General features: G+C 46.9%; 1 protein-coding gene and 3 long non-coding RNA genes across 13 annotated transcripts; 2 read left to right on the top strand and 2 right to left on the bottom strand.

Moving 5' to 3' along the window:
* Positions 1 to 26,202: 26,202 nt before the first annotated feature.
* On the bottom strand, positions 26,203 to 30,304 carry LOC112578657. The gene is made up of 3 exons (XR_006544259.2): positions 29,652 to 30,304; positions 28,411 to 28,832; positions 26,203 to 27,864 (listed from the first exon to the last, which is right to left on the bottom strand). It is a non-coding gene; the product is annotated as an uncharacterized LOC112578657 (long non-coding RNA).
* A 3,295-nt stretch (positions 30,305 to 33,599) lies between these two features.
* Positions 33,600 to 34,754, top strand: LOC112578656. The gene is made up of 2 exons (XR_006544258.2): positions 33,600 to 33,839; positions 34,505 to 34,754. It is a non-coding gene; the product is annotated as an uncharacterized LOC112578656 (long non-coding RNA).
* Positions 34,755 to 36,927: 2,173 nt separating this feature from the next.
* On the bottom strand, positions 36,928 to 136,251 carry BCAS1 (brain enriched myelin associated protein 1). 10 transcript variants are annotated; one of them, XM_006063669.4, is made up of 13 exons: positions 136,100 to 136,244; positions 125,236 to 125,312; positions 123,944 to 124,022; positions 102,626 to 103,197; positions 81,613 to 81,756; positions 80,346 to 80,390; positions 77,885 to 78,019; positions 70,743 to 70,919; positions 59,957 to 59,998; positions 52,561 to 52,734; positions 45,756 to 45,821; positions 39,393 to 39,656; positions 36,928 to 37,954 (listed from the first exon to the last, which is right to left on the bottom strand). In XM_006063669.4, the coding sequence occupies exons 2-13, from the start codon at positions 125,305 to 125,307 to the stop codon at positions 37,880 to 37,882; spliced, it is 1,845 nt and encodes a 614-aa protein (XP_006063731.4). In that variant the 5' UTR covers positions 125,308 to 125,312; positions 136,100 to 136,244; the 3' UTR covers positions 36,928 to 37,879. The 10 variants fall into 10 exon arrangements, with proteins under 10 accessions (XP_006063731.4, XP_006063734.4, XP_006063733.4 ...); XM_006063672.4 differs by lacking the exon at positions 77,885 to 78,019 and having other exon boundaries at positions 136,100 to 136,251; XM_006063671.4 differs by lacking the exon at positions 45,756 to 45,821 and having other exon boundaries at positions 136,100 to 136,243.
* LOC102394586 lies at positions 48,050 to 51,303 on the top strand. Its single transcript, XR_003102947.2, has 3 exons — positions 48,050 to 48,290; positions 50,379 to 50,474; positions 51,165 to 51,303. It is a non-coding gene; the product is annotated as an uncharacterized LOC102394586 (long non-coding RNA).
* Positions 136,252 to 144,179: the final 7,928 nt, after the last annotated feature.

Genomic DNA, 144,179 nt, shown 5'->3' with positions numbered 1-144,179 from the left:
ATTACAGGGCCTGCAGACACCATGTCTCAGAACGAACTACAGCCAGCATGGCCTCCGGATGGGACACAGGTGGCGGTGTTCAAATGTCCCTTGGACACCTCACTCCAGCCCTCCAGCTCACTTTAATAATTTTTAAATTATTAAAATAATTTAAAAAACTAAGATTAAGAATGACTCAGTTGCGTCTTGTGCCTCTTGCCTTCTTAGGCCTGGAGGTGAGAGCAGGGAGGAGCAGCCGAACGGCCACTCGATGGGAGCCCAGAGGAACCCAATGCTTGCTCTGTGGCTTTGTTCCAACCACCTGTGTGGTCTTGGGGAAGTCATTTAACCTCTCTGGATTTCCCCATCTATGAAAAAGCACTGGATGAGGGCCTTACAAGTTCCTTCTACAGTTTTATGATTACACCAGTTTCTTGTGAAGAATCTAAGTCCTAGGGGCAGGAGAAAAAAAAAAACAACATTCCACACAGATTCAGCCTTTGCCAGTGGGGTGGGTGATAAGGATCAGGAAGTGTGTGTGTGTGTGTTGACAGCCTGCAAAAAAGATACTATGCAAAAGTGACGCTATACTGACAGGGTAAATGCGATGACGAAACAGCAGTGAAGGACATGGAGAGACGTCCGGGAAGGCTCTTTGAACGACCACTGCTTCCCAGCTAATGTGATGTTCTTTTAGCAAGACACTAAGAAAGGATGTGCCATAGAGGTGGGCAGAGGACTCAGTGGGCAGAGGGGCCATTGAAGGATCTAACGATACAGGACTCCTTGGTGAGTCAAGAATACAAGGTAAAGAAGAGAAAGAGAGCAGCGATGATCAGAACTGGGTCCCTGCAGCACTTGTGAGCGTGCCGTCAGGCAGGACTGGATTTGAATCCCAACTCTGATCACTTATCAGCTGTGTAAGCTTTTATCCCCTCTCTGCTCTGATCTTCCGTCTGATCTGTAAGAGGAAACTCAGAAGAAGCCCTGCCCTGTGAGGGTGAAATGGAATCATGTCTCCAAAGAGCTTAAGTCCAGGACCGGGCACATTAATATTAATATGTGCCCAGCCTATAATTAGTACGGTGCTTGCTAATATTTGCTGAGCATCAACCAAGTCATACTTAATACGATGACTTCCTCTCACCTTCCTCCAAACAAGCCGACGGGGCAGGCACCGCAACGATCCCATTTTACAGATGAGGAGGCCAGGCTCAGTGCCTGGTCACCACGTGAACATTAGTCATCGTTATTATCCGTCCTCTGGCAACACCAGAGGAGGCGATGGTGACCCAGCAGCTCCACAAGAATGTGGACGCAGACAGGCCGCGGCTGCTGAGGCTGGCACTTTCTGGAGGTGGAAAGTGAAGAAATATCACACTTGATAGTAATACGTTTCTTTCTTCATCCAGCATGCTTGTGTTTTATTGGGGCATGATACACAGAATGCAATGCACCCGTGTTAATCCTTGATTTGAATTCTGACCAAGACCTACAGCCCTCTAATCACCACTACCGCCTTTAGCCAGCACTGATCTGCTTTCTGTTTCTAAAGCTTTGCCTTTCCTAGAATTTCATATAAACGAATTACATACTTTCACTGAACACGTTTTTGAGATTCACCCTTGTTCTTGAGTGTATTAGGTTTATTCACTCATCAGTAAATGGACACTTGGTTATTTCCACTTCAGGGCTATTATAAAGAGAACGGCTATGAAAGATTGAGCACACGTTTTTGTATAGACACATGATTTTATTTCTCCTTGGTAACACCTTGGAGTGGGATTGCTGGGTCCCAAGCTAAGTGTACGTTTCACTTGAAAGAATCAGTAAACCATTAGACGATGTGGCCGCACCATTTTGCATTCCTATCGGCCCTGTAGGGAATGTCCAACTGCTCTGCATCTTTGCTGACCACTGGATTATCAGTCTTTAACTTTTAGCTATTTTAGCAGGTGTGTCGTAATGCTCATTGTGGTTTCAATGTGTATTTCCCAATGACGAATGATGCTTAGTATCTGTACATGTGTTTCTTTGATGTTGTTATTCCTTCTTTGGTGAAGCGTCTGCTTAAACATTTTTCCCATTGGGGAAAGAATGTCTTCTTACTACTCCTATATCTAGAATACAGGCATTCTTTATGTGTTCTAGATTCAGGTCTTTCCTCAGATATATGTTTTGCAAATATTTTCCCCATTTGTGGCTTGTTTTTCATTTTCTTAATAGGGTCTTTTTCTGCTTTATGACTAGGCCAAAGCCTTTGACTGTGTGCATCACAATAAACTGTGGAAAATTCTGAAAGAGATGGGCATACCACACCACCTGACCTACCTCTTGACAAACCTGTATGCAGGTCAGGAAGCAACAGTTAGAACAGGACATGGAACAACAGACTGGTTCCAAATAGGAAAAGGAGTACGTCAAGGCTGTATATTGTCACGCTGCTTATTTAACTTCTATGCAGAGTACATCATGAGAAACGCTGGGCTGGAGGAAGCACAAGCTGGAATCGAGATTGCTGGGAAAAATTTCAATAACCTCAGATACGCAGATGATACCACCCTTATGGCAGAAAGTGAAGAAGAACTTAAGAGCCTGTTTATGAAAGTGAAAGAGGAGAGTGAAAAAGTTGGCTTAAAGCTCAACATTCAGAAAACTAAGATCATGGCATCTGGTCCCATCACTTCATGGCAGATAGATGGGGAAACAGTGGAAACAGTGACAGACTTTATTTTTCTGGGCTCCAAAATCACTGTGGATTGTGATTGCAGCCATGAAATTAAAAGACACTTACTCCTTGGAAGGAAAGTTATGACCAACCTAGATAGCACATTAAAAAGCAGAGACATTACTTTGCCAACAAAGGTCCGTCTAGTCAAGGCTATGGTTTTTCCAGTGGTCATGTATGGGTGTGAGAGTTGGACTATAAAGAAAGCTGAGCACCAAAGAATTGATGCTTTTAAACTGTGGTGTTGGAGAAGACTCTTGAGAGTCCCTTGGACTGCAAGGAGATCCAACCAGTCTATTCTGAAGGAGACCAGCCCTGAGATTTCTTTGGAAGGAATGATGCTGAAGCTGAAACTCCAATACTTTGGCTACCTGATGCAGAGAGCTGACTCATTGGAAAAGACCCTGATGCTGGGAAAGATTGAGGGCAGGAGAAGGGGACGACAGAGGATGAGATGGCTGGATGGCATCACTGACTCAATGGACATGGGTTTGGGTGGACTCTGGGAGTTGGTGATGGACAGGGAGGCCTGGCGTGCTGTGGTTCATGGGGTCACAAAGAGTAGGACATGACTGAGCGACTGAACTAAACTGAATAGGGTCTTTTGAAGATAAAGTTTTTAATTATTTTGAGGATTAATTTATCAATTTTTTTCTTTTATATGAAAGATTTTGTACCCCAAGGAATATTTGCCAAATTAAAAGACGCTTACTCCTTGGAAGGAAAGTTATGACCAACCTAGATAGCATATTCAAAAGCAGAGACATTACTTTGCCAACAAAGGTTCGTCTAGTCAAGGCTATGGTTTTTCCTGTGGTCATGTATGGATCTGAGATTTGGACTGTGAAGAAGGCTGAGTGCCAAAGAATTGATGCTTTTGAACTATGGTGTTGGAGAAGACTCTTGAGAGTCCCTTGGCCTGCCAGGAGATCCAACCAGTCCATTCTGAAGGAGATCAGCCCTGGGATTTCTTTGGAAGGAATGATGCTAAAGCTGAAACTCCAGTACTTTGGCCACCTCATGCGAAGAGTTGACTCATTGGAAAAGACTCTGATGCTGGGAGGGATTGGGGGCAGGAGGAGAAGGGGACGACAGAGGATGAGATGGCTGGATGGCATCACTGACTCGATGGACGTGAGTCTGGGTGAACTCCGGGAGTTGGTGATGGACAAGGAGGCCTGGTGTGCTGCAATTCATGGGGTCGCAAAGAGTTGGACACGACTGAGCGACTGAACTGAACTGAAGGTTGTAAAGACTTTTCTCCTAAAAGTTTTATAAATTTCTCTCTCATGTTTAGGTCCATTAGCTCTTTGGTCCATTTTAAATTAATTTTTTATGTGTACTCTGAGGAAAGGGTCAGGGTTCATTATTATTTTCATATGGATATCCAATAGCTTTGTTTGTCAAAAAGTCTATCACTTCTCCATTAAATTAAGTTGATGCCTTTTTATAAATCAACTGACCATGTTTTTGTGGGCATTTCTCTGGATGTTCCATTAATCTACAAATCTCTTCTTACATCAATAAAAATCTTGTCTTGGTTACTGTGGCTTTAATAGTAAGTCTTGAATTCAGGCACTTGGAGTCTTCCACTTTTGTTCTTCTTTTCTACATTCACTTATATATTTTTTTCTACTTTTTTTTTTTTTCTACATTCACTTATGGAGTGCCAGCTGTGTATCCAGTCCTGCTCGTTTGTTCACCAATTTATTCAAGAAAAATTTTAGAATGACCATTATACCAGGCTTGCTTTAGCTGCTAGGATTTAGTGGTGATAAAAAACATACAAACTTTCTGCCCTCATGGAGTTTACAATCCATTGGAGGCTTGGGGTTGGCAAGTTGTACTGATAAGCAGAAAAATATGTGGGTTATATTTGTCAGATATATACGCTGTGTGTGTGGTCAGACAGTAATAAATGCTATGAAGAAAAATAAAGCAGGATGAACTTGTGGACATGGTGGGCGAGGGGAGAAGAGGGCAGGAGGAATTAAAAGAGCAGGACTGACATGAACACTATCATAATCCGCCTGCAGCGCAGGAGGCCCAGGTTTGATCCCTGGGTCGGGAAGATCCCCTGGAGAAGGGGAAGGCTGCCCACTTCAGGATTCTGGCCTGGAGAAGTCCACGGACTGTATGGGGTCTCAAAGAGTCGGACAGGACTGAGCAGATTTCACTTTCACTTCAGTTCATGATAACTAGAGAGCTAGTGGAACGCTGCTCTGTAACACAGGGAGCTCGGCTCTGTGCTCTGTGATGACGCGGAGGGGTGGGATCGGCGGAATAAAGGAAGGGAGGCTCAAGAGGGAGCAGATATGTGTACTTAGAGCTGATTCATGTTGTTGCCCAGCAGAAATTAACACAACACTGTAAAGCAATTATACTCCAATTAAATAAATCATAAATATTTAAAATAGAGAAAAACATAAAGCACAGGAAAGAACAGTGATGGAACAACTCTCTGAGGAGGTGATAACCCCAAAGAAGTGAGGGGCTGAGTCATTTAACACGGTCTCTTTGGGGCAGAAGAGAAAAGTGCCCAGAGACTGAGCAGAGTGGGGAATGTTTGGCTGAGTTTTCTCTAGTATGTTTGTAAGGATTTTAAAGTCAACCCACTTAGTGGTCATTTCCATGGTAAATAGAGAGAGCTGGGTGACAGCAGAGTTGAGACTGAAACGGTCTTAGAAGATGGATGCTGTTCTGTGAAGAACTGGATAAGCGTTTTCTAGGAACAGGAACAGCGGGTGCAATGGCCCTGAGGTCAGAAAGCCCTCAGCATGTTCTAGAAATCAGGTTTATATGGGGGAGTCTTTGATATGAAGCCTGACAAATAATCAGGCTTCATAATCACCAGGGAATTCCCTGGTGATTCAGTGGTTAAGACTCCACATTTCCACTGCTGGGGGCCTGTTTCATCCCTGGTTGGGGAACTGAGATCCTGGAAGCTGAGTGGTACCACCAAAAAAAAAAAAAATAAAGACAAGATGCCTATAGGAGTCGGTGCCTGTGTGTGTGCACTAGGCTGCTGCAGTCGTGCCCGACTTTTTGCTTCCCTGGGGCTGCAGCCCAGCAGGCCCCTCTGTCCATGGGATTCTCCAGGCAAGAACAGTGGGGTCAGGCGCCGCTCCCTCCTCCCAGGATCGAATCCACGCCCCTCTTGTCTCCTGCATTGGGAGGAGGATTCTTTCTGCTAGCACCACCTGGGAAGCCCGGAGGGCTTCATGAGCCAGAGGTTAAGAGTTTGGATTTTACTCTGTAGGGCAGTGAATACCATTGGGGAGCTTTAAATAGGAGTATTTCTGTATGTCATTCAGTGTAACTTCAGTTCAGTTCAGTCGCTCAGTCGTGTCCGACTCTTTGCAACCCCATGAATCACAGCACGCCAGGCCTCTCTGTCCATCACCAACTCCCGGAGTTCACTCAGACTCACGTCCATCAAGTCAGTGATGCCATCCAGCCATCTCATCCTCTGTTGTCCCCTTCTCCTCCTGCCCCCAATCCCTCCCACCATCAGAGTCTTTTCCAATGAGTCAACTCTTCACATGAGATGACCAAAGTACTGGAGTTTCAGCTTTAGCATCATTCCTTCCAAAGAACACCGAGGGCTGATCTCCTTCAGAATGGACTGGTTGGATCTCCTTGCAGTCCAAGGGACTTTCAAGAGTCTGTATTTCAGAAATTTCAAGTCCTGAGAAACCGTTGGGGTGTGGCTGTACCATCTGGCAGCTTCTGGTAAACCCCGTTATCTAGGAGAGTTTATGAAAATGTTTAGGAATGAACCTCACATTTTGACTATCGAATTATCATGGGTGCACGCAGGGACACTTCGTTTTATTAGTATGAGGTGTGAGCTTTGATGTATGGGGTGTGCACATGTGTGCGTGTGTTTGGAATTCTTAATCTTTATGAGTCATGAAGTATATTTCCACATTTCAACTAAATGAATGCTGTTTATTTTTATAGTTTTTCTCTGTCTCCAGCTTTTAAACTACCTTTAATTTGAAAATAATTTAAATTTATTCACCAAGTTGCAAATAGAGAAATAATGTAGATTACCTTTTTCCCTTTATGTATTTACCTATTAACATTATTAACATTTTACTCTATTTGCTTGTTTGGTCTCTCTCCACACATACACACACACACACAATTTCTTCCTAAGCCATTCATGACTGTTACACCCATCATGGCCCTTGACTCTCAAATAATCCAAGTATATATTTGCTAAGAATGGGGATTCTTTCTTACATAGCCACAATAGATTTCAAAACTCAATACATTTATCCTGATGTAACAGTTTAACTTACCATCCAGATTCCAGTTTTTATCAGTCAGCCTTATACTGTTCCTTTTGACATTCCCCCTCCAGCACAGGCTCCTGTCTAGGGCCAGGGTGTGCACTTAATTGTCATGTTTGTTTAGCTTCCTTGGACCTGGAACATTTCCACAGCTTCTCTTTGTCTTTTGTGAGATTAGCATTTTTGAAGACCGCAGTCCTTCCCCTGCCCTCTGCCCCACTGTAACAGAATGTTCCTCTGATTGTGATTGTCCAATTAGGTATAAGTTGTGCATTCTTGGCTGCAGTGAGGCACAGAGAGGACACTGTATCCTTCTCAGGATACTGTCTCTGGAGACAGAGGACGTCCACCCATCTGTCTTGGTGATGTCAATCACCCACAACTTTTCTTCTGGTGTTCACATGAGGTAGGGGAGAGGGGAAGAAAGTTGAAATAACAAAGAGGCGGATGACTCAGCATTTAAGTTCCTGAGTCATCTGTGTTGCTGATTTAACCACCCAAAGCAAGGCTTTGTATAATCACAAAGGACACACACACACACACACACACACACACTCACACACCCAAGTCCTGATCCACTTTGCATTTTTTTAGCTGCCACCAAAGTCCTGTTTCAGCAGATGGGGCATTGGAAGAAATAATGTGAAGGTATTTTCAAATTCTGCATTGAACAGTCACATATAATCATTACTTATATATATAAAATTGAAAGAGATGGGAATACCAGACCACCTGATCTGCCTTTTGAGAAATCTGTATGCAGGTCAGGAAGCAACAGTTAGAACTGGACATGGAACAACAGACTGGTTCCAAATAGGAAAAGGAGTTCGTCAAGGCTGTATATTGTCACCCTGTTTATTTAACTTATATGCAGAGTACATCATGAGAAATGCTGGACTGGAAGAAACACAAACTGGAACCAAGATTGCCGGGAGAAATATCAATAACCTCAGATATGCAGATGACACCACCCTTAGGGCAGAAAGTGAAGAGGAACTCAAAAGCCTCTTGATGAAAGTGAAAGTGGAGAGTGAAAAAGTTGGCTTAAAACTCTACATTCAAAAAACGAAGATCATGGCATCCGGTCCCACCACTTCATGGGAAATACATGGGGAAACAGTGGAAACAGTGTCATACTTTATTTTTCTGGGCTCCAAAATCACTACAGATGGTGACTGCAGCCGTGAAATTAAAAGATGCTTGCTCCTTGGAAGGAAAGTTATGACCAACCTAGATAGCATATTCAAAAGCAGAGACATTACTTTGCCAACAAAGGTTCATCTAGTCAAGGCTATGGTTTTTCCTGTGGTCATGTATGGATGTGAGAGTTGGACTGTGAAGAAGGCTGAACGCCGAAGAATTGATGCTTTTGAACTGTGGTATTGGAGAAGACTCTTGAGAGTCCCTTGGCCTGCAAGGAGATCCAACCAGTCCATTCTGAAGATCAGCCCTGGGATTTCTTTGGAAGGAATGATGCTAAAGCTGAAACTCCAGTACTTTGGCCACCTCATGTGAAGAATTGACTGATTGGAAAAGACTCTGATGGTGGGAGGGATTGGGGGCAGGAGAAGAAGGGGACGACAGAGGATGAGATGGCTGGATGGCATCGCTGACTTGATAGACGTGAGTCTGAGTGAACTCCGGCAGTTGGTGATGGACAGGGAGGCCTGGCGTGCTGTGATTCATGGGGTCGCAAAAAGTTGGACACGACTGAGCGACTGATCTGATCTGATCTGATATAATAATTCCTTGGGTCTTAAACCAAGGAGGTGGTGCCATGGTTATGAGCTTTGTGGGCACCAGCCAAGCATATGGATTAGCTTAAAGCAGTAGTTTTCAGCCCCATACATTAAGTTCTCCTGGGTACGTTTATCACCCAGTGCGGGGCACACCCCCACTCCAATCAACTGAATCAGAAGTTCTAAAAGTGGGGTTCATGGATGGAAGAATTTTAAGATAAAGAACCACCAGCTTAACGGTATGATTCTGGAGCTTCAATAATCCCCAAAGGTCTTTAACTTTTGGTCAAGGGCTCCCTTTAATAGCTGAAGTATATTGAGCACCTACTGTGTGTCACAGACAGCCACAGATTTTGTTTACAGAGCATCCACTTTCCTTCTATGGGAAAAAGCTCCCTGGTTTTACTTTGGCCAGTACCACCACCACTTGCAGCTCATGTCGTTTTGGGGTTATTGTTGTTTAGTCACTCAGTCATGTCTGACTCTTTGAGACTCCATGGACTGCAGCATGCCAGGCTTCCTTCCCCGTCTTTCACCATCTCCCGGAGTTTGCTCAAACTCATGTCTGTTGAGTTGGTGATGGCATCCAACCACCTCATCCTCTGTCATCCCCTTTTCCTCCTGCCCTCAATCTTTCCCAGCAACAAGGTCTTTTCCAATGAGTCAGTTCTACACATCAGGTGGCCAAAGTATTGGAGTTTCAGCTTCAGCATCAGTCCTTCCAACGAATATTCAGGACTGATTTCCTTTTGGATTGATTGGTTGGATCTCCTTGCAGTCCAAGGGACTCTCAAGAGTCTTCTCCAACACCACAGTTCAAAAGCATCAATTCTTTGGCACTCAGCTTTCTTTATAGTCGAACTCTGACATCCATACATGACCACTGGGAAAACCATAGCTTTGATTAGATGGACCTTTATAGGCAAAGTAATGTCTCTGCTTTTCAATATGCTATCTAGGTTGGTCATAACTTTTCTTCCAGGGAGCAAGCATCTTTTAATTTCATGGCTTCAGTCACAATCCACAGTGATCTTGGAGCCCCCCAAAATAGTGTCTCACTATTTCCATTGTTTCCCCATCTATTTGCCGTGAAGTGATGGGACCAGATGCTATGATCTTAGTTTTTTGAATGAATTTTAAGCCTGCTTTAAGCTTAAAATTTTAAGCTCTCTTCTTTTACTTTCATCAAGAGGCTCTTTAATTCCTCTTCACTTTCTGCCATAAGGTTGGTGTTATCTGCATATCTGAGGTTATAGCTATTTCTCTTGGTAATCTTGATTCCAGCTTGTGCTTCATCCAGCCCGACATTTCACATGATGTACTCTGCACAGAAATTAAATAAGCAGGGTGACAATATACAGCCTTGACGTACTCCTTTCCCAATTTGGAATCAGTCCATTGTTCCATGTCCAGTTCTAACTGTTGCTTCCTGACCTGCATATAGATTTCTCAGGAGGCAGGTCAGGTGGTGTGGTATTCCTGTCTCTTGAAGAATTTTCCACAGTTTGTTGTGATCCACACAGTCAAAGGTTTTTGCATAGTCAATAAAGCAGAAGTATATGTTTTTCTGGAACTCTCTTACTTTTTCTGTGATCCAATAGATGTTGGCAACTTGATCTCTGGTTCCTCTGCCTTTTCTAAATCCAGCTTGAAAGTCTGGAAGTTCTTGGTTCACATAGTGTTGAAGCCTGGCTTGGAGAATTTTGAGCATTACTTTGCTAGCGTGTGGGATGAGTGCAATTGTGCAGTAATTTGAACATTATTTAGCACTGCCCTTCTTTGGGTTTGGAGTAAAATCCAACCTTTTTCAGTCCTGTGGCTACTGCTGAGTTTTCCAAATTTGCTGGCATATTGAGTGCAGCACTTTCACAGCATCATCTTTTAGGATTTGAAATAGCTCACCTGGAATTCCATCACCTCCACTAGTTTTGTTCATAGTGATGCTTCCTAAGGCCCACTTGACTTCACATTCCAGGATGTCTGGCTCTAAGTAAGCGATCACACCATCGTGGTTATCTGGGTCATGGAGATCTTTTTTGCATAGTTCTTCTGTGTATTCTTGCCACCTCTTCTTAATATCTTTTGCTTCTGTTAGGTCCATACCATTTCTGTCCTTTATTGAGCCCATCCTTGCATGAAATGTTCCCTTGGTATCTCTAATTTTCTTGAAGAGATCTCTAGTCTTTTCCATTCTATTGTTTTGGGGGGCTGACCCTGAATCCTGACTTAATGGATGGACATTATTTCCTAGGTTTGGCCACTTGATCTGTTCATGAATGGTCTAAGTTGGTCAGATAAGACCTGAGTTAAGACTTTTGTTGGAATCATTGGCAAAAAGGTGCTTTAATTCCACTAGGGCTTAAAACTAAGAGAATGTTAATGTGAAGTTACCAGGGACTACTACGGAAAGGGGACCTGTCTAAGAGTGAAGCCAACATAAAGTAAAGCAGAAAAAGAGATGAACTTGGTGGATAATAGTTTGAGCCCCTGTCCTGGATCCAGCCATGCCTGAACTCCTAGATTTTTTTAACTATCAGTTCAGTTCAGTTCAGTCGCTCAGTCATGTCCGACTCTTTGCGACCCCATGAATCACAGCACGCCAGGCCTCCCTGTCGTGCCTGTCCATCACCAACTCCCGGAGTTCGCCCAGACTCACGTCCATTGAGTCAGTGATGCCATCCAGCCATCTCATCCTCTGTCGTCCCCTTCTTCTCCTGCCCCCAATCCCTCCCAGCATCAGAGTCTTTTCCAATGAGTCAACTCTTCGCATGAGGTGGCCAAAGTACTGGAGTTTCAGCTTTAGCATCATTCCTTCCAAAGAAATCCCAGGGCTAATCTCCTTCAGAATGGACTGGTTGGATCTCCTTGCAGTCCAAGGGACTCTCAAGAGTCTTCTCCAACACTACAGTTTATGAGCCAATAAATTCCTACTTTGCTTAAGTCAGTTTGAGTTCAGGTTCAAGAAGCAGGCAAGACAAATCTCAGCCATAAGGACTTGATAACTTGACCTAAGGTGAAAAGTAATCAGATGTAGAAAGGCCTTAGAGAAGGAGGGACGTTCAAACACTGGTCCTCTGTCCTGGGGCTGTGGGATGTCACCAGCACCCAGCCTCCCTGGACTCCAGATTCCTCTCCAGTGTAGCAGGGGTGGGCTAATAAAATTCAAGAATGCATTTGTGGAGTTGGTAGAGCCAAACCCTCCTGCAGAACTGCTTGGTTCAGATAATGCAAAGCTTCCTCCATCAAGCATGTGTGCTCAGAAGCCAAGCTCCTGAGTCCTGGAGGGAGCTCGTGGCAAAGAAATGATAAACCAGTACTCGCCAGTATTTACTGAATCCATGCCACGTGCCTTCTGAAGCCCTTTACCTGCACTGTCTTGCTTATTCCTTACAAAAGGGGCAGATACAGAGAAGGAAACTGAGGATACAGCCGACCAATCACTGGCTGTTACAAGAGCCCAGGAGTCCAGCCGCAGGCTTGTCTTCTTCCCAAAAGATGCAACAAACTAGTCCTAGGGGTTTGCCACCAAGAAACCCCTTCCAAAAGGTTTCCGGGAATTTTACCAAGAACAGTGGACATCCATTTGGACAGGAGTTTTTTAACCTCATAAATATGTTCAGGGCACCAGAAGAGGCAAAAATAAGCCAAACACAAACTTTCCTCAGCATCTTCCCCTTAGATACAGAAAAACAAATCATAAACTATGCTCAGTAATGAACTGGTAGCCTTGAGGGGTCCCAGAGCAGACCTCGAATCAGCTGGGATTTCAGTCCCCGTCCGTGGTGGGGAGGTGAAGACTCCTGCTGAGAATGTGCCGGAAGAATGAGGAAGAGAGAGATGGGGGGCAGGAGGGGGAAAGGAGAAAATGAAATAAAGATTGGGAAGGAGGCAGCGGGCGGAGGGAGAAATAGAAGTTGAGAGAGAGATGGGGGGCGAGGGGAGAGATGGGGGGCGAGGGGAGAGATGGGGGAGAGGTGGGGGGTAGAGAAAGACTGAGAGATGCTGGACGGACAGGTAGATGCTGCGCTGTGGGCGGGCGGTCTGGGAGGGCCGCTAAGCACTGCCCGGCCCTGGTCCCTGCAGCCGCCCCTGGCAACCCCACCATTTTGTTCCCCGGCAGGTGTGTGAGACCAAGGCTGGGTTCAGGGCGCCTCCAAAGAGCGGACCCGGTGTTGGGGGAGGAGTTCCCGGGGGCGGCCCGCTGGCCCCAGGCCGGCTCGCTTGGCGGCGCGGACGCAGGGAGCAGGGCTCGGGCCTCCCTCCTCAGTTCTGCAAAATGGTGTCCGCTCGCCGGCCCGGAGGCTGAGGCGCTGCGCGCCGCGGGGGTGCGGCTGCCCGCCCGCCCCCAGCGCCCCGCGGCTCTCGTCTCCACGCTCGGACGCCGTGTCCTCAGAGCGACCTGTGCTATCTGGGGCCTCGGACTGCTGCTCACAAAGAAGTCACACTGAAAGGAAGAGTGTCCCTCACGCTTGTGTAGCCTTTACGGAGAAGAGGAAACGCAGCTGCCCTCTGCTGGGCCGGACTGGCGAGGCCGAGGCGGGGAGTGGAGGGGGGCTGAGGGCGGGGCCCGGGCGCCGGCCCCGAGATGGAGGCGGGGCCTGGGCGGGATGGGCGGGAGTGGGGGAGGCTGAGGGCGGGGCCCGGGCGCCGGCCCCGAGATGGAGGCGGGGCCTGGGCGGGACGGGCGGGAGTGGGGGAGGCTGGGGGCGGGGCCCGGCCGCCGGTCCCGAGATGGAGGCGGGGCCTGGGCGGGATGGGCGGGGGTGGGGGAGGCTGGGGGCGGGGCCCGGCCGCCGGTCCCGAGATGGAGGCGGGGCCTGGGCGGGATGGGCGGGAGTGGGGGAGGCTGAGGGCGGGGCCCGGGCGCCGGCCCCGAGATGGAGGCGGGGCCTGGGCGGGATGGGCGGGAGTGGGGGAGGCTGAGGGCGGGGCCCGGGCGCCGGCCCCGAGATGGAGGCGGGGCCTGGGCGGGATGGGCGGGAGTGGGGGAGGCTGGGGGCGGGGCCCGGGCGCCGGTCCCGAGATGGAGGCGGGGCCTGGGCGGGATGGGCGGGAGTGGAGGGGGGCTGAGGGCGGGGCCCGGGCGCCGGCCCCGAGATGGAGGCGGGGCCTGGGCGGGACGGGCGGGAGTGGGGGAGGCTGGGGGCGGGGCCCGGGCGCCGGCCCCGAGATGGAGGCGGGGCCTGGGCGGGATGGGCGGGGAGTGGGGGAGGCTGGGGGCGGGGCCCGGGCGCCGGTCCCGAGATGGAGGCGGGGCCTGGGCGGGATGGGCGGGAGTGGGGGAGGCTGGGGGCGGGGCCCGGGCGCCAGTCCCGAGATGGAGGCGGGGCCTGGGCGGGATGGGCGGGAGTGGGGGAGGCTGGGGGCGGGGCCCGGGCGCCGGCCCCGAGATGGAGGCGGGGCCTGGGCGGGACGGGCGGGGCCTGGACGCCTCTCTCCCCGAGATAGAGGCGGAGCCTGAGCGCTGAAGTCCCTGAAATAGAGGTGGGCCTGGGCCCAGTGGGCGGGGCCTTGGCGTCAGTCCCTGAGTTAAAGGCGGGGCCTGGGCCTCGGTCCCCGAGATAGAGGCAGGGCCTGGGGGCGATGGGCGGAGAGTGGAGGAGGCAGGGGGCGGAGCCTGAGCGCCGGTCCCCAAGATAGAGGCGGGGCCTGTGCGCGATGGGCGGGGCCTCCCCACCCCTCACCTTCTTGTGTGACCCGCTCCCACCCTTCAGGGCAAAGGGAGTCAAGCTGAGTTCTTTCTGCAAGGGGAACTAAAAACCAAAACTGAAACTGCTTTACAAGTAAATCATTCACTTTGAGAGAACTGAAATTTCTTTACTGGGATTTTTTTTTTTCCTGTCAATACATGTTGAATTTCACAGGTGCCAGAGAAGCAGGGAGAAGGCAGGGGTCTTGCGGGACACTGCCAACTTGTTCATCAAAGAGAAGGGTTTGGGGTCTCAGGGATGTCCTGGCAAAGACTGTGGCTGCGCCAGGCTGGCGGGGGCGGGGGCTTCAAGGAGATGGTGGCCAATTTCCTGTCCATTCATAAATTAGTATTGACACTTTGAGAATAAAAGAGGTGCTATTAATGATTACAACAGGTCAGTACAAGTAATTCTGGAATGTGCCAGGCAAGGCAGACTCTTTAGCTCAGCATTGTCCAAAAACAACTTTCCACGATGATAAAAACGTTCTAGATCTGTGCTGTCCAATAGGGTAACACCAGCCCCACATGGCTACTGACCATTTGAAGTGTGGCAAATGCAACCTAGGAGATTACTTTGTCCTCTAGTTTTTGTTAATTTAAATTTATTTATTTATTTTTTAGCCCCACTTCAGGGCATACAGGACCTTAGTTCCCCCACCAGGGATCCTATCAGGGGCCCCCTGTAGTAGAAGGGTGGAGTCTTAACCACTGGACTGCCAGGGAAAGTTATTTAAATTTAAACATGGTTGCATGTGTCTAGGGGTGGTGCTAATGGTAAAGAACCCATCTCCCAGTGCAGGAGACATGAGAGACATAGGTTCCATCCCTAGGTTGGGAGGATCTCCTGGAGGAGGGCATGGCAACCCACTCCAGTACTCTTGCCTGGAGAATCTCTTGGACAGAGGAGCCTGGAAGGCTACAGTCCATAGGGTCGCAAAGAGTTGGACATGACTAAAGTGACTTAGCACACACTCACAGTGACTAATGGTTTTCCTGGTAGCTCAGCCAGTGAAGAATCTGCCTGCCAATGCAGGAGGCCCAGGTTCCATCTCTGGGTCATTAAGATCCCTTGGATGAAGGAAATGGCAATCCACTCCAGTATTCTTGCCTGGGAAATCCATGGACAGAGGAGCCTGGTGGGCTACAGTCCATGGGGTCGTAAGAGTCAGACATGACTGAGCAGCTACACCACCACCACCAGCGGCTACCGTACTAGGCAGCAGAGCTCTGGTCAGACTACTCGTAGCCGAAGACCAGAACCCAGCTGACAGCAGCTAAGGCCTCGGGCACAAGGCTTGTAAGACAGGCTCTCTGTAAGAACTGGTTGAATTAATAGGTGGCGCTGCCTCCCAATGCAGGAGGCATAAGCGATGCGGGTTCGATCCCTGGGTTGGGAAGATCCCCTGGAGGAGAGCATGGCAACCCACTCCAGTATTCTTGCCTGGAGAATCCCATGGACAGAGGAACCTGGTGGGCTACCGTTCATGGGATCACAAAGAGTCAGACATGACTGAAGTGACTTAGCACAATAAGAATTGGCTGAACAAATAAAAGCTCAATAATCAAGTCACTGTGCCCCATGTCTGCAGTGGCATAAACTCAGAACACTTCTCAGAGACTTCCAGGAACTTGGAGAAACAGCTTTGCCTGGGAGAGCCGAGATCCCAGTGGCATTTCCTGTCCAGTGTCCAAGGCCGACCCCAGGTCTTGAGAGTCCGCCTTGGCATATGGCACTGCCGCCAGCACTTGGAAGGGTTAGTTGCTGCCTGTTCCAACACTTTCCTGGTGGCATCCTAAAAGCTGGCAGAGTGTCCACGTGATCAGAAAAGACTTCTTACCTTTGAGGTTTCACCAACAGCTTTTAAAATCTCTCCAGTTGTCTCCTGGTGTTATAGATTTGGAAAGCAACATTGTTGTTTCTAATTATAAATTCCTAGGTGATGTCATTCAGTCCCCAAACACCCACTGGGGCAAGGCTCGATAGAAAAAGACAGTATGCTAACAAGTTATCTGGAGGTGTCAGAAAGAAATGAGGAAAAACAGTACAGTTTGGGGAAATGTTTTCCAGGCTGCTTTCTGGTTTTAGCAACTGCATTGGAAGAGATAAGATACACATGGCCTTTATAAGGAGGCAGCGGGATCTCCAGGGGACATGAGGCAGGAAAAAAGAATCAGGCTGAAAGCATCCGATCATCACATATTCACTGAGAAACAGATTACAATATAGCAAAAGAAGCTTTTCAAGGAAGGGCTCCTATGGGGACCTCTGGGGCCAAGATTTAGTGCGCTCTGGGACAACTTGACTTCAACTCGATGGTATTTAAATAATCTGCCAGGGAGAAAGCAGATATAGCGCACACGGTCACATTGAGCATTGAAACTCTCAGTTTGACAATGAGTAATGATCAGCCATGCCCAGAGGCCAGGCTGACACTCTCTTAGAAACAAGCGGGGAATTGAAGCAATTATTCAGTTATCCATGGACATAGCTACTGGCCAGGGCTGCATCCCTGATTTAGCCCAGAAACAGTAACACTATTATAAGCTGTTTGCAATGTGTGGGTCTATCTTGAATTTATCAAGGAAAGGAGATTACAGAAAAATCCAGAATGTCGTTGGGAGTGCAATAAGACTGAGTCACACAGCCAGTGAAGTGGGAGGTGGACAGCCTCTTACCACTGAAGGGAACATCTTGCTTTCTGCCAAAATGGAAATAAAGATTTGGGTTTAGATATTTCAGATGGTCATTTCTTCATGTCACCATTTATTATATGCGTGGTTGCTAAATTTCACATTGGATTGCATTTGTGGCCAAAAAGACAAAATGTTGAAACAGGACATTGTTCAGTTGTTTAATCACTAAGTTGTGTCCAGCTCTTTGCGACCCCATGGACTGCAGCAAGCCAGGCTTCCCTGTCCTTCATTGTCTCCCAGAGTTTGCTCAAACTCCTGTTCTTTGAGTTAGTGATGCCATCCAGCCATCTCATCCTCTGTCATCCCCTTCTCCTCCTGCCCTCAATCGTTCCCAGTTTCAGGGTCTTTTCCAATGAGTCAGTTCTTTGCATTAGGTGGCCAAAGTATTGGAGTTTCAGCTTCAGCATCAGTCCTTCCAATGAATATTCAGGGTTGATTTCCTTTAAGATTGACTGGTTTGATCTCCCTGCTGTCCAAGGGACTCTCAGAAGTCTTCTCCAGCACCATAGTTCAAAGGCATCAATTGTTCGGCTCTCAGCTTTCTTTATGGTCCAACTCTCACATCTGTACATGACTACTGGAAAAAACCATAGCTTTGACTATCTATACCGACCTTTGTTGGCAAAGGGATGTCTCTGCTTTTTAATTCACTGTCTAGGTTTGTCATAGCTTTCCTTCCAAGGAGCAAGCATCTTTTAATTTTATGGCTGCAGTCACCATCTGCAGTGATTTTGGGGCCCAAGAAAATAACATCTGTTACTGTTTCCACTTTTTCCCTATATATTTGCCATAAAGTGATGGGATCTGGGGCTTCCCAGGTGGTGCTAGTGGTAAAGAACCCTCCTGCCAATGCAGGAGACAAAAGAGATGTGATTTCAATCCGTGGGTTGGAAAGATTCCTCAGGAGGAGAGCATGACACCCTACTCCAGTATTCTTGCATGGAGAATTCCATGGACAGAGGAGCCTGGTGGGCTACAGTCCATAGGGTTGCAAAGGGTCAGACATGACTGAAGTGACTTAACACTCATGCACGCATGATGGGACCAGATGATCTTAAGTTTTTTAATGTTGAGTTTTAAGCCAACTTTTCTTCTCTCCTCTTTCACCCTCATCAAGAAGCTCTCTAGTTTCTCTTTGCTTTTTGCCATTTAGAAATCATCTGCGTGTCTGAGGTTGTTGATATTTCTCCCAGCAATCTTGATTCCAGCTTGTGATTCATCCAGCCAGCTATTTCTCATGATGTCCTCTGCATATAAGTTAATGGGAAGCCTGGCATGCTGCAGTCCATGGGATCACAGAGTCAGACCCAACTTAGCGCCTGAACAACAGCAAAGCGGGGTGACAATGTACAGCCTCGATGGACTTCTCTCCCAATTTTGAACCAGTCCCTTGTTCCATGTCCAGTTCTATCTGTTGCTTCTTGACCTGCATACAGGTTTCTCAGGATATAGGTAAGGTGTTGTGGTATTGCCACATCTACAAATTTTCTGGTTTGTTGTGATCCACATAGTCAAGGCTTCAGTGTAGTCAGTAAATCAGAAGTAAATGTTTTTCTGGAATTCTCTTGCATTTTCTGTGATCCAATGAATGTTGGCAGTTTGATTTCTGATTCCTCTGTCTTTTCTAAATTTTTGAAATACTATGAATACAGTAATATTATTTCAGCTGTTCCTTAATTAGCCCCTTCTGGTGACTTTTGGTGGGCTAGAAAGAGGGAGAAATGTTTTATTCCTCCCTTTATTTCAGGGGAATAAAGGTCAGGGGATCTTCCCGACCCAGGGATTGAACCCAGGTCTCCCACATTGCAGGCAGATTCTTTACCGTCTAAGCCACCAGGGAAGCCCCAGAATATAGTTTACCTACCTATCGAAGAAAACCCAAGTATCAACAGCTTAAATAAGATTTATTTTTTCCATTTGGTAAGAAATTCAGAGGCAAATTTTGGGTCTTATTCTCCTAGTCACACAGTCTTTCAGGTGGCAGAAAAGGAGAATGGAAAAAGAGATCACCTGAGACTTGACCTATCCCATCCCCCAACTTTAAGGAACTTTTTGGGAAGTATACCCAATGACTTCTGACATTTCATTGCAAGTGAAAAGTGAAAGTGGCTCAGTCATGTCCAACTCTTTGTGATTCCATGGAGGAATTCTCCAGGCCAAAATACTGCAGTGGGTAGCCTTCCCTTTCTCCAGGGGATCTTCCTAACCCAGGGATCGAACCCAGGTTTCCTGCATTGCAGGTGGATTCTTTACCAGCTGAGCTACAGGGGAAGCCCAAGTGGGTAGCCTATCCCTTCTCCAGCAGATCTTCCGGGCCTAGGAATCAAACTCAGGTCTCCTGCCTAGCAGGCAGATTCTTTACCAACTCAGCTTTCATTGGCCAGCACCAGTGAAGTGTTAAAAGGCCAGGTCTACTTGATAAGGAAGCTGGGAAATGTAGTTTTTAAAACTGAAGTTTTTAAAGCCTCCCCTCCCATTAAAGTTGATATTCTGTTAATAAGATTATTAACAGAATAATATGGATAGGCATTGAGTAGGCTTCACCACTTCAAAGCATCTTAAAACAAATTAAAAAAACTTTTTATCTAGTTTTGCAAAAGTAATATTGATTGTCTTTATGAATGACATTTATAAGTCCCACATAGAAAGCCAAGGCTCATGCCTACTGTTAATACTTAAATCAAGGAAGAAAACCAGTTAGTTAAGATGAGTGTGTTTGTCTCCCTGAAGGTGGCTGCATTCCTGCTGCGTGATGGGCTTCAGGACACGCTCCTGGGGTTCCACGCGAAGTCGGTGTGGCTTTGTCTGTCAGCCCCTGTCTTCTTCCATTAGGACCTGAGCTGAATGGGGTCCTCCTGAGAACTAGTTTCCGCAGGAGCTTCTTAAGCCTGAAACACACCATCTAGAGCAAGTTCAACTTCATTAGTGACTTGAAGAGAGATTTATTGAGCCAGAGGGAAGACATCTGTGAATAGAGTGTGTCTACGTTGGTTAAGTAACTAAAACAGTCACGGTGTTTGAGTGGTTTTTAGGTTCCGGTCTGAAACAATTTCTCTGTGAGTCAGAAGGGAAAAAAGAAGTTGAAGGGAGAGGCTGGTAACTGGGGCTGGGGGACGAGGGGCCATATAGTGCAGGGTCTCACGAGCATGTTAACAGGTTGAGCTTCAGCCTGTGGCTCAGGGCTTGCAGACTCTTCAGGGCCAGGCAGTAGCGTGGGTCCACGAGGCTGGTCAGGTCGACAGAAGAGGGGCAGAAGCAAAGCCCCCAACTCCCCATAGGGACAGTCACTGCTGGGCTCCAGCCAGTTAATTCCACGTGAAACTGCAGACCCAGCTCTGCCAGTGAGGCGGATCGTTCAGGAAAAGCCCAATATCTGAATGTTTATATGAAATCAGATTTGATTATGTGGAGTCAAATTTTATAAAGCTGGGCAAAGTGCGGGTCCAAAGTGGCTGCAGCTGGCACCTTTGTGAGCAATATGGTAGCAGGGAGGCTCTGAGAGCCGGGGCGGGGCACTGAGGATGGTCTGAAATGGCAAAGAGGGGAGCACAAGGGCAGGGGTCTTCACCCACGGCAGGAAAGCTATTGGGATGCTCTCATCCCAGCAATTAATAATACAGTGAGGCACCACCTCACGCTGGTCTGAAGGCCCATCTTTAGAAAGTCTATAGATAATAAATGCTAGACAGGCTGTGGGAAAAGGGAACCCTCCCACACTGTTGGTAGGAGTGTAAATTGGAACAGCCACTGTGGAGAACAGTATGGAGTTTCCTCAAAATACTAAAAATAGAGCTAGTATCTGATCTAACAATCTCACTCTTGGGCAAATATTCAGAAAAGAGTAAAACTCTAATGAAAAAAGATACATATACCCCAGTGTTCATAGCAGCACTGTTTACAATAGCCAAAATATGGAAACAAGCCAAGTGCCATATATATATGTATAGACACATATACACTCACTGGAATATTACTCAACCATAAAAAATGAAATATTGCCATTTGCTGCAACATTCAGTTCAGTTCAGTTCAGTTCAGTTCAGTCGCTCAGTCATGTCCGACTCTTTGCGACCCCACGAATCGCAGCACGCCAGGCCTCCCTGTCCATCACCGACTCCTGGAGTTCACTGAGACTCACGTCCATCGAGTCAGTGATGCCATCCAGCAATCTCATCCTCTGTCATCCCCTTCTCCTCCTGCCCCCAATCCCTCCCAGCATCAGAGTCTTTTCCAATGAGTCAACTCTTCACATGAGGTGGCCAAAGTACTGGAGTTTCAGCTTTAGCATCATTCCTTCCAAAGAACACCCAGGGCTGATCTCCTTCAGAATGGACTGGTTGGATCTCCTTGCAGTCCAAGGGACTCTCAAGAGTCTTCTCCAACACCACAGTTCAAAAGCATCAATTCTTCGGTGCTCAGCCTTCTTCACAGTCCAACTCTCACATCCATACATGACCACTGGAAAAACCAGAGCCTTGACTAGACGAACCTTTGTTGGCAAAGTAATGTCTCTGCTTTTCAATATGCTATCTAGGTTGGTCATAACTTTCCTTCCAAGGAGCAAGTGTCTTTTAATTTCATGGCTGCAGTCACCATCTGTAGTGATTTTGGAGCCCAGAAAAATAAAGTATGACACTGTTTCCACTGTTTCCCCATGTATTTCCCATGAAGTGGTGGGACCGGATGCCATGATCTTCGTTTTTTGAATGTAGAGTTTTAAGCCAACTTTTTCACTCTCCACTTTCACTTTCATCAAGAGGCTTTTGAGTTCCTCTTCACTTTCTGCCCTAAGGGTGGTGTCATCTGCATATCTGAGGTTATTGATATTTCTCCCGGCAATCTTGATTCCAGCTTGTGCTTCTTCCAGTCCTGCGTTTCTCATGATTAGGTGGGCCTAAAGAATATCATACTAAGTGAAGGAAGTCAGACAGAGAAAGACAAATACTATATGATATCACTTATATGTGGAATCTAAAACATAATACAAATGAATCTGCATTCAAAGCAGACTCACAGACATAGAAAACAAACTTATGGTTACCAGAGGGGAAAGGCAGGGGTGGAGGGGTAAATTAGGAATATGGGATTAACAGACACAAATTACTGTACGTAAGATATTTAAGTGACTATTTACTTAACTAGTTATTTTTTATTTAACTATTTAACTAAGGAAGTAAAAATAGATAAGGATTTACTGTATAGTTCAGGGAACTATATTCAGTATCTGGCAATAACTATAATAGGAAATCATCTGAAAAAATATATAACTGAATCACTTAGCTATAAACCTGAAACTAACACAATACTGTAAACAACTATATTTCAGTTTTTGAAACAGCAGTAGAAGGGGTGGTATTGCCGCACGATGTTACTGAAGAACTCCGTGTAGAAGGAGTGATGTAGACTGCTCGTGTAGGTTGCTGTTGCCACCTTGGAAGAGGTGTTAGTCAACGTGTGTGAACATAAACAGGAAGAAGGACTCACCCAGTGGTCTGGATCGACTGGTTTTAACCAGTCCATCCTAAAGGAAATTAACCCTGAATATTCATTGGAAGGACTGATGCTGAAGCTGAAGCTCCAGTACTTTGGCCAGCTGATGCGAAGAGTCAACTTATGGGAAAAGACCCTGATGCTGGGAAAGATTGCAGGAAAAAGGAGAAGGGGGCAACAGAGGATGGGATGGTTAGACAGGATCACTGACTCAGTGGACATGAATTTGAGCAACTCTGGGAGTTAGTGGAGGACAGAGGAGCCTGCGTGCTGCCATTCGTGGGGTCGCAAAGAGCTGGACACCTGTTGGCAAATGAACAGCCACGACAACAAAGTGGCCTGGAGGCCGCGTTCTCAGTATTTCCCCTAGAGGGGCAAAGTCCCACTCTAGTGCCCAGATGGATAGAATCAAGAGTGTTCTCTGTTGCCTCTTTGTTTGTGATGATAAGGAACCAGAAGCCAGCTAATAATGCCCATCAGTAGAGTTACAGGTAAATAAACTCCAGTCCATGGTGTATCTGAGCTGTGGAGACACAAGAAACACTCAGAAAGATAAGACACACTAAAACACTTCCACACAAAGCCACACCCGGCCTCTTCTCTCTTCCTCTCGCGCATTCTCTCAGTCTCTGCGGGCGCAGGTATAGGACCCGAAGGTGCCCCTACCTTTCCCTCAGCATTCGCAACACTGGATACCTTTGTTGAAGGAGAAAGTTTCCAAGATGAGGGATAAGTGGTCACCAGGGGATCTATGTTTAAATTGTTAATTATTTTAACTGGGAAAATGCCTTTCCGGATCTCTTGTGTAGTGAGAAATTAAATGAAAGCGGAGGAAGATGCATCTGGCATTTTGCAAGGACTGTTGTAGCGGGGAGTCGCAAAGAGATGACAGGATCTTGAGGGGTAAATGTTTAAGGGGCAGAAATCAAAGCAAAGGGAAAGAGCTGTGTTAAGGTTACCCAAAGGCCTGGTGGGGGCGGTGGGTGGGGGAGATGAGAGAAGGTTCTTTGTTGGTTGGCTTTTAACGGGGGTGACTGAAAACCTCAATAAAATGGTATTTTGATTTCCTTTCACATGGGGTTTGCTTCTCATTCAAGATCACTCCTATGACCAGCATCCCAACTCTTCTGATGTAGAGAAGTCTAGAAAGATTTTGATAGGAAATTAAAATTGATTGGTAGGATAGACCAGAATATCTGTATAAAGGCAACACACTCCTGGGGAGAAAATGTTGCTTGAAATAGGAAACAAAGGAAGGTCTGCCAGCAGAGAGATGGTTAAGTATGTTCATATAAGAATCAGTGGGGTAGGCTCTTATGTGGTTATTAAAAATCACATTTTCCAAGTTTTTAAATTGGAAAACATGCAGAAATGCTAATAATCCAATGTTTGATTTTTAAAATGCTTGCCACAAAACTTTATGTGCAGTTGAGTCCAATTGCAGTTTACAAAGATAAGTCTATCTGCATGAGGGGAAAAAAGAAGGAAGCATTCATTTGGTAACAGTGTTTTTCCCTGGGTGATGGGGAAATTGGTGATTTTATTTTTCATGCATTTCTGTTGAAACGACAATTTTCTATTGAAAACAGGACTGCTTTTTTAATTCCCCAAAGAACTGTTTTTAAAAACCGTCGTTGGAAAATCATCTCTGAGGGACGACAGCCAAGGGAGGATTCTTGTTTGGCGAAGAAGCAGACAGGCGGGTCCCAGGCAGCCTTTGGGGGACTTTCCCCCACTTTTGCCCAAATGTCAAATGTCGGGCATTCACACGGTTAAAAACGACCTAAAATGAGCAACTTCCCCAATACTGGATGACAAGCGTCAAGCCCGCCGCCCCTCCCATCCCAGGGGGCTGTTGTGAGTTCTTATATTTATAAGAGAAAACACGGAACTTGAGTGGGCTGGAGCCACAGGCTGGCAGCAGAGATTTGGTCCTTGTCTCCTTGGACAGACCCTGGAATCCTTCTGGAACACTCAGGATATGTATGAACATGATGGAGCAGAACACAGTTCTCTCCCTCCTGCAGAATCCCACTTCTTCCCACCAACATGGCAGGAAGCAAAACAACCTCACGGTTAAGCCTGTAAACTTTGGAATCAAACAAACCTGTGTGCAATCTTTGCGTGTTTTTTTTTTTTAACCTAACAGTTCTGTGGCTTCCAACAAATTCTGTAACTTCTTTGTACTTTTGTTTACTCATGTGCAAAATGGTGATAAGATCACCACCACATTGGGTTCCTTTGAAGATGAAATAGGATAAAATACAGAGAGTGGACATGTGCAACCCTATGGACTGTAGATTTTTATTCTCGGATTACCTGTTTTCTTCTCACCCTACCTTAGGGCCATCATTCATGGGATGAAATAAGAAAGGATGGTTTGGGGAGAAAGATACTCTTGGTAACCTGCAGATTTTCTTGTGAAAAGTGAAATCTCCCAGTTCCAGGTTGGCGTCTGTTGTTGGTAGCCAGGTTGGCTCCAGCCAACGAACCAATTTATTGAGCACTGTTACTTGCTAGGATGGCTTCCCTGATGGCTCGGGCGGTAAAGAATCCTCAGGCACTGTGGGAGGCCTGAGTTTGATTCCTGGGCTGGGAAGAACTCCTGGAGGAGGGAATGGCAACCCACTCCAGTATTCTTGTCTGGAAAATTCCATGGGCAGAGTAGTCTGGAGGGCTCCAGTCCATGGGGTCGCAAACAGTCAGACACGACTAAGTGACTAACACCTGTAGGCAGTGTGCTTAAGCCCTCTTATAGGTATGTGACTGGCGTCCACATAGATTATGTTATCCCATTATGTTTTATTCAAACAAGTCCTGATAACAGCCACTTCTCACCACCTAGTCTCAGCTACCATCTTCTCCCAAGAAATCACAGCAGGAGCCTTCTCCTTGGCCTCCCCTCTTGCATTCTTTCCATTTCCAGTGAACTTTGGCGTCAACCAGAACAGGAGAGCAACCAATCTGGAGAGAGAGTAATGTTACATAGCGGGGCCCAGGGACTCTGGAATCAGGGACTGGATCCTGCCTTGCTCAGTTAGTTGCTAACATACTTTCAGTCACAAGGTAGCCACTGACAAAGGTGCTTTCCATGCCCCTGGTTGCGGGCCCCGAGGACACCAGACTCGCCTTCACCCATCACCCGTCACCCGTCACTGCTGAGACAAGAGGACGTCGAGTGCAGCTGGCTGTCTCTGATCGCTAGGGAAGTGCCTTCACTTAAGCAGACTGCTGTCATTGCTCCTTCCTCTCTGCTCCACCAGCACAACGAGAGAGAAATTAACCCACCCAACACACCCTAAGATTTGAGGGGGCTTCTGCTTCAGGAAACGTAGAACATAGCCAAGAATCTTTCTCTGCAGCCTTTTAAAGCCAGTCTTTGGATTAACCAGATGTCTGATGAGCATTTTTAAAAAAACATATGTCTGCTTAAAGTGAAAGTACTGTTGTTTTTGTTTATAAATACATCAAAACACTCATATCTTTTATTGATCTGTGCTGAGGGAGTTGTGGGTTTTCAATGTTTTCTGAAAGAGTGAAAAGCGAATACTTCAAAACGAAAATAGGATCACACATGGTTTAATCATCTTGTGCAGTTCATTTTATTACAACCTGATCTTATAGAAGGAATCCCATTTTGGCTTAATCTTTTGGGGCTTCCTGCTCAGCTAACTTGAAGGTTTAGCTTGGGATGTTTAATTCCATAGTCTATGATCATTTTAGGAAATTTACAAAAAAGGCAAAACACAATATATAGAACGACTCACTGTGGTGGAGTTCAAAGCAGAGTGATCTGTAGTAATTCTATGCACGACAGTACAGCAAAGAAAAGTGGCTCAGCCAAGCTCGCACACTGACACGAGAAATCCTAGCACCATAGAGCTTATAGCCACACATCTTATGAAAAAACATAAGTGGAATGTACACGCAATGATTATAACATCACATCATATCATAGAGCTTACATGTACAAAGCATGGGCTTCCCCGGTCGTGCTGGTGTTAGAGAAGCCGCCTGCCAATGCAGGAGACATAAGAGAGGTGAGTTCAACCCTTGGGTTGGGAAGACCCCCTGGAGAAGGGAATGACAACCCACTCCAGTATTCTTGCCTGGATAAATCCCATGGACAGAGGAGCCTCGTGGGCTACAGTCCACAGGGTCACAAAGAGTTGGACACAACTGAAGTGACTTGGCCACATGAACAAAGCATAATACAAAATAGTTTGCATTGAACTGGATAGTCAGGCAGTCAATATGCATTTTATTAATCACCTGCTGTTTGCAAGGTACTTTCATAACTGTGAAATAATCTATATAAAAAAAATCTGAAGGGAGTATGTAAAAATAAGGCTGAGTCCATCCTGGAGTGGTCTCTGCTTTTCTTATCACTCTCCCAGACCCAGACTCACAACTGATACTCAATTGGTCAATGAATAAACCAATCCCTCTTTGATAAAGGAGGCCAGGAATTGGGTCATCCACTTCATTTTTTTCAGAAGTGTTTGTCAACACCATGGAACTTTTAAAGAGTTATTTCTTTGTGTCCACCACTCCAAACTGAAACAGATAATGCCTACTCAGTTCACAAGACAAGCAAATACTTAAACTGAGAAGACAGTGATAAAACCAGGGGCTTGTTTCACTCTGGGAATATTCCAGAAACCAAGTTTGAATAATTGTTTCATGTTCAGTTGGACACAGGTTCATTCCCACCTTAATTCACACATAGAAATACTCCTATCTTATAAGTGCTACAAACACACACACACTCCTATCTTTCCAAAATGCTAATTATGCGTGAACCAGTCATTCTTGACTTCAGAACACCGAGTCCTTCCGTGTTAGCCCTGACTCCAGCCTTTCTCTGATCTTCACATCCAATCCAACAGCAAACCCTGCCCACCCCTCCTTCTAAATCTGAGACCTACTCAATAGGCCAGCACATGTCAATTTTGGTAAATATTCCATGTGTACTTTAAAAAGAATATATATTTTGCAGTTATTGATTGCTTTGTTCTATAAACATTGATTAAACCAAGTGTATAAATAGTGCTGGTCTTTTTTTTTTTTTTGCTAACTTGCCTTTGTTGGTTTGTTTTTTAGTTACTAATAGAAGAAAGGTGAAACTTACAACCACGATTGTGCATTTATTTCTCCTTCTAGATGCGGGGGTTTCTGCTTTATATGCATCACAGCTATATTAGCAAGAGTGTGTTGAGTTAAAATTGTTCTTCCTCCTCAAATCTGTAAATGACAAGGATAGAACAGGCTCTCAACAAGTGTTTGCTGCTTGGCTCACATGAAGGGTCGTACATGTGTGCTCAGGCATGTCCTAGTCCTTCTGACTCTATGGACTGTAGCCCGCCAGGCTCCTCTGTCCATGAGATTTCCCAGGCAATACTGGGGTTGCCACTTCCTCCTCCAGGGGATCTTCCTGACTCAGATCAAATCCACGTCTCAAGTATCCTGCATGGGCAGGCAAATTCTTTACAACCAAGCCACCTGGGAAACCCCAAATGAAAGGGTCAGATGGGGACAACCCAGAGTCTTCTTGGCTCTGATGATCTCTATTTATCCCCTGAATGAAGATGCCTGCATTTCCCTCTGAGTCAGAGTCAACAGCAAAAAAATAAAAATCTATTCTGGTCATTTTTCCAGAGTTGCTCTCGGAGACTGCTGTGGCCCCGAGGAATGAAAGAAACGCCACCACCACCACCCCCATTCCAGAATTTCCTGTCTTGTCTTGTGGTTGACTTCAAACATTTCACCTCCCGCCTCCCTCTTTCTCACCATCTCGTCTTCGTGGCTAAAGAAGTTACACATTTGCAAAGGAAATGATTAAGCAAATCCAGAGATCTCGGCCAGGGGGCCTGATTTTTCAAGGCCCTCGTTTTCTGAGAGCTGAAGAAATCTGTGCGATGAAGGGTTTGCTCATGCGTTTTTAGCTTTAGTCAGGACTGGTGCACAATTTCCTGTTTTTGTATCCTCAAAACTGCTAAGCTACTTGTGAACAAGTGGCCGAGAGAGGGAGGGGCGGGGGCTGCGAGGGAGGGTTGTGAGCCAAGAGGGGTGGGGAAGGGCTGCTCCTTCCTCGGTCCTGGCAGGACTTCTGTGAAAGTGCAAACGTTTTTCGGTGCTTTCTTTTTGTCCTTTAATGGCGGCGCAGTCGAGACTGGAGGCCGAGTCTCGGAATCTAGACTTGAAGCTGGGGGCTGGAGTGGTAAAGAGAAGAAGAAACAAGTTCGAGCAGGAATTTTAATGGGTGTCCAAATACCCAAACGACAGTTGAAACTCACAGTGTGCTGATAAGTGTGAACCCTTATTAGGCCCTTACGATGCGCCAGGCGCATCTGCAGGGAGGGTGTCTCCTTAGAGCCTGCGCAACCCGCGAGGGGGCCTCCACCATCAGCTCCGCTTTACGCGGGGAAGCGAGGGGGGAGGGAAGTGACCTGGCATTCCAGCCCGGCCTTTGGACCCAGAGCCTGCATCCTTAACGTCTACTCTGTCCTGAAGGTAACGAAGGGGGCCGGGTTGTCACAGGGACCAAAACATACATGTTCACGTATGTAGATCCAGGGAGAGGGTGGGGCCCTAACCAAAGCCGCGCCCTGGTGGTTTTTGTTTTTTTTTCTCTCTCTCAAAGCAGGACCTCAGGTTGTGCTGGGCATTTGCCTGTTCGCTCTTACGTCCTCTTTCCAGGCTTGCCTTCAAGCTACCTTTCCCAGGATCCATAGAACCAAGTGGCTTCTCGTTCAGGTCAGCCAGTGGGAGGCACTGGCACCAAGATCGTTTTTCCTCCCATCAGCACAAAAGCAGCCCTTGGAACCTGCTCCCCCCTCCCACGCTCCCCCAGCCCTCTCCCCCCCCTCCCACGCCCCACCCCCTCTCCCACCTCCGTCCTACCCATCCCCTCCCACCCCAGCCGCCCTCAGGCGGTCCTCCCTCCCCCAACAGGGCTCTCCGTTTCCCACAGGACCTCAGGTTCCCTGGTCTGGTAACCAGACCTCCCCCGGTTATCTGTCTGGCCTTACTGGTGGCTGTGGCTTCCTCCTGGGTCTTGTCTCTGCGTGGTCTCCTTGTCACATGGTTGCCTTGTCAGCTCTTCCAGCACCTTTGAAACCAGTGCCGTATTAACCCCCTTTCTGTTCGACTACTTGGCACAAAGCTAGGTCCCCTGACGAAAGCCTAAGGGAGACACAGATGTTTGTGCTTCGATACAGATCCTGAGACGAGAGGTTGTGTGCAAGTCGTTTATTTGAGAATGGGTCCCAGGGAGCACGAACAAGGGAGGGTGTATTTATGAGTGTGTTACTACTGTGGGCTCTTGCTGGGGACCTCTGTGGAAACATGTAGAAGATCCCCCCAAATATGGAGAAGCTGAGCTATTTATCTGTCATCTTCCATCTCTCCTTGGTTGAGGGTGCCTCTGGAAGCGTGAACTTTCAGGCATTTCCAGGAATCCTGCATGTGGACTGAACAAGTTCCCGCAGCCCATGGAGGAAGCCATCAAGAAGAAAAGCAAATAATGGAGGGACCATGGAAGTGAAAGTTATCAGGGCTGTGGGTGAACTCAGAGCTGGGCTGAGGACCAGTGAGGCGTCCACAGCATCTGCTACTATGGCAACATGGCTAATAAGCAGATACAACCAAGGAAGATTAAAGGGAGACCTGAGTCCCCTCCCCTCAATTCTACTTTACTTTCGAATGGAATGGACACCAGGGAAAATCAACATGTTTTCTCTCCCTTCTTTCTCTTTTCTTGGATGAGCCAGACAATCAGGTTACCAGAACAGGGAGAGACAAGCATGCAGCTTAAGGGTGTCCCAAGGACTGGGTGGACTTTGAGCCCTTGAAAGAGAAGACATACCTTCTACCTCAGGCAGATGTCCTGGGCATCCTCATCAATATGCTTTCTGAGCACTTATTTGCCAGGCACTCTACTAACAAGCTATAAATGCGTTGTCTCATCTCCCTGGTGGCTCAGACAGTAAAGAATCTGACTGCAATGCAGGAGACCTGGGCTCCATTCCTGGGTCAGGAAGATCCCCTGGAGAGGGAAATGGCACCCCACTCCAGTGTTCTTGCCTGGAGAATCCCAGGGACAGAGGAGCCTGGTGGGCTGCAGTCAGCGGAGCCGCAGAGAGTCGGACATAACTGAGCAGCTAACACACTATACTAAAAGGCTACAAATGGTTGTCTTATTACTGTTCTCATCAAGTCTAAGTTCCCCGATTATTTCCATTCTGCAGAGAAGCAAACTAGGGTACAGTAACTAAAGATCTCACAGCCTGAGGTCATAGATGTGGGTCATCAGCTGGACGATGGGAAGGTCATAGATGTGGGTCATCAGCTGGACGATGGGCTCAATTCCAAACTCACATGTATGACACTTGGAAATAAGCATTCACGCATCCTTTCAAGGACCAAAGCCATTTCGAGGTCTTGTCTGAGTATTTCTTATACTCTGTGAAGAGGCTTAAAAGTAAAATGATGACACTTTATGGTGTCTGGTAGTTGAGGTCACTCAAGGGATCCAGGGAATATTAGTTGAATTGAGTTTGCATTAGATCCACCTGCAACCAAAGTACAAATCTGATTCTGTAACCCTCCAGCTCAGATCCCTTCCCTGCTCCTTACTGCCCACAGGAGAAGGTTTAAGCTTCTCACTGCGGGCTCCTTTCTGCGTGTCCCTGTCGATGTGGTCTTGCCTCCTCTCCAGCCTTCACCATCTGTCTTCCCCACAGCCTCACTCCAGCCATGCTGACCTACTTGCCATTCCCTCTAAACGCTGGCCTTTTGCACTTCCGTTCTGCTGGAAGCCCCTTTGGCCATTCTTTATGAGTTAGTTCAACCGTCACCTCCTGAAACGGCCAAGCTCCATCCCCGTTAGTCTTGAGGCAGTGTCTTCCTCTAAGCACCACCATGCCCTGCGTTCATTTATATTACAGTTGTCTTTGTGTCTGTCTGTATCTCTCACAAACGCAAAAATACACCTTTAAGAAGAGCTTAGTTGGGTTGCGACCTTGGCTCTGACCTGTGTGTCCGCAGGCTAAGTTGCTTCTCCTCTCTAAACCTTGTTTTCCTCAGCTGTAAAATGGGCAGTAAACAAGGGATTTCTTGTGAAGCACAATACCTGACCTGTATAGTAAATTCCAAGGTTAGCTGTGATTATCTTTGCATGTTCAGAACTGGTCTTTTTTTGGTTGACACTCAGTGAAGTTAGAGCTCAACCTTGACCAGTGGTTTTTAATTTTCCCTGCATCAGAACCACATGCAGGGCTTGTGAGAGCACAGGGTGCGAGGCTCCACCCTGGGTCTGGAGGGGGCTGGACAATTTGCATTTCTAATTGGTTCTCAGCTGACACTGATTGTTATGGAATCATGCTTTGAGGACCACTCAGCTGGGCACCTGAGGAGGGAAGACTGATTAGAGTGATCCAACACTTGGAGTTAAAGTCAAGCCAGAGCATAAGGCAACCCTCTTTCCAATGGATATGGCCTTAAAATACTTATCTATCAACTTACCCATCCAGATGCTATTTATTCGGTATTTATTGTGCCCAGGTATTGTACATCGATGACAGAACAGTGAATGAGACAAGAAGGTCCCTGATGTTGATGGGCTCACAGTTTAACGACCCTGGTCTGCAGGGCAGGCGTCATAATTGCTCAAGTCCCATCAGGAACTTGAAGGGGCCTGGCTGGCTTGGGGAATGGCTAACTTTAAAGATACTGATATTCACAGTTGCTTTATTGCTTACTGCATCATTATAGTTACCTCCTCAACATCAGTTTTCACGGAAATGAAACTGCAACTGATGGCAGTGATCCTGTAATTCCCTTGTCTCGCACGGAAGTCGAGTCATTTGGGACATGGCAGAGCTGAGTCCCAGAGGATCAGAGCCAGGTTGTAACAAAACACCTACTACACAAAATGATAAATATCCCTATTGTTGTTGTCATTATTAACTAGCCAACTTGAGTAGGAGTTTTCAGGGACGTGGTGCTAACATTCCCTGTGCTCTAACAGCCCTCCTGTACTGGTTTTTTTGTTTTTAATGTACCAGCCATTGCACAAAGGGTTTGCCTTGCTCCATCTCAGTGCACGCTCACAGCAGCTCCACGAGTTATGCACTGTTTTTACTCTCCTGTTTAGGGAGGAAACTGACAGGGTAAGTCACTTGCCGTCTCCTCTCGTTGGGTGTGAGGGTGACTTCCACGCTTGGCAGTGACACCAACTTAACCGTTTACAATCACACTGCCCTTCTCAAGCTTCTTCTAAGTCTGAGCTGATAAAAATGGAAAAACCAACCAATAACCAACCTTCCTTTTGTTCGGGGGACTGAGAATCACAGGGAGCAATGGACTCTCCAGGTTGGCCCTCTTACCCTAGTTCTCGTCATTAAACTTAACCACTTTCTAGGAGTTACCCAACAAACGCACTCTTAAGAGTTGCTTCAGCCCAACCTCCTGGTCAGCGGTCAGAGAAAAGGGCCAGGCTAGAGATCTGGGATCCAGGTCTTGGAACTCCCTCCTGTGGCCAGATTTAAATAGAAACCCTTCAAGGAGAAGAAATCGCATGCAATCATGGCCAGATCCAGCTGGGGGCCATTTTGTTAAGGAGCGCACCTTCGGGAGGGGAGGAAGCCATAGAGTGCACACCATTCCCTCTCACAGTGAAATACAACAGAGGATGCCATTAAGTCCAGTTAGGGCACACGGCTTTAACTTAGACAACTTAGTCAAAAAGCAGCCTGCAAACCGCAAAGTGTGACAAAGTACCTTTGGTAAAAGTGAAAGTGTTAGCTGCTCAGTTGTGCCCCCATGGACCATGGCCCGCCAGGCCCCTCTGTCCATGGGATTCTCCAGGCAAGAATGCTGCAGTGGGTTGCCATTTCCCTTCTCCAGGGGATCTTCTCAACCCAGGGATGGAACTCAGGTCTTCTGCATCTCAGGCTGATTCTTTGCCATTTGAGCCACCAGGGAAGCCCACCTGTTAGCCTTACTTTCATAAAATCGCCCTGATTTGCTATCCAGGCACTGGCAATGGCAGTTAAAGGGCCAGGGGGCGAAGAGGCTCCAGTGAGTGGCTTTCCAAGAGAGGGAAGCAAAAGAGTTAAGCTCCTCTGAAAACCAATTTATGCCAAGGACTGGATTCTGACAGGCGTTCAGGCCAGTGCTAGAGATCTGAATTACAAATTTACAGAATTTGCTGCTCTGTAAGTTCCTTTTCTTCCTAATGGAGCCCGTAATTTCCGGGATTGGGGTGGGGGGTGGCTGGTGTCACTTGATTTCCACTGATAGAATGAACAAGATCTAGACCAGAGAGGAGCTTAATTCTACTCACCGTGCGAACTGCCTTTTTATTAATAAAAGGCCGAGAAAGGGCTTGGGAGGATAGTTAAAAGCTGATAAGAATCATTTTAGATTTCTGCAAAGCGCATTCCCTGCATTTGCAACTTGGGTGAGTTAATACTGGCAATCATCTTCCTTTCCTCCCCTTTCAGGTAGCGTGGTGAGCTGATTCTAGTTTGTAAGGCTTAAGATCAGTTTGGGATTCTTTGGCAAAAGAAATGCTGCTCATCAGGCCTGCTCCCTTCCAGGCACTTTGAGAAGCAGCCAGCAAGGCGCAGATTCGAACCTGTTGGAGTCTCATTAAATGGGACCCCAGTGCATCTGTTTGCACACAAACAACAGCAATGCAGCTAGGGAGTCTGTGTGTGTGTGTGTGTGTGTGTGTGTGTGCGCGCGCGGGCGCGTGCAAATCCCTGATGATTGGTTTAAAGGGCAGAGGGGCACAACAAAACCACAAGGACTTCACTCTCTTTCTCTTTTCCTTCCCTTTTTGGCATTTTCCTTGGGTGGCATGTGCCTCTCTCCCCAGCATGAATTCATGAGAGACCTCCGGGGCTGCTGAGAACAACTGTGGTTTGAACGAATTCTTTTACGGATATCACTCCAGACGTCGCCGTTGGCTGGAGCTGGCAAGCAGCATTTCCCTGTTGGTGGTGGTGGTGGTTTTCCCTGATGGTGGCCAGTTCAGCTCAACAGCCCAAGTCTTGGAAAGGCCATGTCTTGACACGGGAGAAGACACATCCATGTGCCCCTGAAAATAAATAATAAGTTAACGAGCATGTCAGCGTCAAAAAGGCACCTGTGGCCCCTCCCCCAGGTGTTAATTTCTTTCTGTTTCGGGGTGTTCTTAACATTTTACTGTGGGTGGTTTTGGTATCCAAAGGGCATTCCTGGGCGCTGCCCTTTAAAGAACTTCAGCCCCTCTGTGAATCTGTGTCCCCGGAGCTTTCCCCACTCACTTAGGGAGTGGCCATTCTTTTCACCCCTAATCCAACAGGAAGCATGGAAATTAGTATTTATTGCAAATGTGTCAGGAATGGGCTCTCCAATTAAAACCAAACAAACCCCACCAAACTAAAAAAATGGAATTTTAACTTGCTTTTCAGGTTACAACTGGCTTTAGAATCTCCCCAATAATTTTTAGAGTCCTCTCTGGCTTAAGTTTTCTTAAAAACAGAACAAGCAATTTCATTCAAAGATGGCTTTCTTTTTTTGGCCAGGAGGATGGGAAACCAGTTACGGAAACTGTTGGCATGCTCTGCAGCAAGATTCTCAGCAGAGAACTTCTTTTTAAAATTTTGAAAATTTTTTCCCGGGGTGGGAGGGCTCCTTTGGCATTAGTGAGTCAGTCTCGCCCTGGAGACATTTCTCATCAGGGCAAAAAGCCCGTGTCCAGTGAGGTGAAACTTGCAAATAACACTGTCACCTTTCTCAACAGACTGGCATGGCCAGAGCTCAAAGGTCATACCAGGCAACCCCCGCAGTGTTTAGAGACAAAGCAGTGACCGGCTGCCTGTTTGCCTTGAATCATCCCATGTGCTGTGATGGGGATGATGGAGGGAAAGTCATCCCCCACTGAGGTCTTCCCCAGAGGGTTTTTTCCCCTGATTTGGGCCAAGTTAAGCATGCAGACATGAAGCAGCATGAGGTCATTCTCCGCTGGGTGAGTCACAAACAGAGGAATTTCCAGGTTCAGGTGGGAGGGCTGGAGAAGCCAAACCCACCCCAAGGAAAAAGCCTCTGGTCTTTTCTGGGAGCTGGGCTCTCAGGCACAACCAGTCCAAGCTGGTAGCCGGCGGGTCCTAGGACCCAAGGGCCTCCCAAACTTTTTTTGGGGAAATATTTTTGTCCTGAACACATTTTCCAAAAGCCTTTTTGCCCAAGCCAAAGTTTTCTTTGCCTAAGGTATGTACTTCTCAGGAGCAGGTGTTCAGTGCTATTTCTAGCCACGGTGCGGTGGACTGGACACGCAGTGGGCTTGTAGGAGCCGCGGGGGCCATGGTTCTGTGTCCGTCACACATGTCCGTTGCCTGTGTAAGACTGAACGTGTGCATGCGTCTATCCCTGTACGGAAACACATGTCCCTGAGTGTGTGTGTGCATCTGTGGGTATAAATACACACCTGAGTGTGTGTGCGCGTCTGTGGGTATAAATACACACCTGAGTGTGTGTGTGCATCTGTGGGTATAAATACACACCTGAGTGTGTGTGCGCGTCTGTGGGTATAAATACACACCTGGATGTATGTGTCACTTGTGGACACTTCGACTGACTCTTAACCTCCAGCCCAAGGGATCCCAGCTTCTCAGCTCAACTGTAGAAGCTTGCCTGGCCCAACACCTCCCAGGGTGGTCTATGGCTCACCAACAAGGGGACAAAAGCCAGCCTCCTTGCCTGTAGTAGAACCAACTTTGTGGTACGATTCACACTCCAGGGCCCCCTGGGAGACAGAACGAAACTCCGCTCCAGCTGAGACCAGACCCTGCGCCGTCCTCCTCTTCCTCCCTTTCCTCTGGGAGCCCGCCTTCAGGCTCGCACCTGCTCTGAGTCTCTGTGTCAGGCTCTACTCTGTCCGTGTGGCCAGAGGCAGTGTGTATATATTACACATATGTGTGTGCACATGCGTATGTGCAAACATACACATGTACACATCTGTGTGTGCACATGCCCACGTATGAGGAAATCGAGGAAGAGCTGGGAGAGGAAATAAGATGGGGAAGCATCGATTTTCTGACATGGAAGATAAAGCCATCTCAGACAGAGAGACGAGACCTGCTTTAAAAGCTGAACATTAAAAGATCGTTCAGATGTCAACGTATTTTTTTTTATTAAATCAGAAAAAGATACAGTATACATGATATCAGTCGATCATATGGCTAGGTTTTGAACTACATTTTAATACACCATGGTCCTATGTACTCCTCTGTACAAGTATTAAAAAAAACTCAGGTATTTGAATAATCTTCTGTAAATTTTTATTATTAACTGGGGTTATGGGAGGGTTTTATCAGAGCACATCCTGAGAACATTAGGAAATTACAGACAGACTTGAGATAAGTGTCAGACAGAACAGATGAAGCAAGCCCCTCAGCCATCTGAGAAACATTAATAATGTAAGATTGCAGAGACCAAATCTTTGTTAGGGATACGGATGCAGGAGGAAAACGGAGACCTTGGCGCCCCCTAGTGTTGCAAAAGTAAACTCACAACGTATTTTATTTGGTTTGGTTTGGGTTGTTTTTTTTTTTTTTTTTTGAAGTTGTAATCCTCGCCCTTGTCACTGAGCCTCAAAAAGCAATTGTTTTCCCAAATCATGTCAAGTCCTCTCCAGTCAATCTTTTCCCTCTCGTCAATAACGTTCAAGGACCCTATTTGAAAAACAACTCTTATTCATTCCTTTGTCATTCCCCACACATTCCATTCCAGAAAATTGGCAACCTCCCAACAACACACAGCCCACCGTCTCCCTCCTTGAAACGTGAACTTAAACAAACGGATTTTCGCCTCTCCTCTTCAAGCCGAGAGGATGAGCACGCCTTGACTACAAAGCTTAATTCCTTCCAGCAGTCTTTTCCCTTCTGCAACTTACTTGCCCCTGGCCATTTTTTATAACTTAACCAGAATGCAGTCCTCTCTGCCCCTCCCCGACCCTGCTTGGGACCCATCTTCAGACCTGGCTAGTTAACCTGCTCACCCATCTTTACAGTTATTTACCAGGGAAGACTGGACCAGAGACGTAAATAATACACCTCAATATACAACAGCTCAGGCTTAATTCGGAGACAGACTTTCATGGGATGGCCATCAGAAGAAAAAAATATACAGATGGAGAGGGTTTGGGGGGAGACAGAGTCGGGAGGAGACATCTCGGTGGCGGAACCTGATGGGAGCCGTGAAGATTTGTTTACTTGGATTTGCCCGCTGGTCCGATGGACACGGGGTCTGTTTGCACTTCAGCATCCAACATCCGCTTCGGTCCCTGGAGGAAATACAAAAGAAGGTGAAGATCTGTCACATCAACAACAGCAGTCGCGTTATTTAGCACTTTATGCCAGGTGCTGTCCTAAATAAATACGCCGTATTCGTGGGTGGTGGGTAAGAGAATGGGCTCCGGTGAGCTGCCTGAGTTCCATGCCTGTGTATATTCCTTTCTAGCTTTGTGAAATCTTGGACAAATGACTGAACTCCCTGTGCTTCAGTTTCCTCATCTTTAGAATAAAGGTGATGACATTTATCTCAACGAAGGTGATGACATGTATCTCAGAGGGTTGTTCCAAGACAAGGCGAGTCCTGGCTTACGATGCGCTAAGAACAGTACCTGGGGGTGGGGGGGGGGCGGTGTAGAAAACCGTCCCCAGGTAGATCTAATTTTCATCAACCCTCTGTTCACTTTCTAACCGTATTGGCTGTTTACTTTGCTTACAAAACGTTATCTCTGCAAAGTTTTCATGTAACACCAAGCAGGCTGCTTTCTATCTGAATCCGAGCAGGTAAAGGACGAGATTGCGGCCAGAATGGAGGCCGTCACCAGGAGGGCAAAGGTCACATGGGGAGCGGCTGGCGCTGTAGCTTCCGGGGAGGGAGGCTGGGCTGGGCGGGGCAGCTCGAGGCTCCTTTTCCGTAGGTGACGAGGTGGCAATGGCTCCCTGAGTGGTGACGGGCCTGCTGCTAGCATTGCCCTCTCAGGAGAGGGGTCAGGCAACCCCCGGGGAAACGTGCCCAGCCTGGAAGCCGTCGGGGCTGGACTGGATCCTTGCAAAGTGGCAGGAAAGCCCTCCCTTCTTCTCCACCACTGTGGGAGTCTCGGGACAACAGGAAGATGGAGGGATTAAGGAAGAAGCGTTTCTACCCCAAAGGGATGTTGCCATCATTAAAGAGGTGACGAATGCAAGGAAGCCTGGCCTCAGACAAAGGGCTCGGTGGCGTGAACGAGACTCAGTGTCTACCCGCCGCTCACCATCTCTGCAGGCATCACGGTGCCAAAGTGCCATCAGCGCTCCAAGGCGGTCCGAGAAGTGTGCTGCCTGACTGTCTCTTCTGCTGTGGCCCCTCTATGCCCATTTCTGCACTGTAGCAGCAAACCAGTCCACGAAGGCTATAAGCAAGGGTCCAGCATGTCCTCGCTGAACAGCTGTAATAGCTTCCCTGCTCCCGTGGGAGCGGACCAGTACTCTGCGCAGCCCGCACAGCTGGCCGAGCTGCCCACTGCCCGAAACGGAGCTCCCGTTTTCCGCCCTGCGCCAGCATCTCACGCGCCCGCGCGCGCCGGGCTCTCTGCCCCTGGCCCCCAGCAGGCGCTCAGGGTTTGTCTGGCAAAGGTCTGGCCACCTGGTGGCCAGCCAGCCGGTCGCCTTTGGAGGCGGGACCCACAGCCGGGGCCCAAAAGCCCTGAGAGGGGAGGCGCCCCGACTACCCACCAGGCCCTTGAAGAAGCCCCCGAGGGACTGCCGCCGCTTCTCGGGTCTCTTCTGGGGCTTGTCCCCGTTCGGCAGCGAGTTCGCCTCCGCGGCGGCCGGCTCCACGCCCGGGGCCGGCTCTTTGGCTTCCTGCTTGTCGCCCTTCTGCTTGTTGGTCTCCGCGGCTGCCTTCTTGCCCTTGGACGGGCCCTCTTTGCCTTTCTGGCCCGCAGCTGCCGCTTCCGGCTGTGGCGGAGCGACCACCTTCTCCGTGGGGTCCGAGGTCTAGAGCAAGTTCAAACAAAGTGCATTTTTAGTGGCGGCAAGACAACACTCAGGAGCAGGTGAATAAAGACGTTAAGACAGAGATGTTCAAAGGTTGGATGGTGTCTGTGTACTTGTGAGTCCTGGATGAGATGGAAAAAAATAAGAAAAGATGTGTAAATTCTTTTCATGGTATGAAAGCACAGAGGGGACATTTATTTACCAATCTGATCATTCATTCATTGATGAATGCTTCCCTGGCAAGCATTTTTTTTACTCCTTCTAGAACTACAAGCTGGGTTTTCCTTGGAGAACCACTCTTCTCTCTGGTTTATTCCCTGCGGTTTTCACACCTAATTTCATCCTTGGACACGTGACCCAGACCTGGCCAACCAGAGCATTGTGTATGACTGGGCTGCTGGGATTGGTTCAGACTGGCCAAACACAGCTAAACCTGAGCTGATCTCAAAGCTTTGCTAAAACAAGCAAGAGAGAGGTCTGTTCCCTTTCCTTTGAGCCGGAAGCTGTGAAGATAAAAGCCTGGAGCTTCAGGAACCGTCAACATTTCTAGGAAAAAAATCTGCTTGAAAAAGAAACCCAGGGACACAGAGGAAAAGCAGAGATGAGAGCTGAAGAGAGAGAAGGGGAGAAAGACCCCATGGATCCTTGCCATCGCATGTGCCCCTGGATCTAGCTGCTCCTACAGCCCGCTGTTCGCATGAGCCGCTGTGAGAGGCTTCTCCCACTTGCACCGCGTGTGCCTTTCCTTGGGTACGCCGCCTCTTCTCTACATGATTGTCCCCCTAATCTCTGGCGTGACACTGTCACTTCATAAAACAGCAGTAAAAGGAGGCAGTTGTTTTCTTTGTAGTTTTGAACGGACATATTTTCATGGTAAAATGCAATGCTCGCAATCCTACTTGGTTCCTATGGTTTGGAGGAATGAGGCTGCAAAATCCAAAATTCTAGGTAAATTACAGACGACCAAAAATCTGTTAGGAGGTCAAAGCCTTTTTCCCATAGTTTACTTGAACTGAAATGACACTGGGGGCCATACAGATAAAATAAAAATATGAAAGAGGCTAAGGGTTAGGATAATCAAGTGGTGACCTTATCTCCCCACTTGTAAAAGGCTGACTTTATTTTTTTGGGCTCCAAAATCACTGCAGATGGTGATTGCAGCCATGAAATTAAAAGATGCTTACTCCTTGGAAGGAAAGTTATGAGCAACCTAGACGGCATATTAAAAAGCAGAGACATTACTTTGCCAACAAAGGTCCATCTAGTCAAGGCTATGGTTTTTCCTGTGGTCATGTATGGATATGAGAGTTGGACTGTAAAGAAAGCTGAGCGCTGAAGAATTGATGCTTTTAAACTGTGGTGTTGGAGAAGACTCTTGAGAGTCCCTTGGACTGCAAGGAAATCCAACCAGTCCATTCTGAAGGAGATCAGCCCTGGGATTTCTTTGGAAGGAATGATGCTAAAGCTGAAACTCCAGTACTTTGGCCACCTCATGCGAAGAGTTGACTCATTGGAAAAGACTCTGATGCTGGGAAAGATTGAGGGCAGGAGGAGAAGGGGACGACAGAGGATGAGATGGCTGGATGGCATCACATGAGTTTGAGCAAGCTCCGGGAGTTGGTGATGGACAGGGAAGCCTGGCGTGCTGCGGCCCTTGGGGTCGCAAAGAGTCGGACACAACTGAGCAACTGAACTGAACTGAAAAGCCACCTAAGGCCAAAGAAATATTTCTCTAGTGTAAGAAAACCAGTTCAAGCAATGCTGGCCTAGATATTGGGGAGACACATCGGAGCAGGGGAGACTGGTGAGCTGAACGTCACATGCCTTGTTTAAGAGGCCAACAGCTGCTCAGATCCACCAAAGATGTGATTAGATTGTAGCTCGGCACTGTCAGATCTTCTATTGTTTTTCAGTGGAAACTTGAAATCGAATTACAGTAAATGCAAAATATGTTTATTTAAAAATACTGACAGCAGAAGCTTTAAAGCCTTGTTGACAGCAAACAACCACAGCACAATTATTGCTGCGGCTACATTTGGCCCACTGGGTCCATACACACAACTTGTGACTCATAAAACTTAGGTCACAGAGCTCCATGGCAAAGTGGGAGTTTTGATTCAGAAGGTAGAGAGTAATCATTTCACATCAGTGCATCGATCAAACACACCTCTTAGACACGAGCAAGAAGACAGAGAAAAATTGCCCGGTCTTGAAGGCTTCCCAGACTGCAGCACCCTGGAGGAAGGGATTCCTCGGAGCAAAGCCTCAGGCATCCAGGGCTCCCCAAGCAGCTGCTGTACCAACACACCTCCTGAGTATTTCTGTTGGATCCCAGCTGCCTAAGTTGTAGCAGATGCTCAGATGTCAAGTATGACAGGCACCCAGAGCAGACACTCGCCTTACAAGGAGGCAGACACCCCCAGCACGCTGCTCTGCAGAAAGGCAGAAACCAGCGACCCTGCCACCCCCGTTCCCACACCCCGTTAACTGGCTTTGCCCTGTAGAGGATTTTAAGACACAGCGAGTAACTGAGAGCTCAGTGTCTGGAGTCAACAGAGCATGGCGTGGCTCTGGTTCATCACATCCTTGCTGAGTGACCGGGAATAAACGGTGTGACCTCTCAGCTTCCTCTTCTGGATAGGAGTAACAATACAGCAACGGAATCGTACCTCACGACGCTGTGAGGCCTGCAGCAGCTGGTGATGGAAAGCCCACGGGGGACGTGGTGCCTGGGTGCCGCACACAAAGGGGGCAACTGTCTTGGCCTCTCTGGGCGTGAGGGCGTTCCAGGACATGGAACATACAGCTTTAACACCAGGAAGTTAAGTGCTCGGTTGTGTCCGACTCTGCGACTGCATGGACTGTAGCCCACCAGGCTCCTCCGTCCATGGGATTCTCCAGGCAGGAATACTGGAGTGGGTTGCCATTTCCTCCTCCAGGCAAACTTCCCGACTCAGGGATCGAACCCATGTCTCTTTGAGTCTCCTTCATTGCAGGTGGATTCTTTACTGCTAGCACCACCTGGGAAGCCCCCAAACCAGGAAAGTCCTGGGCAAACTGGGACGAATTGGTCCTCCTGGCTTAACACTCATTGGTGGCTTTGAGGGACGGTAGGTCCCAGTGCCAGGTACAGAGGAGGTGCTCAGGAAATACTTGCTGGATCGGGTGCCCCTGTACCTCACTGGCCTTGTCCTGGCCCTGTTCATTCTGCTGCAGCCACCAGGGGCTTTTCTCCCTTGCAGAAGCTGACTCTGAAAGCAGAGCCTCCTCCTGGCTGCGCTGCTGCTTGGGGTGTCTCAGGGCTTCGGGGGCCGCGTCTTTTCCATCAGGTCTCAGCTTAGCTGTGCTCCTTTGAGACGCAACCCCAGCTAAGAGAGTCTGAGGAAGCCTGACCCCCTTCTTGGGGAACACTGCTGAGTTTTCTTTATGTTTGGGATTTCTTTGCTCATGTGGAAGTGTTCTGACTCCCTCTGATGGAAGGGAAACTCTAGAGGATAAGACCCCTCTGAGTTTCTTCCATCGCTCTATATCCAGCACCTCGCCTGACACATGGTAAGTCTGGAATGAATGGCCAGCAACTGGCCTTCCCAATGTTTCCAAAACATTTCCCTTAGCTCATCACTCAGGTGTGAAGTGGGGAGTCCCCACAAACAGCTCTCCTTTGATACTGTTTTTTTTTTTTTTTTTTTAAAGAAGGGAGCTTTCAGTGGGTCATGTCTATTTACCACATGGTTATGCCATCCCTATTAGCTTAATGAAAAAAAACATAGCTTAGAAGCTAAATTTGGAAACAATACATGGCTGAGTCCTTTCCTTCAAACTGAGCTAAGAGTCTGAACAGTGTATGATTGCTTTGTCATGAAATGCAGAAGATTTAGAATCTTTGCTTGGGGTTTGACCCTATACATTCTGAAAATTTATAACAAAACTTATTCACATCTGAATCATCTGAGTGTGTCCCCTCCTAGAACCCAGGGACGTTGGCAGGCAGCTGGAGGACAAGATCATCAAGAAGGTCCCATTTGATTCAGACACTGGAAGCCAAGCCAGGCTGGGAATTCCTTGTGCTTTCTCTTTGTGGGAGCATCAGTTAAGGCTTTTATAACTCAGAGAGGGAGAATCTAAAAGGAGCAGAGACTGTCTACCCCTCCTCCTAAAATTAAACTAAACATTTGTCGTCTCCCAAGACTATACACAAATCTTCTCATGTCTGTATCCAAGACCCTGGAAAACAGAACTCTCGAAACATTCCTAGATGAGTGTAAATAGAATGACATTTCCAGCTCATTCAGATCTCCAGTGACTACAGTCGGATTTTAGAATCAAAATGATGGGCATAACTGATTCACTGTCAGATTCCAGACAAAATGTACAAACATATGTAAATATTCCACAGTGAGCAACAGAAGTTTAGCATGTTTCCAAGACAGTAACCTTTGGGACTTTTAGTTCCAAAGGAGTCTAGAATATAGGTTTGGAGGAAGGGTGGTTATAGTAGTCAGTTAAAAAAGAAAGATAAAAACAATCTGAATGCTGTAAAAGGCAATATATTCCATGTTGAAATGTGTAAGAGAAACCAACTATTATGGAAGTATAAATAATAAATTATTTAGTAATTGCTAGAATGTGTGTGTGTTTGTATATGAACAACATTACAGGGTAGTAATTTATCGTCAGAAGCCATAAGAGTAATGAAACAGCAGCAGAGGGTGTGACTTTATATGCTGAAGTCCTAACCAGTGTGAAAGTGTGTGGAGTAAGGAAGAATTGGGTTGGCCAAACATTCGTAAGATATTACAGAAGAACCTGAATGAACTTTTTGGCCAGGCCAATAATTAAGGCTAACTGAGGTCATGAGAACAGGGCCCTGATTCAACAGGATTAGTGTCTTTGTAGGAAGAGACACCAAAACGCTCGTTCTCTCTCCTCTCTCTGGTACTCTGTTATGGCAGCTCGTGCTGTTAAACAGCAACTACAATCCAGTGACTCCTCTCCATCAGGACTTTTCTACGTGCTCCACACATATAGATCCATCCAAATATGACAGCCCTATAAAGCAGTGCGTTTCCTAGCCCCATTATACAGATGAGGAAACTGAGGCCTGGAGGGATTGGTAGTTTGCCTTTAGTCACACAACCAAAAAACAGCTGAGCCAGGATTCAAACCCAGGCAGTCTGAAGCCTGCAGCCCATACACTTAACCATGTCTCCATATCACCAGAATTAGAAGAAGAATATTGATGACATTTTTTTGGAGGTATATTTCTAAGTTAAGAAAGAGTACAGATTATAAAATAGGATGTTGAGCATGAAATGATGCCCATTGGGGAAAAAAAAGGATATGTACAGTTATACAAACATAACTGTTTCTTCAGGATAGAGAAAATGATAGAAACAGCCCGCATGACCCCACGTCTTCCACTCATCTATTCCAGAAGTAGCTGTGTACCAGGCACCATGCAGGGTGATAAAAAAAAAATAGAACAGGTCCCTGGTCCCTTCCTTGCTCCACAAGTGCCCCAGACAGGGGTGGGAAGGGGAAGGGAGACAGATGACTAGTGGACAAACGACTTCCTGCAACGTGTGATAAGTGCCATGAAGTAAAAGCACGAGGTGCAGAGACGATGGGTGGAAAGGGAACAGGTTTTTGAGGAGGTGACGTTTAAGCCAAGATGTCAAGAACGAGGAGGAATTATCCATGTGCAGAGAGGGAAGAGCGTGTGTGAGACTTTACAATAAGAAATAGCTGAGAAAAGCCAGCTTGTCCTTGAGAGTATTTGGAGTAAAGACTTAAGGCTAATTAATGTCATAAAGATGGGGCCTTCAACTAATAGGATTAGTGTCTTTGTAAGAAGAAAAATCAAAACACTCATTTTCTCTCCTCTCTATGGTACCGTACGGTAGCTCATGCTGATAAACACAGTAATGAACATTTATTGCGTCTTCAAAGTCCAAGACGGTGCCTGGTATACAGTAGGTGCCCGACCTAGAGATGTCAGATGTGTTGGCTGTGGTTGAGAACTGATTGGACATGAGGCTCGAAAGAACCAAGAACATAGCAGCTAAACCCACCACCGAACCGAGGTTACAGATCACTTACTTGGTAGCTGGAGTCTTTCGCATTTATTTCTTCAGAGTGGGTGATCCCTCCATCCCCTTTCACTGACTAAAATAACAAACACAGACAATGGCCTTTCAGCGACCAGAAGCACAGCAACAGGGAAAACGCAAGGAAGGTGCTGAAATGGATGACCTCAGACATTCATCGCTGAGGTGCAAGGCCAAGGTAAATGGAAGACCAATGAGAAACGCGCTCTCATGAGGCATAATTTCCATGCAGTCTGTAACCAGAGTCTGGCTGAATTCAAGTGTTGGTCTCCAAAAACAACAATAAAGGTCTTAAATCCTGAGATTATGTTATTCTGGGGTAAATAAGTGGTGATGAAAATACTGATGTTGGAACCAGAACACAGAGAACGCACAGAATGTATGAGTAAGTAAATGAAGAGTAAACCGCTGGTAGCATTTAGGTGGTGGGTGTTTTGTTGTAGTCCGTTTTGCCCCTTGTAGAGAGATGGGTTATGCTGAACATTCTCTTTTCCGATGCTTAGCACCCCTGCTGTGGCCAGTGGCATCAGGGACATGCTGAATGGGGTTGAAGTCACAGCTTTGGCTCCTTAAACCGACAATCTAAACTAGAGGCTCTACCAGCGTGATACGGGCGCCAGCCGCTTCAGCGTCTCCTGAGAGCTGTCCAGCCCAAAGGCAAACAGGATCTGTTCTCTGCGCAGGTTAGACCCGTTCAGGTGGAAGCCGGCTCTCTCCTCCCTCTAGGCTTCCTGCATTGCTCTACAAGGCCCGTCTTCTTGAGAACAGTTAGCAGGGAAAAGGGTTCTTGGTTATTATTTTGCTCCCTACAACCAGCTCCTTCAGGTCTCACCTAAAAGTTTGATCTCTTTGGGGTTCCTGGGGCCTCTAGAATTTGGGCTGTGTTGTCACTGACTGTCCTATTCAAACACGCTCTATAGTGTCCTTTAGAACACAGGGCCCTGCCCTCATGAGCTGGCCGTTAGGGAATGCTGAAAGGCAGAAACCAACCAAAGTGATTTCGTAAAGAAAAGCCAAATGGACATTAGGAGTCATGTTACATCCCCCTCGGACAAAGATTTTTAACTTCCATAAATTAAACTGTTCCAATTTGCTAGTGCTGGGTACCTGCCACTTTAAGATTGAGATCTGCCTTCTTCTCTAGCCCTTGGTGGGAGTAGGGGGAGGGCATCTTGGATTGAATCTGCAGGTTCCCTTGGCAGTAGTGGATCTAGGCTACAGTCCTGAAAAGAGACCCTCAGGATGCCAGGGAAATCACTGCAAAGAAGTTCAAAGTCTTTAAAAAAAAAAGTAAAGGAGACTGCCTTGAGCTTTTTCATGATTATTCTCTGCTGTTCGTTTTGAGGTATAGTTTAGTAGTTTAGTTGCTAAGTTGTGTCGGACCCTTTCGACCTGTCCATGGGATTTCCCAGGCAAGAATACTGGAGTGGGTTGCCATTTCCTTCTCCAGAGGGTCTTCCCAAGCCAGGGATCAAACCTGGGTCTCCTCTATCGACTGAGCTACCAAGCTGCACTTGTGGAAAGGTAACTGTATGGTGAGTTCAGACAGAGTCTTGTTAAGTCTGTCTCTTCAACATCAGCAGGTACTGACAGTTGCTTCCCTGCTCCCTCCCTCCTTCCCGCTCTCCCTCCCTCCCTCCTTCCTTCCCTCCCTCCCTCCTTCCTTCCCTCTCTCCCTCTCTCTCACATTCTTTCCACCCCTTCTCTTTCCTCTCTGCAGAGCCCTCTTTCAGTGATAAATTAAAATAGTTCCTGTTGGGCTTTGTACTCAAAGGACCATAACCGCAGCAGCTTATTTTTCCCCCAGCTGTCAAAAATAACAGACTTGCTGTTTAAAGAGATGAAAAAATCCTTTCAGAGACTATTTAGTACTTTAAAGAACAGTCTGAAGACTATTAAGTAATTTCGGAGATTTCCCAGTGTGATATTATTGAGCAACTTTCTTTACAGAGTTTATTTTTATTCATGGGAATCAAAGACGAAGCATCTCAGGGCTTGGATTCGCAACCAAGCCTTGCATGTTAATAAAATCACTTTTTAAATGTCTTTCATTGTGCCATGCATGACTATAGCTTCATTCTCAAAGAATGTTTGAAGCATCTCTGATATACACCACTTATTCAAAATCCTAGTCGAAATGTTTGGTGGTCAGTTCCCATCTCTTTGAAAGGAATGCAAATGTATTTTGATAGAGATCTACTTCAACTGAAGTTGATATTTAAAAGAAGAATTGGGATGACATTTTATTTTAGCGAGTACAATAGCCTGATTGTTTACTAAATCAGCCTCATTACAACAGATTCCAGGAACTGGATCTGCTAGAAAGCTCCAGGATAAACAAAGGTTTTGAGTCCAACCTTTGTGTTTTACCAAGAGGCTCACTTGAAACGGAATTGGACAATTCAGACAAAATGAAACAGCCAACATAAATCTTATTTTAGTGGCAAGTACATTCAGAAAACTTGTGTCCAAGCTTTACAAAAGTCATGGATTAATTCTCCTATCTTTTGCTTGGTCGTATTTTCAGGTAAGTGTCATTTCAGGTAAGCCCAACACATAAAAATGATGTTTCCACAGAGAACATGAATAAGAAAATCACAAAAGTGGACCTTTGGCTGTTCTATCTGCTTTTAAATTAAACAGCTCCCAGAAGCACAGGAAGCATCAATAACATGCGAGTACCAGGGTGAGCTTTAGAAGCAACGAAAGCCCAAGTGTGCATTCTGCCTCTGCTGGTCACAACTCCGTGACCTTGGGCAGGTCACTTAAACGCTGAGTCTTCAATACCCGCATTTGCACAGTGGGGCAGTAAGAGGGTTTGCGGGCGGGGATTTTGGCTTATAAATGAGTTGATGCACGCGCTGTGCTGGGCACAGGACTGGCCACATAATTTGCATGCGATAAACAAACGGTAGCTATTATTATTACTATTAATAGCTGAGACCCGCCAAATGACTATAGAGTCCCCTTTCAGGGTGGGAAGGAATGCCAAGTCTCTGGTGAAGCCAGGAATTGCCCAAAACAAATGCTACTTTAAAAAGCCTTTCCTTAAAGAACAACTTGGTATTCATATTTTAATACTCGGGAGGAATCCAAGATTAAAAACTTTGGCTAAAAGACTCCTGTGTTTTGTTTAAGAGTTAACCTTACAAACAAGTCTCTTTTTTTCCATGAGACAGTCCATGTCAGCAGGTTTTCTTGGACTTACTAGATTGATGCAATTAACAAAACCCCTCTGATTTCATGGCTGTCTCATTTGGGCATTTAATTTTCCCAGTATTAAAGTTTAAGAGTCTTTCTTATCTAAGCCTGAGATGGTTATTCCAACAAAGAGTTTCTTACAAAATCAACGGCCTAAAGAAAGAGACAGGAGGAGGATTAAAGGAAGCACTGTGACAACAGCTTGCAGGGAAAGCACTTCTCAAGCGTAAGGCGTTATTAACACTGACAGAGTGAAAATCTACGCCTTTATACTGCCATCCACCACCTTTCTGGTTTCATCTGCCCACCTGGTCTGTGGGTACCTGAATACAGTTCTCTACCCACTCACTTTGTAAAAAGACACGAGTGCTTCAAATAGCCAATTTCTGACACACCGTTGAATGAATACACGTAGGTATTGCTTTCTATTTAGGGTGGACAGGTGTCTTAGCCATTCCTCGCAATTGTTTCCAAAGTCTGCAGGAGCCCGTGGGATGTTTGTAAAGGGCTACGTCTACACGTGGCCAAAGTGATCCTAGGACTTAGATGACTCTGCTTTCTTTTCCTGGAAATATAAGTATTTGAAAAATGATTTTTATGAAAGAATAATTTCTGGGAAAAAAGATCTCTTTAGAAATCAACTGGGCAATGCATTTATTAAAAAAAAAAATTCAACCAAGAGGTACTTTGCCATGAGATAGTAAAATACACTATCTGAAAGAAATTTAAGGGAAGCGAAGACTAGAAAGTAGAAAATCAATGGTCAGATGAATTGAACCCTGATTACAAAATGAGGGTGATGTATTTGCAATTGAGTTTTCTCTTCTATTAAAGTCAATTATTTTTAAAAATTTATTTATTTGTAATTAAAGGGATGATTAAATTAAATTAAATTTACAATATTGGCTCATTACTAAATATAAATATACTGTTTTATAATATACAATATTGTAAAACTTTACAATATTGTATATTTTATAATATTGGCTCATTACTAAAGTCAATTAATATTAAAAACTATATTCTGCTAAAAATATCTGAAGTCAGTTTAAAATATTTACTTATTCAATTATAATGCTTAAGCACATACTCAAAAAAAAAAAAAAGAAAAAAGAAAAATCCCATAGTGATAGGCCAGATGCTGTCTATCTTCAAGCTCTTAGACAAGATTTTTATTTTTCCTACAAAAATCCAAAGACTTTGTTTGGAAGCCATGAAGTGTTTCCTGAAATTAATTGCTAATTGCCATCTTGCAGGAGTGTACTCCATGGGGATATTAACACCTGTGCAGAAAATAGGTTATAACAATGTTCATGCAGTTTGGTGAAGCAGCTGAGGTTGTGAGTCGAAGATACATGGTGTGTGCTCACTGAATGTGGCATAGACTTTAAAACAAATCTGTTTTCTTTGCTAGGTTTTGTTCTCCACGAGGACGGGGACCACATCTGTTTATGCTCATTGTTCATCTCTATTGCCTGCAACATAGTGGGAGCTTAATGATATTTGTTGAGTAAGTGAATAAATGAAATGCAGAAAGTTGGAAACAAACCAAATGTCCATCAGTAGAGCAAAGGTTCATCAGAACATGATAGTGTAATGATAATTTGGTGTATTTCTATGTAATGATAAGTCAGCATGTTTATATATATTCAGTATAATCATGATAATTCAGTAATGTCAATGAATAATTAGGATATCTGGAATTTTAGGGGAAACCCCAACCATCATGGAAGCGTAGGAGTTTGAACATTAATAGGAGGCACTAATATTCAAATTCCAGGTCTAACCTTTTTAATGGGAAAGAGGAAATAAGAATAATGGACACTATGAGACCTGATGCTATGAATTGACGGAGGGTTACTTGGGGGAAATTACGTCCTTTTCTACCTCATCCGTATCCTGCAGAAAATCGATTCCAAGGGACTCTTATTTCCAATTTGTTCGCCTAACAGTTCAGACTTACAGTTTCTACTGCTGTACAAACATCAAGTGGATGACTCTGGAGGATGAGTTTAAACACGGGACCTCACTTGAATTCAAGGGTGTGTTTGGAATGGATGCAGTGGGTGGTTGAGAGGTCTTTCCATGCTTTATCTGGAGTCCCTCCTATCTTTCTCTCTTTTAAAGGAAGAAGTCTCATGTCAATTATTTGGAAGACAAAGTCATTCTGTTTGCCTTTTCTTTTTTTTGTCTCTCTCAGCTCCATCCAGAAATGAGGAAGCTGGACCACCCTCAGCGTTGTGATGAGTTATTTGGGATCCCATTTGTAATTCAGATGGGTTGCCAGAGAGAGGCCAAATGTTCTTTTCCTTCCTGATGTAAAAATTGATTTAAAAATCTCAAATCTCGAGGCCTGTTTTCAGTGCCAAACTGCAGAATGACTGGCCAGGAAAATGGATGGGGTCCCGGTCATGCAGACTGCCCACCGCTTCTTACTCCATGAGGATTCATCAATAAAAGAAAATGATTCCCATCAACAATCTCTGACGGTGATTTTTAATATGCCTCATCTCCAACTGGCAAGGGTTTTGTTCTGTTTTGTTTTGTGGACTAGAAAGAATTCCTTAACAGGTTGAGCTTATGAAATTAGAGAGTTGCTTTCTCAAAGGATTAAATTCCCAAATACTCCTGGAAATAAAGGCGCACTATAATGAAATTCTTGCTTTTCATTAAAAGAGAATTAAACCAATGACCTTTTACATGTTTTTTTTTTTTTTTTTTTTTTTTTTTGTATTCCAAACGATTGGGGTTTGATTGCATTATATTATTTAAGTTCCTGGATGTTTAAATATTTAATATACATAACTCTTTATAGACACCCAAAGATGTCTGCCCACATTCTTTCCATGCTATAGAAGTTAAGAAGGGCAAATTCACCAGCTAAATTACACACGCTATTAGGAAATTGTCATTTCCTTTCATATCATATCCTGTCTGGAATTGTCTATAAACAGGCTTTGCCCAAATTTGTGTCAGTCACACATCCCCTTCAAAAGTTTTCCAACATCAAAATATAAATTGAACTATTTATTGCTCAATCCTTTAAAAACGCCTTATGTTCTTTATGGAAGGAAGCGTATTTTCAAAGGAAACTGCATATTATTACCATAATGAGGAAAGCAGAACCGCTTGCCAAAAACAGAAGGAAACTTTTAAAAATAAATAAAATTAAAAGTAAATAACACAATTTCCAGGTGGTTACTGTTGGCTGCCATGGCTCAGGAGCCTAGGCGACCTCTTCCTTTGTTAAGAAGGAAGTTAGCAGGGGTTAAGGGCTACTGGATGGCATCACTGACTCAATGCACATGAGTCTGAGTGAACTCCAGGAGTTGGTGATGGACAGGGAGGCCTGGCGTGCTGGGAGTTGGACACGACTGAGCAACTGAACTGAACTGAAGTGAACTGAAGGGTTAAGGAAAATAAACAACGAGGAGACATTCTCTGTGATTGAATCAGCAGGATGAAAGGGATTTTTGGTGTTTAGTTGGTATTCCTTCCATGCTACCTAGAGCCCTGGCTGACCACCTGCCTTGGGCTCTTGGTCTCAGAAGCTGGTGCGGGCATGTCAGCTGCCCTGAACCGGAAGCAGAGCTTACCATCTGTCTGAGGAGCGCCATCAGGGAGGGCCTCGAGGCTTTGCGTTCTTCCCTCCTCGGTGTTTCTTCTGCGGGCTCAGGTGTGCGCTCTGCTTCTTCGCCGAGATCCGCGGTTTGTAAGGCTGATTCTACTTCCTCAGACTTGACAGCCTCTACTGGTGATTCACACACCACCTGGATTGTTCGGCCAGGTGACAAGACAGTGGGGGGAAAAACCATCCCCAGACATGTTTTATACAGTGGGTCCTGCTTGTCCCCTCACCCACACGCTTGCTGCCGTTTGGAGCCTAGAGCCGTTTCTGCACGGGCACGTCGTCAGGAAGCAGCCCGCCACACCACGTGCTCGCCAAAGACATGGATTCAGAAGGGGCAAACGTCCCGCCCGCTGAGGCCACAAGCTGCGGCTGGGGATGGATTCAGAAGGGGCAACCGTCCCGCCCGCTGAAGCCACAAGCTGCGGCTGGGGATGGATTCAGAAGGGGCAAACGTCCCGCCCGCTGAGGCCACAAGCTGCGGCTGGGGACGCCCTTTTAAGAAAGGCCCTTCACGGCACATTCAGCACCCTTTTCACTCTATTAGACCCTATTAGATTTGGGCTCCCGTAGAGGAGAGTCACACCCGGCTCACGGGAAAATCGGGCGTCACCATTTACTTGAGAGTCTGAACCTGAGGACGGTGGCAGGAGGGTTCCCACCGCACAGCCTAGCTCCCCACCGCGGAGAGAAACCACCTCCTCGCGGAAAGGATGGCGGGAAGCCCTCTCTTTCAAGGCCTTGACTTCCTCAGTACCATTTCCCACTCCTCCTCAGACGAGCCATTTGCTCCTGTTGCTTCACTGGAGTTCCTGCTCTCAGAAGCAGGGTGAACTCGACAAAGGCACGCTCAGCCCCGCGCGGTCCACGCTCAGCCCCGCGCGGTCCTCGCTCAGCCCCGCGCGGTCCACGCTCAGCCCCGCGCGGTCCACGCTCAGCCCCGCGCGGTCCTCAGCGAGCTGTCTGAGCGGTTGGCTGACGTGGCGCTGAGACAGGAGCCCTGCCCTCAGACAACTCACCTGAGCCCCGACTCCAGACCTGTCTGTCTGCGTCGCCTCACTCCCTCTGCGCTGTGCTCGCTACACCTGGGGCGGCTTTTGTGTTTGCATTTGTCCTGGCAACAGGACACCTGGCCTAGACAGAGTTTTATAGCTTCCTTTTTGTTTCCGCAGGCAGGGGTTGGCAAACTTCTACCAAATTCTTTCCAGAGTCTGCTTGGGGATGGCCCCTGAGCTAAGAATAGATTCTACATTTTTAAAGGGTTGGAAAAATTGTTTAAAAAGATGGAAAAATTGGCAACAGAAACCCTATGTAGCCAGCAAAATCTGAAACAGTCACTATCTGGCCGTTTCCACAAACGCTTGCCATCTCTGCCTCAGAGAGAAGTCTCTAGAGCCAATGGCATCTCTGCATTTGTTTTGGCTGGTACCAGACCCCTAGCTTCCTCCAAATTCTTTTCTTGCTGTTAGGGTTGAGGGGAGGGGAACAGAGTCATTTCCAGAAACACAGCATGATCGTGGAGAAAATATTTTCCTTTCTTCATGCAGAAAATATCACTGGTTTGTAAATAACCCAAATGATCTGAATTGAGAAGGACCCTTCATTCTATATTGTCAGTTGAAGCAAGAAGGCATCCATCAACAGATCAACATACAGACACATCCTAAAACATGGTGATTAAATCATAGCACTCTCTCCCCACCTTCCGTTTCTTAGGGAATTGACAAGTTCCAGCATTTCCTCTTTGTGATCTAAGGTCTGGGTTGGGGAATTATAAAGTCAAGAGTCCCAGAATGCAAGGTAGGTGGTGCCATCATGGACTGGCCAGGCCTAAGACAGAAAGGAGGGGACTGTGGCAAACGAAAGCAAGTCGTCCCACCAAAGGATGTTAGAGGCTAGAAGTACTGCGCTGGCCAACAAAGCATGTTTGTAACGAGGTTTCTGCTGCTGGGATGCTGAACTTTGACCCAGGCCTGTCTTTAGGAAACCAGGCATTGACTAGGGCCAAATAAGAGACTGAATTGGCGGTCAAGTGTGGTCCTGGATTTCTACATCCGGGACCGACTTAATTCAATTTCATTTCTGTAAAATAAGCTCCAGCCGAAGAGTCGGCAGTCTGCTACGGTGACTGTGAGTGCGGGGTGCGGCGCCAGCCAGCCTGCGCCTAAATCCAGGCTCCGCCCCTCCCAGGGGCTCCAAGCCAAGGTCCCCACTCAACGTCCCCGCACCCGGGTTTTCTCATCTCTTGATGCGGATAGTACGACACATCAGAAAGTTGTTTTGAGAATTAAATCAGGCAACATATTTAAAGTTCTTAGAACTGTGCCTGAGACACAGTAAGCATTCAGTTAATACCAGTGGTTGTCACTTTGAGAGTGTGGGCATGAATTATCTGGAATCGCCCACCATGCACAACTCCATTGTTTAGGAAAGATATCAACAACTATGTCTTATTATGTCAGATGTGCAAAGTATTTTTAATATGTTACCTCAGTAAAGGATTACTGAGTTACTCAAGCAAGCTCAGTCTAGTCTACAGATGAAGCATCTGAATGAGTGAATGATATAACCAATATCATACCAACAGGTAATTAGCCATTTCAATGAGGATGGAGCTGTTTACCAGTAACCAAATATCTAATAGTGTCTTAACAAATAACAGTATGGAACAGGACGTTATGGGGTTGGCTTGGTGGCTCCACAAAGTTTCTAAGAACCTGGGCTCTTGCTACGCTCTGACTCTGCCATTCTTGGCTTTCCACCCTTTTATTTGCTACCTTATGGGCATAAAGTAGCTGCCACAGCCTCAGGTATCACATCCTCAACCCAATGTCCTGAGAAGGAAGGAAGGTCACAACCAAAACTTTCCTCCAAGTGAATTTCTGTATTTTGATCCTCTAACTCAGAGTACATCTCATTGGCCAAATGTAGGTCACATCCTTATCCCTAGGTTAATTATTGCTGAAGAAAATGGGATTTGGTTCAGACAAATCACAACCAAATACTTGAAGCTGTGGTAGTGACGAAGCTTACCTAAGACCAAGGGGAAAAGGGTGCAGGAATGAGGAATGGCCGTTAGGTAGGTGATGAACAGAGACTAACTCACTGACTCTGGGTTTAGAATTTCTGTGTGGTTGAACCAGCAAGTTACCTGTGTGTGTGTGTGTGTGTGTGTGTGTGGTGTAGGGACAAGAGGGACAATTACTCATATGATAAAATGACCATATGGCAATAACTTTGTAAATCAACTTTGAGCGGCAGTGGTTTCTTGCTGGGCCTTTCCAAATGTCAAGAGGCGTCACCTTATAAATCCTAGCCCACAGTCCATTCTTCAAAACACAACTGTTTCAGTAGGGGAAAAAAAGAGACTTCTGGAGACTCTCATTAGCTTTGAAGTCAGGCCAAGAAGTTGGCTTTCAGCAGCCAAGGGGGAAAAAAAGATCCATTAACATCCAGTGTGGAAATCTAGAAGGATTTGAGCTAAGTGAGGATCTTATTTACATATACAGACATGAGAATTTGATTTTTATTTGGATAGTTTTCTGATTTCTTTCCAGGCCAGAGCTTTGGAAAAAATGCTATTCCTTATTCAGAATATATGACTGCCTCTGAACATTTTAACTTTGGGTGTGATGGGCATAGTGAAACCCAGATTTGCACTATATTTTAGAATTAAATCTCCTTTGCTTGATTTCAACTGTCATTTAATTGCTAAGTCGTGTCCAATGTTTTGCAACCCCATGGTCTGTAGCTCACCAGGCTTCTCTGTCCATAGGGTCATGTCCAGGCAGGCGTATTGGCATGGGTTGCCATTTCCTTCTGCATGGGATCTTCCCAGACCAGGGACTGAACCTACATCATCCACATTGGCAGGTGGATTCTTTACCACTGAGCTACCAGGGAGGCCCTTGATTTCAGTAGGGCATGTTATATGTTGCAGGAAGATGGCTAGTGCAATTCACACCAACAATACACATTTCAGCAGAAGGTTTCACTTTTGCCTCTAATATTATACCATATTTACTCTTGAAATTTGGTTTCTATAGTTTTTACTAGAGCTATGAGTTTCAGAAAGTGATTTATAGCAAAATAGGTTTCCTCCACTTAAACTTCACCTATGCCATGATAATACTGATAATATTGACAATTTTTATTTTAGAATTTTTTTAGATTCTTTCTGATTTGATTTATAACCTGTCATTTATAACATGTTACTTGATTGCAAAGATATTGTAGTGATTTTACTTTTATACCCAACTCACAGCTGATACACAGCATAAGTGAAGGGGCAAAGGATTTTTGCTATTGAAAAGCCCTGGCACTGGGGCTTGGTTGTTACTGCAATACAACCCAGCCGATGCTGACTAATAAAGCATGCAAACCCATTTAAGTCAATGAAAAAGAACAAATTCCAGGCCATGTAGGGTTGCTGCTGGATGGGTCTCTCCTTTATTCTGTAGGGTTGCTGCTGGACGGGTCTCTCCTTTATTCTGCACTGGCTGACGTGCTGTTGAAAATCTGAGAAAGTAGCCAGGCCAGAAGGCTGAGCCAAGGGAGAGCGTGAGGGCCAACAAATTTCACTTTCTTTTTCTCCAGGTAGAGCTGGGTGTTCTCTCACTTGCAACTGACCACTTCCTCACTAAGAAAAACAACCGAACTACCTGTTCCCCTGATCTCGGAGCTTCTTGGGAAGGAAAGCTCTTCTCCCCTCATGAGTTAGAACACGACCTCAGGTTAACCAGTGTTCCAGATGTTTTCAGATTATAATGAAAGGATTCAATATTCTCTGTAATCGGGATAAATAAAAACTTTCCCCTGATAGAACCAGAGGTTTATTCTATGAAAAGAGTTCATTGGTTTCAAAAACTTTTCTTTTCATGAAAAAATTTGAAATCGCTCTGCTCTTTGATTTGGGCTGGTTGACAGATCAGTTTTGGGAACTCATGGTAGAGATATTTTTTTAAAGTAAATTCAACCACATTTTAGCCATAAGAAGTTGGGAGTGAAAGGGCTCTTGTAATGTGGTTAATGACACCTATTTGTCCCGTTCTGGAAGTTTAGAGTACAGTCCATTGCTTTGACTCACACCACCTCTTTTGTACAGGAGAAGGAAATTAAACTGATTAATTGTTTTTCATACATCTTCACTCCATGTGGACACTGAGTCAGTTGGGAGGTGTGTAATTTCACGACGAAGTAGAAACCCTGATGCCTGGGAAGCGCCCACTTCCCGATGCTACACCGCATGTGCGGTGGGGCGACAGACTTCCTGCAAAAGGCCTGAGACGACTCCACTCGGCCCCTGCAGCCCCAGCCATAGACTGGGCAAAGGAAGGAAGGAGTCTGTGTTCTAATAAAACTTTATCTATACATGCTGAAATTTGAATTTTGTATAATTTTCATATATCACAAAATATTATTCTTCTTTTGATTTTTTTTTCCAACCATTCAAAATGTAAGAACCATTCTTACTTAGCCTGTGGGTCATACAAACACAGATGATGGGCTAGATTTGGCCCATGAACTGCAGTTTGCCAACCCCTGAATTACTGAGTTCTTTTGTGTTTCAGGCATTATTCATATAATTCTCACAAGAATAAGGATTCTTACAAGGGGTAAGTCATATTATTACAGCCATTTAAGAGATGAGTAAACTGAGGTCCAAAAGGTAGCACAGCCTGGGGGTAATGGGGCCAAGATCGCAACCTATTTACCGTATTCTTTTCAACTAGTTGTCAATTAGGAGATGAAATGTGGAATCTTAAAATGAGAACATTATTGGTAGGGCTAAGCAATTTAAAGCATTTTAAAATGCTTCTTTATTTTCTTGACAAAATATTTTGCATTCGCTTGCATCTTGATCTGATTTTGTGTTATCATTTGGTATCAATCATTTAACTCTAATTCATGTTATTTTTGTGTTCTAAATTTCACAGTAGAAAATGAGACACTTTATATTTGCCAGTTAGAGATCTGCTCTGCATTTGGATATGCAAGCTGCAAGAGACACGGGATTCCTCAGGATTCCTACACACAGGCATACAAAAAGACGTTTCACTTCAAAAAACATGGAACTTGGAAGCTGACAGATGCTTTGGATTTAACCTGCAGCTTTTAAATTTAAAGTTCCTGGGAAGAAGACTCATAGAGTTCCCCCTTGTAGGGTGCTGAAATGGAGAGTTAGATTCTCTAGAAAATAGCCAGTAAACTCATGAGAATTTTCTGGAGTTACAAGAGTCCTGAGGTTTACAAGCTAGTAAGTTTGGCTCCAAAAAGGGGGAGGGAGAAGGAGAAGGGAGGGAGAGAGAAGGAAGGAAGAAGGAAGACAGGAAGGAGGGAGGGAGGAAAGAGAAAGAAGCAACAGCAGCAACAAAGCAGATTCCAGAGCTCTCTCTCCCAGCGAGAATTACGACATAGCCATTCCAATTTTTACTCCACACCACAGACAACATTTCTGGACATATTTGGATTTCCCACTTCTGCTCAGTTCCAGCAATTGAATAAAAGTGAAAACACAAGCCCCGTCCATGGCACTCAAACAAGAGACATCTCAGAAGAGCCAAACATATTTTGCTTTGGCAAAATGGTAACAATCAGTTTCTATCTTAAGGAGTTGTGAACTTAGTAGCCCACTTTTAACATTTTTTCCAAAGACTGCACTTCTTTTAGAGCAGACAGCTGCTGCTTTGGGTCTGACACTCTCAAGGCCAATTTGTTCATCTCCCTGGAACATGTTTTGGAATGATACATTTGTGTGACGGCTTACACGGAGCCATCTTCTTAGACATGAATGCAGTGTCTTGAAAGTCTTGACCATCACTCTTGGAAATTAAAGCCCCCAAAGAGAGTGAGGCTCAACTTGTGTCTGTCAAGTGTAGACCCATGGAGTCAGCTCTCCTTTCCGAGAGAATGTCTCACAGCATCTATTGCAGCAGTATGCTCTGATGCCTGGGTACCTGTCCTGGGTACCGTCCACGGTTAGTAGAGAATCTAGGTTGCCATGGAAATAAAAGCGAAAGAGCAATCCAAGTAAAATGAAGCAGAGGGTGCAGTATCGTGTCCCTTAAGGAAGGAGCAAGATGTTCTTGGGTTGAGTAGACTCTTTCAGCCCCTAAATGGTAACAAATGCTAAATGCGTGCTCTGATTCTGCATTTTATCTGCATTGATTCAATGGGCATTACAACTATTGATCCAAAGTCATTCCCCCATAGTCACTAATCACGTGAAAGGGTGAAAGAGTCTACAGCGGATGAATCACACTTGGAGCATGCGAGAACCCACAACCCCGGAGCTGACGTGCCCAGCGGTTCCCTCACGCCAGAGATGAACATGGAATGATTCTGTCATTTCGTGTGTAACTTACATTCTCCTCTGCACCTGTGGGGACTGAATCCTCTTTAACTGACTAAAGGGAAGATAAAAACAAAAGCAAGAGTTAGGATGTTACCAAAACCAGGGCTGACGGCTTTCTGGTGCCATTTTTGGATATTGCTTATATACACCTTGTTCCAAGAAGAACTCAAACGAGGCTAATACAAATACAAACAGCGTAAATTAAATGATGTATTTTAAAATGCAATGAAGGAACAATAAACATACAGACGCAGCCTGACTACAAATGGAGTGATGAGGGGATGCTACAGAAAACACAAACGGCGGCCTGGGCTTCGGGCAAGTAGTAATACCACATTTGCCTTGACAGTTCCTGGTAGCTGTTGAAAAGAGGGACCTACGATCTGTCACACGAGATAGTCACTGTTGGGTAAGACGCATGAGCTGCTCGGGAAAATTCTGGTAATATGTCCAGAGCAATCCATCCTGTGATCCTCTGAGAGGAAGCAGGCACTGATGTCATTAGCAGGGTCCTCAGCCTTATCCTGATGGTCGGGCGGTGGCCAGCATCTGAAGCTGCTTCTTACCAGCCTTCGATGTGGGCCAAGATCATTGCGCCAAAGAACAATCTGGTTAAAATATTTCTACGGAGGGCCAGAAGGCTGGGGTCCAACATACCCAGCTTCAAACCCTGTTAATCCCTTGCATCTCTTCTCTTGGGCGCCAGGGCAAGAACTCTTTCTATGTTGGTGTTTATTTATTTATTTCTCTTTGCCTGTGCTGGGTCTCTGTTGCTGCCCCCGGCTTCTCTCCAGTCGCAGCAAGCAGGGGCTGCTCTCAAGTTGCGGGGCCAGGACTTCTCACTGCGGTGGCTTCTCTTGTTGCGGATCGTGAGCTTCAGCAGCTGTGGGATGTGGGCTCAGAGGCTTGGCTCCTGGGCTGTAGATCACAGGCTCAACAGTTGTGACGCTCGGGCTTAGCTGCTCCGAGGCATGTGAGATCTTCAGGGATTGAACCCGTGTCTCCTGCATTGGCAGGCGGATTCTTTCCCACTGAGCCATCAAGGAAGCCCCATCTATGTTGATTTTGTCCCAAGCCCTGCCTTTATTTTTACCTTGAAAACATGCAGTGTGCGAGAGAGAAGGGACCTGACATTTACAAACATATCCTCTTTATCTGGCGCTTTGTAAACATCATCTGACTTAAAGCAGTCCCAAGCAGTCAGTATGCTGATCTTCACTTACACAGCAAGAAACAAAGTACAGAGAGCTGGAGTTACTTGTTCAGGATGATAAAACTAGAAAATGATGGAAATGGTTCCAGAAGCCAGTTTTCCCCCCTGTCATGATGATTTGAAGGATCAGAAACATTTTTTGGTAACTGTGTGAGCTTCTTTCTCTTCTACCAGAGCTTTCTCTTCTAGATGAGATCCTCAGATTTGACCACTAATTTCTACTTATCTTCTTCTCACACTGAAGCTTACCTGAGCACAGAAAAATATCCCTAAAATGGATTGTGGGTTTTCTGGAAGCTTCTGATTGTTGGAAAATCATGGAACATTCAGAAGCAATTGCAAGTAGCGTAGCCGTCTTGGAACCACACCCTTTCTTCCCGAGACCACTCGGGTACTGTTTAATCCTATGGAAAGGCAAAGAATTATATGACATTTTAAGCAGACTGCCTTAAACCTGACCCACAAAAGTTTCAAGAGTCAATATATTGTATACACTGAGCTGAAAAAACCCTCCCACCATGTGAGAACAGCCCTGCTGGCTTTCCAGGCTCTCTCTGCTGCGCAGGGGGCTGGAAGGAGACTGGTCTGTGCACTGGTTTCCTGTGTTGGGAAAGTTCTTGGCCGTTGACGGCTCAGTGTTTTCCAGAGGAAGCTGAGAGCTGAGAGCAGGTGAGGCTGGGATGCGGAAGGGACGCCTCCAGACAGCGAGGCTTCTGTCATCTTCACCATGGCTCCGCTCCTCCTGATCCTGCTAATGTTTCAGGAGTTGGCGTTGTAAGTATCGTCTGTTCCTAAAGATATGGCTGTCTCCTACTTTAAAGCTATACTACCCAGCAAAACACTCCTTATGTTGGGAATTAGTCCAGTGGACCATTTCTCAAAGTAATCTGCATAGTGTTTTCACAATTCTTGACCTGTCCGTGTACCATCTATATTTACTTGATATTTTTCTTGATATTTTTCTTTAAGTTGACTATCTTTTCATTTAAACAAATGTATTTTAAAAGAAAACAGCTTAACATGAACGTCATATCAACATCCTCCCCGTAACCAGAAGAACGTATTAAAACCACTGCAATGTGTAATGGTGCTCATCAAATTCTAATTATTTTTAAGTCTTTGTTAAAAAGAGAGATCATCAAGTGTAAACACAGTAAAAAATGCTTCTTAATACCAAGAAGAGATCTTACAATTAATGTCACCAGAGGAAATGGAGTAGAATGGAAAGAAGATAACTTTGCAGCACATGATGGGTTAAATGTTTAGAGTTGTCTCCCGGAGCCATTCAAAACCATCTTGCACTTTCCATTTGCACACTGGCTTACGGGCATAACCTTCACGATGGGGAAAGTTGAAGTATCCGGTTAGAAGGACCCCAAATCGGGTAGTGAGACACGAGAGCCTAGCTGCCCTTCGGGGTCTGACACACGTACGGCAACCTGCTCAGACTTGGACTTGGAGCCAGGTTCAGACTCACTGCTGTAGCTGCGCAGCCTGGGCAAGTCAACCGCACATCTCTGAACCTCAGTCCACACACCGAAGTGGGCGATTAGACGGTGTTCTGAGGAATACACACGACAAAGCCCGTGAAGGGAGAGTCATGCCCGAGGCAGAGCTGAGACTCATCTACGTGTGCGGGCTGGGGTCCGGCCACAGGGCAGCTCCTGCCAGGGCAGATGTCAGGACCTTCCTTTCCACGGGCGACAGAGATGCTGCGAGGTGTATGTACGGCGGTAAGAACAACTTGAACTATGTTGCAATGAGGGCTCAGGTGTGTACAGCCTTTTCTAGAAGTCAGGGGGTACGGGAGGAGCAGAAATAAAAATTCTAAGAAATGGGAAGAGAACTCGTCCATGGAAGTAAGGACTCTGGGGGAGCCAGCGTCCTGCAGGAGTAGTTTTGGGGAGGACGCTGGTGGTTGGAGAGCCCCTTACCCAACCCAGCTCAGCTGCCCTCAAGCTGGGCGTGCCCTGGGGAGAAGCAGGCTGCATGGGTGCCAAGGGTGTCTCTCTTCCCTGAGCAGCTGCTCCCGGAGCTGAGCTTCACACAGAGAGTTTTCTCCACCGCCTCTCGAGTGGCAGGGGAGCGGCGGCAGACTCCGAGGACATCAGCAAAGCATCGGGTCAGTTGGCGTGGACCTTCTCCTTGGTGGCTCTGGGGGCAGCGGTGCGGTTAGTGAGTGATCACCAGGAGGAACATAGAAGAGGTCTCAACTGAGTCATGATCACCTTTCTTACAGTCCTAGAACTATCTGAATGGGTGAGTAAGCGTGTGGATCTACGTGCTTCAGTGTGTGGAAGTGGCTGGTGTGAAGGTGAGGTGTGTGAGGCGCCTAGCACAGCGCTTGCACAGAGTAAGCACTCAATGAATGGAAGGGATTTTTGCACATGCTGGGGAGAAGTGGCATCATCTCGGCCTGCCTGACCTCCTTGAGGCTTTTCTTAGGGAACCCCCTACACGGTTGATGGGAATGTATACTGGAGCAGCCACTGTGGCAAACAGTGTGGAGCTCCCTCAAAAACTAAGAACAGGGTTGCTGTGTGATCCAGGAATCCCGCTCCTGGGCATATATGCAGACACAATTCGAATTCAAAAGCATACATGCACCCTATATTCACAGAAGCACCATTCACAATAGTCAAGACATGGAAGAAATCTAAATGTCCATCAACAGATGAATGGATAAAGAAGATGCTTTACATACATACACACACACACATCCACGCTGAAATGCCACTCAGTCATAAAAAGAATGAAATATTGCCATTTGCAACAAGATAGATGGACCTAGAGATTATCACAGTAAGTGAAGGGAGTCAGACAAAGATAAGCATCATATGATATTACTTATGTGGAATCTAAAATATGACACAAGTGAACTTATCAATGAAACAGAGACAGACTCACAGACACAGAGAAAAATTTGTGGTTGCCAAGAGGGAAAAGGGGTGGGGAGGGACGGAGAAGAAGTTTGGGATTAGCAGATGGAAACGATCACACGGAGAACAGATAAGCAATGAGGTCCTACCGTATAGCACAGGGGACTATGTTCTATATCCTGTGATGAACTGTACCAGAAAAGAATATGATACAGAATATATAACATGAAAATGAAAATGTTAGTCGCTCAGCTGCGTCCAACTCCTTGCAACCCATGGACTGTAGCCCACCAAGCTCCTTGGTCCATGGGATTCTCCAGGCAAGAATACTGGGGTGGGTTGCATTCCCTTCCCCAGGGGATCTTTCTGACCTGGGGATTGAACCTGGGTCTTCCACATTGTAGGCAGATTCTTTACCATCTGAGCCACCAAGGACACATGTCTAATTGAGCTACTTTGTCGTTTAGCAGAAATTAACTTTAATAAAATACATTTAAAAAAACTTTTCTTGATTAATATCATGTTGCTTTTAAAATTCCCTTATATCTGGTCCAGACACATGGTTGTTCCTGAATCCCTTTGGAAGAGACATTTCTAACACTGCTCTTGGGTTATATTAAGTTCTAGCACTGGAACGGGTAACCGGATGGTGTGGCTCTGTTAAAATATGTGATGACCTGCTCACATCAGGACGGTGGCACATTGAACTTCATTAAACAAAAAGCCCAGGACATCCTAACTTCCGCCCATCGTGCCAGTATTTTGAGATCCTTATTGCTTATATTTTAGATTGCATTAATGAGCCCACCCAGCTCATAAACTTGATAAATGTGCTTCACAGTTTATTGACCAAGTTGCAAATAAAAACTCTGAATAAACAGGCCTGAGGCCAGATCCAGACGCCGCCCCAAAGACAGCTTCTTGCATGTGGTTCTCATCCTCTAATAAACATTCTTTGTCCGCCTGCTTCTCCCCATCTTGTGAACATGCCTCAGATGCAACTCTACAGAACTGAAGAAAAATAGTAATACTAACAAAGATAATAATAAAACCCCACATTATTGGGCTATGTGTTAGGCAGCAGGCTAATATATATTTTTTTACATTAGTATTGCATGTCAGTTTGCAAAGCGGACGCAGACCCCCTGTAATTTCTAGGTCTCTGTTCCAATACCTATTAAACTGTAGCTTTTATTCTAAAACCGTGCCTCCCTTTGAAGTTTGAGGTGTGTCTCTAATTCTCTTTCAAAGCTGACATCCCGGAGCTCACATTTAATGTATATCTGTAACCAGCATGGTTTCCGTGCTGAATACATGATGACAAAGTCATCCAACAACTTCTGTTTTTTCTCCTCCTCTTTCCCACATGGCAAAAGCCCACGAGCTGAGGACCCAGCAGGACCAGATTCATCATTTCCATTGCCAGGGAGTATGCTCTGGTGGCTAATCTTTGAGGAAGAGGAGAGACGACTAACTCTTCCACATTGGGAATAGGTGCGGGGAGGGAATTCAGACAGGAAGGAGAATCGGAGGGCACCACAACTCACTTCAAAAGGAAAGACAGAATGATTCTAGAATGCAAGGTTGATCTTGGCACAGCAGGGTTGTCAAGTCCCTCAGTCAGAGGAACACGATAAGGTGTGGTAAGCACACACACCGAGGATGGGATTCTCATTCAAACCTCAAAACCAGAAACGCTTCAATCCTCTTCAACCAACTGGACATCTGGCTGTTATCTAGTGAGTTTAAAGTTGTCCAGCTTTGTTAACAACGACAAAAACCCGGTTTGAAATCTAAAGGATCTGGTTTGGACATTTATATTGCTGAGAATACGGATCTAAATGGCACATGTACTTCTCATATAAACTTGATTTACAAGAGCACCTCTCCTTTAAAGGGCAGTGCAGTTCTTAAAGGAATGTTTCTTTAAAATGCCGTCACATGGTAGCACTTCAGCCAGCAGACAGCCTGTTGCTACCGGGTCTTCCAGAAGCACCACCTGGATCACGCGGCAGCTGTTCTGTGTTCACTGACTTCACCGTGGCTCTTAAGGAAGACCTTTTCTATCAGGGCTGAATGCTTAAGCCCATCTTTCAAGTGCTTCCATAGTTATCCAGACCTAGGCCAGCCTTTTCTTGGTTTATTTATGTATTTTTTGGCTGCACCATACAAGCAGGCAGGATCTTAGTTCCCAGACCAGGGATCAAACCCCTGTTCCTGGCATTGAGAGTGTGGAGTCTTAGCCACTGGACCACCAAGGAAGTTCCTATGCTGGGCTGTCTAAACCGGATCCCAGTGGACTCTGGGATTCCCTTTTTGAGACAAATAAGCCATACGAGTCAGAGGGATGTTTAAGTTCTCTTAGTCTACTTTGATCTACCCTGGCTGCTCCCTTGTCTAAGCACCCGCGGCACTGGTAACCTGCACTCCATGGATTAATATCAGACTCCACACTTGACTATTTGGGAACGAAGCTGTCACTCATCAAATGCCAGCCACTTTGTACCCATTTTCCGACTCCTCTCCCAGGTCATGAAAGGTAGGTATCACTTCCTATTTTCAGAGTTGAGGAAAGTGAGGCTTAGAGGGTTTAAATTCTTTGCTCACATTCAAATAGACAGTCACTGTCAGAGCTGAGATTTGATTATGTGTCTCTTTGGCTTCAGAGCTCACATTGTTTTTCTACTTCATCATTTGTCTCCCCCAAAGGAAAGTAGGAAAAGAGCCATTTTGAAGATACTCCAAATAAATGCATCATTTACCAACCGCATAGGCACACACACACACAGGCGTGCATGTGTTCAGACATATGCTGTCCCTCCAAGTGGATCTCAAGTCTCTCCGTGGCAGCAGACGAGCCTGACGTTCCCTTAGCACCTCGCGTGCTGTGGGCTCCAGAAGCTGCACTTGGATATTTAGGTTGTAACCAGCGATGTCCTACTTGAAGAAATGAGAGGAGCACTGTTCACTGAGCACTTACTATGTCTCAGATGCTCTCCATGTAAATGACGGACTCTCTAACAACACCGTGAGACAGACATGGTCCCTATATCACAGGTAAGAAAATAAACGCTTGGAGGGGTCAAATAATTTGCCTAAAGTTACAGAACCCCATCTTTCTGATTCTGGCTGTTATGCCAACTTGCCATCCCCAAGGTTTTTTAAGATCAGCTATTCTGATCTTTTCACTCAACAAATGAGGAAAAAGAAACCCAAACAGAGTAAGTAACTTTTGCGAGGTCACAGAGCAAATGGTATCCCAATTACTCTGAAAGGGTGCAGTTAGTCCATATAACTGGGCTTAAACATCTTTTTGGCAAGCATAACAAAATGTGAAATTAATTTTCTCAAAGGTTATTGTTGTTTATAAAAGAACTACTTTAGCAATCTAGACTATAAATCAAAATAATGTATAATTTCATATTGACAGCCTGAAGGGGAAAATTTCATTTCTGATGTTCCTAATTGCAGACTTAAAGACTTCGAAATTTATTTAAAAGCTTCTCAATTAAAAAAAAGCAAGCTTAGAGTTAGTGAAAATATCAGAATTTTCTAGTGTTTCTCTTTGCTCTCAAAAATTTTACAAGAATGGTTTTATAACCAAATCTTATTCTAATTTAAAAAAGACAAAGACTGCCATTTTGCTTCCTAGAAGAAATAAGCTCCTCCAAGAGAATGGAAGCTGCTAGAGGGCAGCGATCTGTTCCCTGATATTTTTTCAATGCCTAGGACCTGCACACACAGACACACATTAAAAAAAAATACTTAGCACAAAGAGAGTGATTAAAACTGCTGTGGGATGAGTGAACCTCCCCCTCACTTCCATACAGATCTGGTTTCTCTGCATGCAAGAAGACAAGACAGGATTAGAGGTGATTGGTTTTCAGTTTCTCTTAACTTCATTGTTTGTGTGACCTCCTAGAAAAATAAAGCAGACGCTGGTGAAAGAACCAGCGAGACTAAAATAAGTGAGTACCTGAGTGCCAAGTGCTCCTGACTTCTATTTTCAACGGGAAGAGCCAAAATTTCAAAGAGGAACTGACACATCTGTCATAGATGCCGATGATCAGGAGAGATAAAGCATGGGAGGTTTTTACGTTTAGAAGCTTCCCCAGACTGGCTGGCACAGAGAGATGTCACAGTGGGCCTGACTCACGCCGCAACCCTCCGAGCACGTGGGTGAGACGCAGGCGCCTCGGCCGCTGCCGTGTGACCCACAGGGCAGAGGTTTTACCCACGTTCCTTAGTCCTCACTCATTTCCATGACACGGGACTATTACTGTCTGCATTTCACAGATGAGGAAGCCGAGGCTCATGGAGGTGGACCGGGACTCAGAGTCTGATCTGACTCCAGATTTCAACCTGTACGTCAGTGCTTCTCAAACTTCCATTGTTTGCCAACCTCCTGTGTAGTTTCAGCCACATTGCACATACCCTGTGGGGCTTCCCTGGTGGCTCAGCGGTAAAGAAGCTGCCTCCCAGGGCAGGAGACACAGGTTCGATCCCTGGGTCTGGGAAGATCCCCTGGAGGAGGAAATGGCATCCCACTCCTGTATTCTTCCCTGGGAAATCTCATGGACAGAGGAGCCTGGCGGGCTACAGTCCCTGGGGTCACAAGAGTTGGACACGACTGAGCGACTGAACAACAACACCCCACTGGTAGCAGCTGTGGCCGAGAGCGGTTTCCATCTCCCTGTGAGCAGGGCAGCCTCTGAGGGTCACGACTTCAGCGCCCATGACCTCTGCGCTCCCCCCGCTGCTCCTTGGCGGTGACCGAGTGCAGAGAGTGCTGGAAGCCCGACACAGGACCCCCCGTGTGAGCTCTGCTTGGGCCCTGCTCAGCAGCACCCCTAACCAGAGGCCCTCGTGCCGCTCTGCCCCTCCCAGGCCCCGTAGCCTCTCCCCTCCCACACCTCCCCACTCCCTTTATCCTCCACAGTGGTTTTCCTCCAAGAGATATTCTACACATCAGCTCTGTCTTCATGTCAGCCTCCTGGGGGGATCCCAGTTTACCACTATTTACTCAGTACTGTTAACTGTTCAGTCGCTAAGTCATGTCCATCTCTGTGACCCCACGGACTGCAGCACGCCAGGCCTCCCTGTCCGTCACCATCTCCCGGAGCTTGCTCAAACTCATGTCCATCGAGTCAGTGATGCCATCCAACCATCTCATCCTTTGTTATCCCCTTCTCCTCCTGCCTTCAATCTTTCCCAGCATCAGGGTTTTTCCTTCCAAAGAGTTGGCTCGTCCCATCAGGTGGCCAAAGTATTGGAGCTTCAGCATCAGTCCTTCCAATTAATATTCAGGGTTGATTTCCTTATTAGCATTAGTACCATTATCTACATAACTCTTTCCTTGGATAACTTTTTTTTCCCAGCTGCAGCCCGTGGCATGTGGGATCCTTGTTCCCTGACCAGGGATTGAACCCTCACCCCCTCAACTGGAAGTGCAGAGTCTTAACCACTGGGCACCAGAGAGGCCCCTCCTTGGATTACTTTCTTAAACTAAATACATGTAACCTCACCTTGAGCAAAATGTATGTTAAATCTTGAGCTTATTTAAGGTGCTAGTTTTATTTTTCCTAATACATTTTGAATAACACATACAATTATTGAAGTAAAAATGTTTGAATATGAGCCACTTAAATCTATCCCTTGCCACCAGTATATGGATGTAACTTACTTGGAAACTGTTCCCTTCATTATAGTGCTAATAAAATATTTTGTTAAAGAAAAAAAAGAGAGAAATCGATGAGGAAGGAGAATTAGGATGGATCTGCCAAATGACATCACCCAAGGTTTCCATTAAGTATTAGTGCTTGTGTTCCGGGAAGAACCCAGAAGGGAGATTTCTGTACAATGGAAAATAAACGGGAAAATGTTTCAGAAATCCTGCTGGATTCTGGTCAAGAGAAGAAACCGAACACCCACGGCATCTGTGTTCACTGCCTTCCTGGCACCGTGCACCAAGACGCACAGATGTGCCATTGGAATTGCTCAATTGGCATTACCAGCTCTATTTTACACTCCCCCTCCCCTGACTTCTTGCTCATCTTTGGCCACATTTAAAGCAGGGAAGAGCTCTGAACACATGTGGCAGCTGAGGTTTGCTGGGCAGGAGGATCATGGAATAGCTCTCAGCATCAGTCAGCGTGCCCACCTCGCTTCTTCGCTTGGCACCTTCACTCTACAGGGAAAACTCAGACAGCGGTTTGCGTGTTCCCCTCACAGGGAGCGCTGTGTGCCTGCCCTGGTGGTGAACTGGTTCATGGCTGTGGTTCTCCACCAGGAGAGCGAGGTCTCAGGGCTTCTGCCACCGAGCCTCTGCGGCTGGGGGAGGAGGGACGGAGCAGCCCGAGGAGGTCCACGGTGCCAGGGCGGGAGGAACCCGAGGACCCCCCCTGTGCTACAAAGCAGACGACTCACGGAACACCACCGCCCTCTGTCCTGAACTGGAGTAATTCCAAGAAGGAAAATTCTACTTGTTCATTTCCTTTTCTTTCCCACAAAACACATGCTTGCAACACGACAGACATTGCATTTTTCTCACGGGGTGAGTTACAAGTCTTCAGCTCAGTGGTGAGTTGAGTCAGCTTGAAGAAGAAACTCCATGCATCATTGAATACTGTGGCTGGCCCACCAGAAACCATTTCTCAAGTCATCCTGGCCCCAGGGACTCTCCAAATCTGGAGACTAGGACTTACCTTTTTCCAGAACAGTTTGCCCAGAGGCAGAGAGCTGGGGCCCCCTTTCTCCTTGGCCCCGTCCTTGGCTGTTTCAGTGGGTGTAGAATTCTTGGCGGCCCCCTGGGGCTCCTGGAGTGTGATGTTGGCTTTGTCTGACTTGAGGTTGGCTGAAGGGGCGGCTGACTTTTCCTCGCCCTATAAAAGTCACAAAAAAAGTTTATCATCGCAGGATTTCAAAAGCGAAAGGGCTCTTCTTTACACATGTGGGCTGAGGTTATGCATGTTAAGTTTCCCTTTTACAACTTTCTGTATTTTTCAAATATTCTGTGTGGTTGTGGATTTGTGTTAAAATCTTGGGAAAAGTCCAGATACTTCTCTTTTGCAAAAATATATAGAAGCATTAGGTATCATATTTATGTAAGGAACACATTAGGGCTCAAGGTGACAGAAAGGGGCACTTGGCTGTTAGAATGTTAGTTTGTGCTGAGGCCATGGGTCTTCTTTAGACTGTGGTCTCCGCAGAAAAGTGTTCTGAACGTGCATCTCCAACACACTCGTGTTTGTTTACATGATAAAGATGTACTGTCTTACTGATCCAAAGTCTGCAGTGAAAGATGGGTTCTAATACATCTGCTTTGGAAGAGAAGGGCTGGCGATCTGCTCTCACTGCCTGCGAGGTCACTGCACTCAGTGGCTCCCAACCTCGTGGGCCCCACGCGCTGGTTCGTGGAAGACAATTTTCCCGTAGACCGGGGTTGAGGGAAGGGTTTCGGGATGGTTCCGGTGCGTTACGTTTACTCTGAGCTTCGTTTCTATTGTTATTATATTGTGATATATGATGAAATAATTACACAACTCGCTTGTTACTCACTCATAGGGTTTTGATATGAGTCTGCAAGTAACTGATCTGTTGCGGTCACTGCGCAGCCAGACCTCTCTGTGAAGGATCGTGGATATCTGCAGCTGCTCTGCTGGGTCAGCTCCCTGGCTCAGCCCCTCCTCAGGCCATGGGGCATTAGGCTCTCTCTCCCAAGGAGCACCCCACCTGGACCCTCGCGGGCTCTAGCTTGCATGAGAGTCTGGTGCCGCTGCTGAGCCGAGAAGAGGCAGAGCTCAGGCAGCTGTGCAGGCGACAGGAGCGGCCTCACTCGCCCGCCGCCCCCACCTCCTGCTGTGTGGCTCGGTTCTAACAGGCCACGGACCGTCCCGGCCCTCGGCCTGGCGGCTAGGGACCCCTGACTACGGTGATCTGCAGTTAACAGAAATCTAAAGCTCTAACATCTCTAGACTTTGTGTGAGGCACTCGGGACAGAGGCTTGGGTCTGACGGGCCATCCACAAGCCCCATGTCTCCACTTGTAGACGCAGCCTCCTCGTCTAAAGTAGACGCGAGTGAGTGGACGGACACTGGCATGGAAGCGCACGCCGCTCACTCAGGCCCTGGGCTTCCTGCCTCCCCGTCTCCCCGGCCCTCCTCCTCCCCGCACTCTGAGCAGCCAGGCCACCGTGCCGCGCGGGGCCATCGGCCCTCCTCAGCGACTGCGCTCTTACTCCCATGCTCTCACCGGGCAGGGGAAGAGCTGGGAGACTTACAGTCTCTCTGTCTCTACACAAGTGAGCACCGTGTGAAAAATTCTAACACTGGGCTCATCTGGCCTAACCTCGTCATCTTACGTGTCTCCATTTTAACGATCCTTGGTCCAGGGACTCGTGACACAACCCTTTCAATCCCCAGGGATGTCAGATCTTTGACTACATTTTCTGATTAAAAGGGAAAAAAATGTCTGAGAGTAAAAACAGTGTGGAAACACTCAAACCTTTCAGAGTATTTCTGATGTTGGAAAGAGTCTTAGAGACCGTCTAGCCCCATGCCTGAATTTTCATGAAGGGGGAAACTGAGGTCTGTGACCTGCCGACACTAACCAGGGGCACAGTCTGGCCTCAGACCCGGACTTTCCTCTCCGACCTGGCGCTCTCCCCACACTGCACATTACCTCTCTGAAGGAAGCTCACGGATCACTGAACTTTACTGTCTGATGCAAGACACAATATCTTCTGTGCTGACTTTTTTGATACTAAAAGGGAATCACTTACGGAGCAGATTCTACATTTGAATCAGGAGCTAAAGGGCCAATGTATAGAAATGACTTCTGTGACAGGTGATCCTGGAATAATTCCAGTTCCATTTAAAAACGTATAAAACCGCATAATGCTGGGGTTTAAAATAACCTCTGCCTTGTATCAACAGTGCGATCAAACTGGTTGGGCTCAGACGGTTCTGCATTTATGCATGTTCCTAACGGTCTGGGACACTTCGTGCTGTTTTAACTCTAAATGGTAATTAAATTAACGAGGACTGGTTGAAGGGGAAGTGCCCTCCACCAACTAGCTTGCTGTCTTTTTCAGAAAATAGGAGGGAGGTATGATTATGTATGCATTTACTTGTGAAAAATGCGATCAACTGCCTTCTATGACCTGTGACGGATACTGAGTGCTGGGGTGACGTGTTCTCATGAAGAGACAGAGACACCAAACAAATAATTCCACAGGTGAACGTAAAATTTCAACTATGATAAGTGCTACAGGGTAGAGCGGAGGATTTGGTGCTAAAAAAAAAGGAGGGGGTGCTAAACTAGATCTACCATGACAGTCAGGAAGGCTTGACAGAGGAAGGAGACTGTGCTGTGATCTGAAGGGCAACTAGAAATTAACTGGGGGAGAGGGGAAGAGGCCCCTGGCCCAGGGAATGGTGTATGCCCAGAGCCCTCAGCAAGCGCCAGAGGCCAGGACAGAAGCAGGAACAGCAGGAGTGGCCAGGCGAGGTCCCCAACATCAACTTCACTTCTGCTCTCCCAGGAAAATCCCCATTTGCTCAAGGGGTCCGTTTTAGACCAATAATCTGGGCTGGGGGCGGGGCTGACCTCACTCCCATCTCTTAGCAAGCACTGTTGTTGGCTTAAGTAAGTCGTCGGCCCTGCTCACGTCATTGCAGGAAACGCTCCATTACTCACTGGGTCCCCCACTGTTTTCATTTAAATTCTGCTGCTTTGCTTCCTCTACTGAGAGGCTGTGTTACCAGCTCAGGGCTGTCCCTTCACAGGTGCTCAGCCCACTCAGTCAAAGCTGCATGGGAGGTACAATAAGAAGCTTGGTTCTGGAGTTCTAGCCTTCTACCAGGGCAGGTCCAGTTGCTAAGCCCACAAGACACCTCTGGTTTGGCTGGTTTTGCCTCCTCCCCTCAGCCTCCTGTCTCCCTCAGGCCCTTGAAGAGGGGACTATGGTCCTAGGGAACTGGGCAAAGACATGTCCAACTTTTAACTCTGAGGTAACAGCGATAGAAGGCACCAGTGCCCAGCACCATTCTAAGCCACCGAATGTTGTAACAGCAGTCTGATGAGGACGGAGTGAATGGCTGTGTCCATACTAGCGGTAAAGAGTCCACTTGCTGATGTGGGAGCCACAGGAGACGCAGGTTCCATCCCTGAGTCAGGAAGATCCCCTGGAAAAGGAAATGGCAACCCACGCCAATATTCTTGCCTGGGAAATTCCATGGACAGAGGAGGCTGGTGGGCTACAGTCCATAGGCTTGCAACAGTTGGGCGTGACTAAGCAACTGAGCATGCATGCATGCATTACAGTTAGGGAAGTTTTGGTCCCGGCTGGTTAAACAAGTGGCTTGTGATTGCACTGATAAGGGGACAGAGTTGACTTCTGAATCCAGGGTGGGTGATACGCAAACCTGGACATTCAGTCCCGTGTCTCCTGCATTGTGGACAGATTCTTTACCACTGAGCCACCAGGGAAGCTCATAATAGGCGCATGGAAATATAAGTACTGTGTTATGTGCTTGTGACTCTGCGTCTCTCTGGCCAGGCTGCGCTCTGTGCAGCTACGAGCTGTGATGCCTTTCTCACCGTTACATCCCTATATCCCATTAGATCCTGTGTGTGGCTCAAAACGGGTATTAAATAAACACCAAATTAATTGATGATGGGGACCACAGGGAGAGACCCACGAAGGATGCTGCCGCGTCATGTTTCTGCTCATCCACCCCCTCGTGCAGGGCTGTGGAGTCACAGATTGCCATGAGTCGTCCCCTCCCTGCCCACACACCTCCTTGCTTCCCAGAGAAGCGTTCCAAATGGTGTTCTGCCAGCATCAACTGAATTCATACTCTTTGTTTGTGTTACGGTGGAGACTACACAAGTTCTATCCATGTTTTTTGGAGAAAATCTCCTGAATAGGGTTGCCAGATTTAGCAAATAACAGTGAGACCACAGGATGTCCTGTTAAATCTGAATTTCAGATCAACAAAGGATACTTTTTTTGCCTAAGGATGCTCCAAATATTGCCTGCGACATACTTATTTTTATACTAAAAAATTAGTTGCCGTTTATATGAAACTGAGTTGAACTGGGTACCTGTTATTTATCTGACAAACCTACCCGTGAAAGTCTAGTGTATTAGAATTGGAGGTTGCGTATCAGAGGATCTTACCTTCCTCCGCAGTAAGTTTTCATCTTCTTTTCACATTTGGGTGTGGAAGAGGGGAAGTGTTAGTAAGATGTAAACACTGTACCAAGAACCAAAAAACAATGAATGTGTGGCAGAAGCTTATGAATCCTGTGAGGTAGCTGCTGATATTTTACTGTCTAACCCACAGAGGAGGCACTGAGCAAACCAGAGTGGGGAAGGGAGCATTTCTGGGCGTAGCAAAGACACTCTAAATCCACATCCTTTGTGTGCATGGCCCTGTCCAATGTCTGCAGGACGTGTGACAACGTTTTATGCTGAAGCATCATGTGTGATTAAGCCAAGAGAAAAAAGATTCAGATTCAGCAAAGAAATGCTGACCTCCTTATTATTTATGACAACAAACGTATTCCATTGATTAACTCCAGGATTCTCCATTCTTTTACACTAAGAAAATCCTTTTTATAAGAAGGAAAATTGATCTATAAAGAAATGAACCTAGGCATTAACCAGGATTGCTATCCCTTATATTCTTTTAGAGCAAAACTAGAAGACAATGTTTTATCCTTGAATTTGCTTGGATGAGGTCTCCTTTTCGGTCCTGGGTCACAACGAACTCAAGGAGGAGGGATATCACACCTCCCAGAATCAGGCACCAAGGTTCACTGATAGACTCTGGCTGGTCTGTTTTAATGGCCCTTTTTTCCTATCTTTTTCGACGACCGAATAATCATTGAGGAAAAGACGAACACTTTCCGAGGCAGGAAGGTAAAAGCCAACGAGGCCCACCAAACTGCTGTATAAATGAGAGTAAAGAATGTCTGGGACTTGTCCCCTTAAATGACGTAAAGCAATAGACTGAATATGACTCAAGGCGAAACCTTTGGTCTGCTACACAGAGCCCCAGGGAGGGCCACTTCCACATCACCCAGGAGTCCCAAACTCCTCTCCTTTCCCCACAGGCACCTGAGGGGCAGGAAGCGAGACCAAGGTTTGGGGAAGCCCTGGGAATACTGAACTTGGGTAGTCCACTTGTGGGAGGGGAAGAGACTCTGGAACTTAGCGTGAAATGAATTTCATGAGACATGCAGATCTGCCGGGGGTAGGGGTGGGGGTGGTGGGCAGTCATACGACTTCCAAGCTCCCTCCTCACAGGGGCTCCCTGTTTGGGAATTCTGGGGGATTCCTTTGCCCCAGTCTCTGACCCGTTCCACCAGCAGTTACCAAATCGTCTACCGCATCCGGTAGTACTGCCTTTTAATTTCCCCTCCCCCACTGCAGAATCTCTCATCCGCCCCCTTCTCTCTTTGCAGAACAAAATAACTCTGTAGGGAAATCAAAGGGTGGCTCCATAATAGTTTGTTTATGCAAATATAGATTCAGCCAGGAGAGCTTTCTGTGGAGCTTTTATTTGCATACACAGTCCAGGGACTCTCATACCCAGCTGGGGATGTTTTTAAAATAAGTTCATTCAACCTAGTGGAGAATGGTGGACATTTCGAGCAACTTTAGAAGCATGCTGGCCCAAGTCCGGGGTCCTTTTAATTGATGATGGTTTTAGACAAATACTGGCTATTTCTTAGACACGAGAAGAATGAAATCTCCGAAACTGACTTCTGTGTTGTCTTTGCTTGTCAAGAACGTGGAGGCAGAGTTTGTTCCGCCTTCATTCATTGTTTTGCGGTGCCTGGGCTTCCATTTGGGTTCAGTATAAGTCTAGTTAATACAGGGAAGAGATGGAGCAGAGCACAAGGCGATAAAATCTTGAGGTTAGAAAAGTGTTTCCCAAAGTGCAGAAAGCAGACCATTGGTGGGATGAGAGATGGCTTTGGGTTGAGCCAAGATACGATATTAAATAATATTAAAACCATGAAAATACTCATCCTTTTTCAATTCTCATCTTTGTAAGACAATTCAGGAGGAAATCTCAGTCTGGTTTTGGTAGAGAAATCTTTAACATTTCCCTACCGTTGGCTAAGTGCCTTTCCATAAAGCTAGAAAGGCCAACAGTTCAGAGCTTAACATGAGCCAGGTAGCTAGAAGGTAATATCTTTTTTATTGCTTATATAATGGTACCTTCTTCTTATGAAAAGTGATTCTGCTTTACAAATGTGATGTAATGTTAAGTTTCTTTTCAAGATAACTTTAAATAAGGAGTAAGTAAATTTCAATATAGAAATATTTAATAAATATGAAAGTCTTTCAGTCGTGTCTGACTCTTTGCAACCCCCTATATGGTCCATGGAATTCTCCAGGCTAGAACACCGGAGTGGGTAGCCATTCCCTTCTTCAGGGGATCTTCCCAACTCAAGGATCAAACCCGGGTCTCCCACATTGCAGGTGGATTCTTTACCAGCTGAGCCACCAGGGAAGCCCCAAGTAAATAGTGATATATCTCAAAAATGATGGGGCAGGTACGCAAACATTCAACATTTGGGAAACACTGGGTTAGAAGAATCTTAGAACCCTGGTCCACACTAGTAATCTGAGACATTTAAAACCATGAGGACTTAAAAAAAATCACTGAAAATTGTCTCACATAATATTTAATTTCCCTCTAATGAGACCCACCACCTAAGGCTCTTTCTTCACTGAAGAGGAGCTGGGTGGACACAGGATGTGCAGGTAAGCCACAGAATGAAGACCAGGGTTCTGTTTTTTTCCCTCCTAGTTTAACGAGATACAGACCTTATGCCTAAAGAATTTTCTGAAGGCGAGTCCTAGCCTGGGGCTATGCAGGTGCTTTTTCTTGGCGCCTTTAGCCTGGACCTCGGATGTCTTCTGCCCGGCTTGTCCATCAGAGACACTTTCTCCCTTAGACGCCTTTCGGGCAACAGCAGTCACAGCTCAGAACTTTGTTTTTAAACAAAATCCATATTTCTCTTTTGTTTTTAAGTGCGGTAATCCTGGTTGTCAATTATCTACTGATACATCACCCTCATCTTCCAATCACAAGGAATCATGTGAACACTTTGTCAAACTCTCAGACACGGTTAAAGAGCACTGCCACCGTCTATTTTTGTTACACGTTGATTTTCAACACGGTAACCTATTCAAATGACCCAGATTAGCACAACTCCATCTGCTAAAGACAATGACAAGATTTTTAAGCTTTGTCTATAGGTCATGAAATAACCAGGTGAAAAAACTTTAAAAATGAAGAAGAGAATGCAGTCCCTCCTGGATGGCTTTAAATATCTAAATGCTACTGTCATGTGAAAAAAAAAATATATATATACATATACCTGAAGGTAAGCAACTTATTTTTGCATCCTGGACTCAAGGCAAATCCTGCCACTGAGTGGCTTTCATTCTCAAACTGATCTCCCCTTTTTTGGTATTAGAAACCTCAGGGGAACAGTATTATCCACAAAGATTCAACTGACTTCTAGATGGGCAGATCTCCTAGGCAAAAGATGTTTCTAGAATGAGCCAGTCCTCTGAGCCAAAATGAGACAAAATTGGGACTAAAATAGCCCAGCTACAATTATTCAGAATTGCTGACTCAAGTCACAAATGCTGGGGGATTTTGAGTGTGCTAAAAATTGCCCAGGGCCAAATGAGAAGATGGACAAAGGTTTCAAAGGCATAAATCTAAGAACTTCAGTAGAAAACATGTCCAGGAGGCAAGCGTGAGAATCAGGTTGGAAAGTCTGTTTGTGGGTGTCACAGGCAACCTACATTCACAAAAGCCTCTTTTGAGATCCAGTTGCCTCAGTAATGAACCCAGCCCTCTCTGGGCAGAAGCATGAGATTTTTATCTCTAGGTACTTTCTGTTGGGACCACATTCTAGGTGAGGCAGGAGCAGCTGATGAGAGGGAGGGCCCCAGGTCACTCAGAGAGCCACATGTCACACGCACACACCTTACTGTTTTCAAACAATGCAAGACGCAGAACCCAAAGAGAAATCCATGGACCCAACCATTCACTGAACTTGACCCTAGCAGCCTTGTAGCAAATAAATAACTTTATAGGAAAATGCACGTAGATGCCTCAGATATATCTTTTTTTTTTTCCAATGGAAAAAGAAAATTCTAGAGGAACCCATCAATACAAGGCAAATGTAATCCTGGTGTTCAATCTGTCCTGCAGGGATTAGGGAAATAGGGATCACCTACATTTGAATAGAGCTCCCTGGGCTTACCAGGCATGGTCACACCTTCAGTCCTGGGGGTGGGGAGATAGAAGTTTTATTGCCTTGGTTTTACAGATGTGGGAATTTGGGTTCAGACGGGTTAGGCTCACACAGCCTTCGAGTAGCAGGACTGTGGCTCGAACACAGGTCTTCTGAGACAAATTCTAGGATCTTTTTCATACCTCAGTCCCTTCAAATATGGGAAGCAGATGGACCAAGTTGGCCAACCCGTTTGTTTGGTCCCAGTGACTTTCAAATCACTTTCAGTCACCAAAAGGAGGACACAAGGCACTTCTCTGTCACCAAGGTCAGTTTTCCTCGTGATTCCCGGGAAATTCAAACCATGTGTCCTACTAAAGAAAACCGGCTCTGTCTAGTGTAAAGGGAAAACATCTCTAGAAAGTCGCCGTTGCAGACAAAATGTACTTTGAGGGGAACCGGCTGAATTTCTAGGATGACAGTGAAAAAGGGCACGCTCTCCAGGGCATCCTAACCCCTCCATTTGGCAAGTGTCAACTTGTGGCTGTTTCGTGCCACCAAGCAATTGCCATGGCAGTAGAGATTAATTTTTTTTTTCAAATGACATGAAAAACCAAGCAGGACACAGTTTTTAAAAACCAAAAGCCCAGAGGCTTACATCTGCTTTAAATTGAGTCCCACCGCTTTCTCATTTCCAGTGGCTTTTACTCTATTCCCTGGGTCTCTCCACACACAACGAAAAAGACTAAGATGATATATAACTATTAGTAGTCTGTTCTAATTCTGTGCAAGAAATTGGTTTTTGTGACATTATTTAGCCACAATTGGCACATATTTCAAGTTTTCCACCAAAATTTTCATTAAAATACCATTAACATAAAAGGAACATTTTAAGGACAACCTAACGGCAGTGTTAAATTGCCAAATATGTAAACATGTATCTACACACACACATGAAATTCAAAAAAGAGGACAGAAACCCAAAGCCAGTTTCACACACAAACCCAAATATAAACATACTTCAGGCTACCTACCGTGTCTTCTGGATCTTTTTTTGTTTCAGCTTTGTTAGGCGAAACCTTAAAAGTTTGAAAAAAACAGATGTTACAAACCATAGCTCTTTAGGGTGATTTTATTTATTTCTTTTTTTTTCTCTCTCTCTCTTTCCTTTCTTTTTTTGGCCTTGCTGCAGAATCATAGTTCCCCAACCAGGTACTGAACCCAGGGGCCCACAGTGAAAGCATCAAGTCCTAACGCTGGGCCCCCAGGGAAGTCCTTATTTCATATTTTTATTTAACACAGTCCAGTTTACTCTACAGGTAAGGAATATAATAAGAAATCCTGGTAATGCCTAGGTATAGAAAAGTTAATGAAGTTAATATTTTATAGTGAAATGCATCAGATCTTATACATTCACCCAGAGCTTGACTACATTCAAGTGTGTCTCTTGGAAGGCCAGACTTTCCAGCAAGGCTCCCATTGATCCAAACAAACATACAGCCCTTTGGTGTTTGTCGCACACCCTGTTGATTTTTTTCTGTTTTATCTTTCGAAGCTGGTCTTGGTCTTTGGAAATAGCCCAAATGAAGCTGTCTGTTTAATTATGCATGCACTCACTCAGCCCTTTTCTGAGTGTTTGGCACGTGCCAAGCCGTGGGCCCTGAAGAGTCAGAGATGAGCAAGCAATGGAAGGCGTGGGTCCCTGCCTCAACCCGATGAGAGCTTTAGACGTAACAAGATAGAAAGTGACTTCTACAGTTCGATTTGCCATTTGAGTGGCAAAAACGCTTTGGCAGGTCAGCAACTCAAGGAAGTTTTTTCCAATTATTTTTATGGTCAGTGACCGTAAGACACCAACTGCGGTAGAGTTCCATGACCACATGGCTCACGTTGTACTGAAAGCAAAAGGAGAGGGGCAGCCGAGGATGAGATGGCTAAATAGCATCACTGACTCCACGGAGGTGAATCTGAGCAAACCCCAGGAGACAGTGAAGGACAGGGAGCCTGGCGCGCTGCAGTCCACGGGGCCGCATGTAAGTTGGACGCGACTTCACCGCTGAACAACAGCGTGGCTATAGTTTGGTCACCTGCCATGCTTCTCACAGTTGCCAGCAGTAAAGGCTCCTTCGCGGAAAGTCAATTCCCTTACGAAACACCTTTCCCTGTTCTCCAGGGTCCGGCTACACCAAGATGACACCCCGTTTAGAGCAGTGCCATTCAAGCCCGTCATTCTTAGAGCTAGCAAAACTTTCTTGCAATAAGACTTAGGAATAGAGTAGAAAAGGAGTTGAAATTACTTACCAGGGTTTTAAAGAAGCTCATGATGGAACTGTTCTCTGCCTGGGCGTCCTCCTTTGCAATCTCCAGTTGCTCAGGGTCCCCGGGGACAGAGCGGCTCACAGTTGGGACTTCCTGTCCTCCCTTTCCCTTGCCGTCAACTAAGTCCTAGGATTGAGACAGAGTTTTCACGGTTGCAACTTGTTGAATGTGGACTCTCAAAGCAATATTTTTGCTTCCCGCCTCTTTCTCCCTTACCCGCTAATTCCAGCCATACTTCTTCTGCCCACAGGGATGTAGAACAATCAGGGGCTTATGAGAGTCACTCTTCCTTCCCCGCCCCCTCTTCTAACAGAATCAGCATCTGCAGTCAAGTCGGAGGGACATTGTCCGGAGCCAGAGGCGAGCAAACACGGCAGGGCGCGTCCCAAACAAAACCCCTTTTCTCCCAGCTCTGCAGAAAGGCTGTGCAGGACGCAGCGCTCTGTGGTCCCCGGGTCTGATTGTGGGAGATCCTTCTATGCGGTTTCCCACCGTCCCCACAGTGGTGGATTGTATCAACTAAGAAACGCACTGATATTTTAGAACAATAATTCCGTCTTCAGGATCTGGGAGTTTATTGGTGAAAAGCTGGGGTACAGCGATGGACTTCCTCTTCTAACCCACCCAGGATGGCAGGATGCTTGCCAAAGTGGCCTTTTTTGTTTTCTTCACTCCCATGACCTTGGGCCAAGCCAGGTTACTTCAAACCCATCCATTCTGCAGGCTTGGGCTCAAGTTTACATCCTTCGCTGAAGTCTTTCTGGGTCACAGCACCCACAGGACCTGTTCCCTTCTTTGGGTTTCTAGATAGCCTCCCCATGCTGAATCACTTGGCATATGGGTTAGCCTAGTTCCAAGGACCAAGCCAGAAGAGTCTGCATCAGAAATGGGGCTTTCTTTGGAACTTCCCTGGTGGTCCAGTGGTTAAGACTCAGCACTTCCAACACAGGGGGCGTGGGTTCGATTCCTGGTTGGGGAATTAAGATCCCACATGCTGCATGGCATGGCCAAATAAAGAATGTGGCTGCTTTTTTATTGAACAGCTATGACAATATATAAACACATTTTGGTGAATATTTTAAAAGGTAATAATAATGTGTGTATTCCACAGAGTTTTCCTCAGTTCCAGAGCTCTCTCTAAATGGAGCAGCGCTTCTTGTGAAATGCCTCTGAAAGAGCTGGAACTTCATAAAACCCAACTCAGATCAGAGCCACAGCTCTAAGTTCTCAGCTTTTCTAGTTCATCCCAGGCAGAACGAGTTTTACCTGGGAAGAGATGCCCTTTTAAACAGGTTCTAATATAACTTCTTGTTCATGCTGTGTGCTGTGCTGTGCTAAGTCCCTTCAGTCGTGTCCGGCTCTTTGAGACCCCACAGACTGTAGCCCACCAGGCTCCTCTGTCCATGGAATTCTCCAGGCAAAAATACTAGAGTGGGTTGCCGTGCCCTCCTCCAGGGCATCTTCCTGACCCAGGGATTGAACCTATGTCTCTTACGTCTCCTGCATTGGCAGGGGGGGTTATTTATCATTAGTGCCACCTGGGAAGCCCTTTTCTGTTCATATTAGAAGTCTAATATGAGTTGAATTTTTTTATAATTCCAAGGTATAATTCGTATCCAGGTTGTTAAGTAGGTTGATAAAGAGGATGGTTGAAAATTTTGTGTCTAGCAGATGAGTGGCTTCCCAGATGCATGCTAGTGGTAAAGAACCCACCTGCCAATGCAAGAGATGTGGGTTCAATCCCTGTGTCAGGAAGATCCCCTGGAAAAGGTAATGGCAACCCACTCCAGTATTCATGCCTAGGAAAACCCACGGACAGAGGAGCCTGGCGAGCTACAGTCCATGGGGTCTCAAAGAGTCGAACACGACTGAAGCACCTTGGCGCTTAGCATGTGGTGCGCCTGTGTGGGCGATGATTTGATTTTAGGTGGTGCATATACATGGACACATACAGATGCATGAAGTTATTCTTTAGGAGTGTTTGTTTGGAAAGATACTTCTTTGGTACAATGAACAGTTTTGCTTGGGTAGAGTTGAGTAGAAAAACTTTAGATGAAATATTAAATCAAAAAAGTTACATAAATCATCAAACAGGTGTGTGTCAGACGAGCCAGCATGGGTGTGGTACCAGCACTAAGTCTAATGGAGCGCCCCACCAGGCCTGCTGGAGCTGGTCCTTGGACAGAGTTACTTACTTCCACCTACTCATTCATTCGCCTTCGTTCAGTAACGTGGTGGGGGAATCGTGAGCACGTGCAAACTGTAGAGCAGCCCCACGGTGTGAGTGCCGCCCGGAGCCAGCCGGCCCAGGCTCTGCCCTCTGCTCCGTTCACACCCCTGCCTTTTCGTGTTCCCTGATGTCTGTGTCTAGAGTGTTCATGGGCCAGAAGAGCAGCACCTGCCTCTGAGGGTCGTTGGGGTATCAGTGGGATGGCCCGTCTACAGGGTTTAGCGCGTGTGCAGCGCACAGTGCCGTTTTGCTGTTTAGTTGCTAAGTCGTGTTTGACTCTTCGTGACCCCACGGACGCAGCCCGCCAGGCTCCCCTGTCCTCCACTATTGCTCAAACGCATGTCCATTGAGCCGGTGATGCCATCCAGCCATCTCATGCTGTCATCCCCTTCTCCTCCTGCCCTCAATCTTTCCCAGCATCAGGGTCTTCTCAAATAAGTCAGTTCTTCGCGTCAGGTGGCCAAAGTATTGGAGCTTCAGCTTCAACATCAGTCTTCCTAATGAACATTCAGGACTGATTTCCTTTAGGATGGACTGGTTGGATCTCCCTTCAGTCCAAGGGACTCTCAAGAATGTTCTCCAACACCGCAGCGTGAAAGCACCAGGCACACAGTAAACCTTCAATAAATGATGTTACTGTCGTCGTGACTGTTAAGCTACTGAGCCTCATCTTGAGCCTGGTGAGACTGACAAAATTGAACCAGAGACGTTCCTGTCTCGAAGTGCTTACAGTCTCACAGTGGATAAAGGCCGGCAAAGAAGAAGAACTTGGGTAAAAGGAAACACGAGTCCCACGAGCCCACTTAGCTGCCGTTCAGAATCAGCTGGGCAGCATTTTACACCAGCGTTAACACCCAGACACTCCCTGAACCAATCTGATCAGAATGTCTGGAGGTGAGGCTCAGGCATCATCATTTTTAGAGCCTCTGGGTGATTCCAATGTGCGTCAAGGATGAGAACAGCTGAGCTAGAGGGATGAGGAAGGGTTGAAGATGGAGCAGCATCTGCCCTCGGCCCTGGAGCCTGAGCTGCGGGTGGACACGTAGGGTGGGGAGGGCTGGGGTGGAGAGGAGTTTCAGACGGCGGGAAGGACATGAAAGGGAAGGATGAGGTGGGAACCCAGGTGGGAAGGGCTTCAGGGGCAGGTTATTCAGTTCGACTGAGATCCAGGGGGCAAGACAGGCTTCCCAGGCAGCTCAATGGTAAAGAACCTGCCTGCAATGCAGGAGACCTCAGGAGACCCCAGTTGAATTCCTGGGCTGGGAAGATCTGCTGGAAAAAGGATAGGCTACCCACTCCAGTATTCTGGCCTGGAGAATTCTATACAGTCCATGGGGTTGCAAAGAGTCGGACACGACTGAGCGACTTTCACTTTCTTTCACTGGTGGTCCAGTGGTTAAGAATCCACCTGCTGAACAGAAGGTACGGGTTTGACTGCTGGTCCAGGAAGACCCCACGCGCCACAAATACTGAGCCTGTGTGCCAGAGCCCGGCGCTCGGCGACAAGAGAAGCCGCCGCAGTGAGAAGCCCGGGAACCAGAGCTAGAGGCGTCCCCGCGCCACAACCAGAGAAGGCCTGCATGCAGCAGCGAAGACCCCGAGCGGCAGGAATAAAATAAGTAAACAAAAAGTTTAAAAAGATTAAAAAGTTTATACAAGCATTACAGGAGAGGGCTGAAAAAGTAGGAATGAAGAACCACTCAAAAGTCTCCACAATCCTAGAACAAGTAAATAAAGCAGCATGTCATAGTAACATGTGGAATCTACCTACGGACCACGTGATGGGATATTTTGCAGCCATACCTTCTTTGAGGAATGTGGAATGAGAAGGAAAAATGTCCATGGTAATATCATTATAATGATAATGATCAACCTTTATATGTCAAGCCCAATGCTAAGCTAGTTAAAAAGATCTCATTTAGTTCTTATAACGATTTGTGACGCCATTTTTACTGATAAAGAAATTGATTCATGCAAAGAATAAATAACTTGCCTTTGATCTTAGACTAAAGCTAGGATTTGACCCTAGGCCCAAATGATTTCAGAAGCAAAAAGCTTTTAAGTACCATCTACACTGCCTCACACCTCCCTTCCTTCAGGGGTTTACCCAAATATCAACTTTGTACAAAGAGTTATCCTGTTTTAATTTCCCTTGTCTCTATTCCTCTTCCCTGCTATTTTCCCCACATTTGTCATCATTCACATATAACACAGGTTTGATCCCTGGGTCGGGGAAGATCCCCTGGAGTAGGAAATGGCAACCCACTCCAGTGTTCTTGCCTGGGAAATCCCCCGGACAGAGGAGCCTGGCAGGATAGAGTCCATGGGGTCACAAAGAGTCAGGCACGACTGAGCACACACAAGAACAACATGTAACACATTTTGACCAAAGACATATGCGAGTTTAGTGTGTGATACAGGTTTTTTATATTAAAGGACTTTTTATATTGAAGATGTAGGGACAGGGGTGGCCATCTAAAAAGTTAACACAGTGCCATAGTCCTGTGTGTGTGTGTGTTAGTTGCTCAGTCATGTCCGACTCTTTGCGACCCCGTGGACTGTAGCCCACTAGGCTCCTTTGTCCGTGGGATTCTCCAGGCAAGAATACTGGAGTGGGTTGCCAATTCCTTCTCCAGTGCCATAATCCTACTCTGGGGAAAATCTAAATGGATAAATACACTAGAAGAGCACTTAGGAAATGCTTCCATAATTTTGGATTGACAGAGCTTTTGTAACTTTGACTGAAACTCCAAAAGTCGTGAAAGGAATGGTCGAAAGTCAAAAAGTCTGAATGTTTGAAGATGTTCTGTGAGGAGGCTGGGGTGAGAAGCAGGCGCCCTCGTGTTTTACTGAGTCAAGTCAAGTAACTTCAGTCCCGATGGAGGGAGGGTCGGAATTCTGGCACTACCAACTAAAATTAAAAACATGTATATTCTTTTAAGGAGTTCCCTGGTGGTCCAGTGGTTAAGAATCCGTCTTGCAATGCAGGGGATGTGGGTCGATCCCTGATTGGGGAACTTGAGATCCCAAACACTGTGGAGCAACTAAACTCCTTGAGTGGAAACCAGCGAGGCCGTGCTCCGTGATGCAGACCCTGCGTGCTGCAGCCAAACGGATGACGGATGAAGGGTACTGTAAAAAGCATATATTCCTTTACCCAGTGATTCTGCTCTTAAGAGTTGAGTTCACGTAAGTATGAAATAACAAATGCAAAAGCTTATTTACTACAATGAGGTCATAGCAAATGCTTGGAAACCTGCCAAATGTCATTAATAAAGTCCTGGGTAAATAACTCATGGTACATCCATTCATTGGAAAACGATGTGTTCCAGATTTGGACGCTGTACAGATAAAGACAGTAGTGTTAGCTGGGGAAAGAAAGCACGGGCTAGAACACAGTGCCTAGTAGATTAGCGTTTGCTTAAACAAGAAGGAGCGTGAATTTATGCTTGTCTTTTGCTTGCATATGCTCAGGAAAGATTCATTTAAAAATACAAACAGTGATTATCTGGCGGGAGCGGCATTGCTAGACAAGTACGCCATTTAATAATTTCTTATTTTGAGCCATGTGAACATATTATGTATTAAAAATTAAAATTAAAACAAAATGTGTGGCTTCCCTGCTGGCTCAGTGGTGAAGAGTCCGCCTGCAGGGGACGCAGTTTCGACCCCCGTCTGGGAAGACCCCACACCCGAGAAGCAGCTAAGGCCGTGGGCTCCAACTGCCGAGCCGGTGCTCCGGAGCCGGGAGCCACAGGACTGAGCCCGCGCGTCCCGGAGCCCCGCCCCACGGCAAGGGGAGACACGGCAGCTACAGAAGAGCCCGCACAGCAAGGAAGGCCCAGCACGAACAAAACTGAACAAATACAACAAAGTGGGGACGACTGCCTCCAAATTTACAGAAGCCATCCAGAGAGCCAAACAGCACGCCGGCGAGGGCGAGCCGGCCCACGGCCACCAGGGTGTGGCCTATGCCTGAACCATGGGGTATTTGTAGGATCTCTGTTCTTAACTACAAATGTATCTTCGCTATTTTCATCAGGCCTCCGGATCATTCTGAGCAAACAGAAATTTCAGACAGAAACACAGGCACTCTCCAGGAACTATCTGGAAACTTCTTTTTAAGAAACAGGTGTCCATGGGGTCAGCGTGTTTTTCATCTGTGCGGAAGAGACCTACATATATTTTTTTCCCTTTCACTTGGCTTCAAAGGGCAGACAGATTGAAACACTAGTTAACGACCACAATTTGTCATGTTGAAAAACTGCTGCCTTATCATAACTTGTCTATGATCAAACCCACATGGGGCTTCTGGCGCCTTCCTCCCACTGTAAATTGTCAGCTGGGTTCCTTCTCCCTCAGAGCAAGGTCTGCATTGTCCAAGTGAGAATATACGTGAAGGCAGGATGATCAAGACTAAAAAAAAGCCTCTCCTGGAACTACTTGTAATGAACGTCTACCTCATCTAGAGGTCCCCACCGATCGGGCAGCACTGGGTTCATTGTGAATTTTTGTACCAAGAATCACGGTCCAACACGCAGCTTAACACGGGAAGATTTGTCTAAGCAATGTTGACTGGTACAGAAACCCATTACCCCACTCTCTTCCATCTGTTAGAAATTCGAGCCACATGCTGTCTGGGATAAAAGGGAGAGCTCCGCCTCCTCTCCCACGCGGTTGCCCCAGACGCACAAGGCCATCACCGGCTCAGCAACAGCGGGCTCCAGACTAACACCCAGGCCTCGCTCTTCTCCCTCCACACCGCCTGCACACACCCACTGTCACACCGACGGTGAACAACGGGATCCGTGCACGCTCAAAGCTAAACACACATCCTTCAGTTTTCTTAGAAGGGCAAGAAATCAATCAAATAAGCAGGAAGGGATTCCAAGACCAAAGTCTACTAAAAATGTTCAGTGGAAATTTAACATTTCTGAAGTAATTTGGGAATTTTTCTTTAACACCTCGTTTTACTACAAAGCTCAAAACCACCGAAGGAGGATCTCTCCTGGGAGTTTATTTTGTATTTTTACTTTTTTTCCTCTATTCTTTTTTAAGATTTATTTATATGTGTAATTTTTGGCTGCTCCGGGCCTTCTCTGCTCTGTGCAAGCTTTCTCCGGTTTTGTGGAGCAGGGCTTCTCTCCAGCTGTGCACGGGCTTCTCGCTGCAGTGGCTTCTCTTGCTGCAGAGCACAGGCTCTAGGGTGGCCGGGCTTCAGTAGCTGTGGCCCCCAGGCGTAGTTGCTCTGAAGCATGTGCGATCTTCCCGGACTAGGGATCGAACCTGTGTCCCTTGTATTCTGGATTCTCAACCACTGGACTACCAGGGAAGCCCTTTACCACTATTCTTGCCCATTCACATCAACGGATAGAAATGCATTCACATCTTTTAAGCTCATGGCAAAAATAAGGAAAGAACTCAAATAGCACAACCGTAAAATACAGTTACGAGAGGACTTGGAAAACTGCCCATCCACAGCGTTTTCTCTTTCCAAAACACACATTGGCTGTGCGTTTTAAAAGCCAGTGTTATTTCTGAACAAGAAATTGCCACGCAACCTCTGGATTGCACAGTTGCAGAATGACTGTAAGTGAAAATAACCCGTTAAACCTCTGGTTACTGCTGCGGTTTCTAATACAGCTCAGGAGGGTGCAAGCTTCATAGCGCCGTCTAGTGGAGGAACTGGGAAACTACCTAGATTGCAATATTTTCCGTATACTTAGGCAGTACTCTGTGCTTGCTTCATTTATAAAAAAGAGAAAATTTACATGAGCAAAGAATAAAAGTATTAACTGCACCCATTATCCCACGACAGCAAATAACTACTGCCAACAATTTTCAGTTTTGCATTTCAAGTCCCTCTCTGGGTAGAAGGATGAATGTACATGTTGACAGGCAAGGCAAACATGATATTTATCCTAAAGGGATGTTTCTGTATACACTACTTTGAAACTTGATTTTCTTATTTAATGTTATGTTATAGCTATCTTCACAATCAATAATTCTATTTCTATGTCATCTTGTTCATGATCTCCAGTGTAAGGGTATACCAGACTCAGTGCAAAGTCTCTCTAACCAGATCTTTTAGATCTTCCCAACTTGAAAAACTAAGACCAGCAGCGTATTAAAAAGCAGAGACATTACTTTGCTGACAAAGGTCCGTCTAGTCAAGGCTATGGTTTTTCCAGTGATCATGTATGGATGTGAGAGTTGGACTATAAAGAAAACTGAGCTTTGATGCTTTTGAACTGTGGTGTTGGAGAAGACGCTTGAGAGTCCCTTGGACTGCAAGGAGATCCAACCAGTCAGTCCTAAAGGAAATCAGTCCTGGGTGTTCATTGGAAGGACTAATGCTGAAGGTGAAATTCCAATACTTTGGCCACATGATAAGTATTGGCCAAATACAGACTCATTTGAAAAGACCCTGATACTGGGAAAGATTTATGGCAAGAGGAGAAGGGGATGACAGAGGGTGAGATGGTTGGATGGCATCACCGACTCAATGGACATGGGTTTGAGTAAACTCTGGGAGATGGTGATGGACAGGGAGGCCTGGCGTGCTGCAGTCCATGGGGTCACAAAGAGTGGGACACGACTGAGCAACTGAACTGAACTTTTCTCTTACAAATAATGTGGGACTTCAAAAAACACAAAACCTTATGGATAAATGTTACACATTTTCTCAATAAATTCCCAGATGTCATATTGTCCTTTCAAATTTCTTAAGACTTAAAAATTGTGTACTGCCAGAGTGCCACAGTTGAAATAAACTTCCTAGTGAGCCAAGTAGTTGATTAAGAAATTACCAGACACTTCAGAGGGCAATAAAATAACATAAAAATATTGAAGTGTAAAATCTAGATTAAAAAAAAATTCACATTGGCAACTTTAAAAAGTTTATGTATTTGTAAAATGTATATAGGACTTAGCTGCAGCACACGTGGCCTTCGCCGTGTCTCGTAGGGTCTTTGGTGCTGTACTCAGGCCCTCCAGGATGCCACATGGGCTTAGCTGCTCTGCAGCATCGGATGTGGGATCTTAGTTCCCCAACCAGGGACTGAGCCTCTGTCCCCTGCACTGGAAGGCAGGTTCTTAACCACTGGACCACCAGGGAAGTTCCTGAAATCTAGACTTCTCATCGTCTTCTGGCGTGTGTTCTAGGTGGGAGAATCTTCATGACACAGATCTAAAAATGCTCCACTGACCCATTTTCTCTTTTTTTTTGGAAGGAGAGGCAACCCTGTTCATTTTAGCTGCTTAACCTGATTGAATCAAGCCAGGTTGGACCAATTATCCCGTATGATATACTTTATTACAAATCACAAGCTCACCACCTGTTTTAATACTCTGTAGACATAACCTCAGGTTATTAATAGCTCATCTTATACCTTTGCAGCAAAAGTGTAACACAGCACCTTGACACGATAGAGCCTCGTTAGCCTGCGGTATTGACCGAGGCAGAGATGTTATATTTATGAGATTAAACAAACCAGCTGTCCATTTTAGTCATAGGTGGAAGGTGGAAAGAAGTCTATCAGAGAAAGCAATTCACACTTTCTTCCTATAAATAAGGGTTTTCCATTTTCTCTCTCAGCAACTCCTCCACTTGAGGGGTAAGTGAATTTTTCAACTTGATTTCCGATGGCAAGTGAAATGTGGGTAGAGACTTAAGCAATAAAATGTTCTTTCCTTGCTTCTTTTTCTGGCAGCAGTAATTACTTTGGGGATATTCCTAAGGACACAGGAGTTGGCATATCCTTAAATAAAGTCCGCTATGTATGATATAAAATTGAAAAATACGATTACAGTGGGTAAAGAGTGGGCACAGAGTAATTCCAGGTCATGTCGGGCAAAAAACAATCTGTGGAAGGCGCTTCTGTCCTGTGATTAGTTCCAACATGGACAACCCCCAGACTGATAACAATATTTTACGTTTATTAGAGAGAAAAAAGATCCAACATTAAAAAAAAAAAAACTTTAAAATACAAAAGCAAATAACCCATAGCCTAGAACAAGTTCGTCATCTGTTTAACAAACACTTCCCAAAAGTGAGAAAACGGTTTTGAATGCTGCAAAATTAGGTTGCATATTTTCTAAGAATTGTTTGGACTTATTCAGGAAAAGAAAAATCACATCTTTTTTCCTGAATTTTTGCATTAGACCGAATCTTTCCTGACCCCACCCTCTATCCAATCCTAATTATCAGCTTCCTCTCTCCTCTGCTTTCTATCTCAAAACTCTGTTTATTTCATTCGTAACCCTTTTCATACACTGGAACTGCTTATTTTCTTGGTTATTGGTCTTCTCCTTCATGGATCATAGCCTTGACAGCATAAAAAGCAGAGACATCACTTTGCCAACAAAGGTCCGTACAGTCAAAGCTATGGTTTTTCCAGTAGTCATGTACAGATATGAGAGTTGGACCATAAAGAAGGCTGAGCGCCAAAGAATTGATGCTTTTGAATTTGGTGCTGGAGAAGATGCTCGAGAGTCCCTTGGACAGCAAGGAGATCAAACCAGTCAATCCTAAAGGAAATGAACCCTGAATATTCATTGGAAGGATTGATGCTGCAGCTGAAGCTCAAATTCTTTGGCCACCTGATGCGAAGAGGAGACTCACTGGAAAAGACCCTGATGCTGGGAAAGATTGGGGGCAAAAGGAGAAGAGGGCAGCAGAGGATGAGATGGCTAGATGGCATCATTAACTTAATGGACATGAGTCTGAGTAAACTCTGGGAGACGGTGATGGACAGGGAGGCCTGGTGTACTGCAGTCCATGGGGTTGTGAAGAGTCGGATACGACTGAGCGACTGAACAACAACAAAATTGTTTTATGCTATAATGAAAGCTCGCATGGGGTATAACATTCTGTTCATCCTAAAATCATTCCTGGCACAAAGAAAGCACTCAGATGTTTGATGAATGAATAAACGAAAAGTACTGATCCTTCCGATTCACTGTTCAACACCTGCTTATGAACTGACCCTAAGGCTGGATTTACAGCTTATTAGCCTACATTGCTTCAAATTGTCTTACACGCTATGAAGGATGAAAAGTGGTCTCTGTTGGAGATTTTTCTGTACTCCCAACTCTGCCACAAGAACAGAGCAGTGCAAAGAGCACTGCACGAGCTGTGCTCTGGGGGCCGACGGGGGAGGTGGGGGCGCGGGCAAACTGGAGGAGCACCCCGCCCGAGGGCAGGCACAGCGCATACCCGATCGCGGATGGACGTTCCTACTTTCAGACACGCACAAAATAAGGATTCTACTGAGATCTCACACTTCAAAACTGCTGTCAACCAACTTTGTCAATTGCAAAATGTTATCAATGGACTAAAACATTACTATAAAACACTGTGTATGCCAAATGGGCTTCCCTGGTGGCTCAGACAGTGAAGAATCCGCCTGCAATGCAGGAGACCTGGGTCCCATCCCTGGGTCGCGAAGACCCCCTGTAGAAGAGAAGGGCTACCACTCCAGGATTGTGGCCTGGAGAATTCTGTGGACAGAGGTCAAATAAAACCTATGTGCAGCTTCATACATCCCATAAGAGTCCATTTTTCAACTTTGGTCTATGTGCCTAGCTCAGCATTTTCTAGAAGAACTATTCCTTGGGAGATATACGCAACTGGCTGGACAAATGATAGCTCTATGCAGACTGAAGCCTGAGAAACACTCAGTTAGACAAAGCAGAGCAGGGGTGCCTGCCGCAGGACTTCTCAGAGCCTTTAGTGGCCAATGTCCACTGTGCATCTTCACGAGAGATGACAGGCCAACTGCTATTTCCCAAAACTGTTTGATGCTGGTACTCTATTCCCAGGCTGATCTCACCTAACGGATGAGGCTACAGAGTATCAGTTTGGGAAATGCTAGCTTCAGGAATTTAAACAAGATGTAAGATGTTTCTAAAAGTCCGAAATGTTCCCTCTTTTTGAGCTCATGTGCACAGTGGTCAACCACGTAGCTGACAGATTGGAATCCGCCACTTTCCAGCCGTGTGATCTCAGCCAAGTTATTTCTCCCCTCTGAGTGCTGTTGCTGGGTTAGTCAGTCAGTCCCCTCTGGCTCTTCTGAGTTAGTAAATGCTCACCGAATCAGGGCTGCTCTGATAGCCTTGAAGAAGAGAATCAGATTGGATAATGCCAAAGGGTAAGCAAACTCAAAACGTAGTTTGCAAGTTCATTGCAAAATACAATTCACTTAATATTCAACCATGAGGATTAGCACCATAACATATTAAAGACTGAATGAAAATATCAAATAAATAGGAGAGATATATGATTCTGCAGTTTGTTAAAGCATCTGTAGCATACATATTGCTCCCCTAGCGGCTCAGTTAAGTTCAGTCGCTCAGTCATGTCCGACTCTTTGTGACCCCATGGACCGCAGCACGCCAGGCCTCCCTGTCCATCACCAACTCCCGGAGCTTGCTCAAACTCATGTCCATTGCATTGGTGATGCCATCCAGCCATCTCATCCTCTGTCGTCCCCTTCTCCTCCTGCCCCCAATCCCTCCCAGCATCAGGGTCTTTTCCAATGAGTTAGCTCTTTGCATCAGGTGGCCAAAGTATTGGAGCTTCAGCTTCAGCACAGTTCTTCCAACGAATAGTCAGGACTGATTTCCTTTAGGATGGACTGGTGGATCTTGCAGTCCAAGGGACTCGGTGGCTCAGTGGTAAAGAATCTGCCTGCCAATGCCCGGGATGTTGATTCAGTCCCTGGGTTGGAGAAGGAAACGGCAGCCCACTCCAGTATTCTTGCCTGGGAAATCCCAAGGACAGAAGGGCCTGGTGGACCACAGTCACAAAAGAGTCGGACATGACTCAGCAACTAAATACAACAACAACACAGCATATAAATGTTTTGAAACCATTTTTCTTGAAAGTTGTGTTCGGCAGAGCTATCATGATATTACAGCAACATCCGCTAACACGCTTTGAGAAACTGGAACATGATGGGTACCGTCTTTATCCTTGTCAGATTCATCTAAGGAACATTACTGCCTGCCGAGGTGTGCCAGGCAGGACCACCTGCAGACACCCAGTTGCATAGGAAGCAGTCACACCCTTCAGGATCACTGTCTCCCTGTGTGAAAAGGACGACGGTGATAGAAGAGTCGTTCCAACTTCAGATTGTGACTACGCGGGGAGTGGAACACAAGTCAGTGGGTCGAAACCAGCGTTGTTGCTGTTGCTGTGTAATTACTAAATTGTGCTGAGTCTTTGCAACCCCATGGACTGCGGCCTGCCAGGCTCCTGTGTCCACGGATTCCCCAGGAAAGAAAACTGGAGTGGGTTGCCTTGCCCTCCTCCAGGGGATCTTCCTGACCCAGGGATGGAACCTGCATCTCCTGCATTGGCAGGTGGATTCCTTACTGCTGAGACACCAGGGAAGCCCAAAATTAGCATTAACGACTATCAAATGAAATAGGCTAGAAAGAGTAGGAAATGCCAGCCCTCGCTACTTGCTGAAGAATGGCGCTTTCCATGGATTCTTCGTCTCATCCATCTTTTTCTGTGGGTCAGAGTCAAGTTAAAGAGCCAGGGCAACGAGCGTATTTAAATAAATGACCGTCGGGAGATACTGCAGCAGCGTCTACCGGCTCATCCACTTAGTGGGTTTCTGACATGACGTTGGATAGAAAATAATGTATCTGCTTTCTACCTGTGGCTTATCACCTTTGCTGGCAGAGCCTGCTTTCTGTTGAAGGAACTTTCCACCCTTCCCCCACCTTGCACCTCCAACCAATCATGTGACTCAGCTCCTCCAATGGGTAAATTTTAGGAAACTCGTCTTTCATCTGGTAGGACATTATGACTCTACACACTGCTTAGAACTATGGCAGCCTTCTTAAAACCACAAAACCAGTATTTTATAGCAACTGTAAATGGAGGATAACCTTTAAAAATTGTGAATCACTGCATTGTATGCCTGAAAGTGCCAGGATATTGTACATTAACTATACCACAAAAAAAGAAACAAACACCCACAAGGGACCAAGCCTGTGAACCAAGCTGATACCCAGAGGGTGCTGGAGACAGATGCATCCTGGGGCCATGAAGATGCTCAACTGGACGGAACCCTTCACTTCTCGAATTCTTATTTATTATGTACAAGAAATGTACATTTTCCACATGAACTAAGCTACTGTTGAGTCAGCAGTTTTGTTATTTTTTTTTTAAATTGCAGCCAAAGCTACCCTAGATGATCTACTATTCAAACTCCATCATGCTGGAAGACCGTTTGCTCTACCTCATAATTCTTTATCTCTAAGTTTCTGACCATTTAACAAATACCACCCTTTTATTTGGCCTCCTTACTGCTGACAGCTTATGTCACCTTCTGTCCTCTCAGCAGCCTTGAGGGCAGGCAGTGTCTTCCTCTTGTGGATGAAACACAGGTTCTGAAATGACAGAGTGGCACAGGCTTTGCTCACTGCCGGGTCTTAATTCCCGCTCTGCCTGCAATTCACTTGTGTGGCCTTGAACCAGTAACTTGACTTCTCTGAGCCTGTTTCCTCATTTGTTAAAAGGCAACAAAAACGTCTACCTTGCTGTGTTGTTACAAGAATCAAAGCAGATAAGGTGCGCCAGATGTTCACTGTCTGGCCTAGGAATAACAAGCTGTTAGGAACTGGGGCAACTGCTATTATTTCACTTTACCAAACAGCTAGTAAGTGGTAGAATCTGAACTCATTTCCATATCCATGCAGACTCCTATCACTTACACATCACCTCGGCTACTATAAATGTTTCATATCAAATGTTTCTTCGTGCTAATTTATAAAGTTCATAAAATTACAGTGCTATAGCTAAAATTGTGTTATAGCTAAAATTTGAATTGTGGTGCTGTAGAAGACTCTTGAGAGGCCCTTGAACAGCAAGGATTAAACCAGTGACTCCTAAAGGAAATCAACCCTGAATATTCATTGGAAGGACTGCTGCTGAAGCTGAAACTGAAGTTCCAATACTTTGGCCACCTGATGCAAAAGAGCCAACTCATTGGAAAAGACCCTGATGCTGGAAAAGGGGGCAACAGAGGATGAGATGGTCAGATGGCATCACTGACTCCATGGACATGAGTCTGAGAAAACTCCGTGAGATAGTGAAGGACAGGAAAGCCTGGCGAGCTGCAGTCCATGGGGTGGGAGTCGGACATGACTTAGCGACTGAACAACCATAGCTTCTGTCTGGTTTCATAGACAGAAGAGAGCTAATAGAGACCTCGAGTGTCAGACTAGGAAACTGAGGCTCGTGTGTATAAGCACTGAAGTTCTATTCTTTCTAAAATAATTTCACCACTTCTGCATCTTTTTTTTCCAACCCAGATTAGGACATAGGCCTCAGCTTATGCAGTTTTCAAGTTGGATTCAGTTGTGCTATCTCTGCAAGTTTTATGCTTATTTCATAACTTGGTAATTAAAGATGAGTTTCCCCTCTGTTTTGACAAAGTCTTTTGGGTAGATACTTCTCTTAAGTCATGACCTTATCACCAGAGGTAAACAGCATGAAATAAAAACACACCTCATAATTTACTTGGCCTTTCTAATGTTGGAGATAGGTGGGGTTTTCTTGTTTGTTTGCTTTTGATTTGAGGTTAACTTGGTATTTCCACATTTGCATGTACTAACATTTTTGAACAGCACTTCCTCTCATTATCATTCAGTTTTCCATACTCACAGTGTTATTGCAGTTTCAAATAATTGGTAAAAATATAACATTGAGAATGAGAAGTATGAGTTTTGGAGATGGACAATTGTTTTTTGCTGCATAATTGGGGTAAGTGGCTTGGTTTCGCTAAAGTTTTGATTTCTTAATCTGTAAAATGATAAAGATATTAAAATTCTCTTGGACATTTTGATGTTTCAATGAGACGATTCCTTCAAAGAGATTTTATCGCAGAATTTCACTGAATATATAGAATACCCCCAGAATACTAGAGGAATTCATGTCCTCAGAAACCACCCAGGAGGGGACATGTGGTCAGCTTCATGGAGAATTTGGCCCTTGAAGGTAAAGTTAATTTCTGATAAACAGAGAGAGAAGGAGATGAAGGCAGAGAGAGGCCTGGGGAGCAGATGGTGTCTGCTCAGGTCACATGTTGGCAATTTTGACCAGATGAATTTAAGGGAATAGGAGAAAATACGGTTAGGAAGACAGACAGAAGAGAGCTAGTAGAGACCTCGAGTGTCAGACTAGGAAACTGAGGCTCGTGTGTATAAGCACTGAAGTTCTATTCTTTCTAAAATAATTTCACCACTTCTGCATCTTTTTTTTCCAACCCAGATTAGGACATAGGCCTCAGCTTATGCAGTTTTCAAGTTGGATTCAGTTGTGCTATCTCTGCAAGTTTTAGTTGAGGACTATGGAAGGGAAGAGTAAAAAGACTAAAATTGTGAAGTAACAGGAAGAAAAACCATGATAGTAGTTAAATTTTATTTTTCTCAAAATGCAATATCTCTGTGTTAAGTACTTCAAAGACTTAGCTCTCATAGGTGTGAACACTGTAAAAATGTGCCTGATATGATTATTATCCCCATTGTACAGATGAAGAGACTGAGGCTCAGAGTAGTTGTGTGACTCGCCCAAGGTCGCACAGCCGACAGGTGACGGAGGCAGACTTGAAACCCGTGTCACCTGACGGTAACGCGTGTGTGTTAGCTCACTGCTTTATACCACGCAGAGGACTCCGGGGGCCTTGGTTCTCCCATTCCAACCCCCCCACTGAAGAGCGGTGCTACGGGATGGAGTTGCCATCACCGGAGACGAGAAGCCTGTGGATTCAATGAGTGGGCAGTGTGCTGTAATCGTTGAGGGTGTGGATGGACAGCTCAGTTTGGGGCATGTTGAGACTGAGATGATCAGCGCATCTCTTAATATCTGTAGCTTAATATCCGATGCTCTCCTAATATCTGTAGCTTAATATCCGATGCTCTCCTAATATCTGTAGCTTAATATCCGATGCTCTCCTAACATCTGTAGCCTGAACAAATTTGTGGATCAGTGCCTTTATCACAGCCTCCCTTAAAAATGTGTGTCTCTTACTAGATGATACAATCTTTGAGGGTCCAGGACCATAATTTTTCGTTTAGATGCCTTGCACAAATTTGGTGTTTAAATAACAATCGCAAAATTTACTTCAACTTTAAAAGAAAAAGAATATCCTTGTTTAAATCTCCTGAGTCTGTGTTTGGCTTAACACTTAAAACACCCCTCTACCCACCAACACAAAGACACCTCTGGAATTGCCAGTGACAACAGAAATTTAGTGTTTTTCTTTTTTTAATCAAAAGAGTTTCCATGATGTGATCAGTTTTCAGGGGAATGAAGCTCCTAAATAAATGCTTATCTTAAAGTTCTGGTTCAATTGTTGGGGAGAGGAGAAAAAATTGCCCCCCCGCCAACACATTGGTTTGTGTGAATCACAGCTCAGTGAAACCTTTCAGGCATATAATTTATCTTTTCTTTGGCCTATGTAGTAAATGCTTCATTTGTTCATGAATTCTGGCCTTGTTTTAATTATGCTATGCTCTGAATGTAGTTTTATGAGGCACAAAAATAAGATTGTCGTTCTGAAAACACAGATTTGTGTGTTTCCCCTAGAATGAAATGGTGTTATCTTTTTCCCAGTTCACAGCTCTGTGGGTTTGTGGCTGGAATTCCAATCCAGCAAGGGACGCAGCAGTGAAACTGGGGGGGAAGGGCTTGTGTGGGCGGGCGGGCAGGGACAGCTGAGCCCAGGGCATAATTTACCCTCAGAATTCTGAATCGATACATTGATGGCCGCGGATGCATAATGTGCTCTTCCCACCAAGAAAGCCATTGATTGAGAAGTTTTATTCCTGTTACTTTCTGAGGGCCATCCTCTTTCATTCCACTTCCAAGACAATTGATTTTTCCCCCTAAATACGGGCTGTACAGCCAGAGAGCAGGTCAGAACTCTTAATAATCAGAAGGCTGTTCTGTTGTTGTTAAAAATCTTTGCAAATATATGTATCTGAATATCCACAAGTTAACAGACTAGCAGAGACATCAGCGGCTCTTTCATACCTTTTCCATTTTTATCAGCACATAGGCCAGTGCAGGTTTGATCCCTGGGTCGGGAAGATCCCCTGGAGGAGGGCATGGCAACCCACTCCAGCATTCTTGCCTGGAGAATCCATGGACAGAGGAGCCTGGCGGGCTACAGTCCATGGGGTTGCAAAGGACAGGACTGAGCACGCATGCAGGTAGACAGGCAGAGCGAGCACTCCATATTTCAAATTCCAGTGATACAACCAACCAAAAATGGAAATTTGCTGTGTAACAAACACAGATGCAAATTTCTTGGCTGAGTCTAAGGAAACAAATGCACTTAATTCCACATGGACGATGAGTGACAATTTTTAGATCTTCTGAGAGGTTACTGTAACTTCAAAATATCACGCACGGGCCTGGCTATATTAAATACCTGCCATGTTGCCAACACAGACCCCCATCTCCTGGATCAAACTTGATTTTGGAACTCATTCCACTCCAACTGAGGTGCTGTCCCAAAGAGCGTGCAATTAAAAAAAAATAGAGTTGATAAAGCACAATTCTTAAACCTTCCTGCCCATTTTTTAGGATAGGAATGGATTGACTGCCTTAAGTTTTATGGTTAAATATGTTCAAGGGTTGGTTATCAGAGACGGAACTGGTTACTTGACTACTTTAGGGGTTTGGATGTGTCAAGAGACTTCTATTCAGAGATGGGATACTCAGTCCTTCATTCTCTTCCCATAAATAACACAGTCTTTTCTCAATTCGGGCAATGGGCTGGCTTTGGACGCCCATGGAAATGAAACGTGACCATGCAAAACTCAGAATGGCCTGGGGAGCCCATGACCAATAACAGGAAGCCACAAAGCTCAAGTAAAACAGTCAGTAGTTTTTCAAATATTCATGAATATTGATGTCCTTGACCCAAGACAAGGACTCTGGGCTCCGGGTGCAAATATTTGATGGACGCTTCCCTGGGCCACCTAGACGGATTCTCCTTGAGTCTGGACAACTTCTCTAATACTTGGCCTCCCCCACTAGAGCCCTGGGTGCTTGCATCATACCTGTGGATTTTTTGTACCTCTTCTCTCGCTAGACCACAGACTCCCTGAGGCCAGCGACCTTATGCTGTCCACCACTGTGGTCGTGCCTCACCTGCGTCTGGTAGCGTCACACTCAGTAAAGATCTGATGTGTGCGCGCACGTTAAGTTGCTTCTGCCATATCCGACTCTGTTGACCCCATGGACTGTAGCCCGCCAGCCTCCTCTGTCCGTGGGATTCTCCAGGCAGGAACACTGGAGTGGGGTGCCATTCCCTTCTCCAGGGGACCTTTCCAACCCAGAGGTTGAACCTGAGTCTCCTGCACTGCAGGCAGATTCTTTTACCATCTGAGCCACCAGGAAAGACCAAAGATTTGATGCCAGCATACATTTGAAGATTCACTTTGAATTAAACAGAAAGTTTATTCAGTAGGCTCCTGAACTGTTGCATTTAGGGAAGGGGCATTTAAAGGGCAATTTTTCTAACTTTCAAAAGAAAATTGAAAAAGCAGTTCTTGGAATAAAAATTTACAGAAAGGACAAGAACGCTGATAGCATGTGTCTTAACATATGAACCTTATGATCTTTTCCCCAACTCTGTCCAGAATTTTCAGCTATTGTCTAATATTTACAATATCATTCCTGACACCACCTGTTGGTGTCAGATTAATGCGATACTTATTTTCCTGAAGAAAAATAACATCCGGACAGCGCCTGGCACATTGTAAATGCTAAATAAATGACAGTCAGAGTTACTATTAGCAACTTGGCAGGGAAGCTAGCTGTCATTAAGACAATTATATTGACAACCATGTAATAATAATCAGCCCACCTAATTTTTTCCTGGCTCTAATCTCAACTAGAGATTCTTGAGTCCCAAATTTTGAAAAATACTGCTGCTTAAAAATCCATTAACTAAAGGAATAAGTGCCTTAAAATAAAATGTATCTACTTTTATTTCCTTCTTCACTCAAAGAGTTCTTTTCTGGGTCCCCAATACAAACAAACTCTCAAAGTTAAAAGTAAATGCTCTTTTTTAAGATCAAAAGAACTTGCCTTTCTTTGCACAGGAAAGAAAGCAACTGATTTGGATGCCTCTTAAAAGAAAAAAAAAAAAATCTTGTTTTTACAAAGGGATTACCCCAGCTTGTTGGAAAATAATTTGTACACAAAAGAGTTGGCCCAGAGCTGTAAAAGCCCTTTACACACACTTTAGTGCAAAAGATAGTTAAAGATTAGCCCAGGCTATTAAAAGTAAGAAATGCAATGCATTCCAAAAAAAGCCCATAAACACACTGCGTACGAAGCCAGCTACTGAGACAGGCAGATAGTTCAGTCTTTTGGAAACCGTCTTTATTCTGCTCATGCCTTTCCTCCAGACTCCACTGATCATAAATGCAACCTGTCCAGCTCTGCCTTTGATACACGGAAGGACGGATTCATCCGCATGTTAGTCACCTCCTCTTTTGTTACATAAAACAGATGCCACAGATGTTATTGTTCTGGCAACAGGTGTTTCTGCCACAGAAACACGGGCAGGCACCGGGCTCCAATGTGCTGGGTGTTCTAGAGGGACCTAGGCTTGCCACCTTGTCAGGACCCCTCAGTGATGGCAGAGCAAGACACGCGCGATCATCCTGCCCCACAACTGCCTCCGGCACCCCACCCCGAGCCTGCAGTAAGAGCAAAACAGATCGTCTCACCCTCTCTGCAGGGCCATCCTCGGACTGCGTGGATAACCCAGGAGTTTCGGCGGCCGGGTGAGGATGCTCTGTGCTCTCAGCCTCCTGCGGGAGGTCCACGGGGGCTTTGTCCCGTCCCTTGTCCAGCTTGAAGAGTTTGTCAAAGAAGCTGGAGTCCTTGGGCTTGGCGGGGGTTACTGCCCCGGACTCAGACGGAGGGTGCTCCGGCCCAGGGGCGGCAGGGAGGCCCTCCGCCTGGGCCGGGGTCTGCCCGGGGGTTTTATCCGGGCCATGCCCGGGTGCAGCTGCCACCGGAAGGGCCATGGGCTCACTCGGGTCTTTGTTTCCTGGAGCTTTATCGGAGCTGACATCAAGCCTCACGGATCCACTGGATGAATCCGTGGCTTGGTCTCCGGTACGCCCTGGTACAGGCCGAGAGAGTGTCAAGAAAAAACGGGATTTAGCAGCTGGTGCCTGGGGTTTGGCGTCCTTCCCAAGACTCTCGCCGTTGGCCTCCGCAGCCGCGCTGGTCTCCATTGTCTTGGGGGAAGAAGCGGCCACATTATCCTCCTGGATGCTGATTCCCAGATCGACTGTAAAGGCAAACATGAACAGCAGTCATTCACCCCAGCGAGGACATCCGAGGGGCACGGACGGACTCCCCGCATTTCACACGCAGAGGCAGGGAGATGGGCTGGGGACCCTACTGGGCCCTGACCCCTCTGTGGGGCAGAGGTCAGCTGTCCGGGCGTCTTCCGACCGAGGCGAGGGGGGGGAAGCCAAGCAGGAAAGCACCCGCCGGGGCCATGTGAAGGGCACACCGACTGTCAGCTTTATCCCCACAGGATCCTGCGAGAAGCAGGTCATCATCACGATTTCACCTGGGAGGCAGGCCAGCTGTCACAGGCTTAGGGGAACAATCTCCCGACCTCGGCCTCCTGTCTGGGTCGGGAGAATTCTTTGTCGGGTCCACCTTGTGCCCCGCAGGGTGTTGGGCAGCACCCCACAAGACGCTGAGCACCCCAGAGTGCCCCAACACCCCAGAGCACCCTGACTGGGGACACCAGAAATATCTCTGGGTGTTGCCAAAACATGCATTTGAGAAGCGCAAAGCTGGACTGTCTATTTGACTCTGAGTTACTGAGCTTTTCTCTGCCTCAGTTTTCTGGTGAAATGAGGAAAAGAGTGGAACCTACCCCTGTAATTTTGTTACAGAGATTCCATGGGTTAATATTCTCAAAGCACATCAAGCGGTGCCTGGAATGTAGCAAGTGCTCAATGAACAGCATAAACATAAGCCATCATCGTTGCTGCTGAGGGAGAAAAGTGACAGCCAGGGAAGCTGGGGCAGCCTCTCCCGGTCGCCCAGCGAGCAGTCAGCTTATTCCAGAGGTCACTTGCTCTCCGTCTCTCCTGCATTAGCGTCGGCTGCCGAGAATACAGGCAGATTTTAAAAAGGACTACTCAGACGCTGCCATTCTGACACCTGGAAGGGCAGGCGTCTACACAAGCAGGTGGGTTAGATCCCCGGCCACAAGACTGCACACGGGTTCTGCCTCCTCCAAGGAGCGGCTCTGCTCCCAGAATCCACCCGTTTCTGCTTTGAACTCTGCACAGAACTCACTGAACCGCCTCACTTTCTGGGTCGCTGTTATAAAGCAGTGCGATATTCAGGAGAAAGATACACTGCAAAACTGGGTATCACAGGTGATGACCAAGCTCCTCGGGCTGCCCTGGAGGTCCAGGGGTGGAGAGCCCACCTGCCGGCGCAGGGGACGCAGGTTCGACCCCTGACCTGGGAAGATCCCACAGGCCACAAGACAACCCTCAGGCTGCAGCTACTGAAGCCCGTGCACCCTAGAGCCCGTGCTCAGCAACAAGAAAGGCCCCGGCAGCGAGGCTGAGCCCCGCACGGAGGCAGCAGCCCCTGCCCGCCACAACCAGGGGAGGCCGAGTGTGCGTGCAGACGCAGGGCTTCCAAAGTCCATCACGCTTGTTTTAAAAGATCAGGGTTCTCCACCCACAAGCTGAGTGACCTTGGGCAAGTCACTGCAAATCTCTGAGTTTCTTTATATGTAAAATGGGAGAAACAGAAGCTCCCATGTAGAGCAGTTGTGATGTTTCAAGGATAAAATTCATACAAAGTATCAGGAACCCTGCCTTTCCATAGCAGCTGCTTAATAATTGACAGATAGCTGTGATTGTGTAGTTTGGAGTCAAAGAGAAAGAAGAGAAGCTACAGACTTCCCTGGTGGTCCAGTGGCTAAGACTGCATGTGCCCACTGCAGGGGAGCCGGATTCGATCCCTGGTCAGGGAACCAGATGCCACATGCCACAGTGAAAAGATTCTCCCATGTCGTAACTACACAATGCCCCAACAAAGGTCAAAGATCCCACATACTGCAACTAAGACCTGAAGCAGCCAAATAAGTAAGCTATTTTTTAAAAAGAAGAGCACTGAGGTTTCTTTAGGTCATACATTGCTCATAAGTAGTGAGAGATACATACATTTAGCAATTATTTTTGCCAAACTCTAGTATCTCCCAGCGTCTAAAGTCAGGAACAAACAGTAAAGGAGAGAGAGAGACACACACAGAGAGAGAAACAGAGAGCGAGTGCGCACACTGGACTCCTGGGCAGATGGTGGCCTCCTCTTCAAGCTTTGAGAGCAGAGAAGAAACGGCCAGAGGACCAGTGCCAGGCACTAGCTGCTGCTGCTGCTGCTGCTAAGTCGCTTCAGTTGTGTCTGACTCTGCGACCCCATAGACGGCAGCCCACCAGGCTCCCCCGTCCCTGGGATTCTCCAGGCACGAGCACTGGAGTGTGTTGCCATTTCCTTCTCCAATGCAGGAAAGTGAAAAGTAAAAGTGAAGTCGCTCAGTCGTGTCCGACTCCTAGCGATCCCATGGACTGCAGCCCACCAGGCTCCTCCGTCCATGGGATGCTCCAGGCACGAGCACTGGAGTGGGGTGCCACTGCCTTCTCCGCCAAGCACTAGGGGCCGCCATAAACTCGGGGCGCAGGGACACCACCCTGTGTGAACACTGGATGTGTCTTCCAGCTCATGTTTATCATTTTTCTGTGGTCCTGGACTTCATAGTTGTGGTAAATATTATACTCAGAAGGGAAGAGGGAGGGAGGGAGAGGGAACGAGGAAGTGACGGAGGGATGTGTCAGGATGCCAAGTACGCACCTCAAGCAGTCCAAGTGTCAGAGTGAATGCGAATGACTTGTGGGGACGCCCCACGCCAGGAAAAAAGAACACAGCTGACGAGAAAGGGGGGCCGAAGAGTCAAAACAAGGGCGGGCTTTTCAAACGCCAAGAACTTCGACGGACCTCTGAGTCTTTTGCCTCCTTCCTTACTCTCTGGCCGGGAACCAAAGGAGCTAGTGCTAAGTAGAGCATTTTGGTCGGAGAAAAAGTGTTTCGAAAAAACCTTTGCCGGGACAGACTTTTAAAAAGTGCCAATGCACTGCTTTGATAAAGGATCCATCCTTACACAAAGAACCTAGAGTGAACGTCAGCGCCCCAAGGGTTACAGCAGGCTCCAGCCACGAGCGCTGGTGTCAGAGGGTGGGCTACGCGTTTTGGTAACTTGTGGGACCTCAGGCTTCGTAGACAGGGCAGCCCGTAACCACGAAGCTCTGTCCACCCAAACGGGGGTGAGCACATGTCCAGCCCCATCACTTGCAGCTTCTCCTTCTCTTGCTAAAATGCTCACCTCTCAGGTGGCCACATGACCTAAGCTGGACTAACAAAAATAAATCTTATGATTTTTGCTGAGCCCACGAGAAATAAATCTTATGCTTTTTGCCGAGCCCACGAGAAATAAATCTTATGCTTTTTGCTGAGCCTACGAGAAATAAATCTTATGCTTTTTGCTGAGCCACGAGAACAGAGCTGTGACCTCTGTGCTGGAGTAGCCAAGCCAGTAAGGGGGTACATGTGGAGTTGGTGGCCTCGGCTATCACATTCGAGAGCACTTGCCTGAGAATCAACACAGATAAAAGCCCTACGAGATCCGTGGTTGCATTTGGACACCTGGATCCAGCTGTCCCTGAAGCTGGTTCACCATTCCACAGCCAGTACAGCTTCGTTTTTTTATTTTTCCACTTATGCCAGTTTTAAATTAAGTACATACTCTGTGACTTGGAGAGAATTTCAGCGACTTAGTCAGTACCTATTTCACTTGTTAATTAATAACAATCAACCTTCTCCTTGAGAAGTTGTCTCCAGGCTCTTCAAATATATCTAGGAGGCATTTAATACGGGATGAAGGAGAGGAAAGAAAATGAAATGCAAGAAAGTGAATCGTAAGGAGCTGGATAGATTCAAACAGAAAAACAAAACAAACCCACCAACACTTTGCTTTCTCAGTAAAAAGGAAGGAAAAAAATTCACGTGGGGAAAAATATTACAGTCACTTGAGACCTTGGATAAGCATTAAAAAGAAATAAATTATATTCTGAAACAGTAACTTACACATGCACAATCTTTGTGAACGACTAGGAAGAAAACCCACTGGAGTTCCAGGGTTTATAGTCTTGCAAACATGGGGATGACCTCCACGCCTTCCTCACATTATTATGGAAAGAATAAAAAGTTCCTTCTGGGTGACCGGAACGAAGCTTTTCATTCCTATGAAAACCTTGGGAGAAGTCCATCTGGAATCTGGTTTCAATAAAAAGTTTTCTCACAAAGCAGACAGATGACATACCAAAGAGCTTTTACTTCCCCTGCCATAAATGCGTAAGAGTTTAAGGAAAACAAAAAGAAATCAAGTAAGACTGCAAATGGTGGCTCCCAGCTATTTAGGAGAGCTTAAAATGTTGATCTCCTTAGTGCAGAAAAGACATTTTGTATTGTGTGTGTGTGTATGTGTGTGTGTCTTACTTAAGAAAGTCATTTTATCCAGACACGTGATGCAGAACTTACTTCTGGTGGCACCTTAGTGTCACTGAAAAGTACTTAGATTGTGGATCAGAGGAACCTGGGTTTTAACTCTAAAAATGCAATATGTGACCCGGATAAGTTCCTTTATATCATGTTTCCTCAATTTTCTTTAATTAAAAAAAAATGGACAGGAAAATAATTGTCCTCTTCAAAAGGTAATTGTGAGGACTAAGCAAAATACTTCCTACAGGGTACTTAACACAGGTGGGTATTTGATAAACATTAGTTGTTTTGTGACATTTATATGTCATTAATCTAATGACCATGTCATTTCCTAAATAGAAGCCTAAGGAAAGGAATTATTCCAATGATTTAACCTATACACTTGGGGGGTCTGGAAAGACTTTAAAATAGTAACGATATGGGCTTCCCTGGTGGCTCAATGGTGAAGAATCCGCCTACCAGTGCAGGAGACGTGGGTTTGGTCCCCGATTCAGGAAGATCCCACATGCTGAGCGGCAACAAAGCCCGCATGTCACAACTACTGAGCCTGTGCTCTGGAGCCCGGGAGCCACGGCCACTGAAGCCTGAGCGCCCTCCAGCCCAGGCTCCGCAACAAGAGGAGCCGCGGCACTGGGGGCCCACACACCCCAGCTGGACGGCAGCCCCGGTGGGCGGCAGCCAGGGAAAAGCCTGAGCAGCAGTGAAGACCCTGCACAGCCCAAACCAATAAATGCACTTTAAAGGGCAATGATACGAATTCACTGATCTTCAGAAATCTGAGAACCTGGGCTGTGCAAAGTTCAAGGATGCTTTTTCCAAGCACCAAGTATTCTTAGTCAAGACAAACTGCTTCATCAGCAATCTGTTATCTATTTAAAACACACACACGTACAAGTTCATATGGCACTATTCAGAATTTCTGAGTAAGGGCTACCTTTTATTTGCTTTTTTCGTGAGGCAAGGCTACAATCTTCACTTGATACAGCTGTAAACACAATAGCTGATATTCACTGAATGCTTCCTGCATGTCAGGCAGTAAAGGAAATGCTGAATGTGACAAGAAATGTTTTGTTTCTGTATTACAGCAATCCATGCCAGGTACCATGGTCCCTCCCATTTTACAGGCGTAGAAACTGCAGCTCTGAGAACAAAGTCACTTTTTAAAAAAACATTTGGCTGCACCAGGTCTTGGTTGGGGCGTGTGGGTCTGGTTCCCTGACCAGGGGTTGAACCCCAGGGCCCCTGCATTGGGAGCCCGAGTTCTTTGCCACTGGGCCACCAGGGAAGTCCCTAGAATTCTTTTCTCTTAAGAACTCAATATCCAAACATTTCTAGGGCTAAAGGTTAAAGAGGGAACTAGAAACTGTCGTCATAATTTTATTCATGAACGAAGCCTCCACTTACGACTCCGCACTCATACACGGTCATATGCGTCACTACGGTGACCAGTCAGGACAAAAGCTAAGAGGAAATACAACGCACACTAATCGCAAAGGGAAATTGCAAATGATGGCGGAGTTCACAGAGCCGTGTAAAGATCACACACATGGTTATTGTTGGATGAGGACCCGAGGGAGTTGGAATAGCTCACCAAAGGAGAAGGAAAAGTAGATGATAGCACAGTAGTCTTCAAAGGCGAACTCTAGTTGAATATCAAAGGATTACCACGGACCCTGGGGCAGACGGATGAAGACCTCAGTTTTGCAAAAATGACCCCTCTGCGGTCAGGCTGCGGGAGTCAAATGACACTTCAAACAACCAAGGCTTTATGTGTTGTGTAAATGCGTTTGTTGTTTTAAAGATCTTGAAATAAGGATTCACGGGTCAGCTGCTTGTGGCTTGAAGGAAGATGTTAGATTTGAAACCTTCACCGAATGATCAGATTTCATGCTTTCCATCTCCATATTAACAGGGCAGGATGTCCTCTCCAAGAGAGTCCAGCAAAAGTAAAAGAAAGGGATAGGTTTGGGGGGCAGGAGGGAAGAATTCTGAACTGTCAGCTGAATATGATGTGTCTGAGCATTCGGTGATAAACATGCTGGGTTCAACATTATGTGGGCAGAAGCTGACTTACCCTACACTCTCGCTTGAAAGCGTCCTCTGAAGTCAGCCATCGCTGTTAGTCACTGTAGGGGCCAGACTGCACCAGCGACTCTCAGAATTTTCCCTCCCCTCTACTCTTTTGTTTATTTTTGGCTGTTGGGTCTCCATTGCTGTGCGGGCTTTTCTGCAGTTGTGCTGAGCGGGGGCGACTCCCTACTTGCAGCACCCGAGCTTCTCTCATTGCAGAGCCTGGGCTCCACAGCAATTGCGGGGCACGGGCTTAGTCGTCCCGAGGCATGTGGGATATTCCTGGATCGCAGACCAAACCCATGTCTCCTGCACTGGCAGGCGGATTCTTCACCACTGTTCCTCCCTCCCCCCTTTGCATGCATTTCCTGTCAGTCATAAGCTTATAAAAGTCTGGAACATGCAAAGATTACTTATTGCAGAACCAGTCTTTGCTCCAACATGAGCAGATACTGTCACTCAAAGACAGATGTTTTATTGTTTCTCAATTTACTAGTAGCACGCATTTAACATGTGCTTACCTCCCATATGATTAATCTCCCAATGCTTCCCTTTCCCTGCCTCTGTCCCTCACCTTCACTGCAGTATAACGAACCTTTGCAGCCTGGTGTACCTTATCAGACTTCGTTCATGCTCAGACAAATATATACAAGCATCCCAGACACAAGTTCTAGGAGGCTGTATTTGTCCTTGTTGGTTTTTACAAAAATAGATTTATATTAGATATCATTTTTAATTGCTTTTATGTATCATTGCTATGGATTGAATGTTTGTGTCCCCCACAGTTCATATGCTGAAATCCTAACTTCCACTGTGATGGTATTAGGAGGTGGAGCTTTTGGGAGGGGATTAGGTTTCAAATCCTGAAAGATGATGCTGTGAAAGTGCTGCACTCAATATGCCAGCAAATTTGGAAAACTCAGCAGTGGCCACAGGACTGGAAAAGGTCAGTTTTCATTCCAATCCCAAAGAAAGGCAATGCCAAAGAATGCACAAACTACCACATAATTGCAGTCATCTCGCACGCTAGTAAAGTAATGCTCAAAATTCTCCAAGCCAGGCTTCAGCAATACGTGAACCGTGAACTTCCAGATGTTCAAGCTGGTTTTAGAAAAGGCAGAGGAACCAGAGATCAAATTGCCAACATCCGCTGAATCATGGAAACAGCAAGAGAGTTCCAGAAAAACATCTATTTCTGCTTTATTGACTATGCCAAAGCCTTTGACTGTGTGGATCACAATAAACTGTGGACAATTCTGAAAGAGATGGGAATACCAGACCACCTGACCTGCCTCTTGAGAAATCTGTATGCAGGTCAGGAAGCAACAGTTAGAACTGGACATGGAACAACAGACTGGTTCCAAACAGGAAAAGGAGTACGTCAAGGCTGTATATTGTTACCCTGCTTATTTAACTTATATGCAGAGTACATATGAGAAACGTTGGGCTGGAAGAAGCACAAGCTGGAATCAAGATTGTTGGGAGAAATATCAATAACCTCAGATATGCAGATGACACCACCTTTATGGCAGAAAGTGAAGAGGAACTAAAAAGCCTCTTGATGAAAGTGAAAGTGGAGAGTGAAAAAGTTGGCTTAAAGCTCAACATTCAGAAAACGAAGATCATGGCATCTGGTCCCATCACTTCATGGGAAATAGATGGGGAAATAGTGGAAACAGTGTCAGACTTTATTTTTTGGGGCTCCAAAATCACTGCAGATGGCGACTGCAGCCATGAAATTAAAAGACACTTACTCCTTGGAAGGAAAGTTATGACCAACCTAGATAGCATATTCAAAAGCAGAGACATTACTTTGCCAACAAAGGTCCGTCTACTCAAGGCTATGGTTTTTCCTGTGGTCATGTATGGATGTGAGAGTTGGACTGTGAAGAAGGCTGAGCACCGAAGAATTGATGCTTTTGAAATGTGGTGTTGGAGAAGACTCTTGAGAGTCCCTTGGCCTGCAAGGAGATCCAACCAGTCCATTCTGAAGGAGATCAGCCCTGGGATTTCTTTGGAAGGAATGATGCTAAAGCTGAAACTCCAGTACTTTGGCCACCTCATGTGAAGCGTTGACTCATTGGAAAAGACTCTGATGCTGGGAGGGATTGTGGGCAGGAGGAGAAGGGGACAACAGAGGATGAGATGGCTGGATGGCATCACTGACTCGATGGATGTGAGTCTGAGTAAATTCTGGGAGTTGGTGATGGACAGGGAGGCCTGGCGTGCTGTGATTCATGGGGTCACAAAGAGTCGGACATGACTGAGCGTCTGAACTGAACTGAACTAGGTTATGAGGATGGAGCCCCCATCAATGGGATTAGTGTCCTTATAAAGGAGGTCCGGCCTCCACCATGTGAGGATACAGTGAAGAGATGACTGACTGTGAACCAGGGCCTGGTCCCTCCCCAGGCAAGGAGTCCGCTGGCACCTCGAGCTTGGACTTCTCAGCCTCTAGAACCATGAGAAATAAACGGGTATAGTTTAAGCCTCCAGGTCTCTGGTATTTTTGTTCAGTTCAGTTCAGTTCAGTCGCTCAGTCGTGTCCGACTCTTTGTGACCCCATGTATCACAGCACGCCAGGCCTCCCTGTCCATCACCAACTCCTGGAGTTCACTCAGACTCACATCATCGAGTCAGTGATGCCATCCAGCCATCTCATCCTCTGTCGTCCATTTCTCCTCCTGCCCCCAATCCCTCCCAGCATCAGAGTCTTTTCCAATGAGTCAACTCTTTGCATGAGGTGGCCAAAGTACTGGAGTTTCAGCTTTAGCATCATTCCTTCTAAAGAAATCCCAGGGATGATCTCCTTCAGAATGGACTGGTTGGATAGCTGCCCAAATGGACTGAGATAACCTCAGTTCTCCCCTTCGTCAATCAATACATCCCGAATCTATCTTATCTTTTAAAAATAGCTGTAAACATTCCTTAATATGAATATACCAAAAGAGATTTATGTCACTGGCTGATCAATGAACATTCTGATAGTTTCCAAATAATTTTTTTTCCATGTTCATTACAAACAATGCTGGGGAAAACTTCTATGATCAAAGGTCCTAAGCTAGTGCTTTATTTCTATAGAATAAGAGTTACAGATGTAGAATCGCTGCACCCAAATTAATGTGCATTTAATTTTTAAAAATAGACACTGCCAGATTAATTCCCGAAAAAAGGCTCCAGAGATTCACATTTCCGACAGCAATATGGTAAGTGTCTCTCACCCCCAAGGGTGGCAGGGAAGAGACGCAGCAGGAACGCGGATCATGCACACAGTATTAAACATCTTTAAATGCGAAAAGAAAGAGGCTTACCAGCGAAAATCACACAGCGTTCCTTTAATGCTCTCAGCTGTCAGGACAGGAAGGCTAAACTCTGGAGATGGCAGGTGGGAGCAGGTTGAATTCAGCCCACACGGAACACTGCTGAACAGTGGCAAGTACTAGTGTGGACACTGAGAACAGCCAGCCAGAAAGTAATAGGAGACAAGGGGCTCAGAGGAAAAGGGCAGGGAAAAGAGCCAAGTCGGGAAGACATTACAGGGGCTTCTCCCGTGGCCCAGTGGTAAAGAATCCACCTTGCAATGCAGAGGCCATGGGTTCGATCCCTGGTTGGGGAGCTAAGATCCCACATACGCGGAGCCACTGAGCCCACGTGCCACAACCATTGAGCCCATCTGCTGCAACCACTGAACCCGAGCACCCCAACTAGAGGGTCCGGGGGCTGCATGGAAAGATCCCACATGATGCAACACAGATCCCTTGTGCCACAGGTAAGATCCAACACAGCCAAGTACATGAATAAATTCTTTAAAAAAGAAGACGTATTCTCCAGAGTGGGAGATGCAAATGATCAATGAGCACGATAGAAGATGTTCATTATGCTCAGTCATCACGGAAAGGCAATCAAAACCACAACGTGTGACCACCTCACACCCACCACGATAACCATAATCAAAGACACTCCAACCCAGGTGAACCTTGAAAACGTTATGCTCAGTTAAAGGATCCAAATGCAAAATGCCACCTTTGGTATGACTCTCTGTGTATAAACTGTCCAGGGCAGGCGAACCCAGAGGCAGGAGGCACATTCACGGTGGCCGGGGTGGGGGAGGGGAGTAGAGATTAACTGCTCAAGGGATTTGTTTGATGAAATTCCTTTGATGAAATGTGGAATCAGACAGAGGAGACGGCTGTAGTACCTTGTAAATATAGTAAAGAGGACTACATCGCATAATACACTTGAAAAGGGCGAATTATACGGTATGTGAGTTATAGCTCAGTTTTCAAAATGAAGACCCTGTGCTAACAAACACCAGCGCAGCTCTGGGGCGGCGCGTGAACGCTGAAGATGAACAGAGGATTCACAGTCAAGGCAGGTGACTTTCAAGCCAACGAGAAGAAATGAATGGGCTACGTCTATCAAACAGAAATTCTCCAGGAGAATTTCTGAGGAGAAAAAGCGCTAAGAGGTGGAGAAGTATGAGATTTCACAGAGGATGTGCCTGCTGCAAGGAGGGGCACGGAGGTGGGCCATCTGGCGGCCCGTTTTCAGAACCGTCTGTAATCGCTTGAAGCAGCGGGCTGATGCCGCAGGGTCTATGTGGGTGGCCTGTCCAGCGGGGCTGCAGGGCGCAGAGCTGAGGGTCAGGAGACTGTCTACTGCGGTAGGTGTATCCAGAGAGAGCGCGGAAGGGCAGAGAGGGCGGGCGCCCAGGAAAGGTGCTAGAACCCGGGTAAACGCGCGCTGCTCTCTGTGGTTCAGTTGCGTCCTTGGGAGTCCGCGCTGGCGGACACCGGGCCAGTCCAGGGGCCGGCCCGCGCCTCCTCTTCGCCCAGAGCCGTCCCCGACCTCCCAGAACCCCCGCAACTAGCGTGGGCTCGTGCCCTCCTGCTGGCCCGTGAGGTTTAAGCGGACGCCTGCTTGGGGCATGGGCTTCCGGCGAGGACCCTCCCTTCGTTCCCAATGAAGGGAGAAAAAACAGCGGCGCACGGTGGCCTTTCCTGCTCTTGGGTCCCATCGCCCGAGGACGCGTGGGTAGGGGCAGCCTGGAGCCGCGGTGCGTCTTTACAACACGCACCTGGTATCGGACAATGCTGGCGAGCCGCCGCACAGCGCTTGGAAGGGCTGACCCCCACACTCCTTTTCATAACTAAAAGTGCCTTCACTTAGGGCTGCATTACTTTCAGAGGATCCATCAACATCTAGGACTTGCTCTTCAGCTGCTTCTCTTGCCCCTCTACTGCCGCTGGTCTGATGTGTCCCGGTTCATTAATCTATCCGTCCTCAGCAAGCTTTCTGTGCATCTCAGAGCCTGTGCTAAACTCTGGGGTTACTGCAACAACAAACGAAATGTTTTGTTCTCAGAAACTTTTATCCAAGTAGGGGAAACAGATTTTAAAAGCCAGCCAGTTGGGGGAAGACCATGAGTGCGAAGAGCACAGACCTATTTGCTCCCTTCCCAGCCAGTGATGCTGGTCCCAGGTTGTCCCTGTATCAGGCGGCTGAGTTTCGGCGTTGGGTCTCCCAGCACACTTTGCCCAGGCATCCTGACTGGCTTCTCTTCTCACTCGTTATGGCACAGCACTGGTGGGCGGATCATTTATGCAAGTCAGGATTTTCAGTCCAAAAATTATTCCACTTACTTCTTTAAAAAAAAAATCAAAATTAGGCAGTTTTTCTTTTTAGGAAAAAATTGACTACAAACAAAAATGAAAGACAAATGTTTTTAGAAACTTCTTATCCAGGTGAAACAGAAACAGGTCTTCTGTTTCTGAAAAATGACGTTTTCTGACTGATAAATCATGCTTCAGTCTCTGCCATTCATTAGCAGTGAGAACAGCTTTCTTAAAAGGGCTTTCTTAAAAGGGTGAACGATTGTGATAAATTTGATAGAAAGAAATCAAAGGAGGAGGAAAACGAGGTACTTTTATTTCCCTAAAAACTGGTGAGGTTTCAGGTATACACACAGGTGTAAAGTTTGGTCAGGCCATACAGCAGGGGAGAGGCCACTGCTAAAGGACACTCGTGACTGTGGACCCTGGTGTGGTTTTCCCTGTCGTGTTTACTTCTTCACTTATCCTGTGCCAGTCGCTCTATACAGCTCGTGTTATTATTATTTCCACTTTCCAGGAGAGTCTCTGAGAGGACACATTTCTTGCCAAGGTTACATAGCTACAGAGTGACAGAGCCGGGATTCCCAGGAGGCACAAGCGATAAAGGATGTGCCTGCAAATGCAGGGGACGTAAGAGACGCAGGTTCGATCCCTGGGTTGGGAAGATCCCTCGGAGGAGGGCACAGCAACCCACTCCAGTATCCTTGCCTGGAGAGTCCCATGCACAGAGGAGCCTGGCAGGCTATGGTCCACGGGGTCACACAGAGTCAGACAGGACGGAAGCGGCTTAGCGCGCACGCGTGACGGAGCCAGCACGCGGTCTGCGAGCCTCCGGGTCTTCAGGGCACTCGTATTAGTTTCTTGTTGCCATTCTAACAAACTACCCCCACTTTTGTGCCTTAAAACAATACAAGCATCTTATATCACAACCACCAGCGCCATGACCGTTGACAACTGCCATGGCAACAGCTGAAAGACTGTCCACAAGGACTGAAAAGGGGTGCTCTCCAGCCCCGGGCGTAGCATACCCCTGTGCTCGGGTGAGCCATGAATACTCCTCCCTCTCTTCACTCAGCCCCCGCCCTTTTGCCTTGACCTTCCGTATATACATTGTGTCCCAGGCCAAGTTAGGGTGAGAAGTTGATTTTCGAACTAAGTCCCCGCTTTTCCATTCTCTGGCCGTTGAGTAAAGCTTATGCTGTTTTAGGCTCAGCATCAGTTTCTTTTCTGATTGTGTGAATCTGAATGAAAAAAGAAACTTCCCCACCGAGGTAGAGGGCTTCAGTCTGGCTAGGACCTAAGTGGAGATGCTGCTGCTCCGTTGCTAAGTCGTGTCTGACTTTTTGTAACCCCAAGAACCGAAGGCTCCTCTGTCCTTCACTGTCTTCCAGAGTTTGCTCTAATTCATGTCCATTGAGTCGGTGATAACATCCAACCATTTCATCCTCTGTCATCCCCTTCTCCTCCCACCTTCAATCTTTCCCAGCATCGGGGTCTTTTCAAATGAGTCAGTTCTTCGCATCATGTGGCCAAAGTATTGGAGTTTCAGCTTCAGCATCAGTCCTTCCAATGAATATTCAGGACTGATTTCCTTCAGGATGGACGGGTTGGATCTCCTTGCTGTCCAAGGGACTCTCAAGAGTCTTCTCCAACACCACAGTTCAAAAGCAGCAATTTTTCAGCACTCAGCCTTCTTTATGGTTCAACTCTCACATCCATATGTGACTACTGGAAAAACCATAGCCTTGACTAGATGGACCTTTGTCCACAAAATGATGACTATACATCTCTTTGCCTACAACCAATTTGCTAATACCCCTCTTAAAAGGGCCCTATGGTCCTTTTATTGGGTCTACCTGAATAATCCAGGCTCAGCTCCCCACCTCAAGATCCTTAATTTAATCCCATCACAAAACCTGCTTTTGACATGTGAAGTGACATATTCCCAGGCCCTGGAGATTCGGATGTGGACATCTGGCCTCCTGTTCTGGCATGATAGTTTTGTAGTCTGGGGTGGTTCATTCCTATCTCTGCACAGGGGTGTAGCATCGTGTGAATCTGCTCTAACTGATGCAGCCACTCTCCTGATGGACATGTAGCTCTTTGGGAAGTACTTCCCCAGCTACTCTGGAATTCAAATCAACATGTATTGGAAAAAGAAAGGGAAGAACTGAAGAAACAAATTTAAACAACCACATTTTGACAGAGCAAACACATTAGCCTCTGACCCAAAGGTGCAAGAAACGGGGTTGTGCACAGCAGTAAGTCACGTTGCCTGTGGCTTTGGCACCATTACCAGCTTCCCTGAAACAAGACTTTCAAACGGCATCTGAAATTGGCAACTGAAGCGAGAAATATAATATGGAAATAAACATCAGACATTTTGATTTTCTGAGATATTGTTTTTCAAGATGAAGTATAATGCTAAGCTTTGGAGAGAAAGCCCTCATCTACATGAGTTGTACTACTTGATGTTGGTTTGATATCAAGATCCCTAGTCTCTTACCCTCACCAAGAAAAAATACTATGCAAGATAAATTTATTTCTTCAAGGAAATAGAATGGAATTTCATGGATCGATTGTAAAGAAGGGTTGTGCCTGATTGATCTCTCCCACAGTGTGTCCAGAAGACAAAAAATAAAACACTTTAAAAGTATAAGGGATGCAGGGGAAAAAAAAGTTTCAAGGTTATATTTTAAATTTGCAAAAGCTATCTAGATGAGCTAATCAGTTAACTTCATACCCGAATGATGGCCTTTATTAACATTAAATCCAAAACAGAAAAATAAACTTCCTCATATGTTGACCACATGTCAGATACTCTTCCAAGTACTGCAGGTGTATCAACTCACTTAAGCTTCCCGACGATCTTCAAAGCTATGTCCTACTGTTACTATGATTCCCATTTTACAGATGTGAGACCAGAGAGGCTCAGCAGCTCGCCTAAGGTCACACAGCAAAGCCACGACGTGAGTTTAGGACCCTGCTCCCTAGGCTGTGTGCTCAGGCGCTGCTTCTCAATAGGCCTTCATGGGAGATGTTCCCGCATGGCAGTGAACGTCTTTAATAGGAGAAAAAAGGAAAAGTATAGATAAAAAGAAGGAAAACAGTCACCCAGGGGCCCATATATCTATTTTTCTAGTCACTTTTCTCTGTTGTTGTTCAGTCACTCAGTCATGCCCAGCTGTTTGTGACCCGTGGACTGTAGCCCACCAGGCTCTCTGTCCACGGGATTTTTCAGGGAAGAGCACTGGGCGGGATGCCATGCCCTCCTCCAGGGGATCTTCCTGACCCAGGGATCGAAGCTGTGTCTCCTGCATTGGCAAGCGGATTCTTTACTGCTGAGCCAGCAGGGAAGCCTGACTTTCTCTCTGTGCATACACACACGCATACACCAAATGAATCCAAACATGCACCAAAAGACATGGCCAGAGAATTTTGTCCAAAGGATTAAAAAAAAAAACCACCAGTGCCAGGGTCCAGCCCCGGCTGATCCAGGGTATTCGAAGCGGGGACGGCGTTGGCGAGGGTAAGGATACAATAGCTTCAATTAGATATTAATTAAAGATATAAAGAGTAATAGAATGAGGATAGCTCAGTAGGAAAATTCAGTGGAGAAAAGAGGCTGAGTAGCTTGGTTTACACGGGAGACCAATAAAACTTCACGACAAGAAGTTTGCACCACTTACGTAGGCCGCAGGCGTCCTTCCGTTCTCCCGAATGAGAGGAGACACTGAGGCCTCCCCAGTCGGATCTTAGAAGCCCAGGCATAATTAGCAAGCATGGCGGGTTCCGCGCTCCAGATGGAGACTCAGCCAGAATTTGAGAGAGAGAGCGACATGGGGAGACCAAGTTTCGGTGAACAAGGCCCACACTTTATTTTCCAAAGTAGTTTTTATACCTAAAGTTGTGCATAGAGGATAATGGGGGAAGGGGTGGAGTCATGCAAGGACAGTAGTTCCTGGTCCTAATCGAAGCCAGGCTTTCAAACTTATCATATGCAAAAGTTCAGGTGAATTACATCATCTTCTGGCCAGGAGGCCTGATAACATTTTAAGAAACTTATCTTTCTCTAAAGGTGATTATTCCAAAGTCAGGCACCAGCCTCCAAAAAAGCATTGGACAAAGCTGCATTTTACATTTCTATACACCCATTATATCAATCAATACACTGCCAAGGACACAGTAGGTAAGGAGTATGGAGACTTAGCAGCAAACATTGGCCCAACAAGTGAAAAACCCTTCACCAATACAATTTCTAATCAATCTTTTAACTACTCAAAGGAATCTGTGTTTAGACAGTTTAGAACATCTCCTGCCTCTCACAGTTGGGAGGCTCTGAACAATCACATGTGGCCGGAAAAACCTATTCAGGCAGCCTAGAGGATTTCCAAAGGAGTTTGTAGGTTAAACACTGTCACACCCAGGAATTATTAACTGGAGCTGTAAGCTAACTCTTTTTTTCAGAGAGAGGTAGTGGGGGACAGCCCCCATAAAGTCAGAGGTGTAGGTGAGAGCACAAAGCCGAAAGTAGGCAGACTCTGGTTTGGGGGTAGATGCTCGAGAATTTCCAGGGGTACTCCTGAGGCTCGATCCTGCCTTTGCGTATGCCGAGCCTCCTTCCTCATGACCTTTGCCACGGGCGGAGTGCCTCACGCTGGCTCCCAGCAGTGATAGAATTCTAGTTGAGCTATTCCAGATCCTGAAAGATGATGCTGTGGAAAGTGCTGCACTCAATATGCAATATGCACTCAATATGCAATATGCCGGCTCCCAGCAACCCAGGATCCCACTTTTATAGCCCTTTAAAAACTGCACTGAAAGTGATAAATAACCTGGAGAAAACAGCTCAAGGATGATAAGCTGCCTTCCCCATGCAAAGGGATAATCAGTCCAAAGTGAGTTGCAGAGGGCGCGGTGTCAGTGGACGCAGGCGGAGGTTTCGGCGTCAGAGGATTAACTTAAACTTGCTACAGATTCTTCAGCGGGTGCCGATGCAAGGCTGCGTCGTACGTAAGCTGGTACAACCAAGCACGGGTCACTCAAATGAGATTTTTTTCCCCCGGGTACGTAGGTACCCACAGCAACACACTGTCCCAGATTGTCACCCTGTATTTCGTTGCCTGTTTTCCTCTTTACAGGAAGACCTGCCAATTATATATATATACACACATTACATGTAATATATACACGCATTACATATGTATATACTATATATATAATTGCTGGGAGCAGAGAGGAAAGTAAGGAAGGGGGGAGAAACAAGGAGAGGGAGAAGACAAGAGGGGGCCGTCTCGATTTCCACCATTTTGCTCCCATGTTCTTCCGACGCTCTCCTCACCCTTGTGCCCCATATTAAAAATAGGGGCAAAAAAGATAGGGGCATAACCTCAGCAACAACAGTGATTGAAAGACGACAAAGAACCACTTCTGAAGGACACATTAGGTTGTCAGGGCCTCTGGATCAGTCGAGAACGTCGACAGTTTGCAAATGATAAAAACGACACGTGCTCCTCTCCAAGTGAGTGTGTCTCAGCCGCCAGCTTTACGCTGCTCTCACCAAAGCTGCTGCCGCCAGTTCAGTCCATTCCACCCACATCAGAGCAGAAATCTGACTCACAGGTGGAAAGGCAGGAAGAGACTTGTGACTTTAATCTCATCCTGTGGTTGCCAATCCTGCCTATGCCTCTGAACCCTCTGGAAAACGTTCAGCAGTTCAGACCCCCAGGGCTCAACTGGAGGGTATTCTGGAAAGATGGGACCTGGGCATCTACACTTTTAATAAGCAACCGAGGTAAGATCCTGGGACATCATATAATAAGAAATATATGCTTGGTCTTCATCCCTGTTCCTGGCACAGAGCTCCTAACACTTACCTTTAAGAGTCAAGAAGATGACCTTTGTTATTGATAACAAGCCAGCCCCTTTTAACCACATCTGAGTTTATGTTAATGAGGTGATTTTGGAAAAGCCCCTCTAAGGATGGGGTTCCCGGTTGCCAGAGAAACAAGACATGTGATCAGAGGGCTAGGATTTCAGCTTCACCACCCCGGCCAATCTTCCAGGAGGGGAGAGCAGCTGAAAATTGAGCTCTACCATCAATAGCCAGCGATCTAATCAATCATGCCTACGTAATGAAACCTTCACAAACGTCTCTCAAGAACAGGGTTCAGATTGCTTCTGGGTTGATAAGCACGTGGAGGTTCTGGACGGGTGGCTTGTCCAGAGAAAGCATGGACACTCCCCTCCCCAGGGTCCCTCCCATCACCTCTCCCATCACCTCCTCCATCGGCCGCCGTCGCCGAGTTGTATCTGCTTAGAATGAACTGGTGACCTGGTAAGGGGCTTCCCTTGTAGCTGAGCATAAAGAATCTGCCTGCCAATGCAGAAGACATGGGTGCAATCCCTGGGTCAGGAAGATCCCCTGGAGAAGAGACTGACAACCCAGTCCAGTATTTTTGCCTGGGAAATGCCATGGATAGAGGAGCCCGGGGGGCTACAGTCCAGGGGGTCGCAGAAGGATTGGACATGACTGAGTGACTGAACAGCAACCATCTAGCAAGCACACAGCTCTCCTGTGCTCTGTGAGCTGTTCTGGCAAATGCTTGAACCTGAGGGGGAAGTCGTGGGAACCTCTGCTCTGTAGCCGAGCAGGACAGAAGTTGTGGGTAGGCCGGGGACTCCCCACTTGCCATCGGCGACTTTAGTGGGAGGTAGTCTTATGATACCGAGCCCATAAGCGGTGGGAGCAGATGCTAACTCTTGGTAAACAGTGTCAGAACTGAACTGAACTGTGGGACACCCAGCTGGTGTCACAGATCCCCTTGGTATGGAAAACCCACATAACTGCTGTCAGATGTGGTGTGAGCAGCAGAGCGTAGACAGGGGAAACAGAGAGCAGCGTCTTCTCTTACTCTGGGAAATTCTAGAGCTTCTGGAACCAGTGCTGGGATTCATCTCCTCACTGTGCAGGGAAGGGCACTGAAGCCCAGAAACTCACGTGCAAATGACAGGGACCGTAACCATCATACAGTCATGACAGCCAACACGCACAGGGCACTTACTACGTGCCCTGAAACGTGTGCTTTTTATTACATCTGATACTTACGCTTAGGTACTGTTATTACCCCACTTCATTGACAAGGAGGCTGAGGTTCAGAGAGGTTAAGTAACTGGCTCAAGGTCACACAGCTGGCAGGTGGCAAAACCAGCAGTCTGATTCCAGAGTTCTTACCCTCAACCACTGGGACACCCTGCTCTCATATGATTTACTGATAATTTTCACATAGTAGAACTCAGTCAATTTTGATGCTTGGAATTTATAGCCTTGCTGTTGTTTAGGTGCTAAGTTGTGTCCAACTCTTTGTGACCCTATGGACTGTAGCCTACCAGCCTCCTGTCTATAGAATTTCCCAGGCAAGAATATTGGAGTGGATTGCCATTTCCTTCTCCAGGGATCTTCCTGACCTAGGGACCAAACCTGCATCTCCTGCCTCTCCTGCATTGGCAGATTCTTTACCACTGAGTCACCAGGGAAGCCCTTATAGCCTTATGCTGCTGCTGCTGCTAAGTCGCTTCAGTCGTGTCCGACTCTGTGTGACCCCATAGACGGCAGCCCACCAGGCTCCCCCGTTATAGCCTTATACTCCAGAATAAAATCAAATAGATAAGCACATTGTCCAGTTTCAACACCGCCCTCTGCTGTCTTCTATATTTCACTTGTTTGTTTGGAATTCCTAAGTGCTGGGTAATAAGTAAGATGCTTGATCTCCTCGAGTTCTCTCATCAATTCCACGAGATAGGTATCATTATCCCCACTTTACAGATGAGAAAACTGAGGCTTAGAAAGCCACATGGCTTGCTCCAGGTCCCACAGCCAGGAAGTTGCAGGGCAGGGGTTTTAACTTTGGTCTGTTGGACTCCAAAGAACCCAGCCTCCCAGTGTTTCTATTCTGTTGGTTTTCACTTATTGCTGTAAATCCTCAGACTCTTGCAGACATCATACACACCCCAGAGAGTGCTGTTAAGAGTTGAATTGCTGAGATGACGGAGTCCTAACCCCAGTTCCTACGGCCCCATTTGGAAGTAGGGTCTCTGCTGAGGATCAAGTCAAGAAGAGGCCGGGGCTGTGCCCAGCCTCACGTGCCCACGTCTGTACAGAAGGGAGAGGCTTGGACCCAGAGACAGATGCTCATAGAAGGAAGATGCTGGGAAAACCAAAGAGGAGCACTGTGTCAAAGCCAAAGAGTCTGAGGCCCCTGGGAGTCAAAGCAGAGGCAGGGGACAGTCCTTTTTTTCAAGACTTTTTTTTTGTTTGTTTGATGTGGACCAATTTTTTAAGTCTTTATTGAATTTGTTACAATATTGCTTCTGTTTTTTGTTTTGGTTTTTTGGTCATGAGGCATGGGGGAGTCTTAGCTCCCTGACCAGGGATCGAACCTGCCACGCCTGCGTTGGAAGGCGAAGTCTTAACTACTGGACCACCAGGGAAGTCCCCAGGGAACAGCTTTTTTCACACACAGGTCTCAGAAGATCCTGACCTTGCCCGCGCCCTGAATTCCCTTCCAGCCCCAGCGCGGAGACAAACACTGCTGTTGCTGGAGCCGTCCACTGTGTGGCGCTGTGTTTGCAGCCCCAGGAGCGGCACGCGCGCCTTCACGCGGCTTCAGCCCCGGCATCTGCCTCACCGTCAGCAGGGCCAGCAGCCCTTCCCCATCCTCATCCCCACCCTCAGGACGAGCAGCCCGCCGGGACACTCACCTTCATCGTAGAGTTGAACAGTGCGGGCGGACGTGATGACCGGCAGGCCGTTTTGACCACACGCGTCCCCAGGCGTGACCTGGAACAGAATGTGTGGCAGTATTAGCCAAGTCTTGGATGAGAAAAATCAGAAAAACTCAGGAAGGAAACTCAAGGCTACAAGGGCGCCTCGCAAATTAAAGTCTCCACTTCTAGAAACCACCCTGATTTCTGTGACGCCTCAGAGAAACCAATACCCCGATCTAAAGGACAGGATTCCCGGGTTGACGAGAGCTTTGCACCGTCTATGCCTGCTCTCAGCAAGCCCCGTGAGCCCAGGCAGGACAGACCCCTCCGGACAGATGGGACTCCCGGGCAGAGAGGGGCGCTGGTGCGACTGGTGAGGGGACAAGAGCACGACGGGTCGGGAGGTTAACCACACCCCAGGGTCCCGCACACAAGCACAGCCTCCAGGCCACCCTCGCCTCAGATCCAGAAGTCGCCCGTTGCTATTTTTCTGCTCCATGCCCACTCCCTTCATCGAGCTGTTGCAACCCCTTTCCAATTTTAGGTCACTGCTGAATTATGTTTTCCTCTTTGTTATTTATTGCTGACATTTAAAAAGGTTACACATATATACACATACAGATATACTCACATGGAAAGAAAAAAAGATTGCAAAAAAATATTTGTTACCCGATGTCATTTTCGTAATAAATGATCCCACTCGTAGTTGGCATTAACTGAATATTGATCATATGCTAAGTACTTGCATATATTGTCTTATTTTGCTAACACTATTAATAGTGTAATATATGTTAAGTGCAGAGAGAAAAAAAATCTAAAAGACGAAAGACGCATCTTTTGGAAGACTTTACTTTATATTTTTGTAGCAGTTTTGTTTAAAAGAAGCTTGTGTTTGAAGTTTCCTGGATACTGGACTTGTGACAACCAAGAAACGTCTCCAGACACTGCCAGTGGCGAGGCAGAACCACCCACAGTTGAGAACCACTGGTCCAGACGCACTCGCACCTGTGCACCGATGGATGGGAATCAGTCACCATGGAGACTCAGGTTCCATGGGCCCCCTTCCCTGCGATTTCTGGATCCCTGGGCCTTGAGTGGGGCCCTAAGAGCCTGCACTTTTAACAGCTCCTCGATGGGTTCTGGAGGTTTGCGTCCCACTGAGCAACCCCTGGGAGCAGCAACCGCGGCACCGCTTGCCCCGAAAGCCTTGGGCGGGCTCCTCCTTCTGCCGTCACCCAGACCCTCCCGACCAATAGCTAACGACGCAGAGAGCGTAACGACGCCACCTTGTGCGTGTCTGCTTCCGGGTCATTTTCTTGGTCTTCCACTCTTTGGGGAACACTCATTTGGTTACCCATTGTTCCTGCAACAGAGAAAAAGAGAGACTCAGAAAATTAAAACCCAAGAGAAACGGCAGCCTCACTTCTGCATACAAAACTAAGATGCAGAGACCTGCCCAGTCACTGCGGGTGTATTATCACAAGCGCAGGGAGACCAATTGCTCATATCTGTTTTGAGGAATGAGGGAAGATTTGGGGCTCATGAATTCAACAGAATTAAAGTCAAATGCAGGAGCTTTACTTGGTGGTCCAGCGGTTAGAGCTCCACACTTGAGCTGCAGGGAGCACAGGTTCCGTCCCTGGTCCGGGAACTAAGATCCCACAAGCTGTGTGGTGTGGCAAAAAAAAAGTGTAATAAAGAGTTTGGTGGTTTAGTCGCTAAGTCGTGTCTGACTCTTGTGACCTTATGGACTGTAGCCCGCCAGGCTCCTCTGTCCATGGGATTCTCCAGGCAAGAATATTGGAGTGGGTTGCCATTTCCTTCTCCAGAATAAAGAGTTTGGGAACCTAAAATTGAGTGGATATATGTGTATGTGTAACTGATTCACTTTGCTGTACAGCAGGAGGTAACACAACATTGTAAGCCAACTATATGCCCATAAATTTTCTCAAAATCTATTTGTTTTTGGCTGCGCTGGGTCTCGGTTGCTGCACAGGCTTTTCTCTAGTTGTGGCTTCTCCCTGCAGTGACTTCTCTGTGGCAAAGCATGGACTCGGGGGCATGCGGCTTCAGCAGCTGTGGCTCACGGGCTCGGTACTTTCGGCTCCCTGTCTCTGGGGCCCAGGCTCAGTAGTTGTGGCCCACGGGCTCAGTTGCCCTGGAGCGTGTGGGATCTTCCTGGACCAGGGACGGAACTTATGTTTCCTGCATTGGCAGGCGCGTTCTTTACCACTGAGCCACTAGGGAAGATCCCTAAAATTTCTTAAAATGCAGTCCCAATTTTCAACTGTGTTTCATTTCTGGGGGATTATTATCATCATGAAAAGCATATTCCACATAGGTATCATTTTCTTCCTTCTTAGCCAGTCACAGCTATTAGATCAAGGAGATTTTAGAATGGGGACAGTTAAAATGATACTTCTAATTTTTAATATTCTCTGATCCTCAAACTAAATTAAGTCCTCTGTTAAAACCTCCTGTAGCACAGGCATTTTTTCATAGCACTTAGCACTACGTGTTACATATGTATCTATCATATATGATAGATATCTATATTTATATACATCTATTTGGCTATATTTTCATTCATTTACTGATTCACCAAATGTACACTGAGCACCAGCTTTGCACCATATGCTGAAGCAGACACCAGGGTTGCAGCTGTGAATTAACAGATGAGCCCCTTTGACTTCATGGAGTTGAAATCTGTTGGGTGGACAGTCAGTAACAGATAGTAAATCCACACATCAGGCCACGTCTGATAGCTCAGGGCAGCACGTGCAGTGGTGGTGAGCACAGACCAGGAACAGGACAACCTGGGCTTGAACGCTCTCCCTGCCCCTTGCTGCTGCGTGTCCTTGGATGAGTTAATTAGCCTCTCTGTGCCCCACAGGGCTGCTACAAGTACACAATGAGTTAATGCTTGTAAGGTGGTTAGAACAATGCATGGTTCTTTATAAGCAATATAGAAGTGTTTGCTAATCCAAACACCTATGGTTCAATGCTATGAACAAGAAGGTAATAGGTAACATATCTATTATTATATATGAACATTAACGGGGGCACAAAAGAGGGCAGGAAGCGGCAACACTGGGTAGGATGGTTCTGAATAAAGTACAACTGATCCAGACTTAACTTTGAGGGCAATACAGAACACTTGGCTTCCATCTCCCGTCCCCATTAGCTGTAAGCACCGTGAGGGCAGGGACTGTCTCTCGTTACCCACCATTATAGCTCAGCACTGCATCTGCACTGATCAGGTGTCGAATTATAACTTATTAGTTGAGTGGAGGGAATAATTATTAGTAACAATCTCTCACCCCGCAGCACTGAACTAGGCCCTAACCCACGTTATCCCTAAACCCTTCAAGAGCCTCGCGACAACACTAATGACGAGAGTTCACAACTGTCCGCACGTCCTCAGCTCCAAGCGCCGCTTTCCCAGGGCGCACCCTGCGGTGTCTCGCGTGGCCCGCGTGCCCGCGTGAAGCAGGCGTCACCATCGTGTCGCTCTAGCCGAGAGGAAGCGGAGCCACAAGGCGGTAAAGTCACCTTCCAAAGGTCAGCTGGTTAAAGACGGCAGGGGGAGATTCCTGCACAGGCTGCCTCTGCTCCAGCTGTGGAATGTTCCCCGCAGAATTCCCTTCCCCTGGAAAGGAGGGAACGGAGTCTCCGGAACACGCCCAGGACGCCCATCCAGAGAAGGGCCGCGTGAGGTCTTGACCCGGAGGATGTCTGCTTCCGGAGGTGGGGCTCCTCCAGTCCCTCTGTGCTGCCTGACTAGTGAAAGCTGCTTTTTCACGCACACAGGGATTCCAATGCAGCCCTTCTCCAAAGACCTGGCTGCCAACTCATCAGCCTGCTGGCTTTTGGAATAACAGCCAGGGATTTTAATTCCTGGCCAAACGCAGCCAATGCATCTCCAAGGATTTCCATGGGAGGAGACTTGAGTAATCAGAAATTTGGGAGGCCCCAAAAGGGCTTTCTTGGGGGAAACTGGTAGATATCAGAATCGGGATTTTATGTATTAACCACAGGTCATTACAACAGGTAATAAAGCTGGACAGCCGTAAAACATACAGGACCCCAGTTATGTTGCAATATTTTCTGTTTATAAAGTCCAAGATATCCATACTCCCAATAGGCCATCGCTTCATCTATAAATGGGATACTATGAAAATAATATTGAATATTCAAGGCCAGGGCCAGCAAATGACAGCTGGGGAACAAATCCAGTCCACCGCCTGTTTTAGGCTGGCCTGTGTGCTAAGAATGGATTTTACACTTATAAAGGGTTGGGGGAAAAAATCAGAAGAATCATAGATTGTGACACATAAGAATTATATGAAATTCAAATTGTGGTATCCATAAATAAAATTCTATTGGAAGACAGCCATGCCCATTCCTTTATCTATAGTCTACCTACAGCTGCTTCATGTACTGAGGCAGAGCTGAGGCGTTTCAACAGAGACCATATGGCTGCAAAGCCTAAGATATTTACTGCCTGGCCTTTTCTAGAAAGTTTATAGGTTTTGCTCAACATCAGCCTCGGTAACATATACTCATTTTGCAAATAATGAGGTTGAAGCAGCTTAGAGATTAAGTGTTGCCCAAATTAAGAGTGACCAGGAGCTGAACCCACTGTGTTTAAGAGTAATGACAACTCTAACAACCATAGTAATGATGAGACAGAAATAGTAGGGGCTCCTCTGGCGGCTCAGCGGTAAAGAACCCGCCTGCCGGTGCAGGAGACACGGATCTGATCCCTGGTCCAGGAAGTCCCACGTGCCTCGGAGCAGCCAGGCCTGTGTGCCGCAGCTGCTGCGGCGTGGGCCTGCGAGCCGGGACCAGCAACTCCTGGGCGCATGAGCGCAGCGACTGCAGCCCTCACCCCGAGAGCCCGTGCGCTACAACACGCGGAGCCTCCGCAGCGAGAAGCGCCTGCGCCGCATCTGGAGAGCAGGCCCCTCCGGCAACCTGAGAAAAGCTTCGCACAGCAAGAGACACCCGGCACAGCTTCAATAAATAACGTTATGTTTGAACGATAGTAATATTAATAAAAAAAAAATGTAGTTTAGTTGCTAAGTCATGTGTTAGTCACTCAGTCATGTCTGACTCTTTGTAACCCCATGGACTGTAGCCCGCCGGGCTCCTCTGTCCATGGGATTCTCCAGGCAAGAAGACTGGAGTGGGTAGCCATGCCCTTCTCCAGGGTATCTTCCCGACCCAGGGATGGAACCTGTGTCTTCTGCTTTGGCAGGCGGATCCTTTACTGCTGAGCCACCAGGGACGCCCTGATATAATAATAACAACAAATTTGGTGGGTGCTCATCACCTGCTGGGAAACTGTCCTGAGAGCTCCACGTGCTGTAAATGAATTTACTCCTTACAACAAATCCACACGGCAGAGGTGTCATCGCTCCAATTTTACAGATGAGAAAACTGAAATTCGTAGGTTAGATGCCTCAATTGACCAAGGCCATTTGCAAAAATGTATACACAGTAGATGATGTCTCCATCTAAATCTAGCTTTTTCAAAATTAAAAATAATTTACCAATGGGCTTACAAACTTTCAAAGCTCCTATTATTCAATTTACATTTAATCCAATTTGGGAGGTAACTTCAATTAAAATGTTTGAGGTTATGAAAAATCTTTGCCCTGAGAGAGTTGTGGTGCGTGCAGACAGGACAGAAACTTTCAACCCGAAAGCGTCTGGGTTCCATATCCCGACCATTGCAGGTTTTAAGGCGCCTCTCCGGCAGTGTCGAGGCCAAATGGCCTGAAAGAAGGAAAATACATTTGCACGTCTTTTGCAGGGACAACTTGGACTCAGATAACATTGGTTTCCGCCAGCAGTTACAACATATGTGTTGTGAAACTGCTTCTGCCTTTCAAATTTTGCAAGGGGCCAGATTTCCATGAGACGAAAACAGGCGGTTACTGCCACCTATCGGTCAACCTCAGTATTGGCCGAAACTAACGTATTCAGCCTGCGGTGCACGTGTGCTCAGTCCTGTCCGACTGTGCGACCCCATCGACCGCAGCCCGCCAGTAAGGCCAAAATGTCTGGGGACATCAAAGGAAATGCTTTCACGTTTAGCAATTAAACTTTTCGTTAAAGGTTTACATGAGCACGGCAAGTCCTTTTGAGCCCCAAAAATGTTGCTGCTGTTTTTAGTCGCTGGGTTGTGTCCAACTCTTTGCGACCCCATGGACTGTAGCCCACCAGGCTCCTCTGTCCATGGGATTCTCCAGGCAAGATACTGGAGTGGGCTGCCATGCCCCCCTCCAGGGGATCTTCTTGATCCAAGGATCGAACCTGCGTCTCCCACACTGCAGGCAGATTCTTTACCGTCTGAGCCACCAGGGACGCCCACCCCAAAGATGGTACAATTAATAAGGTAGTAATGTTGATCACAGCTGACTGGGGATGTGCCAGTGCTGAGACCTCTAAGTAGAGAGCAGTGCCGTCAAATAAGGGTGTGGGCTCTGGGGGCTAAACACCCAGGTGCGAGTCCCCACTCAGCCACCTACTGAATGAGTGACACTGGGCAAGTTACCGAGCCTCACGGGGCCTCAGCCTCCTCTTCTGTAAAATGGGGATAATAAGGGCACACACTCAAGAGGTCGCTGTGAGAGTTCAAGGCACTAATACATAGAAGGTGCCCCAAACAGGGTGTGGCACGTGGTGAAGGGGTGCCCTGAAGGTTCTTCATGGTTAGAAGTATCACCATGATCATCACCAATACTCTCAGAGTTGTCTGATACAAGCAACTAAAGAACTGGGCAGCGCTTCCGATTTCCGTGATCACCTCACACAGTCGGGCCGGGATCCCGGATCTGTATTTTCAGCAAGTGCACACAGGTATGGGGGCTGTGATAGAGAGCAACCCCCAGGATGTCCTGGGGATGAGGACATTCTGGGGAGGCGGGCCTTTCCTGTTACAGCCAGGGAAGTCCTAGGCAAGCCAGGATGAGTTGATCACCCTGAAAGCCGTGTCAGGGACTCTGTGTGGCAGGAAACCTTTTTATCCCCATTTAGCAGATGGCAAAACTGAGGCTGCAGGTGGTCCAGACTAGACCATTCCTGTCTGTGATGAAGCTTCCTCCGGTCTCCAACAGAGGAGAAGAATAAATCAGATGATGAGTTTTATCCATCAAGAAAAACATATTCTTTGAAAGAGCTCAGTTTTTATTTTGGAAAAAAAAAATTGAAGGTGGTATCAAAACACCCTTTAATGACCTGATGGTGTACATAGTTTTGTTCTTATGAATGTTCTTTAATCTGATATTAAGCACAAGTCTCCATATGGCAGAGAGGCTTATTTTTGAGATTAGACTCAAGGGCCTAGCATTTGGAGAACGTGGGCTAGGTCTTTGGCTGGGGGTCATTCAGATGAGAAAGTCTCCCTACTTCTCCATTTCCCAGCTCTGTTACAGAGGCCAGTCTTCACACTGTTACACATTCCAACCCCCATGGGAGATTTCAGTCCCTGTGTCCAGGCCCCGCCAGACCCATCCCATCAGAACCCCTGGCTGGGGCCCAGGCATCAGAATATTTTCAGGATCTCCGGGTGACTTCCACGATGGCGAGGGCTGAGAGGTGCCATCCTGGACATTTTGGGCCAGGGACTCCCCCAGATGCTGGCTCCCCTGGTACATAGAACCAAGGACCGGATTCTCAGAGAGAGGAAGGGCATTGGCTTTCAAAGTCCACAAATCACAGCCATCTCAACAAGTCTGAAGATGTTTGCAACCCTTTCAAAGCACTCTTTTTTTTTTTTTTTTTTGGCCAAACTGTCCACGTGGCATGCAGGATTTCAGTTTCCTGACCAAGGATCGAACCCAGGCCACGGCGGCGATGGTGGCAAATCCTAACCTCTAGGCCAGCAGGGAACTCCTGAGGCGGCTGCTCTTATTGTCCCCGTTTTACAGACGCATCACGTGAGTCCAGAGAGCCTGAATTCCTTGCCTAAGACCAGGCTATGAGCTGAATTATGTTCCCCTCCAAATTCACATGTAGAAACCCTAACCCAGCATGACTGTATTTAGAGACAGACTAGAGGAAGTTATAAGGGTGGGGCTCTAATCCTAAGGATTAGCACCCTTATAAGAGAAAACACCCAAGAGCTTGCTTTCTCTCTCTACCATGTGAGGACCCCACAAGAGGTCAGAGGTGTGAGGGCTGCAAGTGAGGAAAAGAACTTCCACCAAAACCAGAATTAGTTAGGATCTTCCTCTTGGATTTATTAGCCTCTAGGGTTGCAGGGAAACAAATATCTGTCGTTCAAGTCACCCAGTCTATGGGTGGCTTGTTTGTTTTTTTTGGTTACACTGCTTGAGTTGACTAATACAGATCATCACCTAGTAAGAGGGAGCATCAGGACTTAACCCTTAGCAGCCTGGCTCCACAGTTCAAGCTCTAAACTTTTTCTTACTCTTACTATCTCCTCTATCATATAAGTTATGCTAAATTTTATTAAGTATTTGCATATAATGTAATACAGCATAGACTATAAAATGTTTATTGCATATCTGTTTTTGCAATGAGAAATCAAAATCATAACTAGTCAAGGAACATAGCCAGACCTAAAGTGAATAAAAAATTGAAAAGTCATCAATAATCTTTGGAAAGATTTAGCCCAAGGGCTTGGCAGCAGTCAGATGAGAAAACAGTTCTGACTGTTTATTTCACTTATCAGTGTTGTAATCACTCTAGCTCTGTTTTGACCCACAAGTGAATTGGCCATTCAGGGAAGTTTCTTTTGCATCTCTCCTCCTTTACTCCAGGGATTGGTGTTCATGGGGCCTTCTTTAATGTACTTAATCAATTAATCAATTTTAGAGGGTTTTAACTGAATGACTTTGACATGTAACATTTATAAGTTTAAGGCGCAACATGTTTTACTTTGATACATTTATATATTGTAATATGGTTGCCAATACAATGATATTTACCATATGATGCAATTAAATGTCTGTATTCATTTCCTGTGCCCTCAGTCTCTACTACTCCTTACAAGTTTCTTCCCTTAAACACCTTTCCTCTTATCCCCGCCCACCCCTCCCACCACTGACTCTTCATTGAGTTACAAGTTAATGATGTGTCCTCCTTCTCCAAACAGATCAAACACCAAACCGTGGGACCAGCTGCCCTGGAGAAAGAGCGTTTCCGCAGCGGCCACTGTCAGATGGAGGAGGAAGTCCTCAAAGGGCGCAGTGGTGCCAGAATTAGTCACTGGATAAACGGAAACACCTTTGATCAATGCAGTGGAATGTAGGTAAATGGGGGCCCTTCTCACCACCCGCTGAGGGCGGTGCCAACAGGAGCAGGCTGGCATGCCCAGCAGGACAAGCCCTCTGCCCCCAGCTCCAAAGACAGCACCAAGGTGAGTGACGAGAACAGACGTGCCGGGCCCCGTGGCCCTGCACCCCTCGTGGCCCTGCACCCCCCGTGGCCCCGCACCCCCCGTGGCCCCGCACCCCCCGTGGCCCTGCACCCCCCGTGGCCCTGCACCGTGACACGGGCTGCTGTGTGCAGAGAGGGCTGAAAGCCGTTCCTCTCTGCGCCCCCAGCCCTGCGCCCAGAGCCCTGGTATGTGTGGGTTCAGGGCGATGGCCTCCTTATCAAAGCGCTGCTGAGTGTTTGAGGAGATCTGGGAATTGAGGTCCTGCTACTGGAATGCTTTCTTGTGTTTGCATCCCTTTACCCATCGCAGTTCCTAGAAGCCTCAGAGCTCAGCATCTTATCCCGCGTGTTGCCCCAAACATCTTTAGGCTAATAGTGATGGCAGGTAACATTAGCCGCAGCCTTACTATGAGCTTGGCAGGGTCAGGAGTGGGGTGGGGCAGGAGAGGCGTCAGGGCGCAAAATGCAAGGAGGCGACCCCTTCAAGGTTGGGCAGATACCGTGGGCACCTCAGAGTGAGTGCCTCCCCGCGTTGTCCCTGCAAGGAGCCCAGCACTGGGCACTTGACTTCCATTGTTTGTGTTTTCTCTTACAGCAGCCTGTTATCCCCCCATTACGCAGATAAAGAGACTGAGGCTTAATGATGCAAGCCCTTCACCCTGAGAATGTAAACTCCTTGGGGGCAGGTACCCCACTTATCCTGCTTGCACGAGTGTGCCCTCAAGTTATATCTGCTGATTTAATGGATAAAGGAGAGTAAAGTAACCCTGATCAGATAGGAAGCTCTGGTGAGGCAGAGCTAAGCTTGAACCTGGTTCCACAGGACTAAGGCATTCAGACCCTTCAGGCTGCCCAGCCCAGCTCTGGGCAGCAGGAGAGGCTGCTGACACGGTGACTCTCCACCAACGTTTGAGCCGCCAGCGGCTCGGGCGGGCCTGCAGGAGCGGGCCCGCCCTCCTGGGCCTTTCCCAAACCTCCCTGTGCGTCCCTGTCGCCACCAGAAGCCAGACAGGATGGGCTCAGCCAGGTCCGGTTCTCTCCTGAAGCACATGCCTTTCCCTACAAAGACAACCCTTCCCGAGTTTCAGAACCCTTTGGGAAAAAACAGCCACCCTGATTTGGGACTCCTTCAATCAAAATCCATGTTTGCAGGGCCCTCCCTTGGTTTTAATTTAGGGGCAGAGCAAGGATCTATACAGCTTCCCAGGTGGCTCATTGGTAAAGAATCTGCTTACCAATGCAGGAGACACAGGTTCAATCCCTGAGTCTGAGAGATTCCCCTGGAGAAGGAAATGGCAACCCACTCCAGTATCCTTGCCTGGGAAATCCCATGGACAGAGGAGCCTGGCAGGGTACAGTCCATGGGGTCACAAAGAGTCGGACAGGACTGAGTGATGGAGCGTGTGTGTGCACGCATGCACACACACACACACCCCAGGATCTATACACTCCTGGCCTCTAAGGCAACTCAACTCTAGCAGGGCATGATGAGAGTGGGGTCAGATGCTTCCTGGTGAAAAATTTAAGGGGTTCCAGAAAACTCAGCCATCAAGATAAATAATACATATATATATTTCAATAATATATTATCTTAAAAAAACAGAATTAATGCTGGGAGTTGTTCTTTACAAAATGTGTGGTTACTTGGTTCATTGTGGATGTTTTCATATTCATTGAGAAATTTAAAAATATTGCTTTAAAATATAATTTATCTCAAAGATGGAGTTTTTTGGTGTCTCTTAAATTCTGCCCCCAAGGAGAGGACAGAGCCTCACTCATCCCACTGAAGTCGGCTCTGACGGGAGCCCAGTTTCACAGCTTCCCTTCCGTGAGATCCAGGAGTCCCTGCCCACCCCTCCGCAACCTCATTTTCCTGATATCACATGGAGATGCTGACAACAATAAGAATAACAGCTGATGCTAATTAAGCGCATCGGTAGGTGTTCCCTGCCTTGGTCCCTCAGCCCTCGTGGATGTCACTTTCATCTCGAGACTATTAACTTGCCTATTTTACAGATGAAGACACTAAAGCTCAGAGAATGAAGTCACCCACCCCAGGGCACCCAGCCGGTCAGTGGTGGGGTTGAGACTGGATTGGGCATCAGTCGGGCTCCAGACCACCTGCTCTCTCATCACCATGGCTATTCAAGGCAGTAAATGGAGTTTCTGAGGGCAATGCAGATTTCTGGAGTCTGCTGCTGGGATCTGAATCCTGCAGGTGCCTCCAGGGGAGGTCTTGAATGTTAAATAAGAATTTATGTCAAGAGCCAGATTCACAAAAGTCCCTGGGGAAGTCCTTCTCCCTGTCCCCTTCACCTCCTTAGCACTGCCCCTAGACACAGACTCAAAGATGGCTCTGCACTGGGGGGCTGTAGTTCTGATGGTGGTCCCCCAAGCACACAGCATGCCTCTCCATCCACTTGACTCTCCCCCTAAGGTTTACACTTGAAATGACACGCAACGGGTCCATGCAAATAGGAGTTATTCCTGCTGTTTTGAACTCAACACTACTCACATTATCATGTAGTCCTTGTATCCTTTTAGAAAGGGCTATCTTTGGGTCCATTTCACAGATGGTGAAACTGAGGCCCTCGCAGACCCAACACCACACAGTGACTTACTGGCAGAGCCAGGGTCAAGCTCAACCCTCTCTGGCCTCTGGCTTCTACAGTTCATCGCCTACAAATAACAAAAAGAACAAACTCTCCGGCCACGCTGAAAAGATCTGGAAGCAGTTACCTGCAAGCCCCCGGTGGAAGTGTCTTCTGTCCTCGGGTATCTCCTGGAGCTGCTTCTGCGTGGAGTGCCGTGTGTCCAGCTGGTGCTGCCCAGTGCCAGGCTGTCAGCTGAGCTCGGCTCCTTGCCCTTTGCTTCCTCGTCCGGAGCCTGTTGGCTGAATACACAGAGCAGGACAAACACAAGCCTGGGTGGAGCTCGCCTCTCCCGGACCGCCCTGCAGGAGCAGGTTCTCTTCCTGGCTCGGGGGCTGGCCTCGCCTCTCCCGGAGAACCCGAGCCCCTGATTGCTCTTGTGCTTCGCCTGCCTGGCCCCACGAGTCCTGTCCTCACTGGCCGCGTCCACTCAGGCTGACCCGGGCAGCTGGCTCCCTTCCCCAGTGACCACGGGGCCTGGGGAAAGCCGGGAAAACACATCCTGTGAGGTTTTGCTGCTCTGCCTGCCTTTCACCTTCATTCTTTCTGGGACACCACCGAAGGGGGAGGAAACACCATCTCACCCCCCACAGCCTCCAGTCACGTAAACATCCCTCCCAAAGGCCTGTGGGTACTGGAAAGCGGGTAACCTAAGGGTGGTTTACTGCTCTGGAGACAGGGCCTGGCACTGGAAAGGGCATTCTTCTTTTCTGCAAGCTAGAAATTCAAGACAGGCCATTCAGTGTATTTAATTCCAGCAAGGATGTTTACTACAGTATCTTAGAAAGACACATGCAACACAATAGGAGAGCATAAACAGAAAGATAATGAGGGACTTCCTTGGCGGTCCAGTGGTTAAGACTCCACACTCTAAAGGAGGGGGGCACAGGTTTGATCCCTGGTCCAGGAACTAAGGTCCCATAGGCCACATGGCCAAACAAAAACAAAAAGCTAAGCTGATAGTTACACAACTCTGTAAATAGACCAAAAATCACTGAATTGTGCAGTAAGGCAAGCGAATTGTATGGTATGTAAATTGTAAGTCAACTTTTAAATTTTTAAAAAAGATAACAAAAGAAGGCATCACCGACTCAATGGACATGAGTTTGAGCAAGCTCCAGGAGTTTGTGATGGACAGGGAAGCCTGGCATGCTGCAGTCCGTGGGGTCTCAAAGAGTCAGACACGACTGAGCGACTGAACTGAACTGAACTGAACGAAAGAAGATAGAAAAATGAGAGTGGGTACGTTGAATGGGAGTAAGATCACTGGCGAGTGTATGTGTGGGTTTATAAACTTGCTCGGGTGTGGCTTTGAGCTTCCTAACAGCCAGTGCAAAAAGGGACACATGATGAGTTATGTTATTCAGTGTTCTTGAGAAAACACTCCAGAGAAATAAAACTGGTAATTACTGTGGCTTTGTTCATTAATATATGCATCCCAGCACCCGTCATGAATATTTGTCAAGCACCAGCTGTATACAGGCCTGTGCTTAGAGGCCCTGCTCCACCCTGCCCAGGCCCACTATAATTAAACACAGAGTATTGCAGATAAACAGAGTCACAGAGTGGGATCCTCATTATGAAACAAAAGCTGAGGCTGCTAGGAGGGAGAAGCAGGGGGAGCTAGAGAGGCCCCTTTCAGAAAGGCACGTGTGAGGAGCAGACGTGCTGCTGAAATAAACCCTGAACTCACAAACGGATGCACCGCAATTAGGTCCATAAGCTGGACTCCACCCGGTTGCTAAGCAGCCGTCAGGCGTGCACAGCGTGCCAACACAGACACAGGCACGGGGTCAGGCGGCCAGCAGGAAGAGGGCCTGGGCTCCCAGACCCCGGCCCACAGCGGACCCCAGGCCCACATCGGACCCCAGGCTCCCTGACCCTGGCCCACAGTGGACCCCAGCCCTCAGCGGACCCCAGGCTCACAGCGGACCCCAGGCTCACAGGGGACCCCAGGCTCTCCCCATGCCTGACCAGCTGCTGAGTGGGAGCCAGCGGTTCGCTCTCCCCAGCCCTCAGTCTCTGTCGCCCCTCTTGGCTGCGGGGGCTTCTGTATTTTTTGTGTGCTGGGTTCTGTGTCTGACGCCCAGCACCCTGCAGAGCAGGAAGGCCTCTCCCTGCTCTAGAGGAGGGCTCAGCAAGCCCTCCCTGAATGCACCGGCTTCCCCGTCAGTATGTGTGACAGGCAGTACCCTGTGGATGGCATCTTAGCACGAAGAAACATCGTCTGGGCAGGGAGCTCGTCTGGTCTATCACAGACCCTGCCCGAGTGTTACTGAGGAGTGGTCCCATGGGCAGGGCTGGCTCAGTGATGGGCAGGACCTCGTGCAAGAGGGAAATCCAGAGACCCTTGTTCTAAAAGCAGGAAATGGTGCTGGGAGAGGTCCTGTAGGGCTTCCCAGGTAGTGCAGTGGTAGCGGATCCACCTGCCAATGCAGGAGACACAAGAGGCTAGGGCTTCATCCCTGGGTCCCTGGAGAGATCACCTGGAGGACGAAATGTCAAGCCACTCCAGTATTCTTGTCTGGGGAATCCCATGGACGGAGGATCCTGGCGGGCTACAGTTCATGGAGTTGCAGAGTTGGACACGGCTGAGCACGCTTGCAGAGGTTCTAAAACAGAAAGCATTTTCCTTTCTTCCACAGCCTCTCACTATGTGTTATATATTTTACTTACTATTCTAAGTCTTTCTAAGTAAAGAAAAATTGAAATTTTCAGTAATTAGCATGAGTTTTACCATTCAATTTTCTAGCATGCAATATCGGTTTTAAATGCAATGAGCTCCTTCTTGGAACACCCCAACTCACACAACTTTTATTCCCTTTTTTCTAAAACAGAGTAAGTGCCACACACACTGACTCGATTGTAGACGTTGCTTCGAGGCGCTCACGCATTGGACCCACACTGTCTGCCTTCAGCTGACTGAGGAGTAAGGGCAGGTTGAGGGGAAAGAAGCTACTGGCTGCTGCGTCTTCCCTCCTCTTAGCCATCCCTGCAGGGAGCGGGCGTGAGGGGGAAGGGTTACTGCGGGTCCTTCTGCTGTCTGTGCTTCTTAGAATGCGTGGCCTTCTTTCTGCTCTGAGCCCATTTCTGATTATGAGTGGAAACTGAGGCTGCTCAGGGCTGCCAGTGCCCCTACAAACTCGCTTGTAGCTGTAACACACTTCACTTCTACTCACCTTGAGTCTTGCTAGACACCCGCCCACCAGGGTCCACAGGGATTTCCTGCCTGTGGGCACCGTGGAGACCCGTGAACGGGCAGCAACAGACAGTGGACGTGTGATGGCGTGTCCTTCCTGTGTTCACACACCCACCCCTTTCCATCAGGTTTTTTAAAAGACTCTTATTTTTTAGCTTCACAGCAAAATTGAGAGGGAGGTATGGGGATTCCCTGTATACCAGCTGCTTCCACACGTGTACACTCTACCCCACTATCAGCAGCCCACTCCAGAATGGGACATTTTTTACAATTGATGAACCTACATTATAATTACTTAAAATCCATAGTTTTGATGAATTGATGTATCATATGGGATAATGATAGTATCATACAGGATAAGGTCACTGTCCTAGAGATCTTCTGTGTTCACTCTCTTCTAGAATTTTTTTAAAATTAACTAATTTTTTTAAACTAGAAGACAACTGCTTTACAGTGTTGTGCTGATTTCCTCTGTACAACAGCACAAACCAGTCATAAATAGATGTCTCTGTATATATACCTATCTATATATATCTATGCATACATCTCCTCTCCCCTCCCTGGAGAGCCTCCCTCCCACCCAGCCCCACCCCACCCTCTAAGTTATCACAGAGCGCCGGGCTGGGCTCCCTGCCTTACGGAGCAGCTTCCCACTAGCTGTCTACTTTACACATGGTGGCGTATATGTCAAGGCCACTCAGTCCCTCCACCCTCTCCCTCCCCTGCTGCGTCCACAGGCCCTCTCTCTATATTACAGTCCACTCGTGATGGTATATACTCTATGGGTTTGGGCAAATGCATAGTGATACATGTCTGCCACTGAAGTGTCATACGGGATGGGGTCATTGTCCTAAAGGTCTTCTGTGTTCCGCCTCTTCATCCTTCCTTCCCCCTAAACCTTGGGAAACTGCTCATCTTTTTAACGTCTCCATAGTTTTCCTTTTCCCAGGACGTCACATGGTTGGATCATACAGTTTGCAGCCTTTTCCAGATGGGCTTCCTTCCCTTTGAAATACGCCTGTAAGTTTCCTCCATGTCTTTTCATGGCTTGCTAGCTCATTTCTTTCTAGCTCTGGATAATATTCCATTGTCTGGATACGCCAGTTTATTTATCCATTCAACTTCTGAAGGACATCTTAGCGACTTTCAGGTTTTGGCCATTATGGATAAAACTGCTGTAAACATCCACGTGCAGGTATTTGTGTGAACGTAAGTTTTCCATTCCTTTGGGAAAATGCCAAGGAGTGTGACTGTTGTGTCACATGGTATGAGCATGTTTAATTTTATATGAAACTGCCAAACCGTCTTGCAAAGTGGTCATAATGTCTTCCATCCCCGCGACCATCCCCTTGACCACCTGTGAGCGCTTCCGTTGCCCCACACCCTCCACTGATGTCGTGAGTGCTCTGACTTGACTTTTCTTATAGGCTATTTTGCGTCCACAACACAAGTTCAACGATAAAACTGTTAGTGAGCTCAAGAGCGTGACTGCAGAGCATTAAACCAAGCTCAGGGCCCTGGCTGGAGGCAGCAGAGAGTCCACAGACTTCTGGGGGGAGAGTCTGCTTCTGACTGTCCACCTGGCGGGAGTTGCTCCCAGTCTTGCCTGCTTCAGCTGGCGCTCATCATCACATCTCATGACCCGGTTTCTCCTCCTAATCTTCTTTCTTTACGCTCTCCACCCCTCCTCAAATATTGACACACTCATGAAGCTGTCAGCTCCTCTTATCAGACTGCTTCCCTGGAATGTGGACAGGGGGTGGTCCCTGTGTTGAAGAGTCACTGGAAATCTGAAGTCTCTTTGACACTTTTTCCAGGCGTCCCCGGGCTAGAGTGGCAGACACTTCTTTCTACACGCAGACCTCTCCCAACTCACTCTGAGTCAATTGCAGTCATGCTTTTGATCACTGCCCCATAGAGGGGGACTGACCCAGACATCACAGTGTAGTCACGCGTGCCTCGTCCTGCTTGGGCTGAGAGTAAATCTAACCCTGCCGTTCTGTGTCCACTCTTAGCTTGGCATTTTCAGGTCGCTTTCTTCTACCCGATATATGTGTGTGTGTGCTGAGTTGCTTCAGTCGTGTCTGACTTTTTGCGACCCCATGGACTGTAGCCCGCCAGGCTCCTCTGTCCATGGGATTCTCCAGGCAAGAATGCTGGAGTAGGGTGTCGTTTCCTCCTCCAGGGGATCTTCCTGACCCAGGGACCGAACCTGTGTCTCTTAACGTCTCCTGCACTGGCAGGCAGGTTCTTTACCACTATGCCACCTGGGAAGCCCACGTTACCTGATATGCTCCTTAGTAAAATCCCATGACACAAGAAGAAGTACCCACTTGGGTAAGGAGGAAACAAAGTTTCAAAGAAGACACATGTCTTGCTGCAAATTAAACCGTGGACTGATTCCGGAGATAGCAAAAGGCAAAACCCAGGGCCCAGTCTTGCAGAGAAACCCAGGCTCTAGAGCCATGCAGTCTGAAAAAGAATCCTGTGTTAGTGGCTGACTAGCTGTGTGACCTTGAGGAGGTGGCCTGCCTTTTCTGTGCTTCAGTTTTACCATCTGTGAAATGGGGGTATTGGCAGCACCCACGTCATAGACTTGTTGCTGGAGTCAAATGAGATCATTCACAGAAAACTTCATCCCAGCGCCTGACACAAAGTACGGGTCTTGGTCTGGAGGCCGGGAAGATCCCCTGGAGCAGGAAGTGGCAGCCCACTCCAGCATTCTTGCCTGGGAAAGCCCATGGTCAGAAGAGCCTGGCGGGCTACAGTCCATGGGGTCGCAGAGAGTCGGACACGGCTGAGAAAGGGATGATATCATCTTCTACGTGACAGCGCTGATGAGAAGGGAAATCATGACCTCACGGATCCTACTCTGGATCTGGGGAGTCGATTTTGAGCGTGGACGGGGTAAGGGGGCCCCCACAATCTAGCCCGCCTGGTTTTGCACACCAGTCTCCAATGCCAGCTCCACAGTGGTTTCCACCTGCTTGTTCAGAATCTACAGGGACACGCAGGCCACAGGAGGAACCGCACAGCTCGGGGAGGCCGCCGAGAAGGGCACAGATCCACCTGGACTGCCCTGGACTCCTCACACCTCGCAGGATCCCCAGCTTCGGTCATCTGGATCTTCCTTCTCATCGTCAGAATTAACGGCTTCCCGGTTAGCCCCTGTTCTTGGGGATGATAGGATTTGACTTTCTCCCGTCTTTCTCGCTGGTTCCAAGACTTCGTTCCTGTGAACGTGGGCGAAAGCTGCCTACATATTGCACTGCTCTCAGCGTGCTCTGCGTACGAGATTTCAGTCAGAAAGCTGTTTTACATTAGAAGCATCTGTAAATACTTCTGCAAATTGAGCTGGAAATATGGTATTATGAGGGGCTAATCATTTTCCCTCCTCGTGTGAATTCTCACGGGGTTTTCCTGCTCACAGTGAATGAAAGAAGAGGCAGAAAATATAGACTCCAGGGCAGGCAGGGGTTTCCTTTGTTTACTTTTCCTGCTTTCAGGAAGGTGGATGGGGTTTCCTGAGCAGGAGTGTCAGAAAACCACCTCAGCTCTGTCTGCATGACAGCGAACATGAGCCGTGACTCAGAGGCCCACTAGAGATCTCTTTCTGTGGGGGCTTCCGGAATAGAGAAAAGCCAGGCGCAGGCCGTCACGGCGTTCCTCACGGCCACGTGGGTGTAAGAGGCGTCTGTGGCCCCCGTAGCTGGGGACACCACCCACGGTCTTTTAGAGATGGACACGGATATTTCTGGGCCTCCCAGGTGCCACCGCGGTAAAGAATTCGCCTCCCGATGAAGGAGACGTGGGCTTGATCCCTGGGTCAGGAAGATCCCCTGGAGAAGGAAAGGGCAACCCACCCCAGTGTTCTTGCCTGGAGAATCCCCATGGACAGAGGGGCCTGGTGGGCTACAGTCTATGGGGTCACAAAGAGTCAGATGTGATTGAGCATGTGCACGCATGCATATACACAGGTGGATATTTCTACATCGATTATTTCACTGTATCAACATGAGCGCTTTGGAGTCTTTCAAGGCATAGTTTCTACAGTTTCCTTTCCCCTTCCTGGTCTGTTAGCTTATTCCCGTCACCATGGGGAAGTGTGTGAACCTGCTGAAAAAGGCCTCCACTTTCGCAGAAGCCAGCCCCTGAGAGCCCAGAGCGAACTGCAGGTTGCCCTGCTTGTCGTGTTTGTGACTGGGGAGTGGGGCGAGTCCCCCCCACGAGAGGAACAGGGAGCAGGGAGCAGGGAGCCAGCGTCCTCCCCGGACAGGCTGGGGGACAGAGCCCGCCCCGCATCTCGCCGTGAACTTAGGGGCGAGCTGCGATGGTCACCACCCACGGGGACGGGCAGACAGAGTCTGCATCGCAGGAAGAAAGTGTTCAGAGTCTCTTTACAGAGGCTCCAGAGTCAACTGGAGGGACGGGGTTCAACCCCAGCTCTGACACTGTAGTAGGGGGTGCCGCAGTGCCCGCTCAGACTGCCCCTCCAGGACTGAGGGCTTCATCCCAGCTTCTGGAGGCTTGGCTGTGATGGCCCTCTCTGTCTCTTTCTCTGGAACTCACCCACCACGGATCAGCATGTTCCTTGGGCAGTCTGCGTCACATGAGGGGTGTACAGATACACAGACTGGGTCGCCTGGTCCCAGTGGGGCAGCCCTGAGAGGCGTACCCAGCTCCCCGTCGGGTGGACAGGAGCGCCCTCCTCCCTCTGCCCAGCCTCGCCCCATTCGTGCCCCCACCGCCCTAGGAATGGCTGATGAGCGTGCAGCCCAGTAAACTCCCCGGAGGCAAGTCTCAGTCTCAGAGTCTGCCTCCCAAGGAACTGATCTATGCTAATGACCTTAGGAAAGTTGATTTTTTAAATTGAAATGCACCTGGGGGAGAGTGAAACAAATAATTTAAAAGGTTGTTCAAACAAAAGCAAACACACGAAAAAGTGGCGCCCTCCCTCCAGCTCTCCTGG

The sequence above is a fragment of the Bubalus bubalis genome, chromosome 14 (genome assembly GCF_019923935.1).
Source record: "Bubalus bubalis isolate 160015118507 breed Murrah chromosome 14, NDDB_SH_1, whole genome shotgun sequence".
NCBI lineage: Eukaryota > Metazoa > Chordata > Mammalia > Artiodactyla > Bovidae > Bubalus > Bubalus bubalis.
Note: the sequence above shows the minus strand (reverse complement) of the source record. Positions and strands in the feature narration are given on the sequence as shown.

Coding starts and splice junctions, on each gene's coding strand:
- BCAS1 (XM_006063669.4), bottom strand. CDS start 125,307: ATGGGTAACCAAATGAGTGTTCCCCAAAGAGTGGAAGACCAAGAAAAT. Junction 81,757..102,625: donor AGGATGGCCCTGCAGAGAGG/GTGAGACGATCT, acceptor TCTCAATCCTAG/GACTTAGTTGACGGCAAGGG. Junction 52,735..59,956: donor CCACAGGTGCAGAGGAGAAT/GTAAGTTACACA, acceptor CGAACAATCCAG/GTGGTGTGTGAATCACCAGT.